Source organism: Ylistrum balloti, unplaced genomic scaffold, assembly GCF_031769215.1.
Source record: "Ylistrum balloti isolate Yb309-2 unplaced genomic scaffold, AGI_CSIRO_Ybal_v1 Utg369876, whole genome shotgun sequence".
NCBI lineage: Eukaryota > Metazoa > Mollusca > Bivalvia > Pectinida > Pectinidae > Ylistrum > Ylistrum balloti.
The window spans coordinates 1,009,890-1,154,068 of NW_026782016.1; the positions used below are offsets into that span (position 1 = coordinate 1,009,890).

The 144,179-nt window shown below is 35.0% G+C and overlaps 10 protein-coding genes across 11 annotated transcripts; 2 read left to right on the forward strand and 8 right to left on the reverse strand.

The window, feature by feature from the left end:
- Positions 1 to 3,627: 3,627 nt before the first annotated feature.
- On the reverse strand, positions 3,628 to 6,788 carry LOC132546217 (heat shock 70 kDa protein 12A-like). Its single transcript, XM_060209926.1, has 5 exons — positions 6,690 to 6,788; positions 6,045 to 6,359; positions 5,590 to 5,808; positions 5,116 to 5,275; positions 3,628 to 4,700 (listed from the first exon to the last, which is right to left on the reverse strand). The coding sequence occupies exons 1-5, from the start codon at positions 6,786 to 6,788 to the stop codon at positions 3,628 to 3,630; spliced, it is 1,866 nt and encodes a 621-aa protein (XP_060065909.1).
- A 5,928-nt stretch (positions 6,789 to 12,716) lies between these two features.
- Positions 12,717 to 17,202, reverse strand: LOC132546188 (heat shock 70 kDa protein 12A-like). The gene is made up of 5 exons (XM_060209897.1): positions 17,131 to 17,202; positions 16,460 to 16,774; positions 15,198 to 15,416; positions 14,369 to 14,525; positions 12,717 to 13,777 (listed from the first exon to the last, which is right to left on the reverse strand). Exons 1-5 carry the CDS (start codon positions 17,200 to 17,202, stop codon positions 12,717 to 12,719), a joined length of 1,824 nt encoding a protein of 607 aa, XP_060065880.1.
- A 4,161-nt stretch (positions 17,203 to 21,363) lies between these two features.
- On the forward strand, positions 21,364 to 24,270 carry LOC132546218 (heat shock 70 kDa protein 12A-like). Its single transcript, XM_060209927.1, has 4 exons — positions 21,364 to 21,663; positions 21,969 to 22,190; positions 22,342 to 22,501; positions 23,204 to 24,270. Exons 1-4 carry the CDS (start codon positions 21,364 to 21,366, stop codon positions 24,268 to 24,270), a joined length of 1,749 nt encoding a protein of 582 aa, XP_060065910.1.
- Positions 24,271 to 44,763: 20,493 nt separating this feature from the next.
- Positions 44,764 to 45,831, reverse strand: LOC132546219 (carbohydrate sulfotransferase 9-like). Its single transcript, XM_060209928.1, has one exon. It carries the CDS (start codon positions 45,829 to 45,831, stop codon positions 44,764 to 44,766), a length of 1,068 nt encoding a protein of 355 aa, XP_060065911.1.
- A 4,439-nt stretch (positions 45,832 to 50,270) lies between these two features.
- On the reverse strand, positions 50,271 to 51,332 carry LOC132546220 (carbohydrate sulfotransferase 9-like). Its single transcript, XM_060209929.1, has one exon. The coding sequence runs from the start codon at positions 51,330 to 51,332 to the stop codon at positions 50,271 to 50,273; it is 1,062 nt and encodes a 353-aa protein (XP_060065912.1).
- A 6,283-nt stretch (positions 51,333 to 57,615) lies between these two features.
- Positions 57,616 to 79,001, forward strand: LOC132546167 (heat shock 70 kDa protein 12B-like). 2 transcript variants are annotated; one of them, XM_060209876.1, is made up of 5 exons: positions 57,616 to 57,700; positions 60,504 to 60,842; positions 61,490 to 61,708; positions 63,137 to 63,290; positions 76,262 to 79,001. In XM_060209876.1, exons 2-5 carry the CDS (start codon positions 60,528 to 60,530, stop codon positions 77,326 to 77,328), a joined length of 1,755 nt encoding a protein of 584 aa, XP_060065859.1. In that variant the 5' UTR covers positions 57,616 to 57,700; positions 60,504 to 60,527; the 3' UTR covers positions 77,329 to 79,001. The 2 variants fall into 2 exon arrangements, with proteins under 2 accessions (XP_060065859.1, XP_060065858.1); XM_060209875.1 differs by lacking the exon at positions 76,262 to 79,001 and adding an exon at positions 67,801 to 70,506.
- Positions 79,002 to 79,501: 500 nt separating this feature from the next.
- LOC132546221 (uncharacterized) lies at positions 79,502 to 83,207 on the reverse strand. Its single transcript, XM_060209930.1, has 5 exons — positions 83,190 to 83,207; positions 82,322 to 82,488; positions 81,062 to 81,157; positions 80,327 to 80,449; positions 79,502 to 79,778 (listed from the first exon to the last, which is right to left on the reverse strand). Exons 1-5 carry the CDS (start codon positions 83,205 to 83,207, stop codon positions 79,502 to 79,504), a joined length of 681 nt encoding a protein of 226 aa, XP_060065913.1.
- Positions 83,208 to 88,162: 4,955 nt separating this feature from the next.
- On the reverse strand, positions 88,163 to 93,642 carry LOC132546174 (heat shock 70 kDa protein 12A-like). The gene is made up of 5 exons (XM_060209883.1): positions 93,563 to 93,642; positions 91,880 to 92,215; positions 90,691 to 90,915; positions 89,655 to 89,829; positions 88,163 to 89,252 (listed from the first exon to the last, which is right to left on the reverse strand). The coding sequence occupies exons 2-5, from the start codon at positions 92,201 to 92,203 to the stop codon at positions 88,192 to 88,194; spliced, it is 1,785 nt and encodes a 594-aa protein (XP_060065866.1). The 5' UTR covers positions 92,204 to 92,215; positions 93,563 to 93,642; the 3' UTR covers positions 88,163 to 88,191.
- Positions 93,643 to 96,596: 2,954 nt separating this feature from the next.
- Positions 96,597 to 100,164, reverse strand: LOC132546181 (heat shock 70 kDa protein 12B-like). Its single transcript, XM_060209889.1, has 4 exons — positions 99,847 to 100,164; positions 99,189 to 99,413; positions 98,676 to 98,847; positions 96,597 to 97,654 (listed from the first exon to the last, which is right to left on the reverse strand). Exons 1-4 carry the CDS (start codon positions 100,162 to 100,164, stop codon positions 96,597 to 96,599), a joined length of 1,773 nt encoding a protein of 590 aa, XP_060065872.1.
- A 4,491-nt stretch (positions 100,165 to 104,655) lies between these two features.
- LOC132546156 (transmembrane protein 272-like) lies at positions 104,656 to 112,418 on the reverse strand. Its single transcript, XM_060209863.1, has 4 exons — positions 112,188 to 112,418; positions 106,535 to 106,715; positions 105,900 to 105,959; positions 104,656 to 105,095 (listed from the first exon to the last, which is right to left on the reverse strand). Exons 1-4 carry the CDS (start codon positions 112,416 to 112,418, stop codon positions 104,656 to 104,658), a joined length of 912 nt encoding a protein of 303 aa, XP_060065846.1.
- Between the last annotated feature and the right edge of the window lie 31,761 nt (positions 112,419 to 144,179).

Below are 144,179 nucleotides of genomic sequence, written 5' to 3' on the forward strand. Positions count from 1 at the left end.
TCCTGTGATACAGTTATATCTCTCAGTATCTACTATAGGTAACAAGAGCTTCTGTGATACAGTTGTACCTCTCTATGTGTACTGTAAGTAACAAGAGTTCCTGTGATACAGTTATATCTCTCAGTATCTACTATAGGTAACAAGAGCTTCTGTGATACAGTTGTACCTCTCTATGTGTACTGTAAGTAACAAGAGTTCCTGTGATACAGTTATATCTCTCAGTATCTACTATAGGTAACAAGAGCTTCTGTGATACAGTTGTACCTCTCTATGTGTACTGTAAGTAACAAGAGTTCCTGTGATACAGTTATATCTCTCAGTATCTACTATAGGTAACAAGAGCTTCTGTGATACAGTTGTACCTCTCTATGTGTACTGTAAGTAACAAGAGTTCCTGTGATACAGTTATATCTCTCAGTATCTACTATAGGTAACAAGAGCTTCTGTGATACAGTTGTACCTCTCTATGTGTACTGTAAGTAACAAGAGTTCCTATGATACAGTTATATCTCTCAGTATCTACTATAGGTAACAAGAGCTTCTGTGATACAGTTGTACCTCTCTATGTGTACTGTAAGTAACAAGAGTTCCTATGATACAGTTATATCTCTCAGTATCTATTATAGGTAACAATAGTTCCTTTGATGCGATTGTACCTTTCAATGCCTGCTGTAAGTAACAAGAGTTCCTATGATTCGACTTTGCCTCTCAATATCGATAATAAGTAATAAATTGCCCTCTCAGTGTGTACTATCAGCAACAAATGTACCGTCATAGAGTTGTACCTCTCAGTGTGTACTATCAGTAACAAATGTACCGTCATAGAGAGGTACCTCTCAGTGTGTACTATCAGTAACAAATATCCTGTCATAAAGTTGTCCCTCTCATTGTGTACCATCTGTAACAAATGTCCAGACATATGTGTAGTCCTCTCAGTGTGTACTATCAGTAACAAATTTACCGTCATAGAGTTGTACCTCTCAGTGTATACGATCTGTTACAACTGTCCTATCATAAACTTATACCTCTGGTGGTGTACTCTCAGTAGTAGCAAACATGCCATGTTGTAAAATGTTACTTTTCCTGTTTGTACTATCAAAACAATTATCCTTTGATACGAGTATATCCCTGAGTGTACACTATTTATTATCAGTGAAAAGCTTCTACGTGATATTGACATGTACCTGGATTGTGTACTCTCATAAAGTCTTTGAAAGAGAAAAATGATGTTACTGTATGTTGTGTTATATCGGATCGGAAGACCTGTTTCTCTAATAATAGTGCGAAGGTAGTGGTCACGTAGGATAATATGGAACTTGATGTTACTAGCAGCACACGGTCATAGTTCTAGGTAAATCAGACGAAACATATAATGACTATTTGTAACTAAAGCATACTAAAACCGATTCGTGAATAACAGAGGTCAGTCTTTCATGTACATTAACATGGAATGATGCTTAATTCATACGTAGCACATAGTACGTAGTTCAGTAGGATTGATTTCATTTTGTACAAGGTTGCAAAACCACATAAAAGATTAAAAACTTTACCACCTAAGATATGTTGGTTTTTTTGGGCACTGTGATACCTATGGCATAAAAAGTCCATATTAACGAGTATCAAGTTCATAGAAGAAAATGGAGAAGATGTGTCAACTAAACGATGGCAGTACCCTAGCTTTTGATCTGAATCAAGATCGCTTTGAAAATTGCTTCTAAGTCCACATCTAAACGCTATTCCAACATCAAGGGGTACCCTGTCTTTGATGGAATTCTTTATTCAGACAAAGACCGGAACAAAACATGGTGCTAGGCATTTTGTGTTGGCACTTGATCTTAAGTGATAAAAAATAAACATGATCCAACGGATTTTTTTTAATACGAGAAACCGAACTGACAAGGGGAAAAAAATCATAATTTTATATGTACTAAGCTGACTCCTGGGGGTAAAATTCTGTTTGGTCCGAAAACTTTATTGTAACAATACTATATGAAAAACTATGACGGTATTGATCTCTTAGATAAGCGGACTATATCATAAATGGTAATGAACTTCATAGTGTAACAAAGCCAAAAACAATGAAACGAGGTATACAATTTATTTCATTAAGTAGGTTCTTACAAGCCATAGTCAATTAAGTATGATAAAATGTGAACAAAAATACATTCCAATAACAATGACATATAAACATGTTTTAAAAACAACTATGTGCATACTTACCGTCTATCTAGGTTAAGTATATTTGAATTTCGTTCTAATTTTACGCGAGCTTTTTTCTTATTGATTTTATTGTTGTATCTTATTGTAATTCGTAATTTGCCTATATGTATACTTGACTTAAGACGGCATAGGTACATCAATGTCAATATAAACAATATGTAATGAACAAACACGCCAGAGAGAATTCCAAAATTTTCATAGAATCTTAATTCAAACTCAAATTCCTTGAATCTAGGGCAAGCTGTGGACAAAACATATACTGTCACGTCGACTCCTTAAAAAAGTGCAAAAATTAAACCAGATATCCGGAAGACACAGCGTCAGTGATTACTATGATTACCGTAAAACTTCCCTATAATCGTCATCAATTATCATTTGTGAAAACCTATGTTTTGAATTTCTCTGTCAGTTGCCGTCATCTTGCACAAAATTCTGATATCTGGACCAAGCCATTGGGTACTGAATCAATGACGACAAGTAAATACCAGAGACTAGATAACTATTAGGGGATAGCAGTGTCGTGGTATACTTTCACATACTGCGACACTTAGCGGACATTATTATCACGATGCCAATCCTGAAATGTCAAAACGCAGTAAGGTTATCTCTATTCTAGTTCACATCCATTTAAACACAACAACGACAACTTTATGCCATTTTTTCAGAAATTGGTGACTTTACCCAGAATCCATGGCATAGATAACATTCAAAATTAGGCGACCGGTCTGGGTCGGGCCTTTGTTTTTGACGCTCTTACTGCTGAGGTCGTTTAGAGTAATTGATATTATTATCAGTAGTCATCCCGGCTAGATATTCAAATAACAGATTAGCGGACGATGTGGCGAGGCTAAACTTCTTCAATTGACAATCAAATGTCTAGTTATATCTTAAATTATTAGAATAAATGTTCTTTAAGTCGGTGTTGTTTCCCGAAGGGTATCACATAATTTCATCATAAAGTTATCTTTAATTCATTTCTATTTAGATGACTTATGTACAGATACATATATACTGAGTTGTGAAAATCATGTCGTGTGTCAATAAATCGTTAGGAAAAAATAACAAATTCTTTTGAATTATGCTATAAGCAATTTGAGTGTGAATTATGTTGTCTATAAATGACATGGGAAATATGTCAGCAGCTAGTTGTGGTTTGTTTACAAGACTTCCGGAACAATAACAGTTACGTGTGGCAAATATTTAACGATAATTAAAACAATGGCCTCGTTGTTTTTCAATTGTGGACTACCACCGAAATTGTCTTTAGATGGAATTATGAAATACACATATGTCTCCAAACATAAATCCTAATTAATCACAGATCACAATCAAAATATGTAGTGATCATTATAACATTAAGAGATATATTCTGAACAACCTTTATACTGATATTGGAAAGATTTCCGATCACTGTAGAAAATCAAAGTATGCATATTTGTGCTCTTTTGTGTCTCTATCCCAGGCCTTGACTTCGATCTCGGCACCACCAAATTTCAGTTCAACATCAACACCCCTGTTTAACCCCTTGCGAGTGTCGGGCATTTGCACGACAAGTGATCCAACACATTTGCATCCCTCATCCGTGACATACATTGGAGTTTTATCAAGTGAAACATAAATATTGAAATGTACTTTTGTTTGATCTGCTGTCATAACGTTATAGGATTTTGTTTCACAACCTTCACCAACATTTATACGTTCACCTATTTTCACATGAATGCTGAAAACATTTCTACAGTAAAAACCCGTTTCGCTTAGAAACATATACTCAAAGGGATGTTTGGAAGGGTCCCATGGATAGCAGGTGTCAATTCCATATGTATACCTGCTGATCCGTTCTGTGATGGCGTCCAGCTCATGTCCATTGATGACAGCACCTTTCAGAACAGCAAGTCCAGAATCGTGCGGAATGATCAACCTCTTGCCTGGAAAAGTGGAAGAAATCTCATCTTGAAGAAGGGCACACTCGGCAAACCCTCCAACAAGTATGATTGATTTGATCTCCGACACCTCCTGCTGTTCCTGTAGCTCCGCAAGATGACTCTTTATCTTCTGAATGGATCCTGCGAACATGCCTTTGGCGAGGAAATGCTTCATTCGGAGTTTATCAACTTTCCATGTAATGTTGTTGGCATATTTTTTATTTGACATTGCGTTTTCTTCAAAACTCATATCAGGATTCATATCATGAAAAGTCTCCAGCAAACTTACCGGTAAGGTAAAGGTTATCTTAGTCTCCTCTGATGCTGCGGAAGAGATCGATCGCTTCTTTGATTCAAAAATTCGTTGTAACTCCAAGTAATCAGCCTCGTGTTTTTGCTTGAACGCTTCAAATACATCTTCATGAAGGATTTCAGCAAGGACTGCCTCAAACTCCTTGTCGACCATTGTACCTCCCCAGTCTCCGCCGTTGGCCATATACACTTCCTTTAGTTTCAGGCCTTCTTGTACTTCGTGGACAGTGATGTCGACCGTTCCTCCTGTGGCATAAATTTACTTGTATTATGTAGGGTAAGAACTTGCGCACGCGCTATACTTATTATGTTTTCGAAAAGTATATAATAAATAAATAAATAAATAAGTTAATATGGCTGCATAGATGGATAGATATATAATTATCATCATACATATACACATTTGAGGAATATTGCATGTTAAAATGAGATAATGAAACCGATAATTAAAGTACCACCAACCATCTGATCTTCTATTAGCCGAATTTCACATTTTCACATGCGCTTCTAATTTCAACTTTATTGGTAAACATAACTTTGCTATTATTGTACAGTAACTTATGATAATGAAAAACTTTAAGGTGATTATATTGCCATCTTGGAAAGATGAAAGTGAAATAAGACGCCAGTATTCATAACGAATAGTTCGAGTATTTCTTACCCCCTACATCCACAACCATGTATCTTGTACCAGGACTGAAGACGGCAATGTTGTCGCCTTTTTGTCCCACATCTAGGTCCTTTATCGGCAGGTATTTACAGCACAATGCAGCCGCTTCAGCTTCCAGCGACATAACTAATTGGTATCCTGGGATGCCTGCCTACAACGGAAAATCACTAGTACTGAAACAATGTCCAAAAAGAAAACTATGCCTTAACCATACGATATACACCTAGGGAGAGTGAAAGAGGATGAATGGCAGCGTCTGTGTATTGGCTCCATTTGCGCATTCTCTCAAAATAACACAATATCAATATATGATATATACGTTTAGAAAAAGCCTACATTTAAGATCAAAGGAACGTATAATACATTACTAGTTTTGTCACTCATCAGCGACGACAGCAGGGCAGTGTATGTATAAATGCATTACACGGATGCATTACACACGCATCAGATTATTTCAACACTTACTTGTTGAGCACATTCCCTCATAAATTGTTTTGACCTGTCACTCCATATTGCAGGCATGGTGAGGACCCAGCGGACATCTGCCATAAACACCTCCACCTTCTTTTCCTTACAAGTCTCTAATAAATGGTCTTTCATGTACTGGATAGCTGCTGTGAACACTTTCATTGCTAACATTGGTTTCCTATTTTGAGCATAGAGTTTCATCGATCTCGAGATATCCTGAATTAAAACATGATTGAAAATATCAAGAGGAGATTTTCAAATATGCAAAGCAAAGCAAATACTTGGCACAACCGTGTATATACACATTTCCTTGTTAAAGCAGAGTTATATTACCTAGAATCATGTTGTTTCCAAGCAATAAAACATAAGTTATAATTAGTTTTAATTAAAAAAATTGATCATATTTACAATGTCCATAAAAAACCTGTAATATGCATAAATCTAGAAACTACCTTCTGGTCATAAAGGGACATCTTAAAGCGCCGAAAGAAGAACCATTCATGATGTTTCCCTTCATCCATCAACCTAGCGTACTTGTCTTCAGCTTCAAATCCAAACGTATCAAAACTTTCATCGGGCTTAAATAGGACACACGTTGACGTTTTCATAGTGGCCAATTCACTCGAACCTGCTTTCCAAACAGTTGTATTGACGTTCAAAGGGGATTTTTTATAGTCACATTTAGTGGAGAAAGCGTAACCAGAATAGGTTGTACCGAGGTCCATAGCGGCAACAAGTGTATATGGCGAGTCCTTCAAGTCGCGTTTCTGCAAACACAAATCGAATCCGCATTTTAACAATGTAAATGGACAGTATTTTGTTCTTAATTGCAACGGATATTTACAATTAATGTTTAGTTAAACATCTATATTTATCACTTGTCTACAAAATGAAAAAGATATGTAACCGTTTTTAGGCATTCAAGATAAAACATTATACGTTACATCATTATAGGTGTACAAGCTATAAAGCTCTCTTCAGCATACATGTAACTTATTAGTGTCCTTTCATGACCTTCCAAGAATGGGTTTTGGATTATAAAAACTATCGTTGAAAAACCTAACGAACAACGATAAGGTTGCGTGTTTTACTCTTACCTGCACTTTTGGTAATGTTTCGATAACAGGGCTTCTTTTATGTCGTGCGTCAGATGATTGGATCATCGGTGAATGCTTGGATTGTATCTTGGATATCATTTTAACGGTCAAAATCGAAACCTATAACTAAAAACGATACAATATATCGTATCTAGAAATCATTATGAAATTATCGAGAAGAAACTATGTATTTAGTGATGTGAGATCGCACAAGGTTACATGATGAGTGATGTGCACACGATGTATGCACGATTTGTGTTGAGAGGTACACTTGACAAAATATGTTATTTCATAGTTATGTAGTTCTATCAGATACAGACTGAAAAGTTATACAATAATTAAGACTGACCTGTTCACAAAATATCCTACGTGACCAATCTAATTGCACAGACACTCATTATATGCATTATACACTATGTAAACATTAACTACAGTCATATTTTAATCACAGCAATAGATTATCGAAAATCTCATAACGTCAGAAATAGAGGTTACACAACGAGTGGTCATTGTATATTGAATTTATTCAGCTCGAGTTAGTTATTTTTCAAAAATTACAAAAACACTAGCTTTAGCGTGGGGGCGACTGAGGAAATCCAATGTGATCAAAAGAATATTGAAATTCAGATAGGGAGGTTCTCTATAATTCAACAAAGTGCGTGTAATTTTTTATCAACGTCAGAACAGCTATAAGACAAACTAATTGATATGATTGTAGAATATCTAACAATGATATCTGCTTAATTGATAATGAACACGCATTATATAGACAAAAACAGCCTAGTTATGTAGTTCTATTAGATACAAACTGAAAAGTTATACAATAATTAAGACTGACTTGTTCACAAAATATCCTAAGTGACCAATCTAATTGTTCAGACACTCATTACATGCATTATACACTATGTAAACATTAACTAGACTCATATTTTAATCACAGCAATAAATTATCGAAAATCTAATAACGTCAGAAAGGGATTTATTTGACATTTGATGCGTATTACTTATTTTATAAAGACATAATACATAGTCGGGTAAATTGTAAGTGGTATGTTTTTCACACCAGGGATCTAGCCAGCACGAACCTGTCACGTATAAACCTGTTTACAGGTAATTTATTTATCTTATGGACACACCTGTACACTAGAGATAGTAATTAATGCAGGATTCGGTTGCATTTCTAAAGATATCACCTATCGGCCTTGATAATCAACGTCAATATTCGCTATTCAGACGTATACATGTAAATACACGATTTTTGCATTTGATCAATTACGTCAAAAACCACTCTTACCAAACCAAAAAAAATAAATTTTTAACTAAAATCTTGTAACGTCTGTATTACTCTAATTGTTCTGTTATTTTGTAAAGACCAAATATAGACTCAGATGAATTTTAAGTGTTGTGTTTGTTACACTTGGTACCTAACCTGCACAAACCTGAATATACCTGTCTACAGGTTATTTTTGATCCTCCAGGCAAACCAATCATATCCGTATTTTAAAATAATTACATAATTTCCTGTTTACTTTTCTATCCATGATATCAAACAACCATTTTTTTCGAAACCGTTACAATTACCTTCTGGGGTATATCTATCATTTGCCTTTATTTCGATCTCTTCACCGCAAAATTTAACTCATTGCAGTTGTCGAGTAATTACACAACGAGAGACCAATCCCTCAACGGTGACATACATTGACTTTGCATTTGTCAAATGGTAACGTGTTTGGTTTGTACTTAAAACACAATAGGTAGGTAAAATGGATAGGTTGGTAGGTAGTAGGTAGGTAGGTATAGTTATAGAATATTCAACAATGGTATCTGCGTAATTAATAAAGAACACGCATCGTATAGACACAATCAGCGTATTGTACATCAGCTTTTGTATTTTAACGGTAGTCCATAACCCATAAATGTTCAACATCTAACACTTGTGTATCTATCAACATGATTTCTAAGTTTTCAAACATTTCTTATTCACATCCATATTTAGCAATTAGTTATTCCCAAAGCTTTTCTTGTACATCCAGTAGTAGATGTCTAACGATTTGGTTTATTAGAAGTATTTGTACGTGTTGTAATTTCTAACCTTACTGTTTTTCATTGAACTCATACATTTTATTTCTCATTAAGATTTATGACTCACATTTATAAATAGCAGTCAATAAGTCAATTCTGAGTTATATATATATATATATATATATATATATATATAATTTATTTTTGTACCCCATCTTTTTGTTGTACATAAAGACTGAAGTTAATGTCATTCAGATCTATATATTATATAACAACAGTGATTGATATTATGGTTGTATTTGAAATGTTCCTGTCATTTAATAAATGACCATTTGACAACATTTCTTTTCCCTGTTGTTTTTTGTTTTTTTGTTTTTTTTTTTTTTTTTTTTTGTTTATAAGACATGTACAACAAATAACAAGCTGCGGTTTCTGAGCTGGGTTACCATGCTAACATATATATATATTAAATTTCGACAATTTACAAAACAGCGCATGTAAACAACTAAACAATGACAATCTTATAACCCGTCGTGCCGTGAACTGCCTGATTAGTATTAACTGCATGATATGATTCAACAACATGTTTTAATAAACATTTACGTAACTGGTCACACGAAGAATGTTAAAGGAATAAAGATCTACTTACATAGTGTATTTACTGGATTGTTTCAGCCAGAATGGTTACACAGCTATGGTAACAAACAATTTGTCTGTAATGCTTAATAGACCTGTGTAATGGCGGTCAGTACTATATTAAAACTAATTTAGCTTCCTGTTTCAGGTCTAGGTATCGAGATAGAGGATATATACACATTGGTGTTTATCTCCGTTTAAGAAAACAACCTGCAGAAACATATGTACAACTATTATTCTTATCGAGCGAAATACCATTATAACCTTTAAACCTTTATGGAATGCCATAAAAGAGAGTAAAATCAAGTAAGCATATACAGGAACAAACTAGATCTTCAAGTAGATAAGGTTAAGCATACTAAGTAAATAAACTCAAAATATTTTAGAAAATGCTCATCAAATAATCAACAGATAGGGACAGAGTGACAAATACATGAATACATATAAATGCAAGTACAGAAATAACTCCTACAGTAGTCATGTGAAAAAGTAGACATATATCATATGTTGCATAATTCATTTTTTTATCTGTTCTAATACTTGTACAAACATAGGATATAAGAAGAATTGTCAGACACCTCCTGGGGACATATTTACTCAAAACTTGGTTTAAAAGGAGATTTATATGGTATTAGTTCTTCTGCAGATTTGAAGTGTGTAGCCAGTCGTACGTTTCTATGCTATCAGTGATAAGATTCCCCGTGATAAGGTTGTACCTCTCGGTGTCTAATAACACAAATGGTAACAAATATGATAACAATAATGAAAGTAATAACAAAAATCCCTGCAATACGGTTTTTTACTACTCATGTGTAATTATCATTGACAAACAATATACCGTTTACATTTATATATTCCCCGTGGTAAGTTGTATTTCTCTGTCTCCCATGTGATATGGTTGTATCTCTTAATCTGTACCGTTAGTGATGAATTTCGGTGTGTACTTTCAGTAGCAAAAATTCGTGTGATGCCGTTATGTCTTTCACTGTGTACTGTCAGTTACCGTTTGAATACATATATACAGGTTCCTATTGTGTTGAAATTGAATCCAGATTTGTAAGAATGTAGCAGAAAGCTTTCGAGGACTTTAAAACTGCACCTATAAAATTGTTTGATGAAGCCACCTCAAGGTTTTTACGAAAGATAATCACATTTGCCTAGCAAATTTAGATACATATAATCACCCTTTATATGAAAGTTCAATACAATAACCTAGATAGTAAATTGTACAATACACCGTATACTACCAGTCAATAGAATCATTATCGACATAAAACGTCATCTTGTCTGAAACATATCGAGTACGAAAAAATTCCAGCAATTATAAACATTGTTTAAATATTCATATAATTTAGTGTAGGAGCGAAACGAATACAAACTTTACAATACACTGTACATCCATATGTCTTTTAACTTACAGTCTACATGTATATAGAATTTACCTGGCCTATTTCAAAGTCTTTAATAAATCGTAGTTTGAACAAACCTTGCCAATATTTTGCAATAACATTTTTGAGAAATCTTTGTCAAGCGTCTAAATTGCGCTCTAGGTTCTATTCTTCTATTGTACACAAAGGATATGGTGATTACCTCCAACAAAGGACTACTATTTGCGTCGAGAAGTTTTTGTTTTAAATTCAAGCAAATATAAACATGATCCCGTCTCCTTGATGATATCATCTCTGCTGTCTCAATTACCCTTATTCCGGTTTGGCAAGTACAGGATACCTTCATTGGACGCAATTTGTGTAACATGATACATGTATCATGTTATTGTAAATTATTTGTAAATTAAGACACAATCTGATCAAACTTGTTTAAGTCACCAATGTATCGCTAGGTTTTAGTACATAATACATATATATGACAGTGCGGGTATCTGATGTACCTATTGCGTAAATGCATTTGGCAAAAAGAGAGCAATGTTGAAAATATCTCCCCAAACGCATATAGGTATTTATTGAAATGATAAAACCACATATATCACAAAGAGAAGCAAAGAACTCAGTACAATGTTTTGAAAAAATATTGATTTTATTGATACGTAACCGGCACCATTATTACTAAAAGCAGTGACATAAAACATCTTCCGAATAACATTATTGTACAAAAAAGTACCTAATACAACATTACTTATAGGCGAAATATAATTAATGTTATCACCTCTTTTATTGAACACCATAGCAAAACACCTTATTTGCAAATATTAGCATTCCTAATCCATGGGGCTGTCTGTAAACCGAGTTTAACTTGTACTAAACTTAAAATGCAATATACTTTTTTTAATGTATGTTCCGTTATGCAGAACTGTAGTTTTAATGATGGACATTGTTTCTATTTCCAAAACTTATACATAATCGCATGCTCCCGTCGTGTCGCTTTGTGTCACTTATATTAGCATTAACTGTAGTTTGCTTACAGAGTAGCATTGCATTAAGTACATAAAAAATGTCATCCTCAATTACTTATTTACAGACTGAATTAATTAGCAAAAAATGATAATAAATTTTATATTTTATATAAGAAAGATGCATTGGTATTATATTGCATTGTGTGGACGAATTGTAAAATAACGCATTACATCCTACTCTTAACAATTTCCTGATGCTTAGGTTTTGATCGGAAACTCCCGCGTTTTCCAATGATATAGTTTGTATAAATTCGTACCATAACATCTGATACATTACAGGAAATGAAGCTGAATGATAAAACTAAAATCATAATGTCGATAAAAGAAATTATCTTTTTATATTTATATTTTGCATCCTGACTTTTTAATTTAAATCAAGATTATATTCAAAAAGGTATGGATGCAGTCTGGACCACAGGATAATAACATGACGTCATTTTGACGCCATATTGACTGAATTTAAGCGTCGACTGAGTAACATGCATTATAGCTTTGCATTTATCATTTTGATGATTATAATTCCCAAAAAGTTTTTCCAGTATATAAATATACAGCGAGCAAACCAATTTCAAATTAGAATAAAAACCATGGAAATGTTTTAAATGGTACCCGAAATGTAAATATGACTGAATGTCTCATATTGAATTTTTCGTCACAGTGAATGCCATCTAGATGCCAGATAAGTATCATGACGTCCAAACGGACAACTCACGTGTCAGTGATTTCCTGATATTCACAAATATAAAGTAGTATTACTTGAACGGTAAAAATAATAAATCAAATAAAAGCTCCATTTAAAGTATTACTATATTGATTTTAAACGCATATCCTATTACTATTGTTTAAGATATCGTTTTCCTTATGGATACGCAGCGAAACTTCTGGTTTTGCCGTAGCCTCTAATATACCATCTTCCACCAAACCAGACAGATACGATTCAACCTGACTAATCTCTAATACTAGCCCAAAAAGTTGAAATAGGCTTTATGCTCCTCTCGGGAATGTATGTCGTACGCGGTGACCTCGATCTCTGCTCCCCCAAAAGTAAACTCTACGTCGACACCTCGGTGTAACCCTCTGTCTGTGTTGGTCATTTCTACTATAAATTCGCCAATGTTTTCACAATCGTCCTCATCAATATAAGTCGGATTGGGGTTTTTGGATGTGTATACCAGGACAGGGAGTTTTGTTTGGTCTTTTTCCATTACCCAGTATCGCTCAGTACTTCCGATCAGTCCAACGGGCACCTGCTCTCCTTGTTTTACGTGTACACAAAAACACCCATTGCAAAGTGTCTTACCTTCATCAGTGAATTTGCGGCTTTCGTCATGAATTTTTGAATCAAATGGCATATTGGTTCCAACCCCGTACGTTAAACGACTGATACGCTCAGTAATAGCGTCTAGCTCGTGGCCATTTATGACTGCGCCTTGCAGAACTGCCAATCCGGCTTCCTTTGGAATAATCAGCCGCTTCTTTGGGAACTTTTTCTCGATTTCTTCCTGCAGTAAAGGACATTCGGAGTAGCCACCTACCAGAAGGATGGCTTTGATGTGTTCTATTTCTGGTTTACGCAGAAGGTCGCTTATATGATCAATAATTGTTTTCACAGATTTGGAATATAATTTTTTTGCAAGATTCTTATCTAGCCGCATCTTATCCAAATTCCATGTAATATCTTTATCAAATTTTGATTTTAGTCTTTGTGAGATATCCACGTTGGGGTTCATCTGTTCAAAGGTATCAAGAAGACTAATGGGGAGTGCAAATGTTATTTTAGATCCCTGTGTCGAACTAATACTTCGCTTCTTAACTTCGAATGTTCTTTGTAGTTCTAAATAGTCTGCCTGGTTTTCCTCTTTGAATTTTTTGACGACCTGGTCACCCAATATCTCCGAAAGTAGTTTCATAAATTCTGTGTCGACCATTATGCCACCCCATTCACCTCCATTTGCCATATACAGCTCCTTTAGTTTTAGGTCGTCCTGTACTTCATGTACGGTGATGTCTACGGTGCCACCTGGTGGTTAACAAAACAGTTGTAAATTAATGTAGTAGCTGGCTTATAATAAGTACATCCTGGGCTATCAATGATAAATATTCCCTGAGTATAAAACACACACTTTCCTAGTGCAATATCAATGGTCAAGTAACGAATAACAGAAATCACATACATATCATACTTGTAACATAAACAAATATAAAATAATAATTTTTAAAAAAAAACAAGAAAAATATGAAACAAGATAGCCTGTGTAGTTTTTATACATCAATGTTATATATAATCAATGTAAAGCATTATCTAAGATAGCTGGTAAAGTCATTAAGATTAGCAAGAATGTTCATGATTAGAGATACAGAACATAATTTGCAACATGCGAAACATAGAATCTACCATATATTTTTATGTGTGTTAAAATTGAAATGACATCATATTATAACAAAACAATAACGGCTACAAATCATGAAGTGATTATTGGATCATAGATTTTCACTTTTTCAAATACGGGATGGAATTTGCTTACATTATGGACTGTTTCTCTACGATGAATCATAAAACGACAAATAAGTTCTATTGTATGTATTGTAGCATATATAAATGAACACGAACCTCCAACATCTAACACTAAGTATTGTGACCCAGGCTTGAACACAGAGACGTTTCCTCCTTCACCTTTGGCCATTTCTGTCACAGGTAGATATTTGCAGAATAGCGCAGCGGCTTCAGCTTCGAGAGACATGATTAGCTGGGGGCCTGGAATGCCCGCCTATGAAATAAAAACCCTAGGCATAATATTCAATGTATGGAGAGAATATCTAACGGTTTTCTCTTTAATACCATGTATGTTTAACGACCGCTTCCGGCATGATTTGCATGCACATTTACTTGCTAATCTAACAAGTGTCATTTTGGCAATGCTTCAAACATCACTTACGCATTTACTTATATTTTCAAACATATTTTTCAGTTTATTACGAAAAAAAAGCAGTAAGAAGGAGACTGCGTTGGTTGGGGGGATCATTGCTTGATTGCAAAAAGACACTCAAGTAGGTAGCACATTTCAAATAACAAATTAAACTGACAATAGAGAACCTCGGCATTGCTTTTGTGTTTTGGATACGTTTCACGAATAGGAATACAGTTTCCATGTACATCAGTGATTGCTCATGGACGAGATATAATTCGTCACCGAGGTGTTCAGCAGCGTTAAAGTGTGCATTTTATATACGTCCGCGACCTTACTCAAATATGCATCATATCTTATAAAATGCGTTTTGATAAGACTTTTGATGACATTTTATGAGGTGGTCATCCTGTTTGCATTTTCCTACACCTATATAATCAGTTGCAATATTAGACTTAAAAATTAATTTATTGTCTAATAATGGGACATTGCAATTCAAAGAAGAATACAACATGTGCATAAACTTAAACATACCTGTACAGCACATTCCCTCATAAACTGCTTTGCACGATCATTCCAGATAGCAGGTATTGTGAGGACCCAACGTATTTCTGACATGCTGACATCAACACCTCGATTCTTGCAAGAGTCTAATAAATGGTCTTTGAGGAACCGGATGGAGCATGTAAACACCTTCATAGCTGTCATCTCTTTCCCATTGCTTGATTTCAGCTTCATACTGCGGGATATCTCCTTAAGAAAACAAGACAGAATGATAGCAAAGAAAATGCAAAACAAGCACAGTCTTCTTCTTCTTCTTCTTCTTCTTCTTCTTCTTCTTCTTCTTCTTCTTCTTCTTCTTCTTCTTCTTCTAATCATTCATGATTTCTTTATTACTTGGTATTTTCATACGGCAAAAACAGCAATGGCAGATTTCTACTTATGCTTTTATTATAATTATGTAATTATGGATAAAAAATGTGGGGAAAGGTTATCAAAATGACCCCTTTAACATTTCTTTCGCTTGAGCAATATATAAGTTCAGTGTAATCTATACTTGTTGGTATTGCTGCTGTGGTCGTCGTTGAAAAATATCATGAAAATACAAACATGTGAATCTTATCATAAGCCAAACTCAAAATCAATACGACTAGGTCAAGACAAGATTATTAATGTTCATTAACATGCAAATTTTTGAAAACCTGTGTTATACGTTCGTGCATAAAAGGCTTGATATTGGGAACAAGCCCTTGAATACCGAATCAACTGTGACAAGTAAACACCATATGTTAGGGATGTCGGAGTGCTGATGTACAGGAATGGTAAATTCACAATAGGAAAATTAAAACCATCGCGCTTATTTTACAGCTTGGTGGAAAACAGTTCATTTTGATTTCGATCAACGAATAGATACATGTAAGGTGTCGTCGATAAAACAGAAAAGGCCTTCCTTTCCGGAACAACTAGCCACGGGATCACAAAACCAACAACTTTATACATATTTCTTTCCTTTAAATTTCAACTCAGTTGATTTTTGTGAGTATCTAAGTCTTTACTTTCGATATGTGTATTTTAGATATTGATATTGAGAACAAGCTCCGGAAATATCCAATCAATCGCTTTTTACAACATAGTTTGTCGAAAGCTGATCATATGGCTTGCATTACAAATAATCAATCTTTTTCTATGACCTTCCATTAGTTGGATTATACACTTCAAAAGTAAATAAGATATAATAACATCATTTATGGAATGCAGAACATGTTATAAAACAATATGAGTATTTTGTAACATACCTTTTCTTCATAAAGCGTCATTTTGAAGCGACGAAAGAAAAACCAGTCTTTGTGTTCATTCTTCTGCATTAAATCAGCATATTTGTCTTCAGCTTCAAATCCAAAGGAATTCACTGTCTGGCTTTTATCAAAGAGAATACAGCTTGATGTCTTCAGAGACATCAAGTTCCCTGAATTGGCAGTCCATGTCGTGTTATATACTTTCAATGGGTTTAAGTTGTGTTCGAATTTAGTAGAGAAAGCATACCCAGAAAATGTTGAACCGAAATCTATCGCTGCTACCATCGTGTAAGGGATGTCTTTGAGGTCTCTTATCTGGAATCGAGAGCAATTTGATTTACGACAAAAGGTGGTGAGTTAGGAACTCGAATAAAGTTAGTGGTTATGCAATATTGTCTTTTTCTTTCTCTAGCCCAATATTTGACCTGTGTCTTGACTATCGCTTAATTGCATATTGGCAATACAATTGTCTTATCCTTGGTGTGTTTTTGCTAGGATCACCATTTACGCATTTCGTTTATTCGTAGTTTGTCCCCTTTTTATCGATTTTGAATTTAATTACGATTTTTTGACATATCATTATTCTCATTGATTGACTTAATAATATAAAGTACAATTGAAGATATTATTCTGATGGCTGTATATTGGTAAATAAAATACGCCGGTCATACCCTTATACATTTGGTCTTGGTCTTGTCAACATGCGTCGAAGTGTCATGTCTACCAACCGGTTTCTGGGCCATGTTCTACAAGGAAACAACAGAGCATTAGAAAGTATGTAGGAATATGCTCAGAGTTAAATTTGCACCCTGGAACGTAAGTACCCGATAACGTGATAACATATGAGTAATCAACGTGTAACCTAAAGGAGGGAAACACAGATCGTATATCATAAATTGACAGTTATTTATCATATTTTCCTGATATGGAATAAATGTATTCATGCATGTATGGTGTTTTATCTGGCTATTTCAAAGTTAACAGCATAAAATGCTGTGATATTTACCTGTATCAAAGAACAACACAAACCATGTCTTATTATTTAATCCAGGAAAAATCGCATTCATGCATTGAGAAATCCACAGATGAATGTCAACATAACTGATTGATGTGATTCATTCGAAACCAGACGCCATTTGTCTGTGCTGCCCATATCAACAAATAGACAATTTGGCAAATAATACTAAAGTGATAAATTATACAATAGATTCCGTACGCATCGCTATATTCTATATGTATACCCAAAGTCTTTTTAATGTTCACCTCTGTGCACATGTTTTCTGGAAACGCAAACTCTACAAAATTGTTTTACTTTTGTTTACTGTCATGCACTACTGAAATTTCTTTTTCAGTTTCGATATGTCTTTGTTCTTATTCTTTCTATTTTGATTTAAAATCTATTTCTTGACTTCTTAATCACAAACTGCAAATGTCTTAACGACATCTTTCGTCGATCTCTAAATTGCAATTCCCAGAGACAGTCCACATGATCAAACTTGTCTCAAATATCAATTCTATTGGTAAGACGCGACTTAACAAGGCGGTTAGAACTTTGGAAAATTCCTGATATAATAAGCGGTAGAAAAGGAGTTAGATTTGATATACCGAGCTCGATAACAAGGTAGTAAAATGTGTTAGTCACCGAAAACACAAATACCAGCTGTAAAATCGTGTTAAATATCGTTATTGGGCAGATATTGTGGAAACAAGTGTGGATTGGGTTTACAATATATCTTTAACTGTCAAAAAGGCAAATAATACATCCGTGCAATTACTTAAGCGATATTCAGTTGTGTATGGAAAAGGTGTATAAGGAATACACTATATGTGCAATGTTGCGAGTATGTATTAGTAACAATTTAGCACTATTGTAAGCCGTCATGGTGGGTTGCCGATTTTATCGTACTGATAAGTACAGGCGATATTTGATATCGCAAGCAAATCACAATCCTATCATACACTGTAAATAAATTGGAAAAAAAACCCTGTTCAACAATTTTTATTTTATTATCATTGCAGATGTATTTCAGGTGTATCATCTTATAAAAAAATTTAGTTGGTTGACGCTGAATTAGGCTAATGTAAATGTTAACTAATTATTCTGAAGTAGCAAATATATCTCCGTTGATCAACGGTCTGTATAAGCAAACGTTTGCGTCATATGTGATAACGCATTCGAACACATTACATCAGTAATCAAGGATAGCTAACCACGTACATTTATCACGGTTAAAAACAAAATGTCAGCCAAAAAGGGAAGAATGTCCAGACAGGCAGCAGAACAACCTAGAATTTCGTCGGGGATGTTTACAATGCCGGATGGAAATCTCTCAGACGGGAATGCACTAACGACAATGTGTGTCTTCTAATGGATTGACTGACAGACTGATCAATTGGAAATAGGTTGTTTACAATACATTTTTGGCTGGAGTGTCAAAGTTACAGAAACGATGGCTGCTAATGTCACATTTCCGTTATTCCGAATCAAATATGAGTTATCAAACAATGTCTACGTGTCCATAACATAATCTAGGTGCTGGAAAGCTGTTGTTTACGTACTGTGTCACTACATTCTTTCTCCGTCTTCAGCCGTATTCGTGTATGCAAATGATTTACCTCGTTTTCGACAGAAACTAACTCTTAATGTTATCGAGTCTAAATTGTAGGGCGTTTAACCGAAGAAATAAAGTGGCCAAACTGGACACTAAAATTCAAGTGTGAATATCAGAATAACATAGAAACATAACTGGAAGCATATGAAACAATGCAACAAATCTAAAAAATAACTTTTCAACTTTACCGCGATGTGCCTTAGTGATTAAGCTTATGCCGAATGATGAAACAGTGCGTAAATGTAGATAAAGTGGGGTTAAAACAACACAACATTACAATGTATACTTACCTGATGGCGGTGTGTCAGGTCTGTCTTTTACAGTCAGATATTACGTGTGGTTATATATGTATCGATCTGAATGCACTGTAGTTTCAACTCTTAACAATTCCAACGGAGGTCTGTTGTGTATACATATCTTTACTTCTAAGTGGTATTGATATTAGCCTTATTCTGATATCGTCACTGGTAAATTACTTCCTGGTTTCAGATCTCACGTGATACTAATGAGATATTATGGCCCGATAACATTCTGAAGAATTAAAGGCAAGATCAATCCACGTAAACGGCTGGTCGATACTTTGTAAACAGGGTACGATCCAGCGAAAACGACAGGTGAGTAGAAATTATTGTTTACCATAAATTATATTACGTAATATAGCACGGCCACTCGATAACTTTATAAACAGGGTAGGATATCGAGAAGAAGAATGTTATCACTCGTATGTAGGATCTTAACAAAGTTTACATTACGTATAAATCGCGGGCCCCGTCGATAACTTTATAAACAGGGAGGAATTCCGTGAAAAACAGGTGAGCACTCACATGCAAAATTGTTTACCAGAGTTTACATGACGTAAAATAGGACGACCAGTCGATAACTCTGTAATCAGGACAGGATCCCCGTGAGGAAAATAGATGATTACCATATTTAAACATGTCTGTATAGCCATTCTGAAGAGTCCATTGACGAAATGTAAAACGATATATTTAAATATATATAGAGAGAGAGTGAGAGAGAGAGAGAGAGATGATATTGAAAAAAAAAGAATTCTTAATCAGTTAAGACTCATTGCTTTAAATTTGTCGAAGTTGTTTAAATATTCATATAACATACTGTAGGAGCACAATGAATCCTTACAATACACTGTACATGCATATGTCTTTTAACTCACAGTGTACATGTATATAGAATTTACCTGGCCTATTTCAAATTCTTTAATAAATCGTGGTTTGAGCAAACCTTGCCAATGTTTTGCAATAACATTTTTGAGTAATCTTTGTCAAGCGTCATGATTGCTGCATTGGTTACAAGCTTGCCTTTAACAAATGTATCTAAGCGCTCTAGGTCCTATTCTTCTATCGTATATGAAAGGATATGGTGATCACCTCCAACAAAGGACTGCTATTCGCGTCTAGAAGTGTATTAGATATATGTAGTCAGCATGTTTCTATTTTAGATCAGTTTATCTAAACACACCTTTTCAAACCCATCAGTTGTGACTAACACATTATATGAATAACACTAGTAGAAGAATTAAAAGCGGGTCAATGAATAAGATGGAGCATTGGAAAGCATAACGTTTTGTGTACTTTTATCTTCTTTCATTGAAAAATATTACTTTATATTCCTCTGATATCCTTCTTTGAATCTCCAAACTTAATAATATCAGGTTTCATTATCTTATACATGTACAGAAAATATGTTTAAGCAAATGGTTTTGTAATGTTTCTTTAAAACACACTCAACAGAGAAAGTTTCCAACATTCGCTAACACACAATCACTCCCAACAGACTTTGTAACAATAAATAAGCATATCAAATATAACTATTAACCAATATAATAATTTACTCATAAGATCATTATATTACATATCGAATAAATACATCGATAGTTTACCTTATTGACTTTGTTTTGGGCAATGTCCTCATTCAAAAGTTTATTGAAAAAGTAAAGTATAATATTATCAGAACAAGCCCAACAAGAATAAACTGTATTCTTGTATTAAACTAATATCTAAATTCCGTAACTGTCTGCATGTGTTGATGATAAACATAATCGCAAAGCATTTAGTTTGCAGAAAGTGCAAACGATTTGTTTTGAATTCTTTTGGAACAGAAACGTATGACAATGAAAACATTATACGCACTGTATGGTATCAGATTTTCTTCCGAGGCGTATTTTAATTCAGGTGGTTTTTTTTCAAAGTTATCATTATTGATATTGTAATATAAAATTTCACCCAAAGTGTAATACTTTAATTACAGTATCACCATGATTTTTTTCTAGCCATGCCTGACCATCCTTTGGTAGTTGCTTTGGACTTCGGAACCACTAACTCCGGTTACGCTTTCTCCACTAAGCATGACTACAGCATTTCTCCCTTGAGCATGTCTGCAGTATCCTGGGGAGCCGGTACCGCCAGACTTCAGTCTCAAAAAACCCCAACGTGTATTTTATTTGACAAGAACAAGACGTTTGATTCTTTTGGTTACAAAGCAGAAGACAAATACTCCGATTTATCACTGGACGAGGAACATGACGACTGGTACTTCTTTCGGAGGTTCAAAATGGAGCTTTACAATAGAGGAGTAAGTGTTTGTATTCTAGTTAACATACTTGTGCAATCCAAATACAATTGAAATACTCTCAAATATTTCATATGAGAATTGTTACTTTGAAGTTAAAAATATATTTTTATAAAGAATGCAGACTGTTTGAAATGTTTTACTTAGACAAGACCTATACAAATATATTATATGTAACAATAAGTTCTATGAAAGTTTGAATCTAAAATAAAGACTTTTTTGAGACGTAAACAAAAGTAAAAGAATTATTGTTCCAAAAGTCTCGTTATGAAGGTGATAAAACGTAACAACAATGTCTTTCACAACAGAACATTGATGGTGGGTTCGAACTGAAAACTCAAGATGGAAAGAAATCGATGAAGGCAATTGATGTATTTGCTGCTAGCATCAAATACTTAAAAGATCATTGCCTCGAAACTGCCAAAAAGCAGGGCGTTAGCTTCTTGGACGAAGAGATCCTGTGGATCCTTACAGTTCCTGCCATATGGACAGAGCCTGGAAAGCAGTTCATGAAAAAAGCAGCTGAAAAGGTAAAAATCACATAAACCAAATCACAAATCATGTGCTATACTTCTGCAAAGGAAAATCTTTCTTATTCTAACTTACTCCACTAAATTTACGGAAAAACGGTTCATAATATTTCCAACATGATATCTTGATACCTATTTGTTTGATCATCAGGCAGGTCTTCCTTCCAAACACCTCCGACTTGTGCTGGAACCAGAAGCTGCCGCTATATTTTGTACCAACTTACCAATCGACAGGATGTCTGTGGAAGGGTCAGGAAGTAAGCTGACAGTTTTCCAAAAAGGAACCAAATTCTTGGTCCTGGATGCTGGAGGTGAGCGTTGTAATTTCAGGTCATCGTATCTCTCATGACTTGGGTATACTTAATAATTATTTATTTTATTGCAGTGAAATTAAAAGCTGGTTGAAAAGTGAAAAAAAAGATATTATCACAGTGCAAAAACAGCGTTTTTTGTTCACTTATATTTTACCAATTAGATCACAGTTTATACTAGAAGATATTAATCTCTCTCTCAGAGTAATGTGGTTCCATAATAAAGAAAAATACACTAATAGAGATTGTGAAAAGTAGACTCCTGTAATGCTGTAGCTCACTGATCCTGTGACTTATATCAGTTTCCATAAGATATGAAATATATCCTATATCCCATCTATGATTCTGAAATATAATGAACAGTCCCTCTGCCGTAAATTAGAAATGGATCTTTCTGGTAAATAATTCAATTGTATAGAACAGTTAATGTACAGTACATAACTGTCAAGTATGGTTACATATCTGCTTACTTTGACTTCCTGATCTAGGTTGGTGATATATATATATATATAAATATCTAAGTAACCCCCTACTTGCTTTGTCTTTCTTATCCAGGTTAGTGATCTATCTATGTAACACCCTGCTTACATTGACTTCCTCATCTAGGGTGATGATATATATACATGGTGGAAGTGTATTTATGAGAGTCCGTGACACTTTGTTGGGGGATCTTTTAATTTGGTGCATATTTTCTTCTTGAAGGAGGTACAATAGATCTTACAGTTCTTGAGGTACAGAAAGACGGAGACCTTAGGGAAGTTCATAGAGCAAACGGTGGTGACTGGGGAGGAACTGTCGTTGACAGAGAATTCGAAGAACTTTTGAAAGATATCGTTGGTAAGGACCTCTTTCAAAAGTTTAAAGAAGAAAATATATCAGACGTGATGAACCTTTACAGAAACTTCGAATTGAAAAAACGAAGTATCAAACAGAATGAAGAAGGACTCGTCACCTTCACCATCCCACCGATTCTACAGAGACTATTCCAAAAAAAGAACAAAGGTGGCGATACGAATGCTTTGATCGCGTCCAACAAAAAATATGCTGATGTAATCTGGCAGACTGACAAACTTCGGATACCTAACACACTTGCTAAATCGTTGTTTGCTAAATCCATCGATGCTATTATCTCTCATGTGAAAGACCTTTTCAGCAAACCGGAAGTTAAAGGAACATCGATCATTCTGATGGTCGGTGGCTACTCGGAGTGTATTCTTCTGCAGGATGCCGTCAAATCAGCCATCAAAGGTCCGAAGGTTATTGTTCCATTAGATGCCGGTTTGTCAATTTTGAAGGGTGCCGTGATCAATGGACATGCACCTCGCATCATAACAACCCGGATTTGCAGATTCACATACGGTGTCGCCTGTAACAGGAAGTTCAGAGAGGGTAAAGATAAAGAAGAATACAGGGTGCGAGGAGCAAGGGGAGATAGCAGATGTGTTAATGGGTTCAAGATCTATGCTCAAAAAGGCACTCCCGTGGAACTTGGATCGTCTGTTCAGAAGTTCACTTTCCATGTCAGCAGTCCAACGGAGACTGGCATAGATCTCCCCGTCTACGCGTCTGACGACCTCAATCCCGATTACGTCACGAACGAAACGTGCCAAAGGATAGGCATGCTCCGAATCGAAATGCCGGATACTTCTAGAGGATTATGCCGGGAGGCGGAGGTAAAAATGATTTTTGGAGGAACAGAGATCGAGGTTGAAGCAGTAGATCTGGAAACAAAAAAGGAAACGAAAGCATCCTTTAGTTGTGTTGCCTAGAAGAGATTTTGATTCTGAAATTATCATTTCCAGTGATATATTTAATAACGCAATAATATCAAGTAAAAAAGATGTACTTATTAATATGACTGAATTGAAAAAGATAACTTTTTCTCTTACCCCGAACAGGGATATCCACAGTTTTTACCGGTGTGAGATTTTTCTCTCTCACCCCAGGGTTGAGACAAGCTACACGCGCTCCTTGCGCGTTCTCAACAATAATGTGACGTCGCTATCTTGACCCGGAAGTGGAACTTGACGTGTAAATGACGTCATTGTAAAATAACGATTTAATAATTTGTGTTGACTTTGTGTATATATTGAAGTCATCTCATCTATACTTTCGCATTCAAATTAATTTTATCATTATTATTATGCCTTTTTATGTTTTACTGTACCGTTAATGGGAATTATATTTTGTGCTGGATATCATAATTAAGCGTGACGCAGTTGAGAGGGCCTCGTCACTATATTCATATGTTTTCTTCGAGTTTTTGTTTACAAACATTCTATTTCGTATTTTTCAATCAGCGGCGGAACAGGGAAGAGAAAAATAATAATTCACCCCCTTTGGGATGAGACAGGGAGATCTCAACCCTAGGGGGTTGGGGGGAGAGGTTATTAAGTTGTCAAACACTCGGTAAGCCTCGTGTTTGACAACTTAATAATCCCCACTCGGGTTAAGATCCCCCTGTCTTACCCCAAAGGGGGTGAAAGATTCTATTAGTCAACTTTGTCAGCTTACAACTCAGCAGATGACACCAAATAATACCATACCTTATTGAAGCCATTTAACAACTGATATATTCGATCATCCATAACAACCTAATGACGGCACACCGTTATAACTTCAGTAAATCATAACATTGAAATGTCACGAGTATAATAGTGTTGTGTACTATTAAATCATAACTGTTTTAATTGGTCCGTGTTTGTGGCAGACGAAATGTTTAAGTTGACAAATATTGCGTGGAATAAATATACAATATGATTTTGTTTTTTGACTCCATGCCTGTTGAGATAGTAGAGGTGGAGCTTAGGAGGGTTCAAAAATGTATTACCACTTTTTCCGAGCATATATGCTGTACCTTACCACTGGTCATTTCTATTATATTTGATTGAAAATTTTGAAATTGAAGTCATTATGTTAACCTGACTGGAACAGACATCCCAAGATCATGTGCCAGTTACAGATTGAATCCCTTGTGATGGTAGCCAGTGTGCCTAAGGTTGATAATAGGAAGTTTATAGCTAAGTTCAACGTTATGTGTCAAGAGGATAGACCAGTCATAAATTCGTTCTTAAGATCTTATATTTATTTGGAACAAAACATATAAGTTTTCAGTGAATCATTCAGGTTTAAGAATTTTTGATAATCCTCTATTTTCACCCTCCAAATATTAGCGATAAGTCCCCACAGAATTTTATGTTTTGAGTAGGTACTTAGAATGGCCCCTAAATTGTCATCCCTCCTTTAGGAATCAACTTTATCAGATACATTAATGATACGAGTGTTTGTCCCTACCATCAAAGTCATCTTCATTTACATTCCATGTTAGATTTAATTCTACGAATTGTATCTCGGTTGGATCTGTTTACCTTGAACACATTAGAGGACTGTTTAAAAGCCAACGTCGCATACCAGGTATATTGAAATCAAATAATTATTTCAGTTAACACCAGCATATTGAGCATCATCAGTTTGTGATGCATAACGGAAAGAAGTCTCTCCTTTCAACTAAAAAGACACAATGTATTTTCACCTAAAATGGCCACCACAGGTAACATCCAATGATAGTTATAGATATTCTTTGTTCATTTTTAACAATTACAAAATTTTGAAGAAGTCCACAGGAAAACAAATCACATATCGATTAACTATCTAAATTATAACATTTCTGGTGTCAATCTACATACGAGTCCCTAGTCCATGATCATATACCTTTGATTGGTTTCATACAATTTTCTTAAATACTTAAATTTCGTGGACAATTTTTTTTAATATCAGTTGAAAAAAGAACTCGAGAAAATGAAGTGTACACCGACAACTTGCATTTCACTCTTGTCGGTTTGGCGGATCTATCATAAATGAATATATGTTGTTCTTCAGATGTACACTGTCTCCATCACAAGTGTCAAATAATGATATAGAAATCATTCCTTGAGTAAGAACTGTCGTCCTTGATAAAGCTACTCCAATGTTCAGTTAAAGAATTCAAGATAAAATACGACACTGATCAACTTATCTTTTACTATTTCAGTGATTTCTGTATATAATATATGCATTTCTCTCATATCATCTATATCGTTTTTAGACAGAATTGTGAACGTGTTCGTATTTTCAGAATATGTGTGCTACCTCTTCATCCCTATCGAAGAGAGAGAGAGAAAAGGTGTTGTTATGTGACCGACCAGAATACATTATAGATTAGCATTGGAAATGGTTTACTAAAATGAGATGAATTGTGATGTACAGCAAGCCTGCACATATTCTTGTCACCTAGAGTTATGGCCCTTCGTTTATTTTTGTCAGCTTGACAGCCAATGGGCTCGTTACATAGAAATCAAGTCATATACTATTTCGCATTTTTTTTAATTACAACATAAAGATATATATAAAAAAAAATGATTTGTTCGCAAATTGCTGAGGCGTTATATTTAGTGTGCCTGCTTTCCTTATATTTTTATTTATGTCTTATACACGTTAGATTCGCACCCCGAAAACGTAACAAAGACGGGCTGTGTTATCGCAAACTTCTCATCTAAATTCTGACCAGTCTATTGAACATCTCATCTGTTCCTCTTGGCAACATGTAGTTGCTATAGAAACCATCTATATACCATTACCAGATAATGGGAAATCACCCGAAGTTAAGCGATACCAGTGTTAGATTTGAAATGTGAATGTAAGTCAGTTTTGTAGACCAATGCGTCATGTTTGATGTTGGGAATACCACTATTGGTAAGTCATATTTTAGTACTTTTCAAAGACCTAAAAAAGCCATTTTTCTGGAAGTTCCAGTAAGACGTTATTGAAGACTGATTAGAAAATTATTTATTCATGAATATTCATAAATTACAACCAACTGATATCAAACAAACAGTTAAACAAACAATGAAATAATATTGCAGATAATATCCATTTTTCAAACATCCTGTTGAAACTTCGTTCTGTTATTACTTAAGCAGAACACATTTAAGTGCTACATAAATACAGGAAATATTGCCAGTTGTGTTTCAACATTTTTTTCTATCTGTGGTGATCTCGATAATTTTTTTTTAACTGGTGATACATCTCTATATTTTCATCGTCTTAATGTAGTCACACATTTTGTTTTTATAAGGTAAATTTATTAGAGATATTTTAGATTTCCTGGATGCGTTTGAAATAAGATATATACCATATGCAGTTTTACACAAACTGCACCTTTTTCACCTAGATATTCATCTAGATTGTTTTAAACTATACAACACTATTGTCAATGTCCTGAATCGAAAAGAAAAGAATATGAATGGAAGTATAGGACTCGAATGTTGCTATATCTGATATTGTAGTCAATGAAATTTGGAACGGTATCTGATAGTGTATTCTAAGAAATATAAAACGAATGGACAGTTTGTTTTATAATGTAACTAATATCTTGTGTGATAAAAGTGTCCATATAAAGTGTTCTAATACGAAATGAAATGTATGACTACAGTAAACAAGGCTTAGCCAAACTCAGCTGAAGTAACATCAGATACGAACGTTGCTATATACCTGATGAAATAAATATGAAATTTATACACTAACGACATCTCAAATGGGTTGATAAAGTTTCATTTCTTGTGCTTCCTGTTATAGCTGTATTATTGCCGAGACGAAATCTTACGTTTTAACACATTTGGCCCGGTTTCCATACCGGATTTTATTTCAGGAACTTTGCATTGTAATAGTAATATTTCTAGTTTTCATTCTTATGCTTAATATTGGAATTTTATTATAGTGGGAAAATTAGTGTGTTACCGTTCGTTAACAACTTTAAAACAACATCACAAAACCGCATTTCTCAGGGTGTTGTTTATCGTCCTCGTGAATGTCGTGTATGCAAACTAAGTAATAACAAATAAATTTCACAAATGTATCTAATGTTTTGTTATTTATCACGAGTGTGCAGCACGAGTGTCATGTTTCATTAGTTAAAAATATTTCAATATACTTATTCCGTTTACCTTAACCAGAAAATTTAACTTTATTTTTAGGTTGTTTGTAAATATCATTTTCTTGTCATAATTATCCTATATTTCAAATATTTTCAATAACTCAAATAATATATATTTCTAGTAAATATAATAAGAAAATGATCAATATTTTTGACAAGCGTAAAAGGTATCTACAAAGCCGCATAAATGGATATATATATAAAGCAATATTGTCACAATAATAGGGTCATTTCATATTAATTAATTACATTAAAGTAAACACATAAATGTTGCCATCCCACACATTACATGTCATTCCATGACTTATACATACCCACATATCTAGGAAGTAACATTGACCCAACAATTCTGAAGCTCATACTTGTTCAAGGCACGTAATTGCTTTTAAATTGTTTCACTAAAACCTCTCACGGAGTGACATCGGTAAAGCGCTGACGTCGAATTTCTACTAAGGGTAAGTTACCTTGACCCAACAATCTTAATATTCGTTATTTTCAATGTATTTCATTGCTGAAAGCTATGTGCAGTTTGATTAAAATCGCTCAAGGAATGAACCCGAAAAAGCACTGATAACGTTTAGTAATAGTGATCTTGACCCAACAACCCTGAAAGCTAATCTTGTTCAATTAGATTTAACCTTTTAAACATTTTATTAACATCCCTTTAGGAGTGAAGGTTTTAAAGAGCCTATGGTATGAAGCCGTGACTCTGCGACTCTGAAACTCCAAATTGACCAAGACAGTATAGGTGTTTTTAACTGTGTGGGGTTTGAGTAAATTCTAAATATCGTATTTGTCGGATCATGCTTGAAACCTTGTTTCACACAGTATCATAGAAGCTGGAAATCAATTCAATGAATCAACACAGTTTGAAATCTTTCACATGGGCAAATGCATTAGGAAGGGGAAATATGATAACGTTAAGATTAGAAAGTTTTTGTTCTTACACTTGAAATCGGGTCTATGTACCTTTTCTTGGACGAAACCAAAAACAAGTGCGGTAGCAAAAGGGTAACTTTTGGAAAATAAAATAATTACAACTCTTTGCGACGTAATTTTGTGAGGTCAATCAATAAAAAGTTATTTCAGAAAATTATTAATTATCAGAATATTACTATATGTAAAACGGCGGTGGCAAAACTAAGATGATAATGGCCCTGGTTAAATTGCGTACAAACTATCATTGATTGTACTTTGTGCATTTGTATTGTGATCAGATCTTTGTAAAGTCTTAATCAATCAACATCTTTAATTAGATGGTTTCAAATAGTGTCAGTCTTTAAATGCTTCTTGCAATGATGTATGATGGATGAATGAATGCTCCGACTATCGCTTATAACAATAATAGATTAGATTTAATATTTTGTAATCTGATGATTACGACTGGGTTATCCCGCATTCTGCTTAAGTACTCTTTTAAGCATTGAACTGCTTTCAATTGGCATTCATGGGCTTATGAATGCCAACTGGACAAAGGCAAATTTTAATGAAGCGCACTAGCTCTTCATCTTAAATTATCCCCTGTCCAGTTGGCATTCAAGGCCTATGAAACATCAGAAAAACTGGTCAAGGATGTGAAAAAAAAAATGATATATTTTCTTATAAACGTCAGGACGTCTTTTCTTTATAGCAAAATCTTTCCATGTTATATATCTAAAATGCCGGAAAATGATTTGTTGGTGAATGAAAACTGTAGAATATATAATCATTCTTTTAGCATATTACCTTGCAAAACCAAAATCGTTTGTTTTTAAACTTGTAAGCAATAATTCATTTTCAGAATATGGCATCACAAGAATTTGCCCCAGAGGGTACAGGCGCCAAAATTTCCCGAACACCTAGTCTAGATCTTACTCTTTGTTTCCTGGTGTAACTGTACCCGGTATAAGTATCTTTACTAAGAGTCTGATTTACATTTATTGTACCTTGATGGTATTCTGCATAAATGACGTCTGTTTTCTCATAATAATAAACAACAGTTAATCAAAACATTAATCATTTATGTTTAAAAGCAAACACGAAATATAATGCAAGACACTCTCAGGATTTTCCTTTGTAAAGATCGATGCATATTAAACACCGCAAGCTGTAACCCATACACTCCTTAACATGTCAATTTCAAGATGGAAACGTGATATCCACTTCATAAATTATGGACAGAGTGTAAAAACCAATTCAGAGATAAAAGGCTTGAATCCTAGCAATTATATTGAACAATACAGTTATGTTTACAACCACAAATTCCTGACAAATTTAAGTATGGCCGGATGTTTGAATTTGCTATCTTTGAACGAAAACAGTTTTTAATCACACATGATCAAGCAAGTGCCTCCTTCATTCAAAGTGTCTACGGCCTACCAGTTAACGAAATTGTATGTTGCATGTATATGTTTTAAACGTGATGATAACACGTGTAAGGTGACCAGGATGTAAATAACGTTTTTTCTAGTAATTGATATACCGCATAGTCAATACAAACTATAGTTCCATTACGTAAAATCAAGTTTGGTCCGCATAGTAAAATAAAATAATCACATAACAGCGATTATTTCATGCATCAGATATTAAATTGTGATATTAGATAATACCTTTTCAACGGCAAATACCACTTTATATTTACTGATTGTCAAGTTTGTGTTTGACCTTTTTCGCAACGATTTTATAATTGATCGCATAGTCCAGAGGTGTTCAGGTGAGTTTCAGGCTACAACCATGCAAGAAACAGTATATTGTACAACGATTAGACATGTGCGCGTATAACGTCCAGCACCCGTTCAATACGTCAAGGCTCAAATATCGTTAAGCTATATTTAGTGGTAAATATCCATACACCACACAAAAGGGTACTTTGCATGCATTTCGAATAAAAAGCAAGAACAGAACTTCCGCTAATGAGACAAAGCTATTGGAGACGAGAGAACTGTTTGGAAGATGAATATCAGTATATATAAAAACATCAAGAAAATAAATACAAACGTGACACATTTATTATCAACAGGATACGGATTTATGAATAGACTAAGAGGGAAAAGAAACGCAACTTTAATGAAATAATATTTATGAGCAGTATGCCTATATATCGAATATTGGACCGTCCGTCTTCAGTTTATCTGAGATTTTAAACAAAGGAGAACTTCATTAGGATACCCTACTGTATATAGAAATAAAGGCAGTTGTCAGACCGATCCCTAATATCATGTGTGCTCTGCCCTAACAGCGACAGTCTCTCTGCGTGATACGAAGTTTATATGGACATTGGCTGTCTGTAGAGGAATGTTTTTTTTTCATTTACTGATGTCGCTTACTAAAGATGTTACTGGAGAGGAGTGTAACCAGTATTTTACTGATGTCGCTTATTACAGATGTTACTGATGGTGATTGTAATAAGCACTTTACTGATGTCGCTCGCTACTGATTTTACTGGGGAGAGTAATAAGTAATTACTGAGGTATTTGGGGAGGGGGACGGGAGGAGAATGTTCAGCCCATTGCTAATGTACTTGAGGCCAAGATAATAAATACGTACTGAAATGAGGGAGAGAGTGATCAACTCATTACTGGTGTGTCTATTTGTATATATTCCTTAGGGTGAGAGTACATTTGTCATTTATGACGTACCTGAAAGTGAGAGCAATCATCTTCTTATTAATTAAATCAAAGAAAAAGTTTACCAGTACATCACTTATGTCACTTAAGGCAAAATTAATGACTTTGTAATTGACAAAAAAATTACAAAAGAAAAAGGATGAATTGGGAACATCATCCCAACACTGATGCTAAATTGAAGATGAATCTATTTTGTGTTATATTGCACAGATAAAGAAGAGTTCCATGTCACATTCGATGCTCCGGATCCCATCTTGGCCCAAGACGACACAATACCCATGAGCGATGTTTGGACCTGTGGACCACAGAGTGTTTGGAATAGTTGCATTTTCATTGTACTTCCAAGTTCCCGAGCTATAGTTTCCACTGATGTAGTACGGCCCCTCGTGACCTTCAACCAAGTAATGAAATAATTTGTAACGTTTTGAAATCGTTGAAGAAAAAAGTTATTCAACTTTGGTATTTACATGCTAACGTTATGTAACTATCATGATATGTATGGAATCTCTCTGACAGTATGTCACTACCATGATTTGTATTAAAACTTTCTGACTTCATGTTACTTTTAAGATCTGCAGCTGTTTTAACCCACTGGTACTATATAACACCTCTTGTATTGATCACTTACAAAGAGATGTTCTACCTTTGACCAACGGCATCCTGTAACTCAGTTATCGACTTTTTATTTAAAGTTCTGAAATTTTCCTATAGGCAGTGCTTATTTTTCATATTCACCAATTTGAAATCAGAAACATGCTTTAAATCAAATAAATAATACTTACTAAGAACAGTACTCGAATTGAGCATTTGACGGACGCTGGCCATCTGTTCGAGGTTGCTGATAATGAGAAGGTCGGCGGAGAAGTGTGCACAATACCTAGCGGCTTCCCACTGAGTTTTGCGAATGGTATAAACTCTGTACATCAGGTTTATGGAAACATCTCGACGGTAATCAAGCATGCGTGTAAGTCCTGTAAACATACATAGTTACTTCTTCAAAAATGGATGGGTCACTGTGTCTTTAGTACATTTATAAACTAGAATCAATAAATAAAACATTGTCATCATTACCTAAACTTTCATATTAATCAGAAGGTTTCTGATCTAAATGCAGTGTGTTATTTGTAAAATTCGTATCCATGTTAATATTGTATTCCAGTTTGTATTATGGAATGCATGGGCAATTTAACGTTGTCACAATGGCGAGAATTTCTTTCTGTTTGTTTTGTTTTTTTTTTACCAACAACTTCCAATCATCTTTTTGTGGAATATCGTGATGACACTTGTAGAGATTCTTGATTATATAGTTTGGTGGCGTAGATTCTAGTCCCGTGCAGGGCACCAATCTAAAAGTATCTTCCTGTGTAAGTTATGTTTCTTTGTCCAAGTATTAATTTGACATGTACAATATGTATAGAAACAATAAACAACAAAAAAAATGATTAAAATAACAAAATAAAACAGAAAATAAAAAGCAGGAAGATAAATAATACCATGAAAGTTTGTAAGTGTAATTTCAAGAACAGGTCAAAGTCCAATTATTTATGTCACGAGTCTGTAGGCGTGTAACATATCAAATCTGTTTCAGTGGTAGATTTTCAAATTTGTGAAATCATCAAGTGTGACTTATTTTTGAAAAAAAGAGCTAGAGTGAGAAATTTTCTTGATTGAAGTTTCTCGGTTGTAAATGTATTCCGACTGATTGGAATGTTAACCGTTACATGAAGATTAAGTTCATTTACTGCCTATTAACTGGTATATAATGAACAAATGTCGACATGAACGGTAAGAAAAAGATATATATATATATAACACAAAGACGAAGATGGCATCAGCTAACCATGGTAAATCTGTGTAAAACTAACGCAATGCTTTTCTTTATTACGTTAGGTAACATGTCCGAAATTTCCGATGATCGTAACAAATGCATGGCGCTGGTTTGCGGCAAAGGGATGTATAACACAGGCTGAAAAACGATACTTGTTGATTTTATGTACAATCCCTAATGAGCTCTTACAATGGCCACGTCTTGATATAAACTATTACAAATCAGTTCCAAAAAGCATGAGATAACATTTCCATAAAAATCATGTTTAAACATTAATTAAGAAGGTGTGATGCTGTACCGTAGTTGTAGAAGTAGTACGACTGTCTTTCCCGCAAGGAATGCAGCTTCCTTTCTCCTTGTAAGAAGTTGCCATAGACATTTGTCTCGTAACCAATACATTGACCACTCCATTCGTTACTGCTAAATGCTACACATGACATTCGATCAAAGCATAGCATGCCACAATCCATATGTGTCTTCACGTTTTCTCCGAGGACAGAGCCAGAGGGGAGATTCTCCACGGCTATAGGAACAAACGCAAAGGACTGCAGGTCTTCTGCCTCAAACACGTCATCTGTTTAAACACATATACATGCAATATTCAAACATATATAATATTCAACATGAAATATTTAACAGATGTATTACGCAAACAGTTCTCAACATGTTATTTTGTGCTTTTGCGTCGATAAACGCTTACCGTATTTCGAAATGCTTACACTTGAATGTTCAATACCCTAATTAATTAATTAATTGTTTGCATATCTTGATATGCATGTCGTTTGTGACACTAACTTCTCTTTAATCATTGATAGATTCAAGTAACAATTAAGCAAGGTATAAGCATGTTTCTACCCCAGTGACCAGGCATGAACCAGTTATAAAAACTGTTGTATTGATACGCCTATTCATGCTATTATCGTTTTAATTGATTGACCCGGGGCACCTTTTACCAGAAAGGCCCTTCATGCATTTGTTGAAATCAAAAAGTACTGGTAATTTGAATTTTTTTTTATAGATTTTAATCAATATTTATTGCTTTGAAGATGATATAATTTGTGTTGTTTATGACGATTTCAAATGAATAATCATTTTTCCAATGTTTCGTATAACGTTGAGCAGCGTTTCACTTCAGGTAATACAATAACGTATCAAGGTTTTATGCCATGATACAAACAATTCTTACTAGTTCACTGTGATAACTTTATATTGGTGCGTTCCTCTTGCCGGTCAAGACCCTTAACTACTCTTTAGACTGTCGTACGTGTGCTTATACATAAACCATGCACAGGTCGAAACTGCTTACATTATTTTCACTTTAGTTCACTACACACATACTCTTATGTAGTTACGAGTCCCCTACCTTCAGTCACGATGCACCCAATTAAGTCGAACTGTAGAGATAAATCAGTCGTGTCAGTGATATCAATATATAGAACCGTCGTATTGTTCGGTGTTTCATCGAGGAAATAGTACTGTGGCTCTTGTTCAGCCACGTTGTGAACGAAAATCTGAAAAGAGAAATTTCAAAGATGATGTTTAGTTATGATCTTTTCTCGATGTCACACCCTACCATACTTTATTCCACACGAATATGATTTACTTTGTGATAATATGTAATTTGTCTTTTTATATACTTAACACAGATCTATACCGTATACGCTGTTGTCGTCCTGAACGAAGAAGCAATGGACAATGTTGTGTGAGTGAGAACATTCCTCTCCTGTTATTGGCTGACAAAATACAATGTCAACCTGGAACCCGCAAATTCCTGCATGACAGGTTAACATCGCAAATTGATATCAAGAGAAACGCAATAAAAATAGAAACACAGAATTTCTATGATGCGTCGTACTTAAGACCAATGGGAATTCAGCGTTTATCTGTTTACAAACATGGCGGTCGACCCGAGCGTGAGTCGCGCACATGGTCAAGAAAGTCGATTTCCTTCGGTATTTGAGGAAGATTTGAAGAAAATTGTGCTCTATAAAAACACTTCACATTCGACAGAATCTGATATACGGTTTGTTGGAGAGAACTTGTCGGAAATACGACAGTCGGTTGAATTGTAACTCTGAATGCTGTTGCTGAAGTAGAATTCTTGAGTAATTTTATTTTTTAACTCGCTTCTTAAAGCCTTGTCATATGATAAAACAGTTATTCACCTTTTTTTTCGTTTTATACGAGGATTTGTTGACCTTCGAAAGATAGGTTGTCCTTTAATCTACGGACTCGGGAAATATAGCATTGATCAGGTTGACAAATCCTCGTATTAACCTATATCCGAGTTAATGACTGTATAATGATAACCGATTTGACAGTTGTGTGTCTTTGATCAAATTCACTGATAACATTACTCTTTTCCAAGCGCTGACTAAAATTTCTACATTTCCTAGATACAATGACCGAAAGATCACCTTTGATGTGCATGTAGTTAATAAAATACAGTCGAAGGGGAATAACTCTTATTGAAAGTTTCAATGTCCAGCTGAAACCCATTTTTGTTCCAGAACAAGTAGCACAGGGAGTGCAAAAAGGTTCATATCAACTTCTCAAATTAATATAAATTCTACTCCTATTAGTTGCAATGACTATTGTTTTTAAATACTGGTTGTTGAAGACGAAAAGCATAAAACATTGCTTACAACATATACATTTGTAAAAATGTTCTTGCATTTCAATTTAGTCTGAAAGACATTAAAACATAGAGATTGTTTCTGATTGACCAGTATAAACATGTACAAAAGTCAAAGAGATAATGAATATATGGTTATAACCGAATGACTATACAACTTCATATGTGTTGAATTAAATAAAAGTGTAAAATACCAAATTAAATCTTTGCAATGATTTTCTACAAACTTTCATAAAATCATAGGATTACTCACCTGTAACATACACAGGAGGGGCATTGAACACACATACAGATATATGGTCATTGTCGACGGTGAAATGGTAACCATTGCTTTTATCTTTCTTGGTGACGGAAAATGTATCTGTAAGACAGTGTATTGTATATGGAAAAGGGTAAAAAAACAAATATAGAAAATGTCTTTATTTAATATATTATACATGTATCGGGCATAAATGTTAAGTATCTACTGTAAATTTAAATTACTGAAAATTGCGACGTTTGATACAATGCATACTAAAACCAATACTCTCTTCTTATTTTGTCGATCTTGATATGAGTTCAGTGTGAGTAACACGTTTGTATGCCGTTGATTTAGCATATTGTTACACAATTAAATCAATTAGATTGTCAGTTTCAAGCGAATATTTTATAAACAGAAAATACCAAAATTGTGTAAATATTATATAACTTTTTGCCCACATCGATACTTGAAAACATAATTCGTAGATTGGATTAAATTACAAGGTCGGGGGTTCACTGTCCGCACAGCGTTATAAGTTTTAGCAAACCAGTTGTTTGATTTAAAGCAACATTTCGATCAAATCCACGGAAATAACGAGACTTTAAGTGTAGTTCGTTACATTAGGACCATTCTAGAAAAAATTCTAACATTATTGGAACAATTAATCATTTTGGGGAAACCCCAAATCATGTCTTTCTCTCTTGGCTCTATTATATATTGACAAAAAATATACCTGAAATTGGTAGACTGAATGAGATATTCCAGGGTCCACATGTTCGTCGAATACAGGCGCAAGTTCGGGTTGTTTTCAAATACGCCATAAATCTCTCTATACGCGCTGTCATTGTGGCTTTGCCATCCCGACATCAGGTAGTCATCACAGAAATCATCTTTTCAATCAAATGAAAGATAAAACAAAACATAACTATTTCAGATTTCTAAAAACATTAAAAGGTTAATGATCAGTAGGATAAAGATCAATGTAGATAAAAAAACAAAGGAGACATGACACAATATTTTTTTCTCATACCGACATGAAATACGGGATAACATTTATCATTGTAGGGAAACAAGACTAGAGGTGTAACAGTTATCATTGTAAGGACCTAAACCAGAGAGGAAATCAACTTTAATGGTAAGGATACATTACCAATTAGGTATTATCAACTATTACTGGAAAAAATATTAAACTGAGGAGGATAAATCAATTATTACCGTAAGAGAGAAGGATACACCAGCTATTACAATAACGTAATCAAACTGAGGAGAAGATATCATTTGTAACGGTATAAATTTGAGGAGATATCCGTGATTACTGTAAAGATATAAAGATGAGGAGGAGATATCAGTTATTACATTAAAGATATAAAAATGAGGAGGAGATCTCATTTATTACAGTAAAGATATAAAGATGAGGAGGAGATATCAGTTATTACAGTAAAGATATAAAGATGAGGAGGAGATATCAGTTATTACAGTAAAGATATAAAGATGAGGAGGAGATATCAGTTATTACAGTAAAGATATAAAGATAAGTTATTACATTAAAGACATAAAATTGAGGAGGAGATATCAGTTATTACAGTAAAGATATAAAGTAAAGACATAAAGATATGAGGAGGAGATATCAGTTATTACAGTAAAGACATAAAAATGAGGAGGCGATATCATTTATTACAGTAAAGATATAAAAATGAGGAGGCGATATCATTTATTACAGTAAAGATATAAAGATGAGGAGGAGATATCAGTTATTACAGTAAAGATATAAAAATGAGGAGGCGATATCAGTTATTACAGTAAAGATATAAAAATGAGAAGGCGATATCAGTTATAACAGTAAAGATATAAAAATGAGGAGGAGATATCATTTATTACAGTAAAGATATAAAGATGAGGAGGAGATATCAGCTATTAGTGTAAAACGAAATATGTGAAAATAATGTAGAGATTTAAACCGAAAACGAAATATCTTATTGTACTGTAGAGGCATGAAACTGATAAGGATATATAAGTTGTTACTGTACATATATAAAACCATCTCTAAAAGGTAAGGGTACGAACCGAAGTAACCATAGAAATGAGAAATAACGATATGAAAACCAAGGTGGCGACATGTGTTATTGCTATAAGGATATAAAACCAAAACAAAAATATCTGGGTTTTTTTTTTCTATTGGGATATAAAACTAAGGAGGAATGATCACCTATTGCTGTAAAGATGAAAAACTCAAGATGAAAATCCGAGGAGACATCCGATATCACTTAAAAGATTTAAAACACAATAGGAGATGTCAAGCATTATAGTGAATATTTTGAAACCAAGGAAGAGATATCTAAGAATTGGAAAAAAAATGAGTACGTAATATCATATTTACGGTAAAGTAACCAAGGGAGAGTTATTATCTATCACTGTCATGTTTAGCCGTTATTACAGTAAGGACATAAAACTAGGGAGGAAATGTCAGTTATCACTGTCGTAATGTAAAATCGAGGTTTTTGCTGTAAGGATATAATTCTGGGGAAGAAATTTAACTATATAAAACCAAGGCTTAAATATCAGTTATTTATAAGGAATGTAAAACCGAAAAAGTGGTATCAGTTATCACTGCCATCATTTGAAATAGGGAGGTATGTAATTTATAATTTATAGAACATAAAAAACGAGGCGGCGATTTCAGTTACACTATAGGGATAAAAAACCATGGAGATGACATTGAATGCTGAAGTATTTAAACCGAGTAGAAAATATAAAATATTACTATAGGGACATACAACTGGGACTGAAATATCTCTTATTAAGTCGAGGATATTAAAACGAGGAAGAGATATTAGCTATTACGACGATGATATAAAACTGAGGAGAGGATATCGGTTATTGATAAAAGGATATGAAACTGAGTTGGATATATCATATACTAAAGTGAGGATTTGAAAACGAGGATAAGATATCAGTTATTACTGTTAAGATATGTAACTGAGAGAGATATCAGTTTTTTTTTATATAGGGGTATAAAACCGAGGAGGGGATATCAGTTAATACTGAAAGAATATAAAATCGATGATGTGATACAAGCTATTACTATAAGGATATAAACTAAAGAGCGTGATTTCAGTTATAATTGTAACGATTTAAAATCAATAAGATGTTATTACCCTTTTTGATTTGTTATGTGTTGCTAGACGTTTTCATTTAAACAGTATATTTAAAATCTGAAAATCCACTTAGACTACATTGCACTTACCATAAGCTTTGATGCCAAGGATGCACACGAGAGACCAAAGGCAGGAAAATTTAATCCGGTCTTTGCATCGGTAGTTTTTAACATTGCATAATTTTAATAGCGCTGCCATAGCCGTTTTCCTTCTAGGCTTTTTGCACGAATTCAGTCTTTAATTACTCCTCCGATTCTCTGTCTTGGTGTCCTTGCCACTTCACTTCTCTGTTTTCCTTAATACTCTGTTCCTTCTCCTGTCTTTGTGTCCTGATGGCTCCAATTTTCGGGAGCCCTCCCGCGTGAATTTTTTGCCTTCACTACTATTCCAATCCAAGGCGTTCACTTCGTCGTTTAGTCAGACTTACCCTCACGTGTCAAACCACGAGTTGTTCACTAAAAGCGGCGTTTTTCTATGTCAGAATAAAACAGATATCGTTTTGTTATTGATATTAACACAAACTTGAGTGTTGTTAGTAAATCAAGCATAGATCCTGCTTTAGACATATTTAATTATATGAATCACCCATGCAATGTTCTGTCTGATAATATTTATCAATAAAATTATTATTTCATTACCAACAGTTATTGTCCATCTCTTCACATTAGTGATTGTGTGAAACCAAAGCATACCTTGTCTGCAAACAAACGTACACAATGATAACAATGGACGAACTATATACCTATTGGTTTTATCAGCAACATTGTAATTGTGTCATTTGTAAAATAACAAAACAAGCTATGTTTCTGTGCTGGTTTCGTTATTCAAGTATTAACATTAAGTTTTCATTAGGTTATCAAGTGATAACTACTGTTGTACCTGACAACATTTATTTACATGCTACTAAGGAATGAAGCGTCTAGCCGTCAACCCACATACTGGGAATTTACGTGCAAGCCACATGTGACTTGAAAATGAGTTACGTGATCTCCAAACAATCTTCAAGCAATACTTACTTGATAACAACCACAAGGAAATAATTTGAATTTTACTTTGGAAATTGTTCATTTCAAAGAACCCTGGAGGAGGGCCTGATGGCGAGGTTCCAAAAGGTTTAATACTGGATTTACAATTTCAATCACCTTCTTTTAAATCATTTTTCTGGTTTTGGTCAAATATGGAAGTAAATATCCTGGGCCGATGAGAATATTTATATCTGAAGAAACGTTGGCTGTCCTCTGTTTCACTAGACCCCCCACATACCCTTATACATATTAGATGAGCTTCTCTCACGTGTCAAGCCACGTATTATTAAAACAAAAGAGAGCGGTGTTGTTTTCAGTGTTGATGCTATTTTTAGTTTATATCAACGCATACCTGAGTAGTATATCAAGCATGGATCCATTTGTCTACTGACAGATAACAGATATGGCTCATTTCATTGTTAGTGCTAATTGTTCATCCCTCCAGATGTCATCATCAATTGTATGACGGCTAAATATAACAATATGAATTCGGTATCAATATTAATTAGCTAATCTGCAAGCGAATGGCGACAATAACTGCAATAAATACACTATATATGTATTCTGTTCATTTTCGGGAGCATGCCATTCATACCTTTGTCAGCAATATATACATGTAATTACGTCGCATGTCAAGTAGAATGACACTTGATATCTTTCCCCATAGAAATGATTTAACGTTGTGTAAAACGTTTGCGCGATGCAGCCACAGCTACTTTTGTTTTGGGTTTTTTTAAGGTTATCGGGGCCTTAAACAAACTAAACAAAAATACCAAACAAACAATCAGATAACCGAAAACAGACAAAACCAAAAGTAAAAATAAAACAAACTTAAAACCATATATAACTTAACAATGATCTATTATTTGCTAGTAAATCAAGCTCTATACTTAGATAATATCGAATCCCAAAGGACCACCGAAGACCTGGTGGCGCGGTCCCAAATAGAATTACTGTATATTTACAGTTTTTATTAACTTCTTCTAGAGTATATCTGTTAAAAGGATATCATTACATAATAAATTTTCAAAATCATCAATTTTGTCGTTGGCTAACAAGAAAATTTGTAGTTCATATATTGGAGACATAAAATGAAAAGTACTCTAGTCATGTTGAGTTCATTTGATATAAATTTCATTACACGACACAAAGCCAAACACTCACTAACTTGACAACATGAATACTATTGCAAGAAATCATATTCTATACTATGGAAATTGTGTACCCACAAGGACTGTGGAGGACCTGGTCGCGAGGTCCCAAATAGGATCTCAAAGCTGATTTACAATTTAATAGTTAACTTGATTTATATCACTTTTCGGATCTTGATCAAATATCTAAGTAATTTTCAGTGGCCAGTGCGAATATGTAAAAACAAAGAGAAAGAAAAAAAATGAAAAAAGGCTGTCCTCTTTTTTATCCCCACGGACCCCTCTTAACATTAAATGGGCGATAAGCCAAAGCTTCTCTCACGTGTCAAGCCACGAATTATAAAAAGAGAGCGATGTTGTTTTCAATGACGATGTTGTTTTATTGTTTGAAGCTACAAATTGACCTAAATCATGCATAGCTACTGTTGGCATATTTGTTGCGATATAAACAGAATTATGTCACTGTCAGACGCTAATTAGCCATCCCTTCTGATGTCATCAGCGATTACATGACGCCCAAACATCAGAATCAAGTTTCGACATGATAATTACATCTTGGGTCAACTAGAAATCCACATTTAATTTTCATTTTTGGTTTCTCGTTTCATCTTCGAAATCATTTTGCGTTCGTCGTTCTACATATTTTGATTTTTGAAGAATTTGACACGCGATACAGTGCGATCATACATCTTCATTATACGTTACTGGAATCGGCGTAACCTGGATGGATCGTTGTCTATGTATTCGAAGAATTTTCACTTAATCTGCATACCACATTTTAATTGTATTTTGATACTTGTGCAGTTCAGAATAGACAAATGTATTGGATATTCTTCTGTAATCATCCAATATTTAGATTATGAAATTTATGGAAATCTCTGAACACCTTCAACAGAGGGCTTGACTAGGGTTGTCTTGTTCATATGTGAATATCATACAATCAATATCAGACCATATTGTAACCTATCGGGTAGGTCACGGCGATGAATAAGGATTTCAAGCTATGATGAGACTAATTTATCTCTCTATAAATCGCCGGGAAGGTGATGGTTCAATACACATCATAATGCAGCCAATTCATACAGGACATGGCATTATTGGTATAACGGGACTTCTGGGTACAAATATCTTTTTCAGAAATCATGTAGCAGTCTTTCTAACCTTAAAACGATTTTTTCCTGTAGTCGGAACAAGTGTAACATATGTAAATGTATCTAAAAATAGTCAGTGAATTTTCCAGAACTCCATTTCAATTTAGTATACAAGCTCACAATTGCAAAACAATGAAACATTTTTAAACTATCTTGGACAATATTCTGATATATAGAATACTTTTCAAAATTATGAAAAGAATGAAAAGAAAATTAGTGATTGCTTTGCTCAATATTTCGCATTTTTCGTGAAAAGGTCATTTTTCCGAGAGCAATAAAAATCTGAAGTCCTGACCTGATTCTAATGGTTGTGTTGGAGAGGGGGTGTGGGAGGGAGTAGTGAGGGTTGGCTACATATCAAATTTGAAAATGACCAAAATATAACTTCTCAAGAGACAACATCTATTTAGTACAAGTGTGTGAACGGTGTCGATTAGTTGTCAACGCTGCAGCTATTTACATGATAATATATATGAATCAAGTACAGACTACGTCACATCTTTCCAAGCTGCTGCCCTTACTTCTAGCTTCTACGTGTTATATAATCGGCCTTTTCCCAAGTGGTCACACTGCATATGAATTGTGAGCTGGACTGATCACTTATCCGCCGTGAATAAAAAAGCATCTTTGCGAAAAGTGATCTGTCTTATTAAGTAATATCTGTTCGTTTATTTAGTAAAACAAAATTACTACTGATTCTAATCTTTGTTAAAGCAGCAAACATGTAATTCAACATTTGAAATAATTTCTGTCACAAATGACTTATCAGGAAAGGTTATAGACATTATTCAATGAACCTTTTCTGTTTTTTATTTGTTTATTTCTTTATTTATTATTATTGTTATTTTCCCATAAGAGCTGGACATGTTTGATTCTCGCAGGTTACCCTGATGCTATCATTGTTGTTAACAGGTTTCTCACTTGGAAACGTAATACTGTTTACTTGGATGACAAAGATTTACATGGCGAGAGTCGTCGATGAAGCAGAAGATGCTTACTCTTCTGAAACACCAAACCTTATTCTCCTTGTACATTTCAGTAGTCTCTGTATAAATCTTTCTTTTGATCATATATATTGCCGTATTTCAAACGAAACTGTATTTGAATTATGACTCTAATATTATTTTCTTTGTTTTTATCGACACGAAATTATATTAGTTATATGTAATGTTATACGACTTCAAGCAGTACTGGATATTATTCAAGATATCTTAACAAATGATCGTAAAAACCTAGAAAACCTGATTTCGCTTCGATAAAGTAAAAAAGGAATTGAAATATCATAACAAAATGATAGAACAACTTTGAGACCAGTCTATGGAATCGTCACTTTGGAAACTTAGTTTTTTCCATTATATTTACTGGGGAAAATGTAAACATTTGTAGTCATCGCTCATTGAAAAGAAAGCGTAACGGTAATCATGCAAAACGAGTAATTGTGTGGCCAACATCAGCTATCAACAGATGTTTATTTATCAATAAAAAGCAGAAACAGTCTTTTCATGTCGGTGGATTGACATCATAATCAAACATATGAAAATCCATTTTAAACATTTCCTGGATCTGTGCAATTATTCGCCTTGGAATGTCTGCATAAGCCTTTACTAAAGCTTGTCTACGTTGATCCTTCCTCTCTACGCTGGATAGAGGGTTCGTATACATTGCTGTTAAAACAGCTTTGATGAATTCGTCAACATTAACATCGCCCTTTTCCTGAAATGATGACAATGGAAAGGAAATATTTGTTCTAATATAACCTTGTATCTTGAATGCTTCCCACATTTTCATAAAGTAGGCTAGTTTGTTACTACAGCATTGTTGCATCACATTGCGATCAATTGCCTGCCACATCGTTTCTATAACCCCCTCCATTGTTTTATTTGTACCAGATCCATGAAACATTTTCGTTAGTGTTGTTTTCATTTCCCTACTAATATTCAGTTTATCTATAATGTTCTCCGTATCTCTTGTCAGTGTCTCTTGCTTTATTACATAATTGTAATCTACATCACAAACTCTACATAAAGTGTAAACTGGACACCAGTGACGGTTGATAGATCTTCCTTGAAGAGCATTTGTGGTTACACTTTCTACAAAATCTTGGAAAGAAATGTCATATCCACATTCACCAGCATCAGTTATAAACAGCCCTTTACCTAATGAGCGCGCTAGTGATTTAGCACTTGAAGCAAATCTTAAGAGGTAGAACTTGTCTATAAATGCAGAAAAAAGTCTTGAATATGGATCTCGGGAAACGACAACACCTTTCGTCCCCAGTGATTGATGATTTGGTGATAACGATATGGTAAGTTCGTTACTTATGCCGTGTATCTTGCTCCTGGAAATGCCAAATGCTTTAGTAGCCGGTATGCCTTTATCGACAATTAAAAGCACAATAGCCCAAAATGTACTTCCGGCTTTTGCAACTTTACAAATGCTTACGTTTAGTTTCGTTGATTGGAAAAATATTGCTCGACCTTGCCAATATTTGATTTTGTATTTGTCTATCAGATCAGTTCTGTCACATCCTTTCTGCAAATGGGTGACACGATCATTCCATGCTTTCATTGTGCCTGTAGGATCGTCAGTGTAATGGGTATCCGTCTTGGTCTGATGTTGTTTGAATGCAATGTCCCTGACTGGAAGAAACAGATATAAGTGTTAATTTAAAAAATTGGCATTTGATAAAAAGTTGACTATTGACGCCATATGACGCCATTATATTATGTATTACAGGTTTGCTGCTATCATACACAAAATACTTTACTGTGATTTGCAGTGCTTAGACAAGAGGAAATCAGCAAAACAAATATCGACGAACACTGCTTTATCTTCTAAGAGACAGAAAATAGCACAGGTCGCACTAAGATTTGACAAACTGCTTTGAGGTTAAGATATGTAACACCTTCTTTACGATTGTAATGATACTTTGATATGGTTCAATGACTGCAAATCGAATATGTGAAATGATTGGTCTCTTACATTGGTACCGCAGGCACACCAAATATTAACAGGGATGTTTTATCCCGTTTTATTGGCATTGGGAAGGAAATAACAGCTTACCGTAATTCAATCAATTTACTGAAACTATTCTAATACCCAAATATTGAAATGGATTACTGATGTTAGACACAATAATCGATTTCCTCAGGATAGTATCTTATTATGATCATGGACCATCTTCAGAAAAAAAATCCGTGGAGAATAGAATATATAACCTGATATCTAGGCATTGATTTATAACACAAAAACACTTCTTAACTAGATAATATCAGTTGTACAAGACAATACTACATGTTCGTAATGACCCATCACGTTCAGAAAGGAAAGGCATTGACATGAAAGAGATAACCACACTTTAATCTCTAGTGAATCAATCATAACACATATACCGATCAATTGTGTTACAGTGCAATTAGCCATCCCCAAAATTCCCATTAGCATATCGAAAATTATTTTAATAAACTAAGGGCTTACGTGTATTTAACCCTACCTTGTTTGTCATCGAGAAATTCCCCATGTGCCGCGATAATTGAATATATATGCTACGATATCTATATAGTATATATTGATGTGACATCCCTGTTCTGTCTTTTGTATTGAAAGACCATATCTCCATCTACAAACTCATTGCTCTCGATCATCAAGCAAGATGAAGTTCTTCCTACGTAGAATACCAAAAGACACTAATACCGAAAATGGTAATGATAGTGATCAAATTAACCCTAGGGATATGCCCATATAGTTAGTAAAATGCATTTTGTTTATTTCCTTTACAATATATGTACGTCGTATTTGTATCTAATCTAATCATTTCAGTCGTGCTTCTAGATATGTTTGCGTCTTGTCTAAATTTAAATCGTGTATTTGAATTCTAGTATTTGCTTTAATAAAAAGACACAGTTTATATATACTGTAAATAGAATTATGTTACATGAAATGAATGGATCATTTACTCACCATCTTCATATTTAAGTTCACAGATATAAAAGAAACAAAATAAAATCACGGATATACATCCAACAACAGCACACCTGTATCTAGCTATCCCCATCGTATCAGACGAGACGACCAATATAATGTAGATATAGATGGTCTGTTTGACTATAATATGAAACGGTCAGCATTGGTAGTCAATCAATACAAATCACACACTGCTAAATAGAAGTATACAGAACGGGACAGTTATTTATATATATATATAATAAGATTAGACTCAAATTCGCAAACTGCAGCTCGTTGACATAGTTAATCCAAGTGGAGTTCTTGTAGTTAACTCAAGCTGTTACATTTTAAGATAAAACTAAAACGTAACCAAAGGGATTTTAGACAAATCCTATTGATAAACATATACAAGATTTAAACACATGGGGATAGTCCAAATGTACATGAAACACAAATACGTGTAGCCTAGGGAGATTGTAATTGATCACTTTATATTGATTCAGTAATCGGTTTTGGTGAGGTTTAGTGGCATCACGTGATTTTGACACATGATATCAGTCTTATGAATACCAGAGGTAAATGTGTAAGAATCAAATGCACGTGTTTTATATTCAGGGACAGATGTGCATGTGCATGTCGATTTATGACATTATTTGTATTATAACTGTAAAATAAGTATATGCCCATAAAATAAATGAAGTATTTAATCAGCCGACGATTAACGACAGAAATCTTTCATATAGCCCCCATATAACAGTTGACAGCAACCATCCATCATCATTTAGATTTCAACACTTGTCCACCATCCTTTAGATCACACCAACTGTCCACCATTCTTTAGATCACACCAACTGTCCACCATCCTTTAGATCACACCAACTGTCCACCATCCTTTAGATCACACCAACTGTCCGCCGTCCTTTAGATCACACCAACTGTCCACCGTCCTTTAGATCACACCAACTGTCCACCATCCTTTAGATCACACCAACTGTCCACCATCCTTTAGATCACACCAACTGTCCACCATTCTTTAGATCACACCAACTGTCCGCCATTCTTTAGATCACACCAACTGTCCGCCATCCTTTAGATCACACCAACTGTCCGCCATCCTTTAGATCACACCAACTGTCCGCCATCCTTTAGATCACACCAACTGTCCGCCATTCTTTAGATCACACCAACTGTCCGCCATCCTTTAGATCACACCAACTGTCCGCCATCCTTTAGATCACACCAACTGTCCACCATCCTTTAGATCACACCAACTGTCCACCATCCTTTAGATCACACCAACTGTCCGCCATTCTTTAGATCACACCAACTGTCCGCCATTCTTTAGATCACACCAACTGTCCGCCATCCTTTAGATCACACCAACTGTCCGCCATCCTTTAGATCACACCAACTGTCCGCCATCCTTTAGATCACACCAACTGTCCGCCATTCTTTAGATCACACCAACTGTCCGCCATCCTTTAGATCACACCAACTGTCCGCCATCCTTTAGATCACACCAACTGTCCACCATTCTTTAGATCACACCAACTGTCCACCATCCTTTAGATCACACCAACTGTCCACCATTCTTTAGATCACACCAACTGTCCACCATCCTTTAGATCACACCAACTGTCCATCATCCTTTAGATCACACCAACTGTCCACCATCCTTTAGATCACACCAACTGTCCACCATCCTTTAGATCACATCAACTGTCCACCATCCTTTAGATCACACCAACTGTCCACCATCGTTTAGATCACACCAACTGTCCATCATCCGTTAGATCACACCAACTGTCCACCATCCTTTAGATCACACCAACTGTCCACCATCCTTTAGATCACACCAACTGTCCACCATCCTTTAGATCACACCAACTGTCCACCATCCTTTAGATCACACCAACTGTCCACCATCCTTTGATCACACCAACTGTCCACCATCCTTTAGATCACACCAACTTTCCATCATCCTTTAGATCACACCAACTGTCCACCATCCTTTAGATTACACCAACTGTCCACCATCCTTTAGATCACATCAACTGTCCACCATCCTTTAGATCACACCAACTGTCCACCATCCTTTAGATCACACCAACTGTCCATCATCCGTTAGATCACACCAACTGTCCACCATCCTTTAGATCACACCAACTGTCCACCATTCTTTAGATCACACCAACTGCCCACCATCCTTTAGATCACACCAACTGTCGACCATCCTTTAGATCACACCAACTGTCCACCATCCTTTAGATCACACCAACTGTCCGCCATCCTTTAGATCACACCAACTGTCCACCATCCTTTAGATCACACCAACTGTCCGCCATCCTTTAGATCACACCAACTGTCCACCATCCTTTAGATCACACCAACTGTCCGCCATCCTTTAGATCACACCAACTGCCCACCATCCTTTAGATCACACCAACCGTCCATCATCCGTTAGATCAAATCACTTGAAAATGATCAATTAAATTATATTTTCACTGTATGACATTCTAAAGACGTATCCTTACTAAAGATTTTTGTGTATTACCAGCTCATGAACTGCCAACGGTATAAGAATACCGAAAGCTCTCCGTAAGTTAGAGATAAGTGTCCAAGCACAGTGCTACTAAGCAATTGTTTTGGTCCTGACAGTTACTGTATGATACTAACCTTTTGGAGTACCAAGATTTTTGCGGAGTAAAAAATAAATCAAAGTACCGAAAGTACTGAAAGGCTAAACGTATTGAAAAATGTTCACAAATAACCGCTAAGCTATATTACTTTCCCCATACTCCTACACTTTGGAGCCAAGATCGGTAAATTTTGTCTGAAAGGCCGTCGCAATAGGCTATTCGTATTGAGAACGTTTAGTCTAAAAACAGAAAGATACAAACTTTATTTTAGAACATGCCGCAATCAACACTTTGTTTGAAACCTTGATTAATAAGAGTGAGACATTAATGTACATATTTGAATGTCTTTCTTTTCAGGAATTATGTTATTACAAGGTAAAACCTTTTCCGTCCTATTCAGTAGTAATCCTTTTATAACAATATTTAGGTAGGTGGATCAATATCATAATTAAACAAATCAAAATCCATTTTATACATTTGCTGGATCTGAGCTATGATTCGTCTAGGCATGTCTGCATAAGCCTTAACTAAAGCTCGTCTACGTTGATCCTTCCTCTCCACGCTGGATAGAGGGTTCGTATACATTTCGTCTAAAATAGCTTTGGTGAAGCCATCGACGTTGACATTGCTACTCTCCTGAAATGATAATGGAAATTCTGCATCCGTTCTGATATAACCTTGTAATTTAAACCCGTCCCATAAGTTCATGGCAAAGGCGAGTTTGTTGCTACAAGACTTTTTCATCAAAGGAGTATCAAAATCACTCCACATTGTTTTTAAGACTACTTCAATCGGTTTCTTAGAATCAGATCCATGAAACAATTTCCACAGAGTTGCTTTTATTTCTGTAGTGGTCTTTAACTTTCCAATGATGTACTCCGTGTCTCGAGTTAATGTTTCTTGTTGTATAATGTATTGATACCCTATATCACAGGCTTTACACATTGTGTAAATAGGACCCCAATGTCGGTCTATGTGTCCCCCTCGCAATCCATTTTTAGTTTCTTTATCCACAAACTCATGAAAGCTGATGTCAAAGCCGCACGGTCCCGCTTTCGTCATTGACAATCCTTTTTGCAATGAATTCGCTAAATTATTAGAATATTCGACATTTCTTAGTAGAAAGATTTTGTCTACGAAAGCAGAGTATAATCTTGCATACGGATCTCGAGAAACAACAATTCGGCTGGACTTCAATAACTCGTTATTGGACTGGACACGTTCCCCTTTAACCTTGTAATGTATTTCATGCCTTGGCGTGTTAAGTATACGTTCAGCTGATAAAGGTGTTTCTAGCATTAGAAACAATATAGCCCAAAGCGTACTACCAGCTTTGGGTACTTCACAAATACTAAAGTGATATTTTTTGAAGTATAGCAATTCTGTTTGACTTTGTCTGTTTTTAATAATGTATTTGTTCCTCTCCTCAGTCTTCTCACAGCCCTTCCTCAGGTGCTGAGTTCGCTCAGCAAATATTTTCTCCATCTTCATCGAGCTAACCTCTCTGTAATTGCGGCCCGACTGAACTTTCCTGTCTGAAAATAACAACATTTAAAGCTTAGAGGATGACATCGTTTGTGAATATTATTGCACACTGTGACTATGTACAACATATACTGTGAATATAGCTGTGCCATTTTGTGTATATGATTGTCTGTGAAATGTAACGTGAATACTTGAATTATTGTATTTTGCATATAATGTAAATATTTGTATGATTGCATATACATTCTGGTAATGAACACGTATTTAGTGAGTATTTGTGTTCTGATGAGTATTTCGATCTAAGAGTTTCTTATCAAGATGAGTTAATTGCCAAATACACATGTTAATCAGATACTCACATAGCGCTGTAAATATTCCGAAGTTGTAGTAAAGAAGGCCCAAAGATACCGTGGTATACACGACGTAAAGAAAACGCATCTTCTTCATTTGGTTATTTAGATAAAACACTGAAACGACTGCCAACTATTTTGGTGTGTACTGAACCAAATGAGCTATGCTGTTTTTTTTTCTAATAATAAGTTCGGAAAAGAAGACAGTGTCATTTTGTGTTTAAGGCCATGCCTATTTGTTTTTTTTGTTACTCAGAGTAAATGAGTAGTGGATAAACCATATAAGACGGTTAAAGTATCATAGAATATGCACCAATGTGTTCACTTCTTTCAAATAGTGTAGTGGAAACTTTGACATTTTAAAATATGCCTTTTATTCACTAAGAATGTTTGCTACATGTTTGCCAGGATACAAGTTGGAAGTTGCTGCCATGTCTGCTTGGATGTTCTGATGTCACCACTCCACCGAATTCTACAGTTTTCAGATCCAACTAACAATTTTTCGAATTCTTTAAAATAAAGTAAAGAAATAAAAAAAAGTTTAACACTAATAATGAAATTCAGATTCGTTAGGGTCAATATCAGCACAACAAAGTTTCTTCCCATTTTAAACGGCTGTATTTTCTACATCTAGCAGAACTGATAATATTAAACGGCACCGCTATACACTCTGTGATAGTGATAGCGAAAGGGTAATAATAGTGTCACTGCTAATAATATGGTATAGATGGGAACACAAGCATGGGACTCCTTTTAATTCTTTTTGGATGAAGTTAATAAAACATCTCAGAATCTGTCAATCTAGCGATAAGAATTATGAAATTATCTTAGTATTACCTTTTTACGCGGTATAAATACGTATGCATATCGTTACAACTTGTTTCCAATTTCTTTATTTCAAATAATGTATGTTTAAGACGCTTTCTCGCGTTTAATCAAATTATATACAAATTTTCTAAGAATTGGTTCACATACATAAATGTATATATCATGATTTGGATACTGGATAACAAATCTCACTTTTGAGTGGCTAGGATAGGAATTAAGTATCAAAATTTGAAGTCCAAAGTTTTCCAAAAAAAGTAGTAGAGGTGACATTTTGATTGAAGTACATGTCTAATGTCTTATAACCACCAAAAACGGCATCCACTGCATTGTAGTTAACAACATATGGCCTAGAATGTTTAGTCGTTCTTCAGGTACGTATTTGGTGCCCTATTGCCGTGATGTTATCGTTTAACATGATGTGCTTGTTTGCCGTTAGGCTGCTAATTTAAGATTCTACAATTAAAATATATGTACATGCTTTGAAAAAAAATGATGTTCGTATGCCCGAAAGTTGTTTTCACATATCTGAAATATCTAATGTTAATGACCGTAAGGTAGAAGTCGCTGAAGGCTATACTTAGGTTGACTACGGAAAGGTGATATTTTAGATAACTTCATTTACCCAGGACTTCCATTATGGCAAGCTTGTAACACTTATAAGTGTAAAATTAAAACTAAACCATACATTAGTCATGTAATTTTTTTCCCCGAAAAATCTTATATAGGAACCAATTCCAGCCCCAGGTGAAACGTACAAAAATCTTAGACGGAGACAAATGCTACAATCCGGTGAAACACAGACAAAACTTAGATTGGGATAAATTCGGCCAGCAGGTAAGGTAAACGAATCAAACAGAAGAAATATTATCATATAAATCTACACGTAATAACAGCGAAATAAACACATATACATTAGCAATATTCATGAACTGCACGATTCAAAGGAAAAATATGTTTCTTCTTTACACTGAAAAAATCATAAATAGTGATTTATCTAATATTAAAGCATAAGACAAGAAATATACCGTTCTCTGATATCGTTAATGATACTAAAAGAGAGAACATCTTATCTTCTTTGATAATATGGACACAGTAGAGAATTATATATATATATTTATATTACAAAGTTGATATTCTCAATGTCCGAAAATCGTCTAGCCAAGACTTACTATAACTGCCCCACCATCATATCACCACGATTTTCATATGAATGGCGAGGATGCATATATTTATATACATGTATATCTAAAACAGCAGATATGTCAGAATTAACTTTACTATAAAATATAGAAAAAATGTTCCGGATCAATATCACAAATACCGGGACTTATACACACAAATCATTCAATAAAATCTCAAATGTTTACCGAGATGTTCTTTTTAGGCTAAACGTACTCCGTACGCATAGCCTATTGCGACGGCCTTTCCTGGCCTTCTCATTGGCTAAAATATCGAAAAGAGTTAGAGCCCTCTAGCGGCAATTTTCTGTGTAAATGATGCCGCGATCTTTCAAATCGCTATTTTAAAAGCCTCCAAAATTAGTTTTTAAATAAGAATACGAATTACTATATATTTCAGTGTGGTTGAACTATTGATAAATTCTGAACAATATATTTTACGGAATTCTCGACATGACGTAAGCGTACAGAACACTGTACGTGCGAGTTGGCGCCATGATAAGAAGCTAGTCTGGGGGCTTGGTTTGAATTATCAACTAACAGCACTTATAAACAAACAAAACTTACAAGCAGAACATCAATTTTGCTTTAATCCTTGACTTTGTGGCGAGATCGTCTTAATATATAACATCACTTTACCTCATTAGACGTCACAATATTGGACTGTTCGTCCCACGCGCACACCCGCCGATATGACACTTTTTCAGGTTTTTCACACCCACCGCCATGACACTTTTTTTCAAGTTTACTACTTTCCTCAACCACGAATATAATTACAATACGTAAGGACTATTACTTTGCAATATATTTATATATATACGGACGGTTTGAATTGCTATTTTATTGACTTGTGTGTGTGTGTGTGTGTGTGTGTGTGTGTGTGTGTGTGTGTGTGTGTGAACCTAGAACTATGCTAATATCAATAGCATACTTCGTTTCATTAGCTTACAGTATAATTTTGGTGATAATTTCTGCTATATGTTGGTTTCAACCGGTATACATTTCTTTTCTTTGAAGAGAAGTATATATCAATATCTATATAGTATAAAGTTTAAATGTGGAGGGCAAAATCAATGTGCCATTATTAACTCAAGTCGTAACATTATTGTCCATATGCTGTTGCCAAGCAAAGCTCAATGGATACAGTCCATCGCTCCCGTCCGTAACGAGTTAAGGTCTTTTTTTTTAATGTTGTCCTGACAACCATATAACTCAAAGGCTTAGTTTGTTGATCAAGCTCGCGTATCGCTCGATCTAAGTATTTGTTTGCTACAAAACTGATCAATGACCTATACTAATAACAATTTTGTTGCCATGGTGATATTGATCGGTTTTGCATTTTCAAATCATCCTAAAGTTACCGTGAAAAATCATCAAATCTGTACAATGTAAATTACTATGCTAGCTGAACCTCAGAGAAATCCTAAATCCATTATATAGTACATCGTCCGAGTCACTATTAATGTCACTCAGACTGATCAAATTATCGACCGTCAATAGTTCTTTCTTGCACAAGCGTTTCCTGACTAAACTCTTCAACGCTTTCAGAAAATTGTTCTTGATGGAATCCTTTATTGACGTGAATTCTGTGCTGACTTAATGCCATACATCCCGGTTGACACGACAGAATGAGAAGCTTCAGATTCCAAAAGTTTATTTACATATAAGGCCACGTGGATGGGACTCGCCGGCAGAGTAGAAAAAAAAATGAAATCTACTACCTCCTTTCTCTCACATCATGTTTCTCGACCCTATGTCTTCAAAACCGACTAGAAGATCAATGCGAAATGTAAATGTGCTGATTATCCAAAACTGATGTTGTTTCTCTTCCGAAAGATGTAACATCTACATGTCACAGACTTTTACATTCTTTAAGATACCCATACAATTTTAATTTTCGCACCGTGTCACAAACCAACGTTGATGGGGACACTTGCCAATCGTTAAACCCCACCTGTATCTTTATTGTAAGAAACAGTTAGTGGTCTTACTTAACTACATCTCTACAAAGTGGGGTTGTCTCGTGAGGACTTCTTATGGGACAAATTGTCACATTGGTATTGTTCCGACATTGGAAGTTTCAGTCGTCCAAAACTTTGGTAAAATTGACGTCACCTTTCTGGCGCTAATAGCTTAATATATTGTCCAGTCGCCATTGTCTTGGGATAATACAATTTCGACTTTGTCTACCGATCAAGTTTTAGTAACGTACATGTTTTATAAGTAGAACATTGAAATTAACGTAAAGAAAAGAGGTATGTTCTCATGATATTGCAAAAGAAAGTACTTGTAGAAGGCCTACTCTGTTTTTAAAAGAAATACGAAACACGTATTTTAAGATCATACTTTGCCTATTAAAAGAAAATGAATGAAAATTAAAACATTTCTCAAATTTCATATTCCAACAAAAAAAGAGTTACAAATGTGTCGCAAATATGCATTTGTATAAACATATTAAGTCATTTAAAATAAATAATTACATATGTATACGAGTCGACTATTGATTTATATTATTGTCAGCTGTAAATAGAAATACTCCTCTTTTCTTAGCTTCTTCAATATCTTGTCTTTTAACAACAACACAATCAGCAAATCACTATGCCCATGAACACTGCTAGACGATTGCAATTTTGTTTAAAATCTGTTTTGTGCTATCTTTAAGAAAGATGTTAAAAGTGAAGCAGAAAGATTCAGGTAAGTAATTAGTAAATATTTTATACAGTCCGTGGCGAGGGAACATAACAATGAACAAAATTTGTGAGAACGAACAAATACTTTTCTAACAAGCAGTGTGGTTCATGCCTGGAAGACATGTTTGCAAATATTCGAAGTCTTGGATAAATGGAGAGAAGTTCTGGATAAAGAACTGGTTCACGGGTACATGTGGACTCATCTTCAATGGCATTTGAAAATAGCAAAATACACAAAAGCATTTTAGATTGAGTCTACAAGTACCTGTGGTTATATACATGAAGTCTGTATTTATATGGAGCTACCGGGAAGCTTTTGATGCAGTTCCAACACAACAAACTCCTTAATAAATCAAAAACACATAGTTTATATTGAATGATCTTCTGGATATCGACATTCATGATAGGCTGACAACAAGAGCATCTGTAAACGGTGTATATTCCGAGTGGGCTAAACTTTAAAAAGTTACATCAGTCATCCCTCAAGGCTCCAGTTGCTCGGGCCAGTGATATTTGTATTTTTTAGTAATCTCCTTCGAGCGGTTCGGCCGGATCTATACCTATTTGCAGATGACATCAAATATTTTATCAACAAAATAAGAATAATGATGATAATTAACACACAAATAGGACAGTGTCGAACTTCAAAAAGATCTCGAGACAATGTGTAAGTGGATTAGCACATTGTTACTTAGCATACAGACAGAAAACTAGCAGAGGGCAAAATGAATATGAGCCAATCTAACCTCTCGGTGGAAAATATAGTGGTAACAGAAGATTCATATCTATCATTCGATGAACACATGATCAGCAAAAGTTACAAAAAAAAAAAAACAACACAGAAAAAATCTTCATTCGAACTTCTCCGGAGGACATGGATATACACGAGTACAGTAGACAGCGGCTGTGACTAATTGCCAGTCACGTGTGGGCAGCTATCGTTTCCGACGGTGGGGCATGGGGGCCTACTACAAATTTTCATGCATTTTTTAACCGTACCGAATGTGAACAATTAAGTAGATACACCTAATTATTTTATTCTTTGATTCTTTTATAATGTGTAAATTATTGTGATCAGCTATATCTATGTTCGTGAAAGTGAAAATGAAAAACACCCGTACACATGTGTGTCTGTTTTCCTTGTATCAATGATATGCAAGTATTCTAGGTACGTGTTCTAAAATTAGCCTGGTTGGTAAAACCCGACCTTGACATTCGGAGAAAATACCGTGGACGCACCTGACAGTTGCGCAGGGCCTGAACCAGGACTTCAAGATCGCCACTGTGGATGTATCCACATGCCAAAGAAATGCTCTGACATAGTGAGTAAATTAAGAAATAATCTAAATCAAGTGAAATAGTGACGGACATGATGAATATAAAAATGAGAAGCATATTAACATATTAGTTCCTGTTCTGCACCCTTTGGTTTATTAGCGCCTTATTGCAGGTTATTAATATAAACAATTGAGATATTTATATATTTCAGTCCAAAGATATTACTTATAGAAGTTTAATATCTTTCAATTCTTAAAGTTTTGCGCGTAATTATCGATATAAACGAGAAAAAAACCATGTATCCTATATATCCCTTGTTAAAACGAAAGTAGATTGGGTATCATGGACGAGGTCTCGCCAGCTACGTTAAAGAGGGCGAATTCATTGTCGAATTTGTAATGTTGTTTCCGGGCATAAACATCATATCAGTGGGCTGATTCACTCTGGTCCTTCATTTTTTTGTTTCATTGTTTACAACCAACCAGTTAGAAACTTGTTTCTCACAATTTACATAAAATCAGAGAAAATATATCACATGTGTTATATATGTCTCTGATGAAATTAAAAAAAAAAAGAAGAAATTGTCTTTGAATGAAACATCAAATAACAAGCTGAAAGGTTCCGACATTTATTCGCAAGTTCATTTTAAAATTAAATTCCTCATATATTGTATGATGAGGAATTCTGACTTTCACTTGTGACCAGGACAAAAATAGAATTGTAGGTACACAGACTAAACTAGAAGGTGACAGTAACATTAGGTGAGTCTCCCTCACCCTGATGTGGTCACAGGGACACGATGAACAACACATCAACACAGGTTGTCTTGCCTTTCAGTTGCTTTTACTTTACAGCTGGGATGGTCTGTGGTACCGAATGTAAACAGGAAAGGAGTACTGTACCTCTGCCAGGGATCAAACTCACGACCCCTGACTTCTGGTCCACTGCTCTAATAATCATTCCCTCTTGTAGGAAGCTAGAAGACAACCGTATCTCTATGTATAGTACTATGTACAACCTGCCACAATGACATGTATCAGAAAACATACATACATGTACAGTACAGTACATAAGTTGTATGCTTTATACATTTTTCGCCATTATAGTATATGACATCTGAAGTACACCTTTTATAAATGTAAAGCATTGCTATTTTTCTTTTCTCTGTTGACAGTAACCTGTAACCATTCTAATAATACATATATAATTTCAAATATGTAACATCTCAAATGTCCAAAATATGTCAATATGGTGAAAACAAGACATAAAAATCTTCCATCTGTTTAGAAACATTATAAATTAGCAAATTTTACATGGGGCAAAAATTAATCAAAGCATGGATATTTTAGAGAGAGGGGAGACAACTTCCAGCATAGATTCAGATCTAGAAGACTATATCGAAAGAGAGAATATCAAGGTACTTTCTTATTGTATGCTGAGAATGTGACATGTTTGAAGACATTTATCCAACTATTTACAGCTGTTGTCTGTGATGGAGATACTGGTGTTCATTACCACTCAGCTAGAGATAACTTCTCTTTAGCTTGATTGGTGGAGCATTAGGCTAGTAAGCCAGGGGTACTTGGTTCAAATCCTAGTGGAGGCAATGAAATATATAATAACCTCTGTTTCATTGGTACCCATGTAGGGACCCTGGAATAATACTTCGCATTTCTTTTGCAAGTACCTCTGTAACCCCTGGGCACTCCAGGACGAGCTATTTCCTAGAGGGGAAGTATGTAACCCTGGTAAACACTAGCAGCAAAATACCACTCTGCCAAAGAAAAGTTTTCCTTAGCTCGATTGGCTGAGAGTCAGACTAGTAAGCCAGGGATTCAGGGTTTGAATCCTAGCAGAGGTGTTGAAATATATAATGACCTCTGTTACACTTATTTAATTCAGTACATTGCTTCTGATTAATTTAAACATCAGATGGGTTTGAAGGTTGATGATGATGTTGAGTGACTTTTGTCTGAATAGCTAGCTCTTTAGGAAACTTTTTTCATGTTTTAAAAAAATGGTTTGAACACCTTCTGATATTTTTTCATTAATTGTGATATGACTGTAAAGTTAAATATGTCAGTCATTTGATCAAATTAGATAAAGAACATCCTGATGTGAATCCCAAGGACTCCAAATTGCATTAGAAACGGATGATCTAAATAAGACGAATAGAGGAAAATCTCTTAAATATATTCTCTGGTGGTCTGGTCTCTGTTGGCAAAAGGGGTATGACACTAAAAGACAAAAAGAGGTAAATGCATGGATGTAGATCTTGAATGATATAGATTTACTCTTGAGGAAACAGGACTTAAAATTTAAAAATGGCTGGTTATACCTGATCTGCACGTAAATTGTGACAAAACGTCTTTAGCATCCTTGGGTGAAGAGGTGTAACTTTGTATAAAAGGAGGATTCATGGTTCATGCTAGGGTAAAAAGAGGAAATAAAGGTAAAGAATTCTTTTGTTTGGATCATGGGATTTGGAACTTTGGAGTGAGAAGCAAATTCTTGGATGACACGGAATTGCAACCCCTCCACCTTTATCAAAGAATCTCCATTGACCCTTCATAAGGGCACAGCAGCAGTGTTAGATAGTATATGAAAATCTTTAAAACATGTTTTTTGTTTATATACAGAAATAGAATTTTCACTAAAGATAACCAGTTATCTCATAGGGGGGAACGCAGACTTGACTCCCTCTCATTTAATACATGTATTATGCAATAGTTCTTTGAATTCTTCATACTGATTTTAATATTATTTTTGCTGTAATCAAGTTCACAGTGCCAGTAATACACACAATTGAGTTTACTCTGTACTTGTGTTTTTTTTTTTATCTTGCAGTGATAATAAGTATAAGTGACAAAGATGGCAGATTGTGAGAAATTGTTAGTTGCAGCTATAGACTTTGGCACTACCTATTCAGGCTATGCATTTTCATTTCGACATGACTTTGAAAACGACCCGTTGAAGATCAGTGCCAGTACCTGGAATGCGGGGTCAAGGGCATTAGTGTCCCTGAAAGCTCCTACAACAGTGCTCCTGGACAAAAATGAAAAATTCCACTCCTTTGGGTATGAAGCTGAGGACCACTACTCTCAATTAGCAGAAGATAATGACCATTTAGATTGGTACTACTTCCGCAGGTTTAAGATGATGCTTTACGGCAAAGAGGGTAAAGGTGTAAGTATGATATTTGCCCCATCAAGATATGAAGCTTTTTAATCATGTTATGTATTGATTGAATTTGTAAAATATCTAAGGAATGATCGGATACATTTTGAAGGAGGATATCATGAGATTAAATATAGAGTGAGTAGAGATGACATTGTTTGAGTAAAGCCTGTGGAAAATGTAGTGATTCATTACATGTAGTAACTCTTATTCAAGTAAGAGATTGTAATATGTCATTTATATTCACCATGAATGACAGAGCATTTCAAACATCATATTGCATGCTCATGCAAAAGTCAGCTCTGTCTTTTATAATGTCCATAAATGCCTTAACAAGAGTATTGAATTCTTCACATTACCTTCTGATACATATAGCTTGATCTAAACTAAAAAAGTATTTTTCATCAATAGTGTACCTTGTAATCTATCATGTGAATCAAGCATTGCTGTGTCCATAGCGGAAATAAAGACATTGTGATAGTCAAGCACTGTGTGTCATTTATCATACTCTGAATTCCACTTCTTTCTTGTTAGTTATCAATCAAATGTTCTTGTTTTAATGTAACGATACATTTCATTCATAACATTATGGTATTTATCTGTATACAAAAGTAAAGCCAGTATAGATTCATTTTAAAATTTGCCATTTTGTACAGGGCCTGTCAAAAAAAGTGATGCTGAAAGATATCCGAGACAGAGAACTTCCTGCCTTGAAAGTGTTTTCAGAAGCCATAAAATATCTGAAGGGACATTTGCTGATGGCTCTAGACAAGAGAGGAGCAGGTGTTAAGGAATCTGAAATTGAGTGGGTACTCACAGTACCTGCTATCTGGAATGATCCTGCAAAACAGTTTATGCGAGTAGCTGCTGAAGAGGTATGTATTTAACTTTTGCCCAGTCTTTACAGCAAGTGATATTATAACATGCTGGGATGATGTCTGAAGTTAATTCATTATTGCCTTTTACGGTATGTTTTTTTTTCTTCTAAATATTCTCCGTTCTGGAACCAAAACCTCTTGACTGATAAAAGTACACTATTGGTCAGTATATTACGATAAAGATTAATGTCAATTTTAATTGAAATTCTCTTGGAATCATATACCAGAAGGTAGATGTGATAGAGGAAACTTATTCTACACCAGTCCTGTAGATAGTCTACATTTACAAGTCATTCATTCATTACATCACTGTAGAAAAATACTTAAATGAAAATTATAAAAATCTTCAAACAGCATCTTCTGACTATCTAAATACCCAAGGGTTTTGATAATCAGCTAGTAGCTTTGCTTTGATTAAAGTGTTTTTGGTTGTTCAAATAAATGACCTTGACATATTTATAAGGGAGAAGGGCTCAGATTATGTAAAAAAAAACAAATCAAAATTTTGTATTCTAGATACATGTCAGTGATTTCATGTGAAGAAAACCTGACCAATTACAGACTGATATGCTCCTTTGATGACTACAAAGGAGCGATACCCATCTTCAAAGCCAGTACAACATACTATAAGTGATATCCAGATTTGTTTAATGTACATCAAATGATCAAATTAGTTTTCTCGCCTTACCCAATCTTAAATTTTGCTATGGGATGTTCAAGGACTGCAGGAAGTGATAGTGAGCAAAATCTCTGGAGTAATGAGGAAACTTTAAAGGTCACACAGGTCAAATGTGATTGAATCTTTAAACAACCTTTATTGAATAACCAAAAGAACAAGGGTAATTTTTTGTCAGCAATATGCTTGGGTAATGGACTTTTGAGTTTGTATAAATAAATTACCTTAATTGATTTTCAACTTGATCATTAGTAAGGGGTTAAGTATCTGAATATAGCCAAGTGAAGTCATTGAAATGACCAAGAGACAATAAAGATCGTCTAAAAGACACACAAATGAGTAGCAAAAAATATGGTACCAAAGACATAAAAGTGAGTATTGCCTCAAAACAAAATCAGAAGTAGTAAAAGTAGCTCCAAATAATGAATTACTGCATCATACATGTTGTTCGTATAGGTCTTGTCAATAATACTAAGGGCCTTATTTTCGAAACTTTGGAGGGAAATGGCAACTGAGGAAAATGCAAATTAGTAAAAAAAAAAATCTAAAAATCAAAATCTGAATCTAGATGAAGGGGCGCACTAGCCCTAATAATTTTTGTTATTTTCCCTATTAAGGGTTAATATCAGAAAAACGTAAGGTGAATGATACAGGAGTCTTGCTGAGCACCAGGTTGTACCTTAAATGCCAAGGAGTGCAGGAACTGACATTATCAGTGTTAGGTTTATGTAAATTGTTTATTTGTGCAGGCTGGAATCAAAGGTGACCAGTTGAAAATTGCCCTTGAGCCAGAAGCTGCCTCACTGTATTGTAAAAATCTACCAGTGGAAAAGTTGGGTGGATCAGGACAGGGCTTCACCTGTTTTTCCAAGGGCAGCAAATATCTGGTGCTGGATGCTGGAGGTAGGTTAAAATGTTCAAATGTTCCTTGAAACAGGTTTGTTTCATTAGCATCCTCTCTGTAAGCTATGTAATACAGCACACAATGTATTCAGAGAAAAACAGCTTTATATATGAACTCTTGATCAAATCAAATATTTAAGCTGAATTTCTGTCTCCTTTTGTCAGCTATAATCATTGAAATTTGCATTCCGAGGATAACATAAAAGTGTCTGAAAGGTATTTAGAATGTATCATATAGGTCTAGGAGTTAAAAGGAAATCTTGTTCATGGAAATAGGTAAAATAAGTGTGGTGATTTCCTATCTAAAACAAACATGTGTATAACTGTGGTTTACCAGCATCTAGAGAGGATTACATAGATAAAACAAACTGGTCCTCTGTTATATTATAAAGGAGGATTAACAATTTTTGTGTATACCTAACAATATAATAATGACAAACATAGAAACCATGTCCTTCCCTGTTAAATGAAAGCTGTATAGAATAGCAGAGCATCAAATTCTTATATAGTTACAGTTGTTGAAACTGTCGCACTGTTTCCTATGTCAGAGAGACTTTAATACAATCCAAATTCGCAATTATTGCATGTGCAATAATACACAAGGCAAAATGTCATACATCCCAGACCTGTTCATTAGGTGTTGGGTAACACCACTAGTGAGGTATAAAGATCTTTGTATAGTCTAACAAATTATGTACAATGTAAAAAGAGAGATCGGTTACATGTACTATAGGCTTTAAGCCCCTAAACTGCTGTGACAAGAACACTGACTTGTCATTATTGTGCATTGTCATGAAGTCATCTTAGACTAACAGGTGTGTGTACAACTGCCAGCCAGTGATGAAGTTGCAGACCAAAAGTTGTAATTATATATATATATATATATATATAAAACCTTGTTAGAATCTATTTACATGATTGCAGCACTTAGCAACTGGTTCAGAATAGCACAAAACTTGTACCAGGGACACCAAATCCTAGACCAAGCAGACAGATGGTGATCAAGTTTGTCTGTTCCTATGACATTGAAATCTGTGTTGTGTTTCACTAAGAATTTTCCTTTGGTCTGGCTAACACCCTCATATCCCTTTAATCTGCAATGCCAAAATTATTATTACTAGCATTTAAGTAGAGAAATTGTCATGCACAACAGATGTGTGTCAGTAAAATCTATTATTTAAACAGATTTGAAATGAAATCTTAAAATCATAACTAATAAATACAGGTTTTTTCTTTTGTTTCTCAGTATTAGGAGGTACTGAAAATTAACATTAGTCAGTTTGAGTATTTATGAGAGTGTTACTTGATATTTAAACAACTGACACTAATAAAGCAGTTATTCAATATTCAACAGCTTTTTCCTTATAACACAATTTTTTGTGTAAAATGTTGGCAACTGACAGACAAACTGATAATACTAAGTGCAAGGTTTTACAAGATGTGGGCTTATGAATACAGTGAGGAAGTTGTATGGCCATCATGATGATATCATTAGGAAATGTTCTATTTCCTTGTACAGTTTGCTAATTGCTTGGTAATAAGTTTGCCTGGTGGTTCCCTTATATACTTTATTCCCATATATCAGTTGTTGTTGATGAAGCATGAGGCACTCATTCTTTCAGAACAACTAATCTTATTTTCATTGTAGCTTCTCGGAAGTCTCCATGTCAATATTTCTTCTATTCATTTTGGTCTTAGTCGCATCAAATTTGAGTTTAGATTAAGGTCAATTTTACATGTAGGTATTCCCTTTGTTGTAACAGCTGATTCATGATAATGTAACAAGACGTGTCTACTATACTGGGGTTAAATGACATGTATATCACAGTAATGTGCACATATATTGTATATCAAACATGTCACATATAGGGAAGTTATAACCACAGTGAAGTTGGAAAGACAAGTATCTGAATGTTGCGCATGAAGCAAAACTTTAATGTACAATGTATATATTCTTCCTGCTTTACAAGGTGAAATTTGAATCATAAATAGTATTGTCACCACAAAATAAATGGTATGGTGACGGTTCTAGACAGAATGTGGCCACGTGTCTTTATCAATATGATAGCTGTTGGAGAGGATGTTTTGTTCTCTGTGACCAGCCTTTGTATTTGTTTCAAGCTTTAATCTGTGATGATTTATTGCGTTGTCATATTTCCTTTTCTCTTTTCATTATTGTGATGTGTAATTCCTTAGAAGAACTGACAGCTGGTCATGCCTAACATCACACATGCACATAAATAGTTCACAACTTGTGTTTCTCTACAATTCTGTGTCAACAAAAATATGTCGTTTTTTTTCTAAAATCCCAAGGAAAGTATTACAAAAATATGTTAAACGGAGCAATTTAAACATGTGTTTTAATTAAAGATATTTTTCACCTGCATATCATGTTATTCTTTAGTGTATTTATTGAGTGATTTAATCACTAGATATGAGCTAAAAGATAGTGGTATTAAAGAAACAGAATCTGTGACAGTAAAATCTCTACAGCTGTTGAAATGTTACTTATCACTTGCTATAAGGAATAGATTGTCTCCTCTTAAAACTTGTGGATGTGCATGTACATAGAGATTAATAATGTACGTAGGGCTGTTAGGAGAGGTACTATATCTGCCCCAAAGTGCATGAAAGTGTTACTGTTCTCAGTATGTCTGGAGTTAGATATTTATGTTGATAAAGTGGCGATGTGTTTAATAATATATAGAGTTATCTGGAGAGGTGCATGTCTCTAATCTGTGATGAAACAAAGTGCTTGGAAATGTTACTATTCACAGTATATGTCAGGAATTAAATATTTTCATTGATAAATTGGCAATATAGAAGGTGTTTAATAATGTATGGATGGTTTAATAAATAGAGGTGCATGTTATCTCAAATCTCCAATGAAACATTTTTGAAGGTTTAATCCTAAATATCAATAAATTTGCTAGAATATCCTCTTGTATACTTGTCTGGTGAAGGATATGCTGATAAAGGACGATGATATTCAAATGTATACTGAAGTCTAAGGGAGAGCATACAGTTGCCGCTTTGTCCATCAATCCATATGTCTGTTTGTTCGTCCATTTGTCAGTCCATCTGTCATAATTTTTGTCCGGAGCTTAACACAAAACCTATAATAGGTATCAACATAAAACTTCATAGGTAGATTGATCTCGACAAGAAGAAGTGCAGTGCATAACAAGAATCATCTCTCTCTTTTGCATAATTTAGGGGTTCTTGTCCTTTAATATTTTTCATACTTAAAATATTTCCCATTCGGTAAGCATCACCCATCCCTGACAACCCTTGTCATCAGTTTAGGTCATAAGAAAGATTCTAGATCAATATTTATTAAAAGCAGAAATATTGAAAAAAATTGTTTTTTCAATATTAAAAATATTAATTTGTGAAATTGCTGAAATAAATAAAATGACTCCTCCAGGTGACCCTGAAACACTGTATTTTTTCCCTGTTTTCAAGCAATCTATCGCAGCATGTTGGCATATCTGCAAGAAAATGTTATTTTAATTGTGGAAAATACACAGACGACCCATCCAAAATATCAATATTATTGTTGCCTGGTTGAAAGTGCTATTTACATGTACATGCACTTTACTTCATTAAATCTCAAGAATTCTTGTATTATAGTTATATTTTGCTTGTGAATACCATATAACCCATGGTTCAGAATAAGTACAAGTACTTGAATTTCTTATGAAATTTCATGTATGGACAGTTATGAAAGTTACTGTATTATAGGGCTACTGTACTTCCTCATCATGATTTTGACCTTTGATTCGATCACTGGATTTTCCTCTCTTAGGTTTCCAACTTTAGGTCCTAGAAGGAAAAAGCAGTTGTATGATGCAATTGCATCAATTATTTTATTTAACTACTACGGTATATCTAATATGTAACCAACAGTTGTGTGTGTTTTTTTGACAATTTTGGTTAGGTGAAACACTCTCAGTACAGTTCAAATTGAATATAATTATGGCTTTTGGGTATTTACTAAGCCAAAAAGTTCATGTGTTCACACAGGCTTAATAAATATGAACCACATATGACATGGTGTACTGTAAACCAGGTCTATGTATTTCATATGTTATGTAAGTGGTCATGTAGTCTGTTTGCTGAATTACCTTTAAACTCTGAAGAGGTTCAAGGTTCTTGACTCTTGTTAAAATAAATGTATAAACTACTAAGTCTACATATGAAGCTGCTGGTGCAGCAAAAATAAGCTTGTGTTCAGGAAAGCCACAGGTAATCATAGATTTTTGTTGTTTGATAGAACTATTTCAGAACACCATAATTACCAACATACATTTAAAAAAACTAACATTCTGGCCTTAAAATTATCATACCACCAAGCGTCTCCTGTCCTGTACATTTACATGGACACGCTATTGAAATAAATCAAACACTGAAAGTAATTCAAAGCATTTGCGTTCCACTTTAAACTGTTGTCTTAACAAAGCAAGTGTTTTGAAGACAGAGGAATCCTAATGGTATTCACTTTCTGCAGGAGGAACGGTTGACATCACTGTGCACGAAGTTGAACAAGATGGACATCTCAAAGAACTGGACAAGGCCAGTGGAGGATCCTGGGGAGGGACTACAGTGGATGAATCATTTCAACAAATGCTAATAAAGATTGTTGGGAATGAGGTCATGCAGGAATTTCGCAGTGAAAACACTTCTGATTTTGTCGACATGTTTAGAGAGTTTGAGACTAAGAAACGTACAGTGGATCAAACAACGAAAAATAAGGTAACGATGAAAATCCCCATTGCGCTTAAGGAACTTTTTGAGACAAATACAGGTGAAGACTTAAATGAAACCATCGAGCAGACAAATTATAATGGCAAACTTGTGTGGAGTGGGGACAAACTCAGAGTTCATCCAGAAACATTTCGCCAGTTGTTTTCCATGGCGCTAGATAGTACAATTGAGCATGTACTGGGTCTAATTGCCCAAAAGTCATGTGAACGCACAAGTACAATCATCATGGTTGGGGGATTTTCTGAATCACCACTACTACAGTCCAAGATTAAAGAGAGCTTCAGTAAAATGCGTGTCATTATCCCACCAGATGCAGGACTGTCTGTCCTCAAGGGAGCAGTCATTTTTGGTCATACGCCCAGAGCAATCAAAGCCAGAAGGGCCAAGTACACATACGGGGTTGGTAGTAATAGCAAGTTTGATTCCAAAATTCATGATGAGAGCAGAAAGTTTTTCAATGAAGATGATAAGACTTACTACTGCAGAAATACCTTTTCTAAACATGTCACCAAAGGAGACCTTTTGGAAATTGACGTAGCCCAGAGTGATCAGCCTTACAGTCCAATGAGTTTAACTCAAACATCAATCATGTTCCCATTCTTTGTATCGGATGACACCAATCCAAAATATTGTGACGAACCAAACTGCGAGCAAATTGGGAAAATGTCTGTAAATATACCTAAAGGAAATAAAGTCTCTGACAGGACAGTACGTGTCAAGTTGATCTTTGGAGGAACGGAAATCAAGGTTGAAGCTACCGTAGAACATACTAAACAAGTAACGGAAGCAACACTGAACTACTTGGATTAAGAAATGAAGGATAAAGTCACCAAAACCTTTGTGTAAATGTGATTTTAGTTCTGTTATTATCTCAGCTGGTCTTAAGGACCAGTCAGTTTATGCCATGGCATGGCATCCGTTGTCCATCCAGTGTTCGACCTTCAATTTTTTTCTATAAATTGCTAATAGTCATGAAATCATGGTTACAAGACCTCTAGGGCCTGAGGGTCTAGGTCAATTAGGGGAAACAGGGAAAATCTTTAAAATCCTACTCCTGTTGTGGGAATGATCGCATTGTGACAAAATTTGGTATGGAGCATTGTTGAGTGAAAGGAAATCAATTTTGTATAAATGATATGGGGCTGGCCTTTTGGGACTGGAGAGGCAGGGCCCATTAGGGGAAATATAGGAATGACTGGATTTTGCCCATATTTGGATTGAAGCATTGTTGGGTCATTTGAAAACAATTGTGTATAAGTGGTAGGTCCTGACACCCTAGGGAAGTAGGAGCAGGACTCATGATACAGAAAATAGAACAAAATCCTTCTTTTGTATGAATCAGACCAATTCTTTCTAAATTTGGTCTGAAGTATAACTGGTTTTACTCACCCCACGAGGGACAGAGGGTTGGGGCACATTCGGAAAATACGTGCGTTGCACAATTAATGATCAATTACACTTTTCTTCTAACTTATATAACTTTTATCTGGAAATTTAAATTTTGGTGTAATTGTTCTTTCTGGTTTATCAAATAGTAAGGTCCGTTTGATCTCCATAACTACAAGTGCATCATCCTTATAGTTCTTGTCTAGGGTATCGCAAGTGGAGTACAGTATATTTAGTTTGAAATTTAAATGGGTTGACTGAATAAAATAGAACTTAACAGTGTAATTGTTGGAGAAAGGATATAAGAAACTCGCAAAACCAAGCAATATATGAAAATGTAGGACTTTTGATATACTAAGTGTATACAAATATAACGTACTTATGGAAAAGAAACTTTGAAGTACTTTAGGTATTTAAGTCATTAATGAGAATATTCTAAATGTGTATACATACATATATTAGGGTGCGAAGGCGAAATTAATCAATTATATTATATAAGATATTATATCATGCAATTCTCTATTAGCGAAAGCGCTTGATCTTTTTTTTTCTTAGTCAATTTGATTTGATTATTCACATTGATTTGAAGCTTTTGTCAAACGTATATGGTCTGCTATATTTTTTTCAGGAGCTATTATAATGACTCGATAAGTTTTGCTAGTTTTGATATGCTATTGTGATATATATAAGTTTCGTTTTCATCTCATTATCACATTTGCTTATGGGTGATAGCTACTGAGGGAATATTTTCTTTATATGGAAATTATTCTTCGACTAGGGATAATTTAATTCTGTATTATTACTCGATATTGAGCATGTGATCCCAGGGGTAAAAAAGAAGGAGATTCATTAGAGGCAGGATATCATAAATAGACTGGAAGAACACAGTTTAAACAAAAGCACAAATATCCAATGAATAGATGTGGGCCAGAATTATGGTGATGAAAACTAATTAAATATTATGGACTTTATGTTTCATTAACATGAAATTTTTATCTTAATCGATTTTCAAATTTGTGCTTGTATACAGTTATATCAATAAAGAATAAATGTATTGAAAACATATTTGCGTAAATTTTCTTTGTATGATTTTGAGCATGACATGCATAAATTATGAGACTATTTTCCATGTGCTTTTTTATTCACTATTATGTGAGCTTTGCCTCATTTCATTGTAAGCAGTATTGGAATCATGTTTTTTCGTTATTTCTCCTGTACAGTTATTATATTTTTAGAAAAGCCTACATGAGATATAAAATAACACCTGCCAGTTAAACGTATTTGCAGTAATGTTTTGTTTCTTTTTTTTTTTTTTGCAAACTTGAAAGAGTAAATAGCTTTTTTTCCCAAAAGTGTTCAATTGGAATTAAAAATTAATACTACATATACACGCTTGGTAATGAGATAAACTAAAATGGAGAACAGTAAGACCTACTTTTGCAATTGAGGAAAGTAAACAGACTCATTTGTTCAATGCATTAAAAAGGGAACTACAAGAAAATGCTATATTACAACATGAAAGATAATTTGATCAGTTCTATAAAGTTACATTAGCATGAAAGGAGAGTGTACGTTACCAATCTGAAAAGGACATAAAGGAAATATATTATTCTGCATTGACAAATACATTGCTGTGGTTTTCTTGTTTGATTCATTAGTATGATTGAGATAAAAAAGGTAATGTGTCCTAGCCGAAGGAAAAAATATGATGAACATATGGATATACATTTTCGTTGGGCGACTTATGATTTGTTCTGTTAAGACTTTGCTCCTGTTTCAAAACATTGAGTTGTAAATACGATTCTTACTTCATGATAATAAAGAAGGTGTAACACTGGTTTTGTATTTTGCTCCTATATATTGATCAATGGCTCTTGATCATATGATCGATACCCATGGCGATATATGGATCAATATTGGAATATATTTTCCTGGAAAGCGATGCTTATAGACATTGTGAATTCTATTGCTCCTGATGTTAGGGATTCTATGTGGGAAGGATGATGTCTATTTCATTATAGAAAATAACACTTTTTCATATACAATGTATATCATTTATACATGTGTTTCAAATGATGGTATTTTTAGCATGGATGGCATTATGGATTTAGAGGTCAGAGATGTCAAATCGGCTTGTCCTTTAGTCCCCGATATGCATTTATGAAATATGTATTTTTTTATTTGTTTACCTGGCCATTTTCGTGTCTGTATCATAATAACATGCAAAAGAGCTTCGTTTAACAAGAACTGTCTTAATAAGTCGTCCCCCTTTTCTGAAGCAGAACGTACTAATGTAGCTGTTCTGGAAATACAAGCAGACGGCTGTTCCAAAGTTCTTGAGACGGACCGCCAGTGGTCATTATGAATGAAGAACGTCACTGATGTGTTTCCCAGCATATCGACAGAGATTGGTGTAATGAAAGAGTTTGAGTACAATTATATTGAAGATTACAATAGCATGATTCAAGAGTTTTGTTGTAAACTGAAGCAAGTAGATTTGTGTTCTAGCCGGGATTTTACATTCAAAATTCCATTTGCTCTCTTAAAGATTTATGGTAAAACTGCATTAGGTAGTATGAAGAAGGCTATCGTTAAAGCAAACCTGACCGGGAAAATAGGTTGGATAGCAGACAAGATGAAAATTGAGAAAAACACATTTTTAAGGTTATGTGCAAATGCTCTGGATAGTACCATATTGTTTATTCAAAGTAGTTTGGCAGGTCAGTCTTGCACAGGTACCAAAATAGTCTTAATGACCGGAGATTTATCTGAATGTCCATTACTGCAGGCAAGCATGAAGTTGGTCTTTGGTATGATGAAATTCATGTTTCAATATTCTTTCCCTTGTGCTGCTAACATTGGTGCAGTCTTCTATGGACACACTCCTTTAGCTGTTGAGCCTGAGTTTACATATGGATTTCGTACTAATGCAATTTTTGATCCCAAAATTCATCCCGAGAACAAAAAGATCTTTAACGAGAAAGACCAAACATATTATTGCCGAAATGCGTTTTCTAAACAGACAACCAGGGGAGAAATGCTGGGAATCAACATGGCCTAGAGTGACCAGCTCTATCACAATACATTTCTTACAGAACTCTATCACACTCCCTGAATATATCTCGATTGACAAAAATCCTAGATTTGTTGATGAACCATATTGGATTACATTATTTAAAACACGATAATGATATGGCAATACATGTCCTGTTCCTGTTTGCAATAGCGGAACTCAGAATTGTAACCATTGATTGTTCTACTCAGGAGTTTACTGTGCACAGGCTTTCTTATCCATCTACCTGGATGCGCATGGAAGCATGGAACAGAAGCTTGAATGAGAGCATGTGTAGAACTTCGAATGATACAGTATCCTTAACCAGCAGCAGACCATGTCCGTCATACCGTTACCATGACAGAATTCGAAGAACTATTTATAGATAACGATATTTTTCCTCGTGATGCAGGTTAATTTACGTAACCAGATAATTGCACAGTAGCTTGCCCTTTCGGGGCTCCTCATGGGCATTTTCGGAGTCTCTGTATAAATATTTCTTTTGTTCATATGATTTCGTTGAGCTTGTATTTGGGTTTGTTGTGGTTCCCGTTGACAAAACAGTATTTTCTTTATTGTCTATGTCATAATGAGTCAATATTGCCTTAATATACAAAATATCCATCGTATAAGTATTATTTACATTAATTAATTAATTACATTTCATTCTGTATGTAGAGATCTAAAATGACAATTTATCTTACATTGTTTTGTCGGCGTTTTGGTTGTTGCTGGTTAGACACATAACTTATATTTGCTGATTCCAACAATTCCACCTCTTAAGATGAAAAATCTACACATGGAATTGACACACAGACTGATCTTACTTGTCAATATGTGATATTTGTTGGTCTGTGCGAGTTGATGAGTATATGGTAGACATTTTACAACAAAAGTAATTGTATATGCATCAAAAACATAACTTCAATAGCTGTCCTGTTAAAATGAACTGTCAAAGTGTTTTTAAAATGTTGTATTACAATAGTAAAAAATAAATGTCGACATATGGCCATATTACACAAATATTTATGTTCTTTCATTAGATAACACTGTGAAGTCTAATACGAGACATTCAATAATCATCAAATGATGTTTCTTGCCTACTTAAATTATACATGTATATATAATGATTTTGTTTGTCCATTTTTGGTTCCAATGTTCATGCGAAATTCATTTATTTTCAAAGTTTTTTAAGTGTCATTGACTTACACCAGGCTTTGAGTTCCTCTTTGGTATCGGACATCTTTTTATTTGTGTCAGATTGTGTTGTTTAATGTGTGCCTTACCAGACTTTCAATGTGCGAACGTATGAGAACACAAAAAAGCGAATTTCGTACTTTATTAAATGGGGTGTGCGTCACAGTTTTTCACTTTCCGTCTTGGTGTGTTTGTGCCTGCCTGCGTGTGTGCGTCTGTGTCCGTCTGCTTGTGTGCATGAGTGCGTGTATGCGTGCAAATCTCTGGACAGATTTCTTTCATATTCACACGAAAACATAACATTATCAGATTATAATGTTTTTTCATTGGTTGTATGCAAAATGCAGCTTTCCGATTAATTGATTCTTCTTTTCGTTTCTGGTGTAACACAATGACTAAACACAGTGTTTACTTGGGTTGACCGAAACGTTTATTTCATCGTATAGTGGTTTTCCATAGTTAGTACTTCGCGTTAATATCCATTACAAAAGATAGTTCCTGATCAACATACAGCAGCATGTCATGGCACCAAAACTAAACACCTGTGTAAGGCAGATAAAAACTAAACACCTGCCCGTCCATATCAAAGAGTTCCATACAAAGGTTCATGGGCCAACTTGGCCAGGACCCGCTCCGTCTCCACGTCCGACTCCCAACTCTCTCTAGCTACTCGATCCCAGACTCAACTACACTTCTGCTGGCTATTATCTTTGTATAAATAATACCCAAATACTTAATTTAAGCCTAGTCCCAATTGGACAACAATAACCCAGCCCCCGGAGCATCTAATTATGAAGGCACGTGCGACTAGGAGTACCCGTTATCAACTTCCCATCTTTGATCTACCTTATACATTGTTTCTTATCTTGTTTACTTACAAATGTGTTCGCCAGCGCGAGGCATACAAGAAAGCATCTATCTGTCCTGATCAATCATACTGGCGATATTCTGCCACGGTGCTTCACCACTTGGGTACACACCCCGCCCGTTATCAGGCGTGCATCACTATCTATCACTCACGGGATCTTTTCCTCGGTCCAGCATTAACTGACTTTTGACCTGATGTACTTTAAACTAAGATGCTGCTCTCTACGATACACACCATTCCAAAACTACCATTAAACCCATTTTTTACTCATTTTGTTACACTGGATGAAACCAACTTGATAATGATTGGAGGAGGCAATGTCAATATGCCACCTTGCAGTGGGTCGTCTATTGGAACTTTGTTTATATGAATGGAATATATGTTTACACATTCACACCATGTGTGGATACTGTCATTCAAGAATTTAAACAAAAAAACCAAACTACAACCATCATAAGATATTTAAATATCTAACAATGTACACAAACAATAAACGACAAATTAATAGCGTATTTAATATATGTTTGTTATTTTGTGTTTTACGCATTTCTGTTTGCAATGAATTCGGAATGACTGAACATGACCCGAATTAGCTGTGAATGATGTCACATTATATTATGTCATCTGTTGTGATTTGTTGTACAATAATCCTCCATTAGATTATCAAATTTATACATCTATTTGTTAGTTTTGTTTTTAAAACATATCTAAGAAATTAATTATAAACTTTGAAGAAAAAGCAAATTGATCATGAATGGCTACGTGCATTAATTCATTATGATATTGATGGCAGGATGTATAGAGATACGATACAACAACAAAATCAAAGTAAGTTTGATTCACATTTCATTTCTTGTGAAAGTGCCAAATGATTAATTTTCAAGAACACTTGCGTTTTTACACCTGCTATTATCTTAATACATATATACAAGTTTAAGCAAGGGCGGGATCATACCTAAGACACTACAGAAGTGTACCAAAGACAACCATATTGGCAGTACACTTTACCAGTTAGAAGTAGATTTAAGTCAGTCAAACCTTGAAACAAACTGCTTCCTGTTGTTATTTGGTCCTTCTACGACGACGAAAGTACAAATGTTAAACAAGCATGTACGCTTAAACATGAATCTTAGTCACTCTTGTTGGTCTACATCGGAGCATATGAGGGATAATACGAGGGAAGAAAACCAAAGTACTAGAGCATGGTTATATTACCCCCGGATCCGTTAGTCCTCTGCCAAAATTTACACGGATAAGCGATAAAAGACATATACATGAAAGACAAAATTAATAATTTATGATTATATGTAATATATGACAGATTTTGATATAAGCTGCATCATACCGCTGTTCTACTTCAGTCCTTCCTCTGGATTGATAAGTCATCCATCTCTGACCAGTAACACTGTAACTATAACTTTGTGTGTCTTTAGTTTAAAATTTTCTGTTCTTATTAACAGTTACTTCTATAATTGTACAGCACAAGTGCTTGAATGTAATAGTAAAACACTCAATAAATTCTATGTGTTAAATTTCGTAATTCACATGTATGATGTGTTATGCACATGTTAGATTTGTTAACTTAATACCGAAAAATATAAAACTACATTCATTTTAATCAATTAGTAGTATATACGGTTATAAATAACCAAAGTCAGCAAATTGTGAATTAAAATTCGTTATCATTTTTTGCACTTTAAGGTGGAACGGTTGACATCACTGTGCACAAGGTTGAGGATGACCTGACACTTACGGAGCTGGCCAGAGCCAGTGGTGGAGCTTGGGGTGGAACACAGGTAGACGAGGCTTTTAAGCAAATGATCATTAAAATTGTTGGTAACCCGATTATGCAAAGATTTAGTCGTGAGCAAACATCCGATTTTGTGGATATGTTCAGGGAATTTGAAACAAAAAAGAGATGTAATGTTGAAGGGACGCTATCAAAAAAGGTGACAATGAAAATTCCTATCGCTTTGAAGGAAATGTTCGAAGAAGAGACAGACGAGGATATAAAAGAAGTTGTGCTGCAAAGTTCTTACACTGGAAAACTTGAATGGGTTAATGATAAAATCCGGATAGCACCTGAGACCTTCAAGTCACTGTTTAACTGTGCTGTAGCTGATACAGTGTGTCACATCCAAAATCTCCTCAGCAAACCTACCTGTGAAGGAACGAAAACAATCCTCATGGTCGGGGGATTCGCAGAATGCCCTCATCTGCAGAAGGGTATTCACGAAGCTTTTCCACACTTACGAATAGTCATTCCATATGAATGTGGATTATCCGTTTTAAAAGGGGCTGTGATATTTGGACATCGTCCAAAAACAATTTCCGCACGAAAAATGAAATATACGTATGGCATTGCAACAAACAAGAAATTCAAGCCATTCAGACATGATCCTAACAAGAAAAAAACCTTGAAAGGCGTTGATTACTGTACAGAATTATTTGACCAGCATGTGAGGGGTGGAACAACTGTGAAGTATGATGAAATTCAAAGCGACCGCAAATACAACCCATTATATGATGACCAAACGACCCTCGATTTTCCTGTGTACCAGTCCACAGATGATGACCCTGAATATGTCACTGACAAGAGTTGTGAATATATAGGGAATATGTCCATTGACATACCAGATGCCAGTGAAGGAACTAGCAGAGCGGTCCGTGTCAGGATGATCTTCGGTGACACAGAGTTAAAACTGGAGGCAACACAAGAAGGCACAAACAATAAAACAGTAGCTAAATTCAACTTTCTTGGAGATTAACGTGTTCTTGGATTGGATCTTTCATACAAGTTGTCTTCCTCATACATATTATCCGTTTATGATTTGAATAAAAGAGGGATATCCAAATTCATATCAATGTTATATTCGATGGTTCTGTAAATTTTTGAAATTCAGTATCTTCAATGTCTTCTTTGAGCACAGTGGCATGGGACAGAACTACAGATGTACTTTTTTATAAACATGTTGGTGTTATTTACTGTCGGTGTCATAACAACAAACCCAGCTTAATTAACTTTATGTAAATCATTTTAGTGAAAAATGCTCAAACCAGGTAAGTGTAAATAAGAACGGATGTTTCTTTTCGACACATTTTACAGATGTGTTTTTCATTGGTTTTGATTTAGTTGATAATGATGGTATTCATTGTTTTCTATTACATCTATGTCATTTTTTCTGCTATATATTAGCATGCATCTTGATACCATGTTAATGAGATGTGAAAATCCTATACACTGTACTTCGCATTGCAATATAGTACATCATAATAAACTATAAATAATCTAAATGATGTTTATTGCAAATGACATTGACCTATATTCCAGGTCATTGGGACAAATATGTTAAAGCCTTAAAACGCATTCTGATAATAAATCATAGGTCGCAGCGTATTTTTTGTATAAGTTTCTAGAAATAATCCTGACAGCTTCACGAAAAAAAATTACCTTGATATATAGTTCAAGGTCACAATGATCAAATTTCTTGAGCATTTTTAAAAGAACTTCCTCCGACGGACCAAAGGCCCAGAAACATGATATTTGGCTGATATTTTCCTAGTATGTATCCTTACAACGTTTTGCAAAAAGAAATAACCGTGACTGATATGCAAGGTAACATAAGTCAAATTTCTTAAAACATTATAACGACTTCTTCTGATCAACCAAAAGGCCTAGAAGCATATTTTACTAGTAAGTTTCTCTGAAGAAAACAAAAGTTTGTGAAAAGAAACAAAATTGAACCATATTCAAGGCCACTGCTCAATTTTTTTCAAAACCTGTAGAAGATTTCTTCTGGTAAACCAAAAGCCTGAGAAGTATATTTTGCAGACAATTCTGTGGGTTGAAACTCGAGGGTTGTGAAAAGCAATAATCTCTACCCCCTTCAGGATTACAGGGGTCAGATTTGTGAAATCCTTTACACAACTTCCTCTGACAAACCAAAAAGCCCAGAAGGATGCTATTCGGCTGATATGTTCCTAGAAGTTGTGAAAAGAACGACTTTGACGTATACTTAAGGTATCAAGGGCTGAATTTGTTACAACCCTAAAATTACTTCTTTTGATTAGCTGACAGGCCTAGAAGGATGATATTTGGCTGATGTGTTCCAAGGGCAAAGTTTGCTGAGAAATGAGCTTGAACCATATTCAAATCCGCAGGGGTAAAAAAATAGAAATTAAATTTGCCTATAATCCATGTCATTATTTAGACATGAGTGTTAGAAGCTTGTTGCCGGAAGTGGATAAAAATAGATTGGATGTGCCCACTTTGGATGCCAATGATGTACTGTTAATTATTTGAATAAAAATGGAATAACAGAAGACCGGTTCATGGCTATTTGACCCCTTGTATTGAATTTGAATTGGATCAAGATTGTGTTATTTTTATTAAAATTTGAAATATTCAGGTGAGCGATAAAGGTCTAATGTTTGTTTTGAATTACACACAGTTTATATTTGCATTATTTTGTTATTTATGATCAAATTCAAAATCATTGACATTTGTTCAAGATAACATGAGTAACCCTTTCTTGAGCATTGTACACAATGCTCACAAAGGAACACATGCGATAGTTAAAGCAAATGTACATTCCATACATGTTAAACTATTTGAAGTTCTTATCAGAAAATGAATGAATATTTAAATAAAGCATGCCATTCGTAATTTCTAGAATCAAACTTTTTTTTTTAAACCCACGTTGATTACATGTTCAAGTTCTGGTTAGGTAAAAACATGATTTACTTTTTTGCTTCAAAACATTTCTTCTAACAGAGAAAATTGTTAATCTTTCAAAAACCACGCTCACAATGTTTACCAATGAAAACTATGAAAAAATAGATAATGAATGAAAAATGAATTGCTGATAATTTGCTAATTGCTTTCATAATTGGTTTATTTATCACTGTTCATGAATGTTCCTTCACAAACTCTGGCATGACTTATATTTCGTAACAAAGACCACAAGAACAAGTGGAAGCGAATTCAGAGAATTTGAAAGCGAAATAGCCGGTGTGTGTGGTAGAGGAGGAACGCCTTCTCCGATCTGGGCTTTCTTGATCCTCGATGAGGGCGTCAGTGTTACACAGATTAGGATCGTCCTGAATTATGTCAAAGTAATAATCTTTGTCCGGAATGAAAAAGTCACAGAACACGAGAAACCTTTGTGTAAAGACTCCACTTTCCGAACATCGCGAGGCATTGTCACAGCAATATTCCCTATAAAACAACAATTGAATGCACATTTTATCATTGAAATAAAATGTCCGTGAAAATTTTAATCAATCGCTTGATATTTAAAAAACTAACGGGAATGATTTTTTGATATTTCGTATATTGCCAGTGATATGATAGAAATATTCTGTTCTGCAAAACTGTGTACCCTCTTTTACGGAAATATCCCTTTCCTGGTTAAATTGACCATTCAAAACGATACTTTTAGTAACAAAATCTAGGGTCACATACTGTGTCTTCGCCTTTGAAATGCATGCAAAAGTTTGATAGGGTACAGAATGTTTTACTTTTTTCCAGGGTAATCAAAACATGGAAACGATTTATATCTAGCCACATTAAAAGCATAAATTTGCAAAAACTGTTTAATTGGAACGTCAAAAATATGTATTCTACAAGTTATCAAAACTCTATCAAAACCTATTCATAGGGAAGTCGTCATACGGACAATTAGCATTGTAATCAAAGCTAATAAAAAGCAAGCATTGGTTTATTTATAGAAAACAATATCCATATGTTATCTATCCTGTATTTACCTTGTGCAGGTTATCTCCTGCACATTTTGCAGATCCGGTCTTGCTACCAAACACAGTACTTTACCGTCATGTTTGAAATATCCATGTATTTTCTTTGATTCACTTGGACAAACAGGCGTCCCCCTGTTGTAAAATATTTAGGTGTAAAAGTAAATATAATTGAATATAATATATATATATTTATTTAATTTTTATTGTTTACCGGTGTGTAAACTGCATTTTTACAGCGATTTTAAATGATGCGCATTAGCGCGTCGTGTTGAAAGTATCGGTTAAAATATGCAGAGTACACAATAGTTAACAACAAAAAGAAAACTTAGGTTTTATATTACATTTTGACGGTTATTTGTATGCACTACTTAACACGTATGAAATGATAATTGTCATCTATTTGGGGACGTTATGCACACTGACGGGCCAGCCCGACAACTCATGGAAAAGCAAAATATTTTATTCTATGTTGGTGTTAAAGGTTGTCAGACTTGTTGTTTTACCCAAGTGTAACAACACTTTCGTAGTTAAGGTTAAATAGGGGATAGTCTCCTACGTGTACACACTGTGCCACGTACCATTCTGTATGTATGTCATAAGCCCTATATATGTCTGCAAATAACGAGATTATTTCCGTTATGCCTATTTATCTTTATCAATAAGAATTTCTAAATGTTCTCATCCGCAATTAACTACACATGTTATAGCAAATATTCCTGTTCACTGGTTTATATATAAACTTACGTTGATGGATGCGGATCTTCCTCCTCAACCTTTGACAGTCGATGTATATAGCTAAACGCCCTGGAGTTCTCACGAAGTCTCGACGTCATCCTTTCCCTACATTTCAATGAACACGTGGATTTTTTGCTGTATTGTCTGTTTATTTAAAACATTTCGCGTTGTAAAAAGAAGTTCATATATTTTCATACGTATACAGAAACTTAGTAGTTTATGAGAGTGAATTATTTGAAGATCAATGAATATATCGTAACGTGCATAGATTAAACCATTCACTGTACCACAGGAACTTGGCACGAATTTCTTACCCTCGGATCATTTGTATTACAAATTTATTAAAGACCTGCTTCAGTACTTACAGTGTATTTCTTCTAACATTTACAACAGAGAGACACATTTACCACAGAGAGACACACTTATCCCTGAGACACTTTTATCCCAGAGACACCACAGAGAGACACCCTAAGCACAAAGAGACATACCACAGAGAGACACACTTATCCCAGAGACTCATTTACCACAGAGACACATACCACAGAGGCACATTTACCACAGAGAGACACATTCATCCCAGAGACACCACAGAGAGACAAACTTAACACACAGAGACTCTCTTACCACAGCGAGACACACTTATCACAGAGAGACACACATACCACAGACATATTTACCACAGAAATATACTTACCACAGAGATACACTTACCATAGAGACATACTTACCACAGAGATACATTTACCACAGACACATTTACCACAGAGATACACTTACCACAGAGACATACTTACCACAGAGATACACTTACCACAGAGACACATTTATCCAAGAGACACCATAGAGAGACAAACTTAACACATAGAGACACCCTTACCACAGCGAGATACACTTATCACAGAGAGACACACATACCACAGAGACACAAATATACTTACCACAGAGAGACGTTCCTACCACAAAGATACACTTTCCACACAGACACATTCACCACAGAGACACACTTACCACAGATACACATTTACCACAGAGATACACTTACCACAGAGACACGTTTACCACAGAGAGACGCGCTTGCCACAGAGAGACACACTTACCACAGAGATACACTAACCACAGAGACACATTTACCACAGAATGACGCACTTACCACAGAGAGACGTGCTTACCACAGAGAGACACACTTATCCATGAAACACCACAGAGACAAACATATCACACACAGACACCCTAAGCATTTGGAGACATACCAAATAGAGACACACTTACCACTGAGAAAAATATTCCAGAGTCCGTAAAGGTTCATATACATAGTTCTTTTTGTCCACCTCCGTTTTGTCCACGTATATAACGCCACAATCGTCCTCGCTTTGATCGGAGCCAGAAGAGATGCCGACACAAATACAAAAGAGGATGGCTAACCCAAGTGGTGATGTCTGATATGAAAGATTAAGGTTAGAGTTCCGAAACATACATAAGTAGAGGCTAGTTATGAAGTATACCTAAGACAAAACTATTAAATTTTATTTCACGACAAGATGATAAAGAAAAAGTAGACATAACTTAAATCCCCTATAACGCAATAATGATAGTAAATTATTGTTTTTAATCATTGCATGATATACAACTAATTCTGTTCGTATATATGTATTTATATATATATCATTATTACTCCTTATATATGTCGAGATGTCCTTCAAGAGTGTTTAAATATTTTGAAATAAATTCAATGTACTTCAAGTAACATTGTCTATTCTCAAGCAGTTGACTCTGTGTGAGTGGAGGTGGTGGTGTGTGCGTGTGTGTGTTAATTTCATGATGACCCTGTGCCATTTAAATTGAATCCTCATCCATAATATTTACCACAGCGGCATGAATACAACATCTTAAAAAAAAAATACTTCGTATTGCACTTTCGCGTAATTGGCCAGATATGTGTAAAACAGATCTGATTGGCTGAAATTACGCGACATCACAGAACACTAGCACGAGCACATTTTTACGTAATGTTTTAAAGAAATACCTGCTCACTTATTACATTTTCCATTATATCCTCATCACATTAAACTTAGAAAAAGGTTTTATATTGAGCATCTTTAAATGTATACTTCTAGATACACAGCAAGCTAAATCATACCTGCACTATGTACTTCATCGTTGTTCAATATGTCACTTTCTTGCTGTAGATAGATTGACACGTAGATTTCAGCAGATTAACGCCAAGATAAACAAAACGAATGCCATGTAGATTTCAGGAGACATCATGGAAAAAGTACAGCCCACTTGCCAACCTGTTTATGATTCTATATTTGTGTTTGAAATTATTTTATCCGTTCAAACTGTTTGTATTGAGAAGTCATTGTTTTAAATCATGCCTTAGGTACGTACTATCTATACTCGTTTGATGTCTTTAAAAGTTCAATGTATTTTGTATGTACTTGCCGAGAGAGAAGTTTGAAGAAGTGTAATGATCACTTTAAAGGTAATTATTGTTGTTTTTTTGTATATTAAGAGGTAGTTACGAAACCGAACACGCCTCAGGGCGCTCCGCATTTGTAAACACATTTTCCTTTTACTTGTATCAAAGGATATGTAACGCTTCAAGGTTATAGTGACTCTAGATAATCTTACTTCTAAATGGATCGTGTGTTATAAAAACTATAATGACTAAAGAACACATTTGGCATAAATACATTTTTCTTAACAAACTAGCCAAAATGAAAAGTACGTTTTCTCTCGCATCTCAAATTAGACCAAGTCCGCGTCGCACGCCGATTAAGAGCGACAAATAATTCTTGTTTGATTTAATTTGATCTGTTGCATCAAATCATACAAAGGGATGGGGCAAAGATATCAAACTTATATTAAGCCTTTCCCCAACAATATTTAACATTTTTTGAAAATTATTAATTCTAGTTATAATATTTATTTTATGTATCAACAATATTATTATTATTTTTTTTATTACATACTTAACGGCCCGTCAACACATAAAAGGCCATAAGGGCCATCAAACAGTAAAACACACAGCGATCCAAAAGGAAATAACATTAAACAAACCAAAAGGTAAAAGACAAATGTTAAAAACCTTAAATGGGTATGTTAACACAAACGATTAAAACGGAACGTCATAGTCTATTATATAGACCAACATCTTTCAGATAATGTAGAATTTTACAGATCTCAACAGTTTCAAAAAGGGATTTTGGACATGTAATGTTACGATAAAAACGTTCTCGAGTAGACAGAGGGTCACTACAGTCCAATAAAAAATGCTTAACGGTGAATGGCTCATCACATCTTATGCACCAAGGATTATCTTCGCCTTTCAACATATATAAATGTGTAATGTATCAACAAGACATCTTTTGTAACGGACAAAAAAAACGTCCTGAGTTGCTGTATGGAAGATGGTGATCAAAATATCAAAAATGTTTTATATCAACCATGTAGATATATTTTTTAGATATATATATAGAGAGAGAGGGGGGTTGAGATTGCATAAATATTTCTCGTCGACTAAAAGGCTAAAAGCATTTATCATACTCATTACCATATCTATATACATGTATAACCAAAAATGTTCAATGATAAAAAAACTGTTTCAATATCATATCAGAACATGTGGTCATTTAGAATTTGAATGTACGCCGTTTTCCTTTTTCTCTTTATATGTGTATATCTCTGTAAATCTCTGTCAAAAAATTCTACATTTCTAAAAACAATAACGGCATCACACAAACTCTACACATCAAATGTTACGCGCGGAATTTCAATCTCAGCAATATCACAACCCAAGTACATCCTTTACATTACAGATACAGCGATATAAATCCCGCGTGTAGCACCTCTATTTCATTACTGCTTTGACTTTTATCATGGGTTCAGTTCCCGATGATAAACTTTGATGAAATTCAAAGGATATAACATTAACGTTTGGGTTTGTTTCAATTCTCATACTAATTTTACGGTGACGATAAGCCACCTTGAATTACGGATTTGCTGGCCATATGACTAACCCTGATTATACTTGATGGGAGGTCGATCAATCGGTGCTGACCAGTTGGGGAAATGGTCTTCCATAACTATCCCTTGCTGTTGTAACATCTACACTGCCATATTGCCGATCCTCCAAGTAAATAAAAACAACACAAAAACCAAATGTAAAAGAAAACAAAAAGAACACAGCACATATCAACAGAATAACCATTTAAACTAAAAGCACACAAAGGATAAGCGTCTATTGCTTTCTTATCAACCCAATGAAATAACACCTGTTTTTATCAATAAATGGGGAATTTGCTGTAGGAAAACTGAAATCAGCTTGGTCGAAAGTTGTCTTTGTAGGTCTCGTCGTAGGAAAAGATCGATTTAAGCAGTTAATCAGCGAAAAACTATTCTTCATGACTTTAAAATTGCCAGCCTTTCCAATGCAATTCAAGTGTTAGATCTTTCCGATTTCCATATTAAGAATTTCCCATTTCTGTATGATAATATTTCTACTTTTTTTTTAAAATAATTCTATTTCCGTGCGTGTTAACGCCTGCTAACAGATGAAATAACAAGACAGGTTTTCGCCGCAAAAATGCCAGTGAATGTAGGCTAAGGGAGAGTTTGGTGTTCACCACTATGATCTCATCATGGCATTTCTCTGTGTACGATATAAAGCTAGATGTTTATGATGACCGTTAGTATATTATGTTGTTAACCTTTTTTTCAGAACGCATCACTTCTCACATGCATTGACTTAGCTGTATTTGACTTTTACTCTCTCGGAACGTCTAGACTTTCTTTACTTGGACTTTTGAAAGGGTCTCCATATATGTATTTTCTTTGTTTCTGTTTTGCCGTCGTTTCATCACTTTTTAATCTAAATCAGCTTGACGTATACCCAACTTATAAATATATTGATATCTATTGTTTTGACACAAGTACGTCTATCGTTTTGTGAACCAATTCTATGTACATGTTTACCGCACACATCTATTCTGCATTCAAAACAACATTTCCCGTGTCCACACTCTCACACAAGTAGTTTTCAATGTCATATAGAGTTTAATATAAGAAGGTACATTTCTATTGGTCGATTACCGATTAATCATAATGAATTACTAATATGTCACTTCAGTTTTTTTTGTCTTAATAAGGTGACGAATATGTCAAGTGACATAACAGCTGGTGTAATGCCATTTGCGAACACAAACCATGAAAACAATGACTGGGTTAAGAAGAAGGATTTCACACAGTGTGTGCAATAAACTGTGTTTGAAACACTTATCAGCAGAAAGAGATGGCAAAACAAATATATTCTAATGAGAAAGTTAATGTTACTCGTTTTAAATCTTATTACGTATTCCACAAGAAAAATTAAATTGATACTATCTGTGAATATTATATTTGCAGACATTGCTTAAAGTGTATTAAATATTTCTAATCCTTATCTTATCCAATGTACCTGTCTTACACTAAAAACATAACGCATGATCGATGTGAATACAAGTTAAACAGGCATTACTGATGTTGTTTCTCAAAGACCCTGAATTACCGGTTTTTAGTTCGATCTTTGAAATGCAATTACACTATTTCATTTTCTAACTTCGAGTTATCTCCCTTATACCATTAGGTTTGGAGAAGGAATGGGTAGGGGAAGGAAAAAGAGAATGCATTGTTTCCGATTTTTATTCAGTTATCTGATTGATATGGTTCAGGCACACATATAGGAAAATGAGGTTAATATGAGTTTACAAGTTCTCTTTGTCTTGAATCGGTTACAACATCAGGAAAAGTCGAATTTCACTGATTTAGTCAAAAGGGAATCAAATGCGAGTTCTGAAAATAAAAAAAAAAATAGTCGATATTTCATAATGCATCGATATGTAGGTATGTAGTAAAACCGTTACATAAAAGCAAGCATATTCTTAAAACATATAAATGTACATGTATTTATAAAAAAAAAATCGTTGCCACGGTGATATAAACAAGAGGCCAAATTGGCTCGTATCTCTCTCCCCTATACAATGTAAAAAAAGAAATAGATAAAAAAAAAATCTAAAACCTGTCAATTATTATGATTCTTTGAGCTGAAGTTGTCAGGGTTTTTTTCTCATAAATTTAGCCAATTTGACAATAGATTAAGGTTATTTCTGTCCACAAACGTTGTTGGGCTTCAACCAACGAACATAACAGCCAAATATCATGATTCTAGGTCTCATGGTTATTACGGATTGGTCGTTTTAAGGGAATCTAACGCCATAAAGACGCATGATAGACGTCGCACAATGGTATATGAGCCAAGTAAGCCGAGCAGGTTATTCAATAAGAAACCCTTATCTGTTATATATATGTCCTTTTCTAACGACGTCCTAATTAGGAACATAGCAAACAGCTACAACCGATAAACTATACTTTCGTTTGCTACCAACCTACTTGATTTTCGTACATTGAGTTTTATCATTATTTTGAATAAGCATAATTGTTTGATAGAGCAAAAATCACTTTCAAGCAATACTTCTATAATACGAAGACTGTCGTAATAGAATATCATATTCAGAAACCTTTACAATATCTCATAGTCTGATGGCAGACAGGACATATTATCTCTTATATAGCATTCAAAGTCACGAAATACAACACATTCAGCAGGCAGAGTATGTTTATGTTTTCATAATTGTGGGATAGGCTGAATTTTCCGTCATAATTGTGGGATAGGCTGCACTTTCCGTCATAATTGTGGGATAGACTGCACTTTCCGGTATAATTGTGGGATAGGCTGCACTTTCCGTCATGATTGTGGGATAGGCTGCACTTTCCGTCATAGTTGTGGGATAGGCTGCACTTTCCGTCATGATTGTGGGATAGGCTGCACTTTCCGTCATTATTACAATATTATACAATTTACTATGAATTTACCCTTTCCGGCAGTTAAGGCCTATATGCCTAAACGTATACAAATTTTCGATTAGGTAACATGATGGTATTCTAGAGGTGAATTATTATACAAAATATGCCAGTACAGTTTTCCTAATTTTTTTCTCTCTCGGGAATTTCATTTATATAATTTATAAAAATTCTATCATATAGATCATTTCAATGCCATGGAAATGCGTTTAATCTTAGTTTGCCAAGAACAAAAATATTGATTACTCCAAAAGTTCGAACTGCGCATTTGTGGTTTTCTCGGTTTTTTTCACTTTTGCCTCCACGGATAGCTCTGTGCCACCAAACTTAAGTCTTGCCGATACTACTCGGTCCGATGCAGGGACATCCATTGGAAGATCCACCAGCATCTTTCCGATATATGTACAATTATCAGTCTCACAGTACTTAAGCTCATCTTTCTCGGATATGTAAACTCTCAAGACCATTTTCGTAGCTTCATCAGTCAACGGGTGATAATCTTGAGGCTCGGTTGCTTCCCCTATGTCAACTGACTGTCCTCTAGCAACATGCTTGCTAAACCGATCATCACAATACAATTTCCCTTTTACTGTTGATTTCTTATTCTCTGGATCACCCTGCCTGAACTCTTCTGACACTTGAATACCGTAAGTGTGTTTCATCACACGCGTAGAAATTACTTTAGTGTTAAATCCGAATAGCACTGCTCCTTTCAGGACCGACAATCCAGCATCCTGGGGAATTACGATTTTCTTCGAGTGACCGAATCTTTCTTTCACTGCATGTCGTAGCATTGGAGACTCGGAAAACCCTCCAACCATCAGAATAACAGATGTTCCAGCCGCGTTTTCTTCATCAAAAATTCGTTCGACGTGTTCTACGATCACCTCGCATGTAGTTTCGAACAATGCCTTTGCTTCAGAGGCATCGACTCTGATTTTGTCGCCGATCCATGCAATTTTTCTTCCTTTTCGTCCCTGCGACAAGGATTCGCGTAGCCCCTCCCCTTTCATGTCCTGGTAGACCTCATTAAGAGCTATTGGGACTTTGAATGTGACTTTTTGGTCGAGTTCCGGCGTGATAGTTCGCTTCTTGATTTCGAATTCACGAACAATATCTAAGTAGGAATCTCTATGGTTTAATTTAAATGCGTCCCATACTTCGCCGCCAACCAAGTCTATGAGAAACTGTTCATATGCCTCGTCTACTCTGGTTCCTCCCCAGTCTCCGCCGTTCGCCATATATACCTGGTGGAGAGATCCGTCGCTCTGAACCTGTTGTACAGTGATATCTACTGTTCCACCTAAAACCAAAGAAAGTATATGTGGACAACAAGTTAACTATCATCTAACAAATAGTTTTCATTTTCACAAAATGCTATATATTTTTTCTCTTTTAATAAACAAGCCCATGATATTATCTTTTATGCTGTAACGTATGACCCTACAATTTTAAAGACGATATTCAAAAATATTTTTCTTCAATACAGGTCAAAATCGGTTGATATTGGGTTACTGAAAAATGGTTAATGTATTAAAATCAGCTATTCTTATATATTTACATGTATCGTTCATTAGCCAGATTTCCGTGATGAATATCAAAGATATACAGAATGTATGTAAACTATAACAAAAGACAATGTATTGTCTTTACAACGGCAAAGACAAGCGGACACTAATTGTCCGAAATCACATCGGACACTCACCCCCTGCGTCCAGCACCAAATACTTGGTACCAGGACATATTGCTTCTAAGCCAGCAATGTTTTCGTTTTCTCTGTGTTGTTCCTGTCCACGCTTTCCTATCGGAATGTGCTTGCAGTATATCGATGCCGCCTCCGGCTCCAGAGCTATGTCAAGATGGTCAGATCTGATGCCGGCCTAATGAACAAGTACATTTTATAAGCGGTTATTATACACTCAATCAATGTGTGTTAAAATGATTTGAGCAACAATTGTTTGTAATACGCCTATGTCGTTCTAGTTCGAAACATTTAAACAAAAACAAACAAAAAGACATTGTGTCACTGTTTGTGCAGACTTCATTATGTCATTTCAGTAATGTTCATAATAATCTTAAATATTTCAGCGATGCCGAAAATCTTCTTTCAGTCAAATGACGAATTATTTAGAATTAAGCTTGGTAACTTATGAAACAGATAAGGTAATGCATTATTTGCTATTACGTAATTTCCAGAGAAAGAGTTCCTTTTGAACCCCCACCCAAAATGACTACCAGTAGGTTATAATAAGTATCTAAAAGGGTTTCTTGTAAGGGGTACCAAGAAAAATTGGGGCATGGTCTTAAAATCAACCCTTTCAGACACTTGTACTATATTTACCAGGTATAATAACCCATTGGTAGCCACTTTGGGTTGGGGGAAGGGGGGGGGGGGGTCAAAAGGATCCAGATGATTGCTAATTTTTTCACGGTACATTAGACACGCTTTAAGGAAGCCCCTATCTTTAGCGTACCAAACAACAACAACAACAACAATAAAAAAAGTCTGCGACGTGTAGGTGACCGTTCAGTCAACTGGATATCATACTACGAAAACAAAACAAAAAACACCCACAAACAAGAGACAAACAACAAAAAGAAAGTTCAAAGGAGGGGAAATGGTGAAGAGAAATGACCAAAACGAAATAACGGAAGCCAGTTGTACGAGATATCATGTCCTCTGTCTGTACCTGGCATCCAAAAAAGGAAAACAATATCATACATATCATAGGCAATCATACTTGTTTGGCAGCTTCTCTCATAAATTGCTTGGCTTTATCAGACCAGATGGCTGGAACAGTAAGAACCCAATGGACCTCCTCGTCTTTGATACCTTCACTGATTGATCGCTCATGCATTGCACGAAGCATGTGTCCACGTAGGTAATGGATGATCGCCGTAAATACATCCATGGCATTCATAATATTACCCTTGTCATCCTCGAGTGTGCACTGGCGAGAAATATTCTAAAACGAGTACAAACGTTAAGAAAAATTTAATTAGGATGTATTTATTCATAAGATAAAATATCAAATATTACTACATATATAGTGGTGGAAGGCGAATGTGACCGGGGACGAACATGTATTACTGTATCAGCGATCTATATTATATTAGATATAATTTATTAATGACAATCTTATGTTTATTGTAGGTCTACGAGAGTATCAGTCAGATACTACGCAACTCATTGACATAGTATGCTTTCTATATTCTAATAGGATATATTGTGCAAACACATGCATTCTCAGTTATATTTACGGCCAATAAAAACATGGCAACAGAGATATTCATACTGACACGTGTACAGGCAAGGGGAAGTTAAATCGACAGTACATATTCGCAATGACACGTATACAAGTAATACATGTACACATAATTCCAGCGACACGTGTACAGGTGACACCTGTACTCATATTTCCAATGACGCATGTACACATATTCCAATGAAACCTAATCAGGTGACATATGTACACATAATTCAGTGACACATATTCAAGTGACACATGTATACATATTTCACGTGACCCGTGTACAGTTGACTTGAAAACACACAGTGACACATGTACAGGTGACACCTGTATTCATATTTCAAGTGACACGTGCACACATGAAAAATAAGCTGACGATATAGGTGTTCCAATGACTCATTTGCAAATGATTCTGAAATAATCCTTGTGTGTATTGGTATATGCATGTTTCACAGATCCTGGATATTTCACAGGTAAAAAGAAAATCGAAATGAAATAAACTAATACATTATACATTATCTGGCGATTTTTGAGACTAATATTAAATTTCCTATTTCAGTATCTAATATACTGTATTTTATCAGAAACCCTGTGGGTTCTCGTCCTGTGGAGGGATACAAACTACACTGAAGGAAAAATCGTGCATACGATACTTGTTTTAAATGTATGAAAATATTACCGGGTTCTTATACAGCATCATCTTGAACCGCCGGAAGTAGTACCAGTCGTGGAACTCATTGTCATTGGTTAGGTCAGCATACTTGTCTTCAGCATCGAACCCAAAGGAATGGAACTTCTTATCTGGGGTGAAAAGTGCGCATGTCGAAGTTTTAAGAGAGACTCCAACGCTTGATCCACTGTTCCAGATGTTTCCTTGGATGCGGAGTGCGTCGTTCGCACAATCATTTCGGAATGCGAAAGCATATCCGGAATAAGTGGTGCCAAAATCTATAGCGGCTACTATAATCTTTTCAACGTCATCTTCCTCTAAATATGATGCCATGGTGAAAAGCTCCTGTGGTTTGATAAAATAGTTATTTAATGTATATAACTAGAGTGCTCATTAGTCCAACAATAATGATTTAAATATAGATACATTGGGCATAGCCTAGTTCACTGTCACTTAGCAACACCTTGTTAACCCCACATTGGCTTTTTATTATAACTACTGAAAAAAAATTGTTTTTTGTTCATTTGATGGTTTATTTAACTGTAAGATATGTTTTTAATTTCATAAATAGATACAAAGTAACTCTCTCTGTAAGGGTGGCCTTTTTCATTCATATTCATTGTTGTGTCGTTTCTTGTCGTAGTGTGCAGATACATAAATATAGATACATTGTGCATTGCCTAGTTCACTGTCACTTAGCAACACCATCGGTCTACCAAATAAACACGGCATTGAAGAAAACGTTAGGTGTTTAAATGAATTGATCGAAAAACAAACAAACGAAAAAGCTTTAAACTGGTATCCAGTGGAAATAAAAAAACTTGTTTGGAAGCATTGTACATTATAACATGTTTTTTTTTCCGAACAGTATATCTTATCAGACGTCATACATATTTAAGTATCTATTATAGTAATGGGGATATCAGACTATTCAAGGCACACAGTGATCTGTAACAATATTTCTGGGTAATGAGGGTTTGTATAGTACACTATAACTGGTAAAGAGGTCCAACGAAATGCTAGAGGAATATTCATCATCCTCAGAAGATATTCGTACAAATAATGTTCAATTTTTACATCTTTAGTATCAAATTATCTGAAATACATAACCTACACCGAAATACTGCACACTAAACTTACACGCCTGTCGGTCACTGTGAAGTGAAAGAAGACCGGCGAATTCTCCGTTAGGGCTATATATCTGTTTGCTGAAACCAAGGTCAATTAATATAAATCAAGCTAACTATAGCACTATCGTATTTAGTTGGTTCCCTTTACTAGACTATTATAAATGTAGTATACTATACAATCCGCCATCTCTAGAGACATTGTTACAAGCCCCTGTGATGGCACACAACGTGTATAAACACGCAGACTACATAATGTATTCAATATACAAAACGAAAGTAGATACTGCATACGGAAGTTAAAAAATAGAAATTCTAAGATGTAGAAGAAATGATACTATTTTCAATATGTTATGTTCGTCGAATCTTACTTTTCTCATTCACATTTTCTAGTTTCGTTTATTTTATTCATCTCTATTAATTCATATGCTTATTTATACACATGTGTACGTGTGGAAGCTAGGACGAGCATCGCCATTGATTTCCTATCGTTTTATTCGAGGTTGTTTACCGGGAGCAGAAATCTCACACACTTTAATGATATGTTGCACAAACTGTTACTCACCCGTCCCAGAAAACTGTGTACACGCCTGTCTCCCACTATTCAAAGTGAATCCTTCCCTTTTAAATTCCTGATTTGACAATTCACTTCCCAGTTGCCCAGGTATACGTCATCACAATGTCGGGTATCGGGAATAAATTGACAGTTGCACGCCTCAGAGGACAGCGTTTTAACTTCCCACTTTCGATTTATATATACATTACACAGCTAATATCCCGAATATCGTTTCTGTCCGACCAGGGCTGTTTTTAATTTTCCGTCTGTGCTTACTTGTATCATATGTTGCACTGTGTAATTAAATTCGAGGTTGATATTCTATGTGCAGGTTAAGAATGGATTTTTCGAAATTTCATTTTGTAAGTTGTGTATGTGATGAAACTACGATAGAGGGTATGAATTCAAGTTACATATGTACACATATGTAAGTTACTTCAGTTATCCGATATAACTTCGATGCAAAGGCCACCCAACAAAAAATGAGTAGTTACACACAACGTACATATACTTAATGATCGATGTACGTATGTACGCAATGAAAACATCTTCCATACCTGAATATAAGAGAGATATTTAATTAAGATAGATACCTGATATATATAAAGGGATTCTGTGTGTAGATAATGGTGGTAGGGATTCTGTACTGTTGTGAAAGTATACATAATTCTATAGAATATATATATAGCACAACAACGAAATAGTACTGATTACCATCAGCAGACTTCCTTGTATGTGAATCCTATCCGTCACCAAAATCTTCTACTCCCCTCGGTTGCATTCGAAAATGTCTCACATAAATGTAGGCTGTAGCAGTTGTGTTTAAGGTAGACCGATCGTTATATCTATAAAACATGGTATTGTTTTAGGCAGACCGATCATTATATCTATAAAACATTGTATTGTTTTAGGCAGACCGATCATTATATCTATAAAACATTGTATTGTTTTAGGCAGACCGATCATTATATCTATAAAACATTGTATTGTTTTAGGCAGACCGATCATTATATCTATAAAACATTGTATTGTTTTAGGCAGACCGATCATTATATCTATAAAACATTGTATTGTTGATCTTACTAAATCCATTTACAACATTAAACTACCTAGCCCTAGTCCTAATGATTCACATCTCACATCCCCTATCCTTATGACTGACTGCTGAATCCTTGTTCTGCTTGTAGTATTTACCATGTTGTCACTTTCCCGACTCGCCTTGGATCTTATCGGGGTGTGCATATGATATGTAATTATCTCAATAATGCTTTTCAATTTCCAATTTGCCCTGCAGACTTAGACTTCTGCATGGTTTGAAAAAAAATAATCATGCGTCGCTTCTCCAAGGAAGACTTCCAAAAGTATAAGTGCTCTTGTAACACCGGATAAGTACGTTTCATCAGATGTGAGGATCAAGGTTGTGGTGTGAGATATATGTGTTGACGAAAAGAAAGATGCGTGTGATCGCTGATATTGACATTGTGCGTGTTTGTGTTTTTTCCTGTACTTTGTGAGAATACAGTAGATTACAATGAATTTGATTGTAGACAACTTATGAGTTCCTCTTAGGTACCAAATTACAGGGGATCATGCTCATCAATACTTGGAATATTCACTTGCTTTATTTCAATACTGACATTTTAGTATCTAAAATCTAAATTCAATCATCTGTCAATCACTGTTGTTTTTTTTTTCAACTCGATGGAGGAATCTTCAACAGTTCAGTATTTTGTACAATACTTTAAATATGAAATTACATTCCACTCTCCAAGCCCGTCCTGTTTCAGTGGTTATACCGGACCAATATAGGGAGCGCTCCCTTATTTGGCAATAAGAATTGGGATACGTTAAAAGGTTACGATACACAAGTCTGTTTATTCTAAAATCCCACTTGAATGCACTGTGTCCGAGGGTAATTGTTGAGAAAACACGAAATTTATCCATCAGAACGAGTCTATGAATTACTGAAACTCCAGAGTGTTGTGTGATCGGTCTGTATCTGTTGGTCTTCAGTGGAATCTAATGGATATTGCAATGGGTATCATTCCTTTCAGAAAACAATTCCCCCATCCACACATGTACCTCTTTTACCAATATTTTCTAAAATAGAACGTAATAGTTTCATTTCTTCAAACAACACAAGTGGTGTGATTTTTCCAATTCGAACTATATTTTGCCTTGTCTGATTTACTTTAACCGAATTGTTACAATATATAATTAATGACCGTCTGACTGTGTAAAAGTCACTGTCCATATAGATCCCTACGAGTAGACATTTTGGATTGAACATCTACAAATGTGTAGACAACGTTCTACGATTTTGATGGCAACAATTCGACGAAACCATATAAAATGTTTGTTAAATACTTACACTGTAGTCTGTACTTTTACCCAATATTCATATTTCACATTGGATTAATAATATCAATTATATAAGATGTAATTAAGTTCGTTACTCTCAGATTATGTGAAAGTTTATCATTATTATTATTATTATTATTATTATTTATTATTATTAATATTACCCTTTAAGAACATTTACCGTAAGGGTAATCATTAGTTGGTCTGAACTAGGAGAGGGAGATGCAGTAACCCATAAGTATGGGATTAATACAGAGAAATTAGGGAGATGCAACAACCCATAAGTATGGGATTAATACAGAGAAATTAGGGAGATGCAACAACCCATAAGTATGGGATTAATACAGAGAATTGATTGGTACTGTTTTATAATTAACACTATGTAAGCTGAATCCCATTACACGTGTAATGCACGGGCATGCATTTCATGGATATCATTCGCTAATTTAACTGACATTCTAAGTTTGCCATGACGACTTGAACGTAAATTCGACATCAAAGACTTAGATTGCGTTTGTTATTTCGATATAAAGAAAATATTGCACATTTTTCTTTAAATTTCCCCTGTACTAGACAGGTAATTATGAAATCGGTAACATCTTATTATTTCATAAGTATAGCATTGTAGAATTTCATATAAGGGCAGTATATATGCAGTAATAAACTGCAGCTGACAGAGTTTCTATTCTAGGAGACGAAACTCGGCATGTGTTGTCTGATTCGTAGCCATGACTGTGGCACGTACAGACAGCTCCGTTCCCCCGAACTTCATGTTGACTTTCACGCCACGGTCAGATGTAGGCACGTCCATTGGAAGACAAACTAGCAATTGTCCTATATATGAACACAGTTCTGTATCACAATACTCTGGGTCATACTTGTCTGTTATATACACTTTAACAGCCATTTCCTCCCTGTCGTCCAAAGGATGATAGTCTATTGTCTGTGTTTCTTCATCAATACGTACGGACTGACCTTTCTTTACATGCTTGGAGAACCGGTCTTCGCAGTACAGTTTACCTTTAACCATAGTTTTAGTAATGTCAGGGTCCAGATTTTTCCTGAACAGAGAAGATGATTGTATACCATACGTGTGTTTCATTACACGAAGAGATACAACCCGAGTATCAAACCCGAACAGAACTGCTCCCTTTAAGACTGAAAGCCCCGCCTCTTCTGGAATTATCACCCTTTTCGTGTGACCGAATCTCTCTTTGATAGCATTGCTTAGCATTGGAGACTCAGAAAACCCTCCAACCATCAGAATATCGGATGTTCCAGCCGTTTCCTCCTTATCAAGAATTCGTTCGACATGCGCTACAATCAATGCACACGTTGTTTCGAAAAGTTTCTTTGCTTCTGTGACATCGACACGCAACCTGTCACCTTTCCAGATAAGTTTTCGGTTTCTGTGATGACCCTGTGTGGTACTGAGTGGGCTATTTTTCATTTCTTCATAAACGTCACGGAGAACAGGTGGAACAGTAAAGGTTATCCTATTTTCAATATCTGGAGATATAGTGCGCTTCTTTGTTTCGAATTCACGGAAAATATCAATATAGGAATCCATGTATTTAGCTTTGAATGCCTCCCAAATGTTCTGACCTACAAGCTCTTCTAAAAATGCCTCATACGCCTCGTCCACTTTGGTCCCTCCCCAATCTCCTCCGTTTGCCATATACACCTGATGGAGAGTACCATTCTCTTGAACCCTCTGAACGGTGATGTCAATTGTGCCACCTGAAATTGAAATGAAAGTGGTATGAAAGTAGAGTGGCTATAACGACCCGATTGTTGTAAGAAATCCAGTCATAAGCAGGTTTAGCGGCTTCTGTCGTCAACTTTCACGGCTCCTTGAGTTAAATTTGACTTCTTATATCATACAGGCCGTAACACCGTCAAAGTGAGGAAATTGGACACAGATTGTACACCTTAGTCATGACTTTGTTAATGAACTAGCCTCTAGTGAATAAATGGCGGCTCTTACGGAAGAAATTGGTCTTGAATTTGCCAATAATTAGATTTACAGTCCATATTTTGTAAAAGTAAAAATAAATATTAGCATCTCGGATTTGTTTTCTATTCTGGTGAGTTACATTCCTAGTGACATAAATATATGGGGTTCTTTGGGTTTGGTATCCACGGCAACTTTCTATTAGCCTAACATATCCTAACACCACAGGTAATTACGACATTCTTACTAATCAATGGCCAATCAACAGATGTTATGGAGGTTTATGACCGATTTCCTTATTAGTGTAAACATAACCATTTATCTATAAGAAAGTCACGGAAGACCGAAAATGTCAGTCAGTAGGATATATGTATATATCTCAGTCAGCAATAGTCTATGATTCTGTGTCCATAGTTACAGGATAATGTCACTCTCATATCATATATGAATAAAATATTCCAATGCTAATTAACTGTAACTGAAAAGAGTTCTCCACAACCAATCCGCTGTTTTTCTTGGACCTTCCATATGGAGACATTAGAGAACTATGTTATTCCCAACAAATACATACCTGTCCGATTCCACATACGTTTGTTCACAGAAAATACAAATCTTCATCGTTTTGTAAGTTTGTAGAGCATGTGTACTGTACAACATGTGTTACCACGAAGGGAAGGGAACCTTGAGCAAGCGGGCTACACTTGCATAAGGTTCACTCCCCTTAAATAGGCTATACAAGCAACAACGTAGACAATCAGTTGCTCAGTAAAATATTAAATTAAGTCAATAGTTTAAGAGTATACGTACCGCCTGCGTCCAGTACCAAGTATTTGGTACCAGGACACATCGCCTCTAAGCCAACACCTTCTGCGCCATGCGTCTCCTGCCGCTCTCTCCTGCTCACAGATATGTGCTTACAGTATATAGATGCAGCCTCTGGCTCCAAGGCAATATCAAGCTGATCAGAATGTATTCCAGCCTGAAAAAAATGTTCAGCTTGTATTCTTTTAAATTTCAAACCAAGACGCTGTCGTGAATTGCACATTGGTGAGTAACACACAAAAAGATGAAATCACGAAGGTCAGTTTCATTAATTTTTGGCAATATTGTATATGATTCTTCTGAAATTGTATTAAGGGGTGTTGTTCACGCCAGTGCCTTTGTTTTTTCAGTTATGGCCTATGTTTCTATCTACAACATTGAAAGTCTTGCACTTTGCTATAATGTACTCTTATCTTTTAAAAAAAATCGAATGAATCGTTATTATTTACAACGTAAAGCTGTTCACATGATTTAATTCAAACCAAAAAAAAGAAGTACCTTCTTCGCTGCCTCTCTCATGAACTGTTTGGCCTGGTCAGACCAGATGGCGGGGACAGTCAGTACCCAGTTAATTTCATTCTCTTTTATTCCAACATTTGCGACACGTTCGTTGATGTTTCTCAGTGTTTCTTGCCGTAGATAGCTAATAATTGCCGAGAACACCTTTATCGCGTTCATAGATTTTCCTTTGTCGTCTTTAAGAATGGAATGCCAGGTAATATTCTGTAGAATATCAATAAGGTGGTTATGAAATGTATGTGATAAGGACAAAGTGTACATGCAGGTTAATACTTTAGAATTATTTATCAAAACAATACTTATACGGATGGATCATGAACTGAAGACTTTGAGGAACTATTCGACTGCAGTCAGCATTAGGATGCTTTTACACACCACTGACTGTATGCACCACTCGATCACCTGTCTTATGTAGCTAAAAGATATGACGAATATCAGACTACATCTAAAAATATATATACCTTTTTGGAACTCTCTGTTACCTCTGATTTTTTAATTTTTTTTTTTTTTTATGGAAGAAGCACAAATTGTCCACCATACCAAATTTGCTTTCTGTCCTGTTTACATGTTCAATGACGCACATTATTCAAACAGGACATGCACTTAGCAGTTTATGCTAAGATTGCTCATTACTTACAGGGTTGTTATAAAGCATCATCTTGAATCGGCGAAAGTAATACCAGTCTTGGTGCTCGTTTGTAAGCGTCAACTCCGCGTATCTGTTCTCAGCGTCGTATCCAAAAGAGTCGAACTTCCCTTGTGGATTGAAGAGTACACATGTTGGAGCTTTTTGGGAACATCCATTTTTAGACATGATACCATAGATCCGAAGACTATGGTGATCGGAAGAATAATCTTTCTGGAAGGCGAAAGCATATCCGGAATATGTTGTTCCAAAGTCAATGGCGGCGACTACCAGCTTCGTTTTACTGACCTCTTCTGCGCATGTTGCCATGGTGACGTTCTAAACTATGTTGAAGTATATCTCTTACTGATGTTTACCATTTCATTTTTTTCTGAGAAGTAAAATCGAAGCAGAAAAAATACGTTTATTCCTATCTTATACATTGGATTTTAACATTTTGATATCAAAATTGGTTTTATCGGAAGATCTATTTTATCACTTGTGTCTCAAGATTCTCGAATACTCATGTGTATGTGTTTACGTTGTTTGATATATGTCTTGTTTCACTGTGGCGTCAGGTGCAACCATACCTAGATTTTTCACCGTTGTCGTCATTAGAGTTAATAATATAGATATGCGTTGGTTGCTTTTACCTACCTTATGCCAACTAAAAAAACTTTCCTATCCATTAAATTACATGTAATTTGATGCTGTGTAGTCATAGATATTTCGGTATCATGCTATACTATATAATCGTGCATTGTTAAAACCTACTTTGAAAACAAATACGCAGTTTGAAAAAAAAAATCAAATCGCGTTGATTTTGGGACAAGCTCACCGCGCATTGACATTTTTCAGATCACGTCAAAAATTCAACGTTCTTTGTTATTTCAATTTCCTAAAAGAAAGGGTCAAGTTTACGTCCTATGATGGTTTTTCAAAGTTGTTTATGAAACATGATATTGTAGCCCACTGTAGGCACTGTTAAATCAATTTCCTTGTCTCTTAGGGGTAAATTATCTTGAAGTCTTTTTTTTATTAATTTATTGTTTATTACTTTTTGTAATCTTCAAAAGTCGCTAAGGTTAAGCCATCAGAATCTTATAAACAATGTTGTAGATGCAGACCAAGCCAAGACACTCCAATCCAATCAAACATGGATTATGCTAAATAACGTACAATGCGATCTACATAAATTTCATTGCGCACGGTACATGTATACTACGACACTTTCGTGACAAGGGTATGCTGATCAGTCGACCATTACGAACATTGTGTATTCGTAAAATGAACTCGCTTATATGTCGAAAAATAATCGAAATAGGATGTAGATGTTTTATTTTCGCATTTTTAAAGACTGCATATAACAGAGTTGTTCCCCGCCCCCGTTTCACACCCCTAATACTGTCACCACAAATTCCTGAAATGTTCAATATCGAAAACGAAAGTACACGATCAATTATGAGGTTTAGCTATCTTACCGTGTTTTCTGACAGTCACAAATCGTCACAGGATTACATTGTCATGATATCGAGCTCATCATCTCTGTTTGGGCACTGCTTGCAGGAGACGGACGTCAATGACATTGTCACTGGTGCATAGTTATAGTACGATGTAATTCCGGGTAGGTTAGTTTGTAATTCAAGTCATGTGGGTGTATCAGTTTTATCGGGTACACATACGTTTGACCTACATTCCGGTAACTTACGTGTGTACATACCTTACAGTTAGCCATGCAACACCATGTGTAAACAACCAAGACACACTTGATAAAATTAGACAGAAGTGTAATCGGATTCGTAACATTATAGCTGATCAGTGGAATGCTGTTGATAAAGTTTCTACAAAGAATGGGGACAAATTTGGGTTACAATTAGAATCTTTCTACATGTATATCACATACGTGGAAGGATGGCCATATTAACATCCAGCGCTTGGTTTTTACCTACGGTATTCTTGAACATTCAAGGTTAATCAATCTATTTATCTTCTGTTCATTTCGGTTCAGTTATTTTTAGTTTTGTCTCATTATCGTTAAAATCATTTTTATATAGGTACATATCTTTATTCCATAAGGTAGACTTTCATTAATTCTTAATCAGATATAAGTTTTTCGGGTTTTTATGCTTGTTCTTTACCTCCTTAAAATAGGAAATATTGTTTCTTTACTTTAACAAAACTCAGAACTGAACTGTTAGTAATATATATTCACTCTCTGAACATAAGGTTGAGCTCCTTCTGTAAAGCATTCCTGATTAAAAGTGTATTGTGATGGAAGTTAAAGATATGAAATCTAAAAAATACTGTATTTTGAAATGAAAAAAATGCAAGCGTCTATAAGACATAAATACTATGAAAAATATTGCAATAAAGACACACAAGATAATTAAAATGTCGCAAAACAGTTGTTTATCATCGAATGCATTATGCCGCCAAGAACCTTCAGTTTAGAATTTTGTTGGCAACTAAGAGAACAGGCGGCCAAAGTAACCATTTGAGAGAAGGAAAATGTTGCAGCAACTGGTAATTCAGCGATTTACAACGCATTACAAAAGTACTTAACAAGTTGTTCGCTTTAGATTTAAGGGATATGAAGTAAATCAGTCATGACAATTATTGTAATACAATCGTTACAAGTCATCTTAGTAAGATGTTTTCCTCCATTATGAATAAAAAAACCTGTGAATTTTATGGTATAGAAATTAAGTATTTTTGTATTTGTTTTAAGTAATGACGTATGTTTGAAAACAAAATACATAAATCAAGTTTTATTTTTGTAAACATGAATGTATATAGTGTAATTTGTATCTGATGTATAGTTGGTGTATTTTTTCATTTATTTATTTATTTATTTATTTATTTATTTTTTGACATAGTTTACTTGAATCCAACTCTGTGAAATTGACATACCCGAAGGCACCTGCGTGAGAGTTAGTTATGTAGAGATAAGGTTCTATATTCCCTAACAAAGTAAATAATTTACAGATTCTCATGAAAGCCAGATTAATTGGAAATGTAGCTATTTGTGGTACAGTCACATAGTCCTCTTGGATGCGATAGGACTTTCGTGTTGTCAGCTTTCCTCTTCACCACAAACATATCTATATGTGTGTACCATTGTCGTTTAGGTGTTAGGTACACAAAACATGCCACTCGGTCCCTGGGTAGATAAACACACAGAGAGATTAATGGGTGTGTGTCGTGAGCAGTAGGGTCTCTTCAAGCCCTGACCGTAAAAAAATAATGATCGAAACCAAACCTCTGCTGTTTGTTCTCCTCTTCTTATCCTAACTTAAGAAGTACTTTCTACTATATCGTCTTCTTAGAAGGACTGGACATGAAATTTAGTACAATCGATCGTTTTAGTGCTCAACTGATTTTCAAGAAAACAATTTGTCAGTTTTGTACTGCAATTTTGTTACCTTTAAAAGATAAAGTTTTGTTATTATTGTTGGGACGATAATGAATCTGATTGACTCTTTCAGAGATAAATATGATTGTTTGTTTGGGCGGTTATTAAACTGATTAACTCTTTAAGAGATAAATGTGATTGTTGTCGGGACAAATATAAAACTTATCAACTCTGTAACAGATAAATGTGATTGTTGTTGGAACGATAATAAAACTGGTTTGTATGTCATGATTTGTAATTGTTTACTAGAAACTGCTTTCCTTAATAAGATCATTCTGTCAAATAATGACAAAGCAAAACGTTTTGTCAGGGTTTGTGATAATAAGAAAATAGAACTTATGGTAAAACAATAAAAACTTCGAAGATCTGCGGTAGGTGTAAGATTATGTATAAACCCAATCTGAAAGTGAAACTTATCTGAAAATACAAATAGGATTAAGATTATTGTTTTCTGAAAAGATTCTAACATAACTGACGGTGAATACGGGACTAATACTGTCCTTGATTGATAAATTTGATATATTTGATAGTTGTGGTTAATTGTCGGGACGTTTTATTGAACTATATTGGAATTTCGACTTAAACTAAATTCACAAAGGTGTGTTAGGGATATTTCTTTTATTTCCTCTTCCGTGTATGTGTCGCTACTGCATTGAATCGTACATCAGAAATATTTTGTATTTGGAGATTCGTTAGAAGTTGGCTTGGTGTTTGGGAAACGAATGACGTTTCATGATAACTCCGACTGATCCATACAGCACGATCTGCCTATATAATTAAGATATTTGGTCAAAGTTTACACTATGTTGTTTATGCTAAATAAAACATACACAATAACATACAGTCGAACCTCGTTAACTTGTATAAATCGAAATCCCCATTTATTTCGAAGCATTTCGTTGGTCTCTGTCTCACTTTACCCAGAACATTCGGACTTGCTTAAATCGAATACTCGGTTATCTCGAAGTTTTCTCACCATGGTCCCGCCGAGGTCGAGATAACGAGCTGCGATCATTTAAAAATGGGCCTGCGATCTTCTGTTAGAAAATGGCATTGACGATGTAGCTACCAGCCAATGATCAATTATCATTACACATTATTGATCTGTGTACTTATATCTAGTCTACACATTAAACACTATGATATAAAAGCATGGTTTATACCGGTATGTACTAATTTGGATTTTCGCTCGCGCAAACCTTTGTCATATCCAAGTACTCTATAAGAAAAAGTATGGGAAACGTTTAAATGCTTAAACGTGTATGTTAATTTTATTAATATCAGACCACCTCTCATTGTTCACAATCTCGCCACTCGTACCTTACAAGTAATAACAACTAAATTATTATCAAATAATATCAAAAATTTAATAAATAGAAAAGCAAGCATCTGTTCAGAAAGCAACTCTATTATCTTCGATGACACATATGTTTACATTTAAAGCACAACGCGAGTGAAGCCATAATTAAAATAAGGACACATATGAACGCATACGAAGCGATGATCTGATATGCGGCAAAGAGGTACACTGTTCTGTCACACCAATTACTCGGCTCATGTAGAAGCTGTTGATAGTGGGGCTCCCAGATATCAAACACCCAAAACGTCCCCGCCACCAGCCAAGCGAACAGAAATGTCGTCAGCATCACATCCATCATTCTGAAGGTTCGTGACGCAAATGCTCCGTCGCCTTCATGCGCATCGTAAAACGAATCAAGTTCTTCATAACGTTTGCTTTGAATATTATGCCACACTGTTCCAATAATCTTTACCATGCCGAAACATCCACCGACCAATAAGTACACAGGAATCTTTCTTTGTCGCGGACATTCATTGAGGTATTTCACACCTATTTAAATGAAATGAATAAAGATAACAACAAGAATGAAAAGCTCAAGGATTGCAATTAATGCGGCTGCTCTATATGATACACGTTGTTGCTAAACAAGGTGCTGAATTACCCTTGCCGATAACACTTTCACATTTACTGATCAGACTGCCAATGAAACAATCCTAAAAAAATCTAAAGAAATCATCGGCCCTCCTGCATTAGAAAACCTCTAACATGTAGGTATGATTTTACACTATGAGAGTATCAAATTTGTCGTATATCTTTTGAAGTTAAAACATTTTTAATTAATAGGCAATTATATGTTTAGGCAAATTCCTGATTCATCATCACAGACGAAGATTGTCTTTCGAAGCATGGAATATGAATATTGTTACTAGTCACCTTGAGATTAGTTTATTTCAATTTTATTTATTTATCTATTCATTTTTTATTAATCTATTTATTTTTCGGGTTGTCTTTCTTTGACAACGATCCTGTGTACTACATCTACCCAAATATACCATTGATACAGGTTCTTGTACATAATATTTGAAAACATGCTTATGGCTGGTTAACTCTAAACATACTAATGATAAAACATTTCTAGGAAATGAATTGAAGCGGATGCTGTTGTGGGTAGTACTTATTGTTGATATTTCTAGGTAAATGTAGCAGGGAAAAAATATAAGATTTTTCTCGACCAGGATTATATTGTATGACCCTTCTCTGTAAGGACTTGAGTATTTGGTTTCTTTTAGTGTATAGCCACAAGGATAACATGCCGTGGTACCACATTACGTTGCCCTAGAATACTTTACTTACCGACGGAGAGCATGGTAATAGGTAGCGCCGTGGATATTCCGACAAGTACGGTTATGAAGGCTGAAAATGCCAAAAAAATAAATATGCATTACTGAGTATCTTTGATAAATAAAGACAATAAAATAATGTTAGGTTTATCAAACTGACCACCCAAGGCCTCCAGAACATACAGGTTCGACAGATCAGGATGGCCATTTTACCTATTTATTGTTTGTACTAACATCTCTTATTGTGATGTATAGAAAAAATACCACGTGTCTTCACCTATCCTCTCCTAATATCATTCAACTCTGTGATAATGGTCCCACTTATATGGCATATCGACTGGACAACTTTAATATACCGGTGTTTGACACATTTATGTTTATCTCATGTACTAACGACAGGTAAATCAACCGGTTTGAGGTAATTATAACTTATCGTATGTTGGTTATTGTTAAACTTGTTAAACGGTGAGATAGAAAAGAACCACTCATCTTTTTTCTGATATTAACACTCTGAGTAAGATGTTTGCGTTCAGTAATCTGCATAAGTCTCATACTCGAAAAATTATGGATCATTTTCCTTTTATATCAATCAACTATAAGGTGACCAATCGAATTCATCCATGTTAAGCGCATGGCTGACTGTCTCACCTGTATGGCAAATAAGTCTGCCACTTCGACAAATAAAATCACATGCACCAGTAGCTTCGGCTTTGGCTTCCTGTATTTGGATGAATATAGCACCATAGTTTCCCTGTTCTGTGTCCACTGATTTACCTCTGGATGACCAGTCTAGTGTTGTTTTACACAGTTCTCGCTGATCGTCGAAAGACTGCAATAGTAAAACAATTCCTAGAACATACCTTAACACGTGCTAAAAATCAACAATTTAAAACTGACTTCTTTTTTTAAATCAACAGTTTCATTGGTCAGTGTAATAAAATCAGTCAACACAGTTCATGTGTAATATTGCATTGCCGTGAAGGATGTGAATATCGATGCTTTTACAATGCTTTTCACTCGCTATGTTGTTCCTTGCCATTAAAACAGCTACCTTGTTATGGACACAACACATTTTCTACTTGTGACTGAGATATCTTTATTTGGGGATGGGGGGGGGGGTTGTCAATGATTAAAAGCTATTACTTTTGCTTTTAGCATCTCAATTAGGATTGTGAAGGAACATATGTTTAGAGAATGATATACGATTTGTACTTTAATTTGCTGAGAATATAACATAAGCCTGTTACCAACGGATTATATAAACGGTATTAAATCCAAAATGTCGTCCATTATTTTTCACATGCAGATATCACCTAATTGTACTGGATATTACTGGATTGTTTACAATAATGCAATTATATCGATGACGTGGTCTAGCTAACCATTCTATCAGCAAATTATCGTATTTTCATCAAACTGTTTTTAGTTTTCAGGGTGAATGTTTTCATAATATTTCGCCGTGTTTACAATGCAATACCTCATTACGAACTCAGCAGAGGTTAATCCGAATCTCAGAGGGAGCTTCCGAACGACAATGAGTTAATTGGATACCAACAAAACGTACTACGTCGGTGAATCTTAAAGCCACAATGGCCCCATTTTATCAGACGGTATTTGCATTGAACCCAAACAGCTAACAATCATGTTTTAATATTTTTTGTTTTGCCTTTTTTTTCGAAAATTGACAGCATCTTAATTATTCGATGCTGGAATAATTAAGTGATAAAGCGCCAAATTGTCACCACTACCACTCTTATATTATATACCATTATATATATCGCTGTCATTCTGTTTCTCAGGATTAAAAAAAGTGTGACTGATATTAACGGTATCATACTCTAAACGATGAGACTCTTTGTTATTACAGAATCACGGGCGCTATTTCACAACGCTTTAGAAGAATCAAGACTCCTAACCCGAACGATTCATATCATGTGCAAGCGAGCGTTTTAATTTCGGTTTTTGCCGAGCATGCCTGTGACTAATAACGATCCCGTTACATGTAACCTTGCCTTGGTTTGAACTAGTCATTAACATGATAACTTGAAATCATTGTAACGCATGTTTTTATACTCTTAAGTTTAGGAGTCTTTACAAACTGGTTTTGATAATGCATGGGTTATATAGGTAACGATCATATTTGCTCTACTCTTTCTCATCTTATGTCATCAAACTGATGTCACTGGTCCTTTGGATGATTTATATTATCAACGAATTCCCTTTCTGTGTACGTAATATACGGAAAAAGAATATTTAAATGAAGAGAAAGCGCTAAATAGGGCAATACCTTGTAGGACATCTAACATGTTTAAAGCATTCACGTACAAAGCCATCATTGATAAGACAATCACATTTCAAACATGAATTTCGATATTTATGAGCATTTCTTTTTTTTTTTTTTTTTTTACATGTCACGTGTTTTGGTTTTTCTTAAATAACAACCATATCGATGATAACACGAGATAAACGCAATTTGCCCCTTTATCAATTGCTTCAAACATTGCAAAGCACTCTCTTAGCATATCTGGCATGACTATCTAGTCCAAGATCATGTTACTGAAATATTAGTCGGTGTACAAGGAGAAGACGCTTTGATATTTGCCTGTGAAACACAAGGGTATAATCTGCAAGATGATAAAACTGATTTAAATTTGCAAATCATGGAATGAAGTTATTTTTCTCTCGTGGAACAACATTATCGACATTTCATTACTGCCGCATCATATTTCCTTTTTTAAAGAAAAAGCATTATTCCAGAAATATCGATGGTCCATCGATGACATGTGATCCAGTGATCATATTATATTTTTTTCAAAGATCTAGAAAGATTTTCGCAGAGAAACAAAATATGACATTTTGTGTTTGACAGAAATCCTCTTTACGAACTGCTTTGTCAGCTTTCATATTATGGTATCCTCTCAACCATTCTCCGAAAAGCCTCGAAAGACTTATATTTAGGGAAAGCATGTGTTTTATTTGTTTTGTTTTTTTTTATTTTCTATGTTGTTGTTTGCTTGCATGTGCAACATGTAGCTAAATGCGTTCGATGTTCGTTGGTACGCCTGATGGTTTCGTTGTGTGGTATGAGGTTAGATTTGAGCGAAGCTCGTTGGTACGCCTGATGGTTTCGTTGTGTGGTATGAGGTTAGATTTGGGCGAAGCTCGTTGGTACGCCTGATGGTTTCGTTGTGTGGTATAAGGTTAGATATGGGCGATGCTCGTTGGTACGCCTGATGGATTCGTTGTGTGGTATGAGGTTAGATTTGGGCGAAGCTCGTTGGTACGCCTGATGGATTCGTTGTGTGGTATGAGGTTAGATTTGGGCGAAGCTCGTTGGTACGCCTGATGGATTCGTTATGTTAAATAAAGTTATATGTGGTCAAAGCTCGTTATCATGCCTAGTGGTTTCGTTTTTTGATATAAGATGTGTTCATTGTTATTTTGTATACCTGGTAGCTTGTTGTTGTAAACGATTATACAAAAGGCACAGATGAGAGTAGCATATCAAAGATTGTGCAAAAGACACAAAAATGAACTACACTTTAAATAAAGTTATCATCTGATTTAGCAGACCCTATGTCCTAACAATGAATTAAACTTTCTTATACAGCGGTCCGGTATTTCATAACACGTCCGTGATAGTAGGATCCTAACATGTTCGGAAGCAGTCGAGAAAAATCAGAATCGCCCGTAATCAATTGCAAAATATATATGGAAAAGGACGAGACGGCTGTTTGATACAATGTTATTCTTTTATTTGCATATACCTGAATACTTTCTTTCCTTGTGTGACTAACAGCATAGCAACGTGACTTTTACAATTACAAATTGGTTTGTATAGTTTGCCTTGCCCAAGGTTTGAGTCAGTAACAAAATAGAAATATGTTTTGTATAATTACTTTGCGTCACTCGCAAATGTCCTGTGTCACAAAAAAGAAACGTTTCTTTTTTACAATTTCTTATACAAGTAACAATATAGGAATGCGGCTTTTGTACAATTTCTTCTTTGATTTTCAATAAAAATGTGTCTTTTTTAATAAATTCTTGTGTCACTTTTAATTTGGAATGGTGTCTTTTGTACAATATCGAATGTAAGTTACAATAAAGAAAAGCGTCCTTTTTTGTCCTACTCGCAATGTAAAAATGTGTTTTTCGGACATTTTTGTCTGTTGCAATATCGCTATGTAATTCTTGTACATTTTGTTAGGTGTCACCAAAAATAAAGACGTGTGTTTGTACAATTTCTGGTAGCACTTAAACTATATAATAGAGAGACGTGTCTATTGTACAATCCCTTTATGTCATTTACAATATAGAAATATGTTATTTGTAATATGATATGATATTGCTTGATGGCAAGTACTGCTTGCAGACTTCATTTCACAAATTTTGCTGTAAAACCCCGAATATTACATACATTTTTTGGGTATCGGTTTATGATATACGAAAGCTCGGCGGATTTTGCTTTGCTTTAATAAGTATGTGCAAATTTCTATTCTTATACAATTATGTTGCTAATGCATTTGATTGCGTGTACATTGCTGATAAAACTGTCAATATATCGGGAGAAGGTGTTATTGATCTGATATCGATTGCACTAGATTCTCAATATCAATGCTAGCGTTCTAAAATGATACCTCTGAAAATATATGCCCTATTATGCCACTAGAACCTATCTGCCATTTTATAATGATATAAAGTGCCGTTCTATACACAGTGCGATATTTTCATAAAGGATTAATAACATAAATAACACGGCCAAACAAAACAGGATACATTCTATCTTTATGTAAATAATGATGCCATTCCACATTATCCTAAATAAAGGAATAGGCAGAATCAATAACATTGCTCTTCTTGCCTGAATAATATAAATAATGATTCTTTCGTAAAAACTGTCATGAGATTTTAAACTTCAATAGAACAAGTTCAAAAAGCATACTATTACATTGTCTCAGTTCAACCAAATACACCAGGAGGATGTTATAACCTCTTTCATATTGAAAAGTGTGAATTCTTGCGTCGTTACGCGCGATCAGTAGTTTAAACTCGAGATAATGTTGGCAGTTCACCTCGCTTAACTCGAGATAATGTTGGCAGTTCACCTCGCTTAACTCGAGATAATGTTGGCAGTTCACCTCGCTTAACTCGAGATAATGTTGGCAGTTCACCTCGCTTAACTCGAGATAATGTTGGCAGTTCACCTCGCTTAACTCGGGATAACGTTGGCAGTTCACCTCGCTTAACTCGAGATAACGTTGGCAGTTCACCTCGCTTAACTCGAGATAATGTTGGCAGTTCACCTCGCTTAACTCGAGATAATGCTGGCAGTTCACCTCGTTTATGCAATTTGAGAAGAGTCTATTTCTTTACTGCAATAGCCTTTGCATTTTTAAAAATTCATTTTTATTTTTCATTATCATCATCATCATCATCATCATCATCATCATTATCATCATCATCCACTCATTCATACTGGTATTTTTTTGTAATTAGCAATAACCATTGCATGCACTTGGAAACTATGGTCATGTACTTATTACCGGTTATACGACGTGAATGACATCTTTACTTTATAACTGAAATCATTATGCTATCTACTCTAAATATAGTGTAACTATCTCAATTATCTGCTTTAGTAGGATATCATGGTTCTTGTAGTAATATTTTATACATCAACTCCTTGCCAAATTAGAACCTTAGTAAGCAAACATACACATGAAAGCAGTTCGTAAAGTGTACATAGTTCGATTCATTACAAAGTTTAAATAAAGTCAATATATATATCGTTTTTGGGACAAGAGCCTGTATTCCAAATACGAAAAAGGACTACACTTGTGAAGAATTTAGGTGAAATAGAAAAAAAGTCATTTCTATTGACTAATGAAGCGTAGCATGTCTATGGGAACTAGACAATGATGAGTGTGGAAATACAAATCTTAAAAATCCGTCAATCGGAGAAATCATGAGTAAATGCAATTATCAGAATATTATTATCGCTGCAAATCTTTCAAGACCGGAACAAGCTGTAACAATGATAAAACCTCGTTTTAAATCTGCAGTATCAATCCAAAATTTTTCTCACGCTCCTGCTTTTTGAGGCTGGTGAATAATTAGTATCTATTTTGGGTTCAATCAAAATTACGCTGATATAACATATTTCATGGCTGAAATGTTTCAGGTGATTATGAAATAAGCAAAAACAAATTGAAGAATAATAATCACGACTTGTTATTGATTATAGTTGTATGATCGAATACAAAAATAAGACATCACGCGATAACACCAGTATTAAACTTACCACCACAGTGCTGGCAAGGCTTCTTGATGGGGAACTTTGACTAGCATTTTCAGCTTTTATAGCAGCAACTGGCTTCGAGGATCCTTTGTAGCTGCCGTAACTCCCAGTAGATTTTGTACTTCCGGTCGAAATACCTGTAGAACTAGAGGAATGCATTCTCCGTCCCGATCCCCTTTTCAATGATCCTCTGTTCTTCCTTACCATAGTCCCTTTCCGGACAAGCATCGACATCTTGTGGTAGTGAAAAATCAGCAGCCGAACTCCAGTAGACCTGTTAACACAAATGACAGGATTACTGTCAATTACATCTCAAAAATACATTGACGGTGACGTGGGAGAGGTGACAATGGCACGCGTGCATAGACCTTTCCACAGTGCGAATGTTACTCTTATGACGACATTTGATATAATACAAACAGGTAATTATATTGCTGAGTGTAATGATATTTCCACAAATCTCGGTAAAAACCTGATACCCGATTTATGTAAGCTGTTCATATATATTATTTATGATAAGGAGATCAGTTTGAATATTTTGATCATTTAACCGACATTTTATCAGATCATTTGTAATGACCACACAAAGGCTGTCAATTAAATAATCTGCATGCCTTATCAATATCGAGATACAACAATCTTGACTAGGCTAGTGAATTTGTAAAACATGATGAACCAACTAAGCCGTAGTTATAACAAATCACCCAGTGGTATGAATTAATCGGTCCAATTTGCGACACAGAATAGAATATCCGAAAAAAACAAATACCAGTAATCCCGATATAACAAATTTAAATAATCGAAAATAAATTATTACTTTAACAGTTTTTGAGAAACTAGCTTACATGAATCGCTCTAAAAACTGTAGTTTGCGGAGATAACGCACGTGGATGGGCAGATGACCCACACCTGTTCGCGTCCGATCAGGGAATCGTCCTGGGAAAATGCACGTGCTTTACTTACCATTGTGCCTTCCAGCTGGCGATATACAATTAGTTTGTAAATGTCATTAGACTGGTATAAGACCAAAGTTGTCTTTGACATACTCGTCTTATTTCATAGACTATATTAAACTGAATCACCATACAACCCTTTTATCCATATAGGTCTCGTAAGAGATGATGAGGACCAAACTTTTGGAAATATATAAAGGTGACAAAGTAATGCGAACTCCAGTTTACCTAAATGATAATTACATAACTACCATATTGTAAGGATAGCGATTTCTTGCATTTAAACATCTGACAGTAGAATTATATACCAACATTGAAATTCAACATTTATAACATCTATTGAGCTTGGGATTAATTACATCCCTTTTTAGGCTTAAGTTCAACCAAATGCTTCAGCGTTTGAAATAAGCTGTTACTATCAATCCTGACTTTCTGATTGGTGGAAATAATCCAACGATGTACCAGTGACACCAAGCGGCAGACGTATGCTTTAAACATTGTCGCAATTTTTCGTGTGTCATGTATGAATACTGACGTTATGAGATAAAATTATACTAAAATCTTAAAAAGAATTGAAAGGCAAGGTGTTCATGAAAATATTCCGATTGAGATTTGAGTTAGTCACGAGCTGGCATTGCTATGGTTTGCAGAGGATTCTCCGTAGCTTAACAACATGGCGGAACGCACAGAATTATGGGATCACTGACATCTATTCCTAGCGGTCTATCTAAAAGTCGACAACAACAGTTAGAATCGTAAAACTTTTCGGAAAACATGTCTTAGAATAATCAATATAGTTAGTGACATCATAAATATGATCACAATACACCTTTTTACCAAGTTTCATGTCGATTTCTGTAACAGGGAATGAGTAATGGAGAGTTAAATTTTCCTCTATAACCGGTGACACTATACATTGTGTACCACACTCTACGGCAGCGTCTTCAATTACGCATTTTTAAGATAGTAAATAAAGTAATTGATATCAAAGGTGATATAATCAATATGATTATAATACTTTTTTCTGTTTTTATATGAAAGACGACCGAGTAATGACGCTTTTACTCAAGCGAGAACGACAGCTTGGCACGCGCTGTGTACATTTGAAACAAATACCAAGGGTAATCGGGTTGCGTCTTCAGATACTATTGCCTAAAATACTGAAATAAGGTAACGACACCAAAACATGTATTGTTAATATGATTATAATACATCCTTGATTTCTTCTTGATATTTGTAAAATTGGTTGAATTGCGGAGAGATAAACTTTCCTCGATCGCCAACGGTACACCTGTGTGTGTATATCACACTTGACACCAGCGTCATCGTTCGTTTGTTTGGGTTTTTTTCACGGTTTATTAAAATAATACTTATAATCAATTTGCCTTAATTCTAAATGCAATAGTTTATTTCGCATATTGACCATCTGTCTTCAACATTTCGTATATCTAACAAATGATGACTTTCTCAGACCGCAATCACTTTATATGTTGATTTAATACGAAATGTAATCAATTACTAGAAGTATTTCATCCCATAATCGTTTTATGACTTTCACCAGAGACTTATATATATAAAACACATAAACGTTTCTGTTTTTTATATTTCTCGTCGGTCGCACAATATTATGTACAAATCAAGTAATTACGATCTCCGTGAGTGGAGTTTTCTTTCATGTCCCGCTGTCACATCATGCGCGCGCCGGCTGACACAAACCGAGGCCGCCTCAATGTATTGCTAGCGATCGCTATGTGGATCACGGAGTGTTGGCAAGCGAACTTTGTCAAAGAGTAACAATCCTTCACTACGCATTTTGATAAGATAATTGCGCGAAACATATCCTTATTATGACGAATAAGTAATTATGTGATCGTAAGACTGACAGATTTGCTTCGTAAACACCAATGATAGATGATAAATCTGTAGTCATAAGTCTAAATGCAGACTCCACATACTAATATTTCAACGCTAACTTCCGCCAATACACTTGCAGACTAGTGCCCATGGCTTCTCTGTTGTGATATCCAACGTGAAAGAGAATAAACGTAATTCTATCATTTCTTAACAGTCGAAATGTAAATGTTTCGAAAGATAATCATTTATAATCGTAATATTTCTCAATGCTCCGCAAAGGCGACTTTCTTTACCGGTCGGTAAATACCCGTCATGCTTGTTGCTATCACGCTTTTAAACAATCGTCCTGATTTTGGATGATGTTGACCCGGATCGTTTGCATTACTAGAATAAACACTAAAACAAATTATTTATTTTCGTCCCTCATAATTTTTGCGTACCAGATAATCCCAACAATCAATATCAATTCAAAAAAAGAAAAGAAAATGCTCAAGCTATGTAATGTGCGCACTCCCCACTTGATTAATCTCTTAATTTAATTGTTTCCGTGAAACGTACATTTCGCACAACTTTCACCGACTTGTTGGAAAATAATTCAAAAAGGGGTTGAGAGTAATATTTTGTAAAAAGTATTTGACTGTTTTTGCATGTGATGAATTACATCTCACATTTAAAGTTACAAGTATATTAATTACCAGCAGTTTCGTAAAATTGATTTATTTTCATTATCATAATTTCTTAATTCTGCAAATTTCGATTTCCACTAATTGCTTCCTAGGCTTCTCTTTTTTGTATCCTTAGCAACAGCAGTACGATGTAGTTTGCTCCACTAATAGCCATTTGAAGATATGTTCACTAACATAGTGTCTTCAGTATCACGTCCTGAAGTGGGCGTAGTGATCCTGCTTTTTCCTCCGGTGCTTTGCAGTAACTTTATTTTAATAAAGTAGATATATATGATTATATGTATATAACGTGACGATACATTTAAATCCTTGATATACAAAATGTAAAACTCTGAGGTCTGAGGTTAGTGGTCACAAAAGCATCGAGATACTAAATGTGACGTAAGCGTTTTGTATATTACGAAGTAACTCTTAACTGAGACACGCAATTCAATTTCATATCAATCATGTAATATCAGGATCTGTCCACAGACGTGATTGGGTAGACACTGCACGTCCAATACGGCGACAAATGTTATACCAACAATGTATTATCGCTGACCAAATAATCTCAACATCGAATACCAGAGAATGAGTCCGGTGTTAATCTGACCATCCCGGTATTAATCTGACCATCCCGGCGTTAATCCGACAATCCAAGTGTTAATCCGACCATCCTGATGTTTTTTTCATTGATATTATGCATCGGAGCGAGTGATGCCAATCGTACACTGTCTCATTAGTTTTGTAGCTAGTTAGCTGATTTCGAATTAGCGAATAGCGGATTTCTAAAGTCTCCGACATTGTTAATTTTTTTTTAAAAAAATCAAAAGTCAAATAACACCCTTTGCAAATTTACATTATTATTACAAAACTACTATTACATAGATATGGACTAGTTTTGTTTGTTGATTGTATATTTGATAGTTTGTGCATTCAGATACAGCAGTATTCATCCACCAACTGAACGTGTCTTAATGTTGTATCAAGCACGAGGTATGCTGAACGCTACAGAAGGGCACCTTGCTGCATGATGAGTTGCAGGGATCCTGACATCACTTATATACTATACAAGGGGACTATGTTGATAGTTACAGTAATAAGGCAGTCGCCATTATATGCTATATTACAGTCCAGTGTCTAGTTGCATATGCAAAATATATAATTCTGTAGAAGTGAATTTATATGCATAAAGCTACATGCTATACTAGGGTAGATTTTAAATTAGCTAGTTGAATTATGGGTCACATTTCTGTTGATAACATTTTCGATGAAGTATCTACCAGCCATGCAATCTCCTAGAAGCTAAGGAGAGCACAGAAAACTATGTCAACCACAGATACATCACATGAATCATCTGTATTAGACTTTGTCTATACTCCAAACTAAGCAACTACCGAACCATTTATTCTGCCTTGATCATTCTTTTAACACATCACAACTGATCGGATAATTAAATTCTTCACATTTCTGCAGTGTTTAACGCCTGTGGTGTCAACAGAAAAGACTTAATACTTGTGGTGAACTGGGGTATGGTGTTCCTTGTTTCCTATGATTTGTCATGAACCTGTCCTACGGGTGATATATAGAGAGCATCTGTCGTAAACAGAAATAAGGAAAACTATATTTTTCCTGCTTTAATTAAAGCTTTTAGCGTTAATACTATAGAGACATGTTCTTTAGGTATGTTGAAAACATGTTGCATGCAAGATGTTTGTGTCGTTAGATTTTGGAAAGCTGTTAAGCAGTTCATAATTACAAATGAACGGTGAGGTTTTTTGACAATGGAAATTTGATTGTACCAGTTTCAAACATAATATGAGACTGGTGGAAATATGGCGAATGCAAAAACTACACTGGAGTAAGATTTGCTATAGACAAATGGTATTATCGACACGGACGGCTCTCATTGCATTTGAGGACCTAACGCTAATAATAGGATATGCACCAGGAATTTGCAATGGGTATCGTCAAAGAATTCAATAAATACACACTAGAGTGAAGCGAATTAATTAGTTTAACTGCAACATACAGCTGTTTCGTCCTTGTAGAACATGTTAGTGATGCTAACATCGTAGATAGTTATTTGATAATGAAAGAAAACCAAAATTGATTTTATTAAGTTTTGGGTAGTGTTTATCCAAAATACTGCTGCCGATAGATGATTTTTGGACATTTATTAATATTTTTTCTCTTTTCAATAAAGATAGTACTTTACGTTTTATTGATATCGAAAGACAATGTTCTATATGATTACATGCTTCTAAGGGTATTGTATGCATGTCTTACCGACAAAACCTTCACTTGTCAATATTTATAACTATTAATTGAAATCCCTATACCACTTGCATATAACGCTGCATATAATTTGATACCCAATCTAGCTTGACTGATTTACGTCATTCATGACAGGTAAGATATCCTATTAATTATCAACAACACCCATCTGTTTGTGGTTTTAGCCGCGCTTTACAACTCCTAGACTGGTTTATCCAAACATCATCCAAGTATTTCTCGATACAAACGAAGAACACTAAGCATTAACTGTATTAAAATTGCAATAACAAAAGGGATGATCAGAAATTAAACATGTGTACTACCACATGCACAAGGGAACTGAAATAAAAGTGACGTACCTAATGAAATCATTAGAGCTTTGTTTGTGTGTTTACCCTATGTTATACCGAGTTTTTTTCTCAAAATTGCATTACTTCTTGTATTGGAAGTGTTAAAATTGCTACAGGTTTTACACAGTTACTTTCCTGTTGTTTTATTTCAATTGATGGTTGGTATATGTTCATTCCCAGTGTTATCCAATAAACTGTACATAAATTCCAGGTGTTGTTCAAGTTTCATCGACAAATCTTGATAATTGTTGACAATTAAGAAATACAATGATAATTAAAATCAGAAGTGTTATTCATTAACCTCATTAAGTAATCCTGATACAGAATCGTAAACACAACATTTATCATCCTAACCTTTATCATCATATCTACGTGTCAGATTGAATCATATAAATTGGACGTGAGAATATCTGTTCACGACAAACAATACTAAAACACTAACTTATACCAAAACATAAAGACCTTTTCCAGAAAGTATGGCATAAAACACAGCATGTAACACTTTAACTGATGACACTCTACGAATTCAGAAGAAGATAGTATATATATATCTATATGATATCTAAGGATTTTACTCATTAATTTCTAGGTCTGTTGACTGATAGATTTACAGAAGGTGGACATGTGTCAGAAACGCACAGCATCTGTCAAAAATAATTAGCTTTGGTTTATCAGTCGATAGATCGAGCAGGTAATAAGTCATCAAACTGCACTAATATCACATCTTTTCTGAAATAACGATTTTATTCATTTGAAAGCTTTAAATCGTCCATAACAGTTAACGCGAAAATTCGCGTACTGATCAAATCATTTATGAATGTGTTTGTATGAAAAAAAAATCAATTTTAGAACTAGTTGAATTTTAAAAAGTTAACGCAGAGGTTGAAATTGAGTAACGAAAATGATGATACATAGCAGTCCGCGATAGAAGCAGATTCCGTTAATTTATATGTAGAGGTTTTGCTTCAAGTCAAATGATTTCTTTAGAATTACCAACATCTGAGGTATTTACATTTGCAGATGATGAAAATAGTTTCATATGAATCATGACACCTAATCTTTCCGCTTTGTTAAAAAAATAATTCTTAAATAATTTGTTTCAAATTATATTATTCATCGATAATTGACGCTTTATCTTATGAATTATATACTAAATCAGATAATCTATGAGAAAATATGAATGCTAAATCTTAATGAACATCAGTTTCCTATAAATCTAATTAATGTACGAAAAGAGATTGGCAAATGTGTTGTTTAACGACGTTCATCTTCTGGTGTTATGAATGTTAGGAAATAAAAGACATTAAATATTTGTATAGGTTGTTGAAAGCTACAACACGTCTTGCTCTACTGCATTACTAACTGCATTTAACAAAACAACACATATTGCAATATTTATCTGAACAAATTATCTATACATGTAAGTTATGACGTTTTATGAGCGCCATCATTATCTTAATTAAGAAATATTTTCTTTTTGAGATATAGAGATGTGATGTTTTAAATACCCGTCAATATACGTATTGGTTTCATTGTCATTGCTTTAGATCTTACATCAATGGCGTGGTTATATGTTTTAAACCCAGCAAACATCAATAACTGAAATTGTAATACTACCGACATTTTAAACACTTTGGTTTGGCATTAATCGTCTTCACAGAGAATCGCATAAAGCTTGCCCTAAAGCTTTCCAGTAGTATTTACATTTATTTTTATGTCACTAATATAAGACTGAAGAAACGACCATAGCGTTGTGCATGTTCATATTGGTATGGAAAGCATGCAAACTGCGATCTATTGTAAGACATTTTTTAAACGTTTGCAGTCTCCTTCCGAGAAAACCTTTGAATGAATCAATTTAATTATATAGTTGATAATGGTTTGTTGACCTAATATAAAAATTTACATAGACAATTTGCATAGAAAACGCAAGAATTATCAACGAGTGCTTTAGTGACCATCATACAAATCGAACGTATGACAGCATATGTTGCCAGAAGTCTGTACATATCTTTACTATAAATTCTGCCTCTCTGAAATGTTTGTCAGTATCTGGATTATATTAGCATGCACTGAACACAGAAACATGTACAACATGTATCCCCCTGGAAAGATTTGATTCAACTCTAAATGTGTTACTCAATACATGTGCAAAAAAATATTTATTTTATGTGTTTTGCTAGATATGTAGGCAGGATTAAAAGGGAATGGCTACACAGCTCGAGATTTTCTGCTAAAAAAACATGCACTTGTATTCAAAATAGGAAAATTTTATTATGTTTTCATCAGCCGGTAATCAATAAGCATGGCGTAAATCCGAAGTGGGAAAATGAACATAACATACATACAGTTGACCAGAATGTGATTAAAACGTTGCAAGTTCATTTAGAACTAATTGTTACATTAAAAGACGAAATCTAAATGTCTTCGAAACGATAACGATAAATGTTATTTCTTAAGATATCGCTCCTTACTTTGACAGCTTAGCAATCACTAAACATTGGTTAGGTATATAAGTTGTATATGTGACCTGGGCAGTTGGAATGCTAGCTGCTAAAGGTTAACAATCCCAGCGGCAAGTAAATTAATCAGGATCAGGTCAAAATGAATTACATGTTGATAATATTGGTGTTGTAGAAAGTCATTAGATAAAAGTTTGATACAACCGGTGTTGTAGAAAGTCATTAGAAAAAAAGGTTGATAACACTGGTGTGGTAGAAAGTTATTAGATAAAAGTTTGATACAACCGGTGTTGTAGAAAGTCATTAGAAAAAAGGTTGATAACACTGGTGTGGTAGAAGGTCATTAGATAAAAAGGTTGATGACACTGGTGTGGTAGAGTGTCATCAGAGAAAAGGTTGATGACACTGGTGTTGTGGAAAGTCATTAGAAAAAATGTTGATAACACTGGTGTGGTAGAAAGTCATTAGATAAAAGTTCTATACAACCGGTGTTGTAGAAAGTCATTAGAAAAAGGGTTGATGACACTGGTGTGGTAGAAAGTTATTAGATAAAAAGGTTGATGACACTGGTGTGATAGAAAGTCATTAGATAAAAAGGTTGATGACACTGGTGTGGTAGAGTGTCATCAGAGAAAAGGTTGATGGCACTGGTGTGGTAGAAAGTCATTAGATAAAAGGTTGATGACACTGGTGTTGTGGAAAGTCATTAGAAAAAATGTTGATAACACTGGTGTTGTAGAAAGTCATTAGATAAAAGTTTGATACAACCGGTGTTGTAGAAAGTCATTAGAAAAAGGCTTGATAACACTGGTGTGGTAGAAAGTTATTAGATAAAAAGGTTGATGACACTGGTGTGGTAGAGTGTCATCAGAGAAGAGGTTGATGACACTGGCGTGGTAGAGTGTCATCAGAGAAAAGGTTGATGACACTGGTGAGGTAGAAATTCATCAGATAAAAGGTTCATAATATTCTTGTGGTATGGAGTCATTAGGTAAAATGTTGATAATATTGGTGTTTTATGAAGCAAATCAATAATAACCACTGTGATAGAAAATCATCCGATTTTATCTGATTTTGTCAAGTTTTGACTTCCACTCATAAAATGCAACTTCTATGAATATGTTAAAAACTACACCCTGTCTTTAGTTAATCTTCACCATGTAATGTTCTGACCAGATTATTTATGATGCTAAGTCTAGATTTTTGTTTATTGCAGATACTTTCTGTAAATGAAGAAGTAACGAATCCTTAGTGGTATATGAATAACATCTAGCAGACAAAATTGATCAAGTGTCAGTCTGCACTTTATGGTTTCACTAAGACCAAGTTCAGGTAAATGCCACCACGGAAGTATTCATCACATTCACTATAACTTTCACCAACATAATAAAACAGTGACGTATAAAAAGTGTCATTACTTCAAAGGAGACATATTTTTTACAAGTTAGTAGGATTTCTACTGAAGATATTGGATAGCGGTCCTGTGTGAATACTTCTGAGAATCAGTGACATTTGGATGACATTTCACGTACTCATAAACTTGTAATTGATATACATGAACAAGAAAAGCGAACATATCATATACCAAAGGACTTAAATCAGGCCGTATGTCCTTTTAGTTGCTTTATGATACATGGTTTGAGGCGAAGTACAGGCCTGACTGGATCAACATCACAAGTGCAACAGAATGTTATAAGCACAGATTATTGTATGGCTCTTTGGAGAAATCGGTCGGATTGTGGTTCCGAAACGGGATTAATTAAAAAAAGTATTCTTGTAAGTTATGTACGGAAATTATTTCTCGTCTAAAAGTCCTATTTTCTATTAGATTTTACCGTCGTTAATGTCGTTCAAAACGTGAAATATGATACCGGACATAGCTAATGATATTTTCTTCTGTCCTTTTTTACATTTTCGGATATCTTGATTAAATCCTATGGAGTTTATTTATTGAGCAAAGTGAAAAGGTAAATAACTTAAATACCATTAGAAAGCATTTACTAGTTACTAGTATAAGCATGAAGATTACAATATTCCTTTGTTGAACTTTCCATTTATTGATATTAACATACCACATTCGCCTACTATATTACTCGTCCGCTGAAAGGCTAAAAGGCTGTGATGGTGCCTTTAAAACTATACAAAAAAATAACACCACTGCAATGTTTTTCGATATCAGAGCTGGTGTAGTGCTCCAGATGTTGCTAATATCAGTAATGTCAGTGAACAATACCAATTTACAACAAAGATATATTTGTACATGACGGATATCTAAATGTGGTCATTTGAATTAGCTTCATTGTGTCTTTGTTCTTCTCCTTGAATTACGTTCATTAGTGTTCATGGATATATTTCTTCTCTTTTTTTTTTTTTTTTTTTACAAATTGCCTTTGATTTATCGGTTTTGAATTGTTGTGATATTTTTGTCTGCACTGTGATATAATTTTAATGGAGCTTTTAAAGGATGACAACAGAAAGATATGACAATGTCAGCTTGATCTCTCAGTATTCTGTCATGAGATGGGAATATGGTTCGAGATCGATGTGTCATCTGATGAATGGTATACATTAATCTCAATATCAAAGACATTCGCGACAAACTCTTAGAAGCTCTGTTGGGAGGTTGATTACAGGGCTACATATCGTCCATTTAGACCTAAAATCACTGCTATATTTCTAGTTTCTTATTATACATAATACCATCCTGAAATTGGCGACAGTGTCATACAGAATGCGTTTAGAAATCAATAGGAGTAAATTATTGTTATAAGCTGAAGCAGGCTAGCCTGCAGCTCTTTCTTACAAGTGAACATTGGTTTCCGTGCAAATATCCTAATGATGATATACAGCTTTCAAATGAATCTGCTACCGCGGATCTATTATAAAGGCCAATGGTGATTGGATGTAAAATCATGTTTGTCTCGCCACGAATCTAGCGTTCAGAAGCATGTAAGCCGAGGTTATAATATATGTTGACAAAAACATGTAGTTATTGCATCAACTAGTATATATCACCGACAAAGGTTGCCTTGTAAACGAGCAGTCATAGTAATTATCTTAAAACTCGAACGATTGATTAAACTATTGATCGGTATCCTTCTTATTTCATAGTGTTTTGCATCATGATGAACAGTGTCGACTTTCTGTTAGATTTTAAATACAAAGTAAACAGACGTATGTAAAGAACGACTAGCGATTCTTTATCGTTTTTGTCTTACGACGACAAATATCCTCGTAACAAACATGGTCATAGGTGCACGAGGTTTAAGGATAATACCAAGTGTGGTGATAAAGAGTTGCATATTCGTCATCAACATGCATTATACCTTAACTTACTTACTAAAAGAGCATTGCATAGCCGAGTAATAACGATGCTTTTTAAGTGGGTATACGCCTTTTTGCTCAGAACGAAAAATACATGATACAATAAAACAAATCTCAGCAGACCCGATAATTTACAACTAAATACCAGACTCGGTATGCACCTCTAATATCATATCGGACACGGTATTTACACATAACATCATATAAGACACGGTATTTCCACGTAACAGTAAAATCTGAAACAGTATTTCCACGTAACATCACGTCTGATACGATATTAACACCTAACACCATATCAGATATGATAGCTACGCCTGACATCATATCAGAAAAGATATTTTAACCATACATTATACCACACAGTGTATTTCTACTTAGAATCATATTAGACGAGATATTTAGGCCTAACATTAAATCAGACACAGAATCTACACCTACCATCATAACAGACATGGTAGTAAGGCCCTATGTCATTTGAGACACAATATGAACATATACTCTAAACTTCATATAACACACGGTATTTACACCTACCACCTTATAAGACACGATATTTACACATAAAATAATTTAAGACACGGTATTTACACCTAACAGTAACAAAACATCAGATACGATATTAACACCTAACACCAAATCAGACATGGTATTTACGCCTAACACCATATCAGACACGATATCTAAATCATACATCACACCAGACAGTGTATGTCTACTTAACATCATATAAGAAACGATATTTAAGCCTAACATTATATCAGACATGGTATTTACACATGAAATAATATCAGTCATGGTATTTACATCTAACATCATAGCAAACACGGTATTTTTACACATCACATCCAATCAGACACGATATTAACACCTAACATCACATGTATAAAACTAACACCATATCAAACACGGTATTTACGTCTGACATCATATCAGAAACGATATTTACATCAGAATTGCATTTTTCTGGGGTTTTTTTATATCTGAGCAGCTGCTGTCAAAATGTGCTTAGTAAGGATTGCTTTATCAAACACGCAAACGTTCGTGTTTCATATTGCAATGTATTTGTTCCTTAAGTCCACAAATGCCAATTGTTTAAATGCTTGATTTTGGAAGTTCGTTTTTACAACAGTACACTTCTTGATTCCTGGGTACTCTTTGATGTAGTTTAAAATTAAAACTGATTTCGATTAATGATGATGCTTTAGATGAACATTTTCCGAACTTTTTTGAAATGTTTAATGGACACATACACATAAATAAGTATGCTTGTTTGTATTTTCTATAAATAGCGCAATCAATCATTACTGATGAAGGAATGATGCTGATGTTACACGCTGGAAATGTTTCAGATAAAAGACAAGATTTTTTGCTGTTTTAGACAAAGTATAATGATACAATACAATGAATGATGTTCCTTTGTAATGAGATAATGCCTTGAACGTCGACAGTTTTTGTTAACGAGTCAGTAGTTTAGCAGATCATGTAGCTGATAAATTACTCCGAGCTATGATTTTGATGTCATAAGTTTCATATTTTAAATCCCAACTAAACGAGCCTCGTAATTTCTATTTCCAAAACAGTAGGTAATGAAATATTGTACTGTCAATGCATCTTGCTTGAAGCATATTCTCTATCGAACATGATAGAAATTATCTAAAAAATGTTTAAAGGCGTCTCCTAATAAAACACCTACATCCATTTTACTTCCGGTAGTTCTTTCATCTACACACAAAATGAACGACTTTCTGCAAGTCGTTAAATAAATAATGAATATTGATTTTATTCGAACATTTTCGGGCAATAATACAGTAACAAATATGTAACTTTGGAAAAAATACAAAATGTCCCAGAAATGGCTTTTATCCAATCATTCACACGAGTATGTACATTCTAGAATAAAATTCATAATTAAATTTCTTAGAGATTTTTGACATTACTATAATGTGACAGTTTGTTACCTTGAAAAGAGTGAGAACTTATAGTTTACCATAAACATAACTGCATACAATTACATTTTCTCAATTTAGCTGTATGGATTTAGTTATTTAAGTCATTAAACCTTAACTGTTGAATACGTCCTTACATAATTTCAAGAAAAAGTCGTTTATTACCTATTTGTTCTAGTAGAATAATGTACTCCCTTTGCTGTCTATGTATCTAAAACATTTTTCACTTTTTGCATATATCTCAAAAAGCTGTATTCCAAATAACAAGGGGATCGGCAATTTACAAGACACCCAGCTGAAGGCAAACAGCACAAATAAGTTTAGCTTGATGGAATATGCACTATATTCTACCTTTTGATCCCCAGATGTCTCTTATTTCGAGATCCAGAAAGATATTCACAGCTTGAGTTAATACTAGACAATCTAGTGTTCGCCAGGCAACGTGCTCTCTGGTGCGTGTTCTAATGTTCCTCCATATAAAACCAGATAATCTACGTCTGTAAGAGGTCATTATGTCTGAACGTTTAGCTAATTCTAAGACCGTGTTACATTCAGTAAAAAACTGGCCAGTCAAGCAGAAATAAGTGATGATCAGTTGTCTTTTTCAGACTAGTTAACAATTAACGGTTCCTTTGAGGTGTTGGCTGTACGTTTAAAGAATTGTATGTCAGACTAAAGGTATCCATTAAATAAACCGGGGCATGACATTTCACTTATACTGGACAATGCTTTATACAGACTTACATAGTTATATATCAATCAATACGTTTTAATGTTTCTTTTTTTTTCTTTTTATATCTGAAAACTGAATTTGTATGGCCAGAAGCTACTTCAGACTCAATTGTTTTGAGGAAAGAATATTGCGGTGTATTTGAATGAGTCCATGAATTTGTCACACCAAGGATACCACAACAGCATTCAATATATCATTACATTTCATGTTAAACAAAATCCATATGAAATTTGAACACCTGGGATATCGTCAGTTTTCCAGTTTGCATTTAAATCATGCTACATTTCTCTATTCAGCGTATTCTGTTGACAGTTGACCTGTTGGCACCAGTGTTAGTTATCACTTTGTCTACACAGCGTTTACATATAACATGTATTGATTGTATGTACAATTGTATTAGCTACACGTGACATAATGTGTTTTTATTGTACCATCAATCACACCACCAAGGACAACGACTTTAATTATTCAAGCTTCTTGATTGAAGTAAAACGATGATAAGGTAGACATCCATAAACGATGTATTGTATTGTGATATTCCTGTTTATCTTTTACCAAAGCAATACAAATCCCCAACACGAAAACAACAACAATCTGTATATGAAATCCAACACACTTTTCATATGTTTATTCAATGTTCTGTCTCAAACCACTTTACAAATCCAATGAATATACTTTGTAAGACATTAAATGATGTTCTTATCTTTCTTGATATGTTATAACATTCATGGAAAATGGCGTTTCTAGTGTGATGTAAAGTTGTCAAGTTTTGCAATTTAAAAAAGAAGAAAAATACATGAAAGACAAAATCGGTAAAAATTACCACTAGATCACGATGAAATAAAGCATTACCATTCACAACACATCAATATAACACTATCACAAACGCTTCTTCTTGATCACAGCAATGGTGTTACAAACAATATCTCCATTCCAGTATAATTTGTCACAGACACTTCCAACTCGCCAGTGTACCCTTATTACGTACACTCCAATTTCGTCCCTGTGAATTAATCACGTGTAACTTTATCACAGCAATTATCACCTCGCAACTGTTTTTTTTACTTTTCACCTCGTGACTGTATCTTCATAACGATTTCTATCACCTCGTCACTGTGCATTTATCACAGTCACTATCGCATTGTCATTGTGCCTTTATCACAGTCACTATCGCATAGTCACTGTGCCTTTATCACAGTCACTACCGCAGTGTCACTGTGCCTTTATCACAGTCACTATCACCTCGTCAATGTGCCTTTATCACAGTCACTATCGCATTGTCATTGTGCCTTTATCACAATCACTATCGCATTGTCATTGTGCCTTTATCACAGTCACTATCGCATTGCCATTATGCCTTTATCACAGTCACTATCAATTTATCACTGTAAGTTTATCAAGGACGTTACAACCTGGCCACTGTATCTTTAACATGACCAACACCTCCACATCACGTTAATATTATCACAATCCTTGTTATGACAGATCATACCGATCTTTTTACAAACATTTTCATCTCACCACTATATCTTAATCACACGCACTACAATACGCCAATATAAAATTAACATGACAACAACCTCATCATCATTATGACACTAGCATGATAGTGGTTTCAATTGACTATATAGATACCAGTATTTTCAAGATCAATTACGTTCTTTATTGTTTATGGTTTCGGCTGAGTGTGCTAGACGTTTTGACAAATAGCGAAAGTATCTTAACACGACGATTTGGTAAATTAGATATAGTGATACAAATAGCAAATCCCCACCAGCAATCTACCGTCAAGTGTTGTTAACATTAAAAGCAGCAAGAGAATATCGTCGATTTTGGGTGAATCACAAATCCAGCAGTCTCATTAAATGTCTACCAAATGTTATATCACGTATTTAAAGCCAGAGCACTGCGAAGCTGATTACTGCTTTCCGAAATGTCAGTTCGGTGTTAATTTGCAGGTACAGTGTCCTTATAATGCAATTACTTGCATTACTGCCAGGTCGAAGCACGGGCACCGAATATAGGAACATCTGCTTTCCTCCAAGACAGATGAATGCTGGCTTTGTGGGTTCAAACTAATTCTCCATGCAAACGCGACTGTTCAGCTCTGCAGCTGGGAAATCGACCGGTCATAGACGGTGTCTTACCATTTGTCTGAGAAACAGAACCACTAGTTGCAAGTATAATACTAGTTACTTGAATTGACCAAGATTGATTAACATTGAGGATGGCGTCAGATGAGCCTACCCTTCCGAAACATGTGGTCCTATTCTTCCCGTGCCGTTTAAGTGTCAGGTTTACTTTTGTTCATATTTTGTTTCTCTTGTGTCATCGATGCTGACTTTGGATGTAGATTTTGCTACCATGGCGGTGTTTTTTGTTGTTTTCAACCCTTTTAGATATATAGAACTTCAAACGTGACGTTTACACTGAGATCCTACTTGCGTCATACATCGCTGTACATCGCATGCAATAATTAGAAAGTATTGTCATTTATGTTAATGACCATTTAAATTCAGAGCCTCTGATAATATTATCTTGATTGCTTTTTTGATACACATTTAGAAATATTTTTTTTTATTCATTTTTAGTGCCTTTATTATCTTGGTTTCAACTTCTAATATGCCGTAATGAATGTACAATAAAGGACTGAGGCCTGATGTAGGGAACATTAATTTACAAAGTACATTTTAAACATTAAGTTGTCAGTAGTTTGTTCTTTGTTAATATTTTGATATGTAAGTGGGCCATCGATATTTATATGTAAAGTAGAATTTTAGATACAATATACTTTCTTTTTAGACTTGTTATTAACACAATTGTCTCATACTAAATTTTGGACCGTTCAGGTGAGATTAATCTTCGCCATTTTTATTCATCAGAGTAGGCTTTGAATTATTCACCTACTATATGCACACTTGATATCAAATGAATCCACGTACAGATTTATACAGGATCTAGTTTTATTGACTTGTTTACGTTAATACAATTACTGTCGTTAGATGGTCAATATCAACTCGTAGTAAAATGTTTCTCTTCTTCCTACAAAGGTATATTGAATCTGTACATCGTGGCTTACAACAGATCAGACGAAATATGTCAAACTAAATTTCCTTCACGTCTCAATGGCAATTACACCGACATAGAGATACAAACGCGGAGTGATTTATCTAGTATCGTCACCTCCTGGTGAACTAATAACCAGACTACACGATTACTAGTCTGGGTTCGTGATCTCTGAGCTTAGAAATAAAAATTCCATGTCCTGGCTTCTTTAATTGAATTGACGGCCATTACTGATGTTACCGGAAGCAGTGTATGGTGACATGCTTGTTAGTTCCGTATAAAACAACACGTGCAGGAAATGCCAAATGTCAGCTTCGGATATTGGCCATTGAAAACATAAAATTAGTGAATAAATCAAGTGAATGTCAACCTTACAGTCCATTGTTCATGTAATAAGACTACAGGCCTTCTGACAACGAGCCTATTGGTTGTCAGCCTTTGATGTCGTATTCTGCTCTCGTCCTTGTCAATCAATCTAGTTAGATTCCTCAGCACTAGTCATGCATTTAAAAATTCTTTGAAACGGGAATAAAATGATAAGTCAAATAAATAATAAGGTCCATAATTAAGTGTCTTAGAAAAAAACCGACAAATCTGCATTAGCAATGGGTGAGGTCGATCAGAGTTCACAAATATGTGACAGACTACACGGAAATGTGACATCATGGAAACATACGGTCACGATATTTAGACATTAAACAAACCAGGACTGTCAGGAGAAACACAGGCAAAACGATGGCGACAATCAGAGGAAACACGGGCCCCTGATGGGGCATCATATATACATCAGTCTCTATTCTCATTGTCACTGTATCATTGATCACCTACTAACTGCTCTGACTGACTTTGTTGCTGGAGTAAACCGTTCATTGCATGTGTTGCATTGCAATTGTTATTGTCAACTCGTTATTCCAAAATAATACGTTTGAATTTTGTCGCAATTAAATAATTGTTAAGGTAGAAAATTACAGTCATAACAATGTCATGTATGTAAAAACGTATTCGTGATGTTTCCAAAACAAATCGTCAGAGAAAAAAGTCCAATAAACACGGCTGACGGAATTATACCTTATAACTGCGCAAATAGTGTTTATTTACTACACAAATTCTAACTTTCCCTCTATGAATCGCACATCAATTTTCGTAGATGGGAATCAGTGACACATAATATCGACTAAGATAACGACATCAGCACCTGAATAGAAAATATATCTAATTCAAACCAATATCCCATGGATACAAAATAGAAGCTATTATGTGACTTACATGTGTGGTGTTCATGTTCCTTCTTTTTATTAGCTAACGTGTTCCAGTAATTGAGCCTAATTGGCATGTATTGGAAAGTATAGAGTATAGACTTGACATCACATATTGATGACGCATGTTACGGTGTATTGTATTGATATTTGTTATTTACTGTTACAAACCCATAACATACTGCTAAACTGTAATTGCAGGAATCGTTAGAAAGGGGATAATGACAAGCATTAAAGTCATGATGGAGAACGCATGAGGAAACCAGTATGCCACTCATTAAAATGTATAACGATAAGATATCATCACAGATTGTACGAAAACACACCTTTTAATACAAATTAAGAGTGAGGTACATCCAAACAATGAATTAAACAGCATCATACAGCTGTTTGGTCCTTCAAAGACTCGTCAGTGATGCAAAAGGCCTAAATTTCAAGCCTTGGTGGCGACTGAGGAAAATCCAAAGGGATTGAAAGAAATGTCAAAATCTAGACCCGAAGGAGCCCATAATCCAATAAGTTTCGTAATTATCATATATCAGATTATCAAAGAATAGCGCCAAGTACATGTGTATATTAACCGTGCCACTATTCGAAGGTAAAAGTCATTTACGTCCAGGTTCAAACCAGCGTAACCACAGACATATTGACGGAATGTCCCTTTGTATTGAGATTAATTGAAGCTTGATCATAGACGTAAATCTCCCAAGATGTTTTTAATCTTTTATAAATTGTGAAAAATAAAGATGTATCACTTTCAAAAAGTCAAGTTTTCGGATAGGATTTTGCCTTCAAACAAAATTAAATGTGTGTTACCAAAGCAATATGAGATCAAACAGCTGATATGAAGAACAGAGAATCCAAACAACATAACATGAAAGCATAATGAAATAATTATGAGAGACAATCGGAAGCTTTTAGAGGGAACGCCGGACATACTTTATCTTCACTGCATTCAGAATATCTCATATTTCATCGTAAATATGCAGGTAAAATCTAAACGAAACTGGATGGTTCAAATTGCTTTCTGAATAGAAAATGTTATGGGTATTTTCATTTGGAGAAAACCTTGTTATATCTTCACTATAACGAAAACATTTATACGCGAAACATTATGTTTAAATTTTAAAAGAATACCTTAGTTTTGAATCACGGTAATGGAGTGTCCATAATCCCATTTTTTACAATTCACAGAAAATTAGAATAAAAACAAGGTAATGCGGATTCGGTCTTCTAGATGTTTCACCGATGTGTGTCCTCATGATCAAAATACTTCTCATTAATGGCCGCATACCAAGGTCTATTGGAGAGAACCCTTTGTTTAACCTTGGACTAATAATCATGTGTATTTTGTGGCCTCTCTCCAAGAACATCGATATGTCGTCTAGCCCCGAGGCAAATTAATATTAACATACCCCGTAAAACCATGACAGCAATAGAGAGAGTTGCCATCGACCTCAGTAAGACAATAAATAGGATTACGTCTTCCACTTATGAAAATCAGATAAGGAAAGATATTGTCCACATGGATGTATGATACATATTATAGGTGGCGTGAACTGTTGACTGATGTTAGACATACAGTAAATGCGATGTCTTTGACAAAAGTATAAAACAAATTATGACGGAAGTTTTTCACTCGAGCTCGGTCCTGGTCTTATTATATACGCAGTTTTTCGGCTCTTACAAGCAGGTGCTAACCACTGGAACATGATACATGAAAAATCATAGGTGGTATTACTAGAAATAAGGAATACCAAGGCTGATGTTGCTGATATAGTACTATATTATGTGATAGTTTAATCTGAGAATAAGTGAATGGCGTGTCGGAATACAGTAAATATTTCTTTGTGATGGGATTTTTAGATGACCTAGATCAATCATTTTGTACCGAATGAAAACAACAGGCGTGATATTTATACACAATTTAACATTTTGTTGTGGTGTTTGTGTGAAAATAGAACATTTACTAACTTTTCGTGTTAGTATTTTCTGAATTAAAGCAGATAACATTGTCTGATGATATGCAAATGACTAATGAAGGTTTTTGTTGCCAGGTTAAAAAAGTTAATGAATATAATGTCATGTTTGTGATTAAATATCTGGATGAATAACAGCGAACACTGTTATATCTATCAGGTGATAAATGACAATTTTGTATGGTATAGATGAATGAAATGTAGTAGACATTTTGTGACGACAAACTCGATGGAAAGTGAACGACGTGTGATAACCGACCGGCTAGCCAACTTATTACTGCCAAAATGTTCACTGTATTAGCATGAATTTCGTTCGTCTGGGCATTTTATTTCCTGGCTCAGATCCAGAGTATATAAATGAGAGTGAAACGACGGAATGTGTAAATGGTGATATTTGTACAGAATTAAATAAAGGTAACAATCTCGGTCCTCACTCTCGTGTCACTGACTGGTACATCACCATCACTGACATGCTTGGCAGTCTGGATATTTCTATGAAAAGTCTGTAGTGACTCACAATCTAGTTAACAATCCATCATCATTAATTAGTTGCTTATTCTATACACACGATTTAGCGTTGAATATCGCTTAATAATGAATCTTATCGCTTTTTGTTGACAGTTTACAAGTATGTTTATTCTCACAAGATCGAGAGTACTGTTGCACTCAAATGACCTTCAATAGTGGCCAGTCATAGTCATACATTATTCGTTGCATGCGATGAGATTATCAAACGTTTCGTAATCAAATAATGTTATTGTTATTAATTTCTTCTATTCTGTTTTTAATGTCGTTGTTGTTGTTGTTGTTGTTGTTGTTGTTGTTGTTGTTGTTGTTGTTGTTGTTGTTGTTGTTGTTGTTGTTGTTGTTGTTGTTGTTGTTGTTGTTGTTGTTGTTGTTGTTGTTGTTGTTGTTGTTGTCGACTCAGAACTGTGAATGTCAATAAACGCAAACCTCATGGTAGGATCATTGAAATAATCTTGTTGTCATTGTCAGTTGCGCCAAGATGAATAAAAGTTGCTGGTGTAGAATTCTTCAGTACCTGGTATTTGATTTTTTGGTGGTTTATCTCATAGGCATATTCCGTAGATAATAAGTAGAGATAAATATATTCAATATATCTAAACGTGAAAATAAAAAAGAGAAGGTTTTTGTACGGTTGATGGTACTTACTTCGAAACAAATGTAAGTCAAAAGGGGTATATACATAGTTAGTACTCGTTTGTCTGCTAGGCTATATCGCCACCAAACTCATTGAAGTTATTGTTAACCAAGAGCGTCATTCTCACGACTTCATCCTCGGAGTATTACATCTTGATTCCGTGACAACTTTAGAAACCCCAGGTGCGGTATAACTAAAGGAAGGTGTACAGTTAAAAACACCACGACTCGAAACTTTCAGGAATATACTTTACGTACTATGACGTATAATTCTCAAATGCTTTATCTAATAAGATATTACGTCGCATTCACTTTTAAGAATTTTTGAAATCAGTTAATGAAAGTACAAATGCTACAATATCGCACTTCTGTTATGTTGCCTGGATTGACAAGTACACACATACCCAAATAACTGACGATTCCTCTTTTATATTACGCACTGCCATTCCGTATATGTGATAGTCTACACACAACAGAGAAATGATTCTTCCACATCAAATGTCAACGTGATTATTCTGACAGAGATTTGATTATTGTCTCTCTGATTTGATTTCGTTGTAACAACTCAAAACTAACTGTATACTGGCTACCAGTATATGAATATAAGTATATTTAAGATGTATGAGGCCATTTTGGACAGTAAAACCTCGTCGGCCATCCAACAAGGCCTACTACAGACATTCGTTTCAAGTATGGGCTGAAGTGAGCCCACAGTCAACATAATGTCGAACCTCCCGTCTCAAACGTGCCTTACTCGAACATCCTGCTTATTTTGAAGCATTACGTCGGGTCAGGAAAAACCTCACACCAAATATTCGAACCAATTTACATCAAATACTCGGATAACTTGAGCAGAGTTCTCTTATCTCTCAACCAATTTATCCCTCACAATTGTGACGTGTTTGTCTTTATGCCTTATAAATCATATCCCATCTGGGTTTTTTTAACATTTAATATTTCTCTCATTTGGGGTCACGTCAGATAATTTTTTATAGTTTTTTTCCACATACCATTGTCTTACCTTGGCTAATATCACTGCAAACAGGTCATGCCATTTAAAGATTATTGACAACACACATTAGTCTTAAACATTGATTGAATTATTACGTAACCTATTTCCCCCACGTTGGGGTTTTTATAACAAGTAATTTTATTCAAACATTTGAGCATAATGGTTTAATCTATTAAATTTTAATATGTAAGAAAGATGGTTTGCTGATATTTAATTTGAAATGATATGATTATTTGTTAACATCTGTTCAATATAGCTAGACGGTCTGTTCCAGGAGGGAAACTCTTTTGCATGTCGTTGGGATAATCTCCATTAAAAGATGTATTGGCCGATTACATCGAATCTATGAGACATATTAGATATAGGTTCGAGACGCTGAATACTTCTTAAAGATTATAGTGCTGTACATCCCACTGTTGGCTTTCCTAGGCCATGAGATGTTCCGTATGACGGTATGTCCTGATCGTCATCGATGGCACGGGCTCAGACTAAACGCACTCATATCATATTCCCCTGAAAAAATCACACACTTAAAAAACTAGATCCTCAGGTTGCTTATAAATGAAAGATTTAGATACCTCCTATCATCTGTTTGAACATTTTTGCTGGCCATGGGAGTTTTACATGCAGTTCGCTTTGGTTGCCCACTCGCTTTGTCAAATGCCTTAAATAGAAATTGCCATCAAGGACAACAAAGTTGCACCTCATGATTTCTTGTCAAAGTTTGGTTGCTATTCGGTATCGACATTGGAGGAAGTTATAATAACGATATGCTAAAATGTGCCATCGAAATGTGAAGTGGAGAGTACGATAATGATAATGTCAGTATGTCGATATCGTTGGAGTAGGTGATATTCCTTATCAACCTCAGTTAATATTATCACATCTGTCTCCTACCTTTACTGGAAGAGTATAGAGTATGATACATAAATCCCAATCTCCATTTGAACGAAAGAAACTGACAACTTCGGATGAATCTCCATTAACGATCTCTTGTCGATGCCTCTCCACGGTTTTGTTTTATCGACCCACATTAGAGAATAAATACCTTTATCATTTTAAAACGAAATTTTGGTATGTTCACTAGGGGTCAATATAAAACAACAATTTAGACAGATGATCTACGCAGAGAAGCCTTTTAAGTATTTGCAAATACCTCAACCTAAAAAGCTACAACATGACCGGAATCTGTTGACTGGAAAGTGGGCGGAGCTTCTACGTAATCAATGGTTGGAGGACAGTTTTGATTGGGTAAGCACATTTAAGGGAACTTTTCGAACACAATCATTCAGTTCTCAGTTTTTTTAGATTCGTTGATTTTTCGATAATTACATCACTTTAAAAATTTTAAATGCGGTTTGTTCGTCTGGTGTTAAAACCAAAATGCATTATCTTATTACCAGTATATGCATAAAGATAAACATACCATTCCCTAAATACATACAAAAGATACTTATCCTTTAAAAGATAAACCTTATATGTGGTATCCACTGAAATCCGTAAATTCTAAACACAAGCAAAATATTTGCTGGGAAATTACAATCCTGAAAATATAACAAAAGGGTAAATTTCACTGAAAAGAGAAACAGTTGGTTAATAAACTGTCTGATAATATATAACTTTATGACCCTTGCTTGCTCACAGACATGCTTGTTCAAATACCCGTTGATTTAGTATAATTTGGGTAGTCAGGTGGCGCAATGGTAACGCACTCGCCTTTCACCTAATCGTCCGGTGTTCGATTCCCAAAACGGATGTGAAAGAGTATGGGGTCACTAGTCCGACTACGTGGGTTTTCCACGGGTCCTACGGTTTTCATTCACAGTAAGCTCCCTGCCCGCTTCCATCCGGGCCAACAAAAGTGATTTACTTAAGCTGATAGTTTGTTTCGCAATTGTTTTAAAATAAATAAAGTTTATACTTATATTTAGTATTATTTATTACTCTCATAATACCCATTGTTATATAGAGGAAATCTAAGGAATTCCCAATTAATGCCATACATTACTCAAGAGAATAGCAGAAAATCCACATTTTTCACGAGGGCGTGATATTTAACGAGAAACCATTGTTTTTCCTTATATTTTAAAGATGTCTGATAGTTTGACGTTACGCTTGACATCAAATCGACGCCATTTTGAATAAGCTGCTTTACTTTGTTTTCCACCATTTCCTATCGTCATCTTATAGAAATCATTTACAAAACTGTTTTTATATATCAACTTAGCGAACAACAGAAATATACACGCAAAAATTTTGCTGGAACTCCAATTCATTAAACTTAGGCTTCCTTCGCGTCCGAACAGGAAAATTGAATTTCAAGCATCGATCTGGTTGGTGAAAATCTCGAAAAATTACAAATTCACTGGACAAATTATAACATAACCATCGATGATTTAAAACTTCTAATATCATCACTACAGTAGAAGTAGGATTAATTATCTGTGTTTATCTTCGTACGTATATACCAGCTTTAGGTACCCCAGTAGAATTTCTTGTTCTTAGTCGTCCGTGAATATATCCCCTATTATTCGAGTTCAGTACGGCATTGTGGTGACAAAATTGCGACACATTGGACTCCGGAAGATGCTTCGTCTGTTTGTATATTTTTTGAAAGAATGCTTCGAAAACGTCGGATGGGAAAGAACAATAGCCTGGAGGATTAGTGCTGCACGATACATGGTCCAGTTTCCATCGACAAGGCTTTCCTTCCTGCGCCGGAGACTGTGGGTGGTGTAGAGTTCCGTTAAATGTTCCCCGGCAATAGTCCAGTCCAGGTCAATAACTGAGTGACAGGAGACTGGGATGATCATTACAGAGCCGCCCTTTATTGTTCCTGCTACAGCTGTAATGATATTGGTTCAGATCCCATGGCGAATTCGATAGACTTTATATAGACCGAGTAACCCTATTGTTAAACAGGTATTATAGAAAATATATCTGTCTGAGTCTTTGATAGCGTTAAGTATAAATCCAATATCCGAAATGCACAGTTTTTATATAGCCAAACCAGCTATTGTTCTTTCAAAGCCTAGCTTTTGACTTATCCTGAGAAATCTTTATCATTCACATAACTTCGACTTTGCAATAAAACCTAGCAGTGTAAGTAAGGTGGTGTAAAATAGATTTTAGCTGGTCTTTATGGAAACCGGTACGTGAAAATTATTAATAACTGCCTGTGCATGTGTTTATTTGGAGGGAAATACATGCAATCGGTCAGCAGTTTGTGACACAAGTGAGTACAAATATGCAAGACATTCCACATATGACTTATATAAACAACATTGCCACGTTTAACTCTCAAATTATTCAAAATAGCATTATATTGTCGCTTAGGAGAGGGATGCAGTTAGTTTCCATGGATATACCCATAGTCTGTTGAGTGGTCTTATCAGCAATCTGAACAAAGTCAGTGTATTGTCTGAACTTGAGGTCTGTTGTTCACCCTTTATACCATAGTGTGTTCTCAGCCATAAATATTGCCGCTTTTCTTTGAAAAGGACTTCAACCACAAACAACTACAAGTACCTATGGAATCTGGTGCGGTAGCATACACTACGGCAATATAAAATGTTTATATTTAAGAGACATGCTCACGAGCCAATGGTCCAGACCGATTTTCTTTTAAAAGATTTAATTGATATGTTTTTAAAACAGTGCTTCATATTGTAATAGTCATACGAAAGAAAATAAATATTCATGACTTATATGTACAAGGTCAACATTTAGTGTTTGACTAGCAGTTTATGTCCCGGTTCATATCGCACAGGTGCATTAAAGAATGTCGTGTGCCTTTATCGATATACCAAGGTAAGCCAATGCTCTAGAGCAGGTCAACACTGTTCAATGGTGCATGTACTTTTGCCATGTACATGTAAGACCTTTGGTTCATACAGACCACAGACAAATGCACTTTAGAATGCGTATACACAGCAAACAAAGTCGGCTTGACAGAATAATGCTTCACATGTTCATCCAATTTTATGTGACATTAGATGAAGTTACAGCGTCCCAAGTGCCTACCTGAGGTTAATATCAACTAGATAAATTTACCTTGCCGTGTTACATTGACAGAGCAGGATCGAAACTTGTCAGGTATAATCCGCATATACATTGAAGATCAATGGGCTTTTAAAACCCAGGAAAAACGCATTACACCGTGAAATGTATTGCTTCCTACTACAGACCTTACGACCTGACATCGCAGTATTGTTCACACGATTCTCATTACATGATGGGTATATTGTAAGGGAGATGTAAAAGCGGTTTCGAGGATTTTTCTTTTAGCATTTGACCTTTTTGTAGTAAGAAGAAATATACAAGTACATTACTCGAAAAACGCCGAGAAAATCGGCTGCATTTCCACTAATCAGAACACACATATATTACGTGATGTACATCACATCGAAAAACAATCACGTATGATAACATCTAAATAAATATATCAACTCGGCGAAAGGTAGGCCGGGGGCCATTCAGAACTATGTAATCATTGTTAAATTTTGTGTGATTTCCAGACTAGATTTCGCGATATTGTCATTACTTAGTGGTTAATAGCTGTGTATGTCTCCGCGATCATTAGGGGTACTGACAAAGGGTGTACGATGAAACTGTCTTCTTTGTTCATACATGTATTTATGCGAGAAGATATTTTTGCTCCGATGCTGCTGTGGTGCTTCTGTGTTAAGTCTCATGTTTACATTTGTTTCGCTGGCCACTGTATAGATATTTTCGTCATTTCGCGGTATATAATTGTGTTAACGAAAATTTAGTCTCTGAAAAAAGAAGAAGTGTGCGCATTGATCCATCATTATCACAAATTTAAAATAAGTTAAAATATTCGATTGTTTCAAAAGAAAGTTGCGAAAAGTTTGACCCATCAAAATTACCAACTATATGGTATGTTTATGTGTTACCTGTATGTAACTGTCATCTATGGGAATTTCTTATTTGTTTTCACCTGCTTCACTGTATTACCTGTGAACCTACATTTATATTGATTCTCTATTTCTTTGTTGATTTATTTCATTTCATTCCATTTACTGACAAGATAGCAGCATAGTCGATTGGATCGACTAGCAGGCAAAGCCTATATAAATTGCTTCAGTGACCGCTGTTCCGTGCTGTTATCTGTATTTTGATGTTAACCGTATTTTATTGTTATCTGTGTTTCTATGTTGTTGTCTGTGTTTCTTAATTGCTACCTGTATCTAGTTGTTACATTTGTTTCTATGTTGTTACCTGTGTTTCAGTGTTGTTACCTGTGTTTCTATGTTGTTACCTGTGTTTCTATGCTGCTACCTGTGTTTCTGTGTTGTTACCTGTTCACTTTGTTGCTTGTTATCAGTGTTTCTGTGTTTCTTTTTAGATTAGCTGTTACCTGTGTTTCTGTGTTGTTACTTGTGTTTCAATGTTGTTACCTGTGTTTCTATGTTGTTGCCTGTGTTTCTATGCTGCTACCTGTGTTTCTGTGTTGTTACCTGTTCACTTTGTTGCTTGTTATCAGTGTTTCTGTGTTTCTTTTTAGATTAGCTGTTACCTGTGTTTCTGTGTTGTTACCTGTTCACTTTGTTGCTTGTTATCAGTGTTTCTGTGTTTCTTTTTAGATTAGCTGTTACCTGTGTTTCTGTGTTGTTACTTGTGTTTCAATGTTGTTACCTGCGTTTCTATGTTGTTGCCTGTGTTGCTGTGGTTTCTGTGTTTCTTCGACATTAGCTGTTACCTGTGTAACTATGATGATAACTGTGTTTCTATGTTGTTACATGTGTTTCTCTGTTGTTACCTGTGTAACTATGACGATAACTGTGTTTCTATGTTGTTACCTGTATTTCTATGTTGTTACATGTGTTTCTATGTTGTTACCTGTGTAACTATGATGTTACCTGTGTTTCTGTGGTTTCTGTGTTTCAGTGTTGTTACCTGTGTTTCTGTGGTTTCTGCGTTTCTTTAACATTAGCTGTTACCTGTGTAACTATGATGTTTCTATGCTGTTTCAAGTGTTTCTTTGTTGTTACCTATGGTTCTATGTTGTATTGTGTTTGTTTTTTCCTGACCAATGTTTCATTGTTATCAGTATTTTACGATGTGTTACTACAATGCTCATAGTTTACACAAGTGTTTGCTTTTGGTATAGATCATGTTTGTGATCATGATATTATACCTAGTGACTGTAAAACCTTTACAAAAGCAGTGACATTCTGTAGGTGTCCTCTAATAAAACCGACATACCCTTGTCATTTTACTCTACATCCTGTAAACTCTATGGTGTTGAATGCAGCGCATCTTTTGATTATGATCTTTTGTTGTCCACCTGATACACAATGCTCTTTTGTGTGACTCGTCATTTTAGAGAAGGCGTGCCAGTCCATAAAGCTTGAAGCTGCTTTCTCTTTCTGATAAATGTAAATAATATCCCTAATCTACCAAAACGTGACACTGTAAATGCTTTATGTCTAAAATTATTTCTATTTAACAATACATTGCTGCAGAGTAGATATGGGTAATCGATTTCAAATAAGTTTTTCTCATATATTTTATTTTTTCCATTTTTACAAATAATTCGTTGTTTCAAAATGGAAATCCCTGTAAGAAAAATGTCTTCACTGTTCATTCTCACCATCCCCGTTATAATACGTTATATTTTCTCTCATTTATACCTGTAGCTATCATTGTCAGTTTAGAGCTATGGTGGATAAAGATGTATCCTACCTGAATATTCTGACTATCTGAAGAAGCTACCTTACAAAAAGCTTCAAAGATAATGTAACCAGTTTTGTCATTGGTATATTCGTATTCCGTTGTTGTTGTTAATGTTGTTAATATTGTTGTTGTTGTTGTTTTTAATGTTGTTGATGTTGTTGTTGCTGTTGTTGTTGATGTTGTTGCTGTTAATGTTGTTAATATTGTTGTTTTTAATGTTGTTGTTGTTGATGTTGTTGTTGCTGTTAATGTTGTTAATATTGTTGTTGTTGTTTTTAATGTTGTTGTTGTTGTTGTTGTTGTTTTCAATGATGTTGATGTTGTTGTTTTTGTTGTTGTTTTTAATGTTGTTGCTGTTTTTAATGTTGTTGTTGTTGTTGTTTTTAATGTTGTTGTTGTTGTTTTTAATGTTGTTGTTGTTGTTTTTATGTTGTTGTTGTTGTTGTTGTTGTTGTTGTTGTTGTTGTTGTTGTTGTTGTTGTTGTTGTTGTTGTTACTGTTGTTGATGTTGTTCTTTTTGTTGTTGTTGTTGTTGTTGTTGTTGTTGTTGTTGTTGTTGTTGTTGATGTTGATGTTGTTAAGTACAATATAAGATCGAATGACATTATTTATCCGAACCAAGGCAAGAAGTTTACCTTTGTTATTTAAGAAGTCAGTTCATTATAAATGTGGTCCCTCCTTCCAGACAACGGTGAGTTTAACTTGTCCTCCCTTCATGTACGTCTTCCACAGAAGTGATACAGTCGCGCGACAATTGCAGATATCCCATGAGATTCATTAAATCTATTTTGTGAGTATTGCTGAGTGAAATACGTCCTAGTCTGACACGGTCCCGTAAGACTACTCTATTAGCCTCGTCATCGAGTGTCGAAATAACGTATGGTGTATTGCAGATGATACTCTTGAGAGAATCTGGTTACAAATTTGACGTAGACTGTTCGAGTGTAGTATGCTACCTTGATAAGGAACTGTGAACAGTCATGACGAAGACTTTTTAAGTGTCGTTTGATATTTTCTATGAGAATCTGGTTACAAACTTGACGTAGACTGTGTAGTCTTAGTGTAGTATGATACCTTAATAAGAATCTGTTGACCACCTGATCATTTTGTTTGTAACAGGTAAAGTTATATGAGGACGGTTTTCTTGATGTAACACCTAAAAAAACCACCCTGATCTGCAATGGGATGCCTGAACTCTTACCCGAGTATTATTTTCGTGTGAGAAGATGTCGATTTTTTTTTTTTTTTTTTTACTGAATAAATTTTTTATTCTGAATAGCAAGCAGCATAAGACAAAAGTTTAAACACGAAAAGCTGACAATCCAGGAATAGCGGATAACCATCGAATGAAAAAAGTTTTGTCAAGAAAAACACTACTAGCCTTGTATTGTCTACCGTGTTGTGATAGTAGCCGGGGCTGCTATTATTACCAAATCCTAGATGTACGTGTTTGAGAAGTATGTCGCGATCAGCGCCAGATATCACGTTGTATGTAACATGTCTATTGTGCTTACCATATGCCTGTTTAATGAGATAGGTTCGCTTCTTTACGTACTCCCAGTCCCTCTGTTAATCGTTTTTTTTTCATTTAAAACTTACAATAAATCCATATTTGCTTAAAAGGAAAGATGGCTTGTATCCATTACACTGTTATATTAAAAGCCTGTACTCGCATTCGATCAAATTAGCAGTCGTAATAGTTGCTGCTTGTAGGTCATTTCAGTCAAACATTCCAGACTATATTGTTCATTTTCAAACATTAACGTGTAAGGTTTCTTTTGTGTATATTTTATGAATGTCTGATTGATTTATTCCTAATATCGTTGTTGTGTGAGTGTCCGAGTTACGCTGTTTGCTGTTTTAATGATATCAGTGTTTGGGCATTATTGCACGTCTTTTCATCAAACATTTTACAGCCAATACTTACAGCGTTACCAATAGGCACAACTAAACATTAAACGTATGATAAATGTGAGTATATCGGCTCATGTGTGATTATTTTGTTGGGAACATCTTCAGCCTACGCTATCATGAAGTTTTTTCCCTCTTTCCTTAAGAGATATGACATTGGCATGATCGATGCTCTCCAATATACAATAAGCCTGGTTGTTTCATCTGCAAATCTCGATTCTCATTCCGATTTCGATATTGTTGTTATCATCGCTGAAGTAAAAAAAAAATGCTTCTTTACATTTGATCTTATTTCTCTGATCGGCACTATCATCAACTTTAAATCACACTGATTTCTTTAAATATTT

Excerpts from the sequence above, each read along its gene's own strand:
- LOC132546174 (XM_060209883.1), bottom strand. The coding sequence starts at position 92,203 with ATGGCATCATATTTAGAGGAAGATGACGTTGAAAAGATTATAGTAGCC. Across the intron at positions 89,830-90,690 it reads TGAGAGAAGCTGCCAAACAA|GCCGGCATCAGATCTGACCA; the intron begins GTATGATTGCCT and ends CTTGTTCATTAG. Across the intron at positions 89,253-89,654 it reads TTTGGTGCTGGACGCAGGGG|GTGGAACAGTAGATATCACT; the intron begins GTGAGTGTCCGA and ends CTTTGGTTTTAG.
- LOC132546217 (XM_060209926.1), bottom strand. The coding sequence starts at position 6,788 with ATGATATCCAAGATACAATCCAAGCATTCACCGATGATCCAATCATCT. Across the intron at positions 6,360-6,689 it reads AAACATTACCAAAAGTGCAG|AAACGCGACTTGAAGGACTC; the intron begins GTAAGAGTAAAA and ends TTGTGTTTGCAG. Across the intron at positions 5,276-5,589 it reads TGAGGGAATGTGCTCAACAA|GCAGGCATCCCAGGATACCA; the intron begins GTAAGTGTTGAA and ends TTTCCGTTGTAG.
- LOC132546218 (XM_060209927.1), top strand. The coding sequence starts at position 21,364 with ATGCCTGACCATCCTTTGGTAGTTGCTTTGGACTTCGGAACCACTAAC. Across the intron at positions 22,191-22,341 it reads TGAAAAAAGCAGCTGAAAAG|GCAGGTCTTCCTTCCAAACA; the intron begins GTAAAAATCACA and ends TTTGATCATCAG. Across the intron at positions 22,502-23,203 it reads CTTGGTCCTGGATGCTGGAG|GAGGTACAATAGATCTTACA; the intron begins GTGAGCGTTGTA and ends TTCTTCTTGAAG.
- LOC132546156 (XM_060209863.1), bottom strand. The coding sequence starts at position 112,418 with ATGTCGATGCTTGTCCGGAAAGGGACTATGGTAAGGAAGAACAGAGGA. Across the intron at positions 106,716-112,187 it reads GCCTTGCCAGCACTGTGGTG|TCTTTCGACGATCAGCGAGA; the intron begins GTAAGTTTAATA and ends TTACTATTGCAG. Across the intron at positions 105,960-106,534 it reads CAGACTTATTTGCCATACAG|CCTTCATAACCGTACTTGTC; the intron begins GTGAGACAGTCA and ends TGGCATTTTCAG.
- LOC132546181 (XM_060209889.1), bottom strand. The coding sequence starts at position 100,164 with ATGGCAACATGCGCAGAAGAGGTCAGTAAAACGAAGCTGGTAGTCGCC. Across the intron at positions 99,414-99,846 it reads TGATGCTTTATAACAACCCT|AATATTACCTGGCATTCCAT; the intron begins GTAAGTAATGAG and ends GATATTCTACAG. Across the intron at positions 97,655-98,675 it reads CTTGGTACTGGACGCAGGCG|GTGGCACAATTGACATCACC; the intron begins GTACGTATACTC and ends TTTCAATTTCAG.
- LOC132546167 (XM_060209876.1), top strand. The coding sequence starts at position 60,528 with ATGGCAGATTGTGAGAAATTGTTAGTTGCAGCTATAGACTTTGGCACT. Across the intron at positions 61,709-63,136 it reads TGCGAGTAGCTGCTGAAGAG|GCTGGAATCAAAGGTGACCA; the intron begins GTATGTATTTAA and ends TTATTTGTGCAG. Across the intron at positions 63,291-76,261 it reads TCTGGTGCTGGATGCTGGAG|GTGGAACGGTTGACATCACT; the intron begins GTAGGTTAAAAT and ends TTGCACTTTAAG.
- LOC132546188 (XM_060209897.1), bottom strand. The coding sequence starts at position 17,202 with ATGGCCCAGAAACCGGTTGGTAGACATGACACTTCGACGCATGTTGAC. Across the intron at positions 15,417-16,459 it reads TGACGCTTTATGAAGAAAAG|GAGATATCCCGCAGTATGAA; the intron begins GTATGTTACAAA and ends TGTTTTCTTAAG. Across the intron at positions 14,526-15,197 it reads TGAGGGAATGTGCTGTACAG|GCGGGCATTCCAGGCCCCCA; the intron begins GTATGTTTAAGT and ends TTTATTTCATAG.
- LOC132546221 (XM_060209930.1), bottom strand. Across the intron at positions 81,158-82,321 it reads CTGGAATATTTTTCTCAGTG|GGAAAGGATGACGTCGAGAC; the intron begins GTAAGTGTGTCT and ends ATTGAAATGTAG. Across the intron at positions 80,450-81,061 it reads GAAGATCCGCATCCATCAAC|GGGGACGCCTGTTTGTCCAA; the intron begins GTAAGTTTATAT and ends ATTTTACAACAG.
- LOC132546219 (XM_060209928.1), bottom strand. The coding sequence starts at position 45,831 with ATGAAAGCATGGAATGATCGTGTCACCCATTTGCAGAAAGGATGTGAC.
- LOC132546220 (XM_060209929.1), bottom strand. The coding sequence starts at position 51,332 with ATGGAGAAAATATTTGCTGAGCGAACTCAGCACCTGAGGAAGGGCTGT.